At 41.4% G+C, this 144,179-nt stretch overlaps 1 long non-coding RNA gene across 3 annotated transcripts; it reads right to left on the reverse strand.

Annotated features, from left to right (window-relative positions):
* Positions 1-10,420: 10,420 nt before the first annotated feature.
* LOC134739182 (uncharacterized) lies at positions 10,421-119,578 on the reverse strand. Of its 3 annotated transcripts, XR_010125736.1 has the most exons (8): positions 119,416-119,578; positions 110,841-110,960; positions 51,821-51,964; positions 16,707-16,773; positions 15,369-15,570; positions 13,834-13,975; positions 10,799-12,873; positions 10,421-10,588 (listed from the first exon to the last, which is right to left on the reverse strand). It is a non-coding gene; the product is annotated as an uncharacterized LOC134739182 (long non-coding RNA). The 3 variants fall into 3 exon arrangements; XR_010125737.1 differs by having other exon boundaries at positions 10,421-12,873; XR_010125738.1 differs by lacking the exon at positions 13,834-13,975 and having other exon boundaries at positions 10,421-12,873.
* Between the last annotated feature and the right edge of the window lie 24,601 nt (positions 119,579-144,179).

The raw sequence follows: 144,179 nt of genomic DNA on the forward strand, positions 1-144,179 counted from the left end.
CCTAACCAACTCCATCTTGCTTCTAACTTTTAAGCTGTCCTTGTTTATTCCTGGGCATAGGCCGATCTAACCTTGAGAAGGAATTCAGTTTATGGTTTGATTCTGAAACAAAATTGATAATAGCCCTTTCCCTAAAAGATGCCCTTGTTGCCTGGGGACAAGTCTGCCTTTGTAGGATGAAGAAATTAGCTACAAGATTGGAAATTATCATTTAGGGCTCATGCAGCCTCTGGCTGCAAGAGTCTGAACCTCCTCAAATTGCTACTGGGGATAACATCACTATCATAAAACCTAAAATCAGTGCTTGAGATATTTTGCAGACCCTGCACTGGATGGATCAGCTGACACCACACAGATCAGTAATCTGGCTCAACCAGTTCTGCCAGCCCCCCCAGGAACAGAAGACAGCAAGAAAACCTCCATTCTACCCCTATAATTCCATCTCCAACCTGACCAATCAGCACTCCCCACTTCCCAAGCCCCTACCCACCAAATTATCTTTAAAAACTCTGATCGCTGAATGCTGGGAAGACTTATTTATCTATTTATTTATTTATTTATTTTGAGACTTAGACTTGCTCTGTTGCCCAGGCTGGAGTACAGTGGCACGATCCTCAGGTCACTGCGACCTCCACCTCCCAGGTTCAAGCAATTCTCCTGCCTCAGCCTCCTGAATGGCTGGGATTACAGGCATGTGCCACCAAGCCTGGCTAATTTTTGTATTTTTAGTAGAGATGGGATTTCACCATGTTGGCCAGGCTGGTCTCAAACTCCTGACCTCAAGTGATCTGCCTGCCTCAGCCCTCCAAAGTGTTGGGATTACAGGGGTGAGCCACGGGATCTGGCCTCGGAGAGACTGATTTGAGTAATAATAAAACTTCAATCTCCCGCACAGCTGGCTCTGTGTGAATTACTCTTTCTCCATTGCAATTCCCCTGTCTTGATAAATAGGCTCTGCCTAGGCAGCAGGCAAGATGAGCCCACTGGGTGGATACAGAAGTGCCTTCAGCCAAGGAGCTATGGCTTGCGCACATCTATGCTTGGATCAGCCACCCAAGCTGGAATGCCAGGCAGCAAAGAAAGGGTCTGGTTGCTCTGATCCTGGTTTAAGGATCATAAAGGCCACTGTGAGGGGAAGCCTGACCAGCATTCAGAAGCACCTAACTGTGGCCAAAGTTGCCAGACCCTCTAAGGGCTGCTGACCCTCGTGTCTCCCTGTGGTCACCATGATTGGCCTCTGATATATTCTGGGACACTGCTGGTCCAAGTGGTCAAAGATGCTTAAGGGTTTGCACTGTTGAACTAACTCTCTCATTCTGAGTATTTGTGTGTCCTCCCCTTAAGAGTGGGACACATGGCCTATTCCTTCTATTTCCCCAGGAAACATTGTGTTAGGTGTTTGATGTACGTTTAAGGATGAATGGAAGAGAGGATGAGAAGTAAGTCAAGAGGGCAGGGGGAGGCGTCAAGCTCTGTGATTCTAGACCTTACAATGGCCAGCCTCATGGGCTGCCTTGAGAACCAGCTTGCTGCATGTTTCCCACAGGCCAGCCGTGCCCATCAGTCCCAGGCTTTGTGATCACCCTGCTGCCCTGCACAACCCCATCCCCACCAAAGCAAGGCAGCAGCAAGTGTTCAAGATTCCCTTGCCAGAAAGCTGCAACTCTCACAGCACTTTCTTTCCATTAATTTGGAACCATATTCTGGAAATTTTCAGTGTGCACAAAGGTAGACAGAATAGTATAATGAAATCTCATGTACACATTATGCAAACATCAACATTTTGCTAATCTTGTTTTATCTATATCCCACTTTCTTTGCTGAAATATTTAGAAGAAAATCTCAGTTATTTCATTTCTGTATATTAAATAAACTTTCATTTTTAACATATCCATAATATATTATCACTAAGATTATCTAATATTGTTCAGATTTCCCAGATTATCTCAAAAAATTTTTTATAGTTGGTTTGATTGAATCATGATCCAAATGAATTCCATGCATTGTTTTTTAAAATACACCTCGTTTCTTTTAACCTGTAAGTGTCTTTTCTCACGTTTTCAATGCTGTTTATGTACAAGCATGCCTCACTTTATTGTTCTTTGCTTTATTGTACTTTGCAGATTATTGCACTTGTTACAAATTGAAGGTTTGTAGTAACCCTGAGACGAACAAGTCTATTTGTGTCATTGTTTCAACAGCAGATTTTGTGTCATATTTTGGTACTTCTTGCAATATTTTGAACTTTTTCATTATGATATCTGTCATGGTGATCTGTGATCAGTGATCTTCAATGTTACTGTTGATACTATTTTGGGGTGCCATGAACCACACCCATAGAATAGGGTAATCTCAATGTATAAATGTTGTGTGTGTTCTGACAACTCCACTGACCAGCTGTTCCTCCACCTCTCTTCCTTCTTTGGGCCTCTCTACTCCCTGAGACACAAAATTGAAATTAGACCAATTAATAACCCTATAATAGCCACTCAGCATTCAAGTGAAAGGAAGAGTCACATGTCTCCCACTTTAAATCAAAACCTAGAAATAATTAAACTTAGTGAGGAAGGCACATCAAGATAGGCCAAAAGCCAAGACAGGCCAAAAGCTAGGTTTCTTGTGCCAGTTAGCCAAGTTGTGAATACAAAGGAAAAGTTCTTGAAGGAAATTAAAAGTGCTACTTCAGTGAACGCATGAATGATAAGAAAGTGAAGCAGCCTTTCTGCTGATATGAAGGAAGTTTTAGTGGTCTGGAAGAAAGATCAAAACAGCCACAACATTCCCATAAGCTGAAACCTAATCCAGAGCAAGCCTAACTCTCTTCAATTCTATGAAGGCTGAGAGGAGTGAGGAAGCTGCAGAAGAAAAACTTGACACTAGCAGAGGTTGGTTCATGAGGTTTAAGAAAATAAATCACCGTCACATCATAAGAGTGTAAAGTGAAACAGCAAGTGTTGATGCAAAGCTGCAGCAAGTTATCCAGAAGTGCTAGCTAAGATCACTGATGAAAGTGGCTCCACTGAACAACAGATTTTCAGAGTAAAGAAAACAGTGTTCTATTGGAAGAAGATGTCATCTAGGGCTTTCATAGCTAGAGAGGAGAAGTTAGTGCCTGGTTTTAAAGTTTCAAAGGCAGACTGACGCTCTTGTTAAGAGCTAATGCAGCTAGTGACATGAAGTTGAAGCCAGTACTAATTTACCATTCTGAAAATCCTGGGGCTCTTAAGAATTATGCTAAATCTACTCTGCCTATGCTTTATAAATGGAACAACAAAACCTGCATGACAGCACATCTATTTATAGCACGGTTTACTGAATATTTGAAGCTCCCTGTTGAGACCTATGAATCAGAAAAAAAGATTTCTTCCAAAATATTACCACTCATTGTCAATGCATCTGGTTACCCAAGAACTCTGATGGAGATGTACAGGAACATGAAGGTTGTTTTCATGCCTGCTAACACAACATCCATTCTGCAGCCCATGGATCAAGGAGTAATTTTGACTTTCAAGTCTTATTATGTAAGAAATATATTTTATAAGGCTATAGCTGCTATAGATAGTGATTCCTCTAATGAATCTGGACAAAGTAAATTGAAAGTCTTCTGGAAAGCATTCGCCATTCTAGATGTCATTAAGACCATTCATAATTTATAGGAGAAGGTCAAAATACCAACATTAACAGGAGTTTGGAGGAAGTTGATTGCAACCTTTATGAATGACTTTGAGGGTTTCAAGCCTTCAGTGGAGGAAGTAACTACAGATGAGGTCAAAATAGCAAAAAAGAACTAGACTGGGCACGGTGGCTCACAACTGTAATCCTAGCACTTTGGGAGGCTGAGGTGGGAGGATTGCTTAAGCCCAGGAGTTCAAGACCAGCCTGGGCAATATAGTGAGACCCTGTCTCTATTAAAAAAAAAAAAAAGAAAAGAAAAAGAAATAGCAAGAGAACTAGAATTAGAAGTGAAGCCTGAAGATGTGACTGAATTGCTGCAATCTCATTATTAAAGTTGAATGAATGAGGAGTTGCTGCTTATGCATGAGCCAAGAAAGTTGTTTCTTGGGATAAAATCTGCTTATGGTGGCTGGGTGTGGTGACTCACGCCAGTAGTCCCAGCGCTTTGGGAGGCCTAGGTGGATGGATCACGAGGTCAGGAGTTCAAGACCTGGCCTGGCCAACATGGTGAAACCCTGTCTCTACTAAAAATACAAAAATTAGCTGGGCATGGTGGCATATGCCTGTAATCCCAGCTACTCAGGAGGCTGAGGCAGGAGAATTGCTGGAACCTAGGAGGTGGAGGTTGCAGTGAGCCAAGATGGCGCCATTGCACTCCAGCCTGGGCAACAGAGCAAGACTCCATTTCAAAAAAAAAAAAAGAATCTGCTTATGGTGAAGATGCTGTGAACATTGTTGCAATGACAACAGGGATTCAGAATGTTTAGAGTTGAGACTATTCCATAAACTTAGTTGATGAGGAACTGGCAGGAGTTGATAGGATTGATTCCAATTTTGAAAGAAGTTCTACTGTAGGTAAAGTGCTATCAAGCAGCATCACATGCTACAGATAAATCTTTTGTGAAAGGAAGAGTCAACTGATGCAGCAAACTCCCTTACTGCCTGATTTTAAGAAATAGCCATAGCTACCCCAGCTTTCAGCAACCACCACCCTGATCAGTCAGTAGTCATCAACACTGAGGCAAGACCCTTCACCAGCGAAAAGATTGTAACTCACTGAAGCCTTAGACAATCATGAGCACTTTTTCTTTTTTTTAGCAATAAAGCATTTTAAAATTAATGTATGTACTTTTAATTTTTATTTTATTTATTTATTTATGTATTTATTAATTTATTTTGAGATGGAGTCTTACTCTGTCACCCAGGCTGGAATGCAGTGGTGTGATCTCGGCTCACTGCAACCTCCGCCTCCCGGGTTCAAGCCATTCTCCTCCCTCAGCCTCCCAAGTAGCTGGGACAACAGGTGTGCACCACCATGTTCTGCTAATTTTTGTATTTTTAGTAGAGACGGGGTTTCACCATGTTGGCCAGGCTTATCTCAAACTGCTGACCTCAGGGGATCCACCTGCCTTGGCCTCCCAAAGTGTTGGGATTACAGGCGTGAGCCACCATGCCCAGCCCAGTATGTACTTTTTAGACAATGCTTTTGCATACCTAATAGACTGTAATATATTGGAAACATAACTTTTGTATACCCTTGGAAACAAAAAATTTTGTGTGGCTGGCTTTATTGCAATATTTGCTTTATTGCAAGGGTGTGGAACTGACCCCACAGCTTCTCTGAGGTATGCCTGTATTGAAGGAGTCAAGTTCTCTGTCCCATAGAATTCCTCATATTCTGGTTTTGGCTTCTTTCTTCCTTATAATGTTGTTTAGCCTGTTCCTCTATCTCTTGAATTTCCTGTAAACTGGTAGTTACATCTAGATGTATGATTAAATCCAGGCTTAATTATTTCTGGAAAGAACACTGCTTAGGGAATGTTGTGTTCTTGCTAATTTGAGGAGACACCTAATACTCACAGCATTTTCTTAGCTCACGTTAAATGCATACTTACTAAATGCATGCTGTTGTTTTTCTTAAATTTAACATACTTTTCTTGAATTACAATCTGGCCCCACTTGTAGTTTCTTACTATTGACTTTATGTTTTATCCCAAAACTGTCATGAACCACAGGGTATTCCAAGCAGCTGACGCCTCTTGGAGATCAGCAGGTACAACACAGGAGGTTATTCCTGAAGTTCCATTTATTGTCCCTAATTATCATTATACCCAGTTGTTGATTTTTAACCTCTCAAGTACAGATGAAGTTTTGCCTGGGATAAAATAGTCCATGGCACTGGCCAGGTACTGTGTTCCATGCTAGTCCTCAGAGCTCCGAGGAATCAGGCATGTTCTTACAAAGCAAAGCAATCACTTTCACAGGTCTGAGTTATTGATACTGATAAACCATTTGTAAGTTTGCATGTATTATTTAATAGAAACTCCCAGGTGCATCTAAGCAAGTTTGCATAAATTGATTAAACAATAATTCTCAGCTGCAATAATATTAATTATTTTCCTGGAGCCCCCAGTGATAATTTTAGGAATTCAATCTGAAATGTCCTCCATGCTGCCAGGACTTTCACTGGTGAAATTTAGGCAGTTGCTTGAGGGCTGTGGCATCTCAAAGCAACTACAAAGAACAAGGTAATTGTGAGATTAGCCCCAGGTTCTGCTTGCCTTCTTCCTTCCTTTCTACCCAGGAGCCAGGGAGGTAATTTTCATTGGCTAGGGAAAGTTAACCCAACTACTCAAATTAAATGGATGCAATTCTCACAATCAAGGGCTTAAAATAGACATGTAGTCTCAATTGTTCTATTGTGGAGACCAGTCTTGAGAAAACATGATCCATTCACAGAGGAGGATGGGATGGCCTCTTCTAGGTCCAAATTTGAATTTCGTGAAGATCCCCTTGGGAACCTGGAGCCACTAAGGAAATGGAGCTATCAGGTCCTGGAAGTGAATGTTCGCCGGTCACACTGAAGTTAGAACATCTTTGTAGAAAAAATTGGTGTGATTTACTTTACTCATAGAGTCATACTTGATTTGAACCCTGGCCTTTGCTTTGGTTGAACTGCTGTTATGGCTGCATAGGCAGGGGTCAACCAAGAGCAAATTTCTGGAGGAGGGCCACATTGCCACAATCAGCTGATTAAAACTCAAGTGGGGTTTCAAAGCCTCGCTCCAGGTCAGGTTATCTTTGCATCTGTTTTTCCACTACCATTAGAGGAATTACAGCAGCCTACTCTGGAGAAAAAAAAATGATTGGAAAAACATAGCAAGAGCATTTACCAACACAGTATTCATATTTCTCTGAGCCCTGGGGCTCTGGACCACCACAGAGAAAAGTTTTGTTTAACCTTTCCATGATGGGAAAACACTCATCCCTAATGCCAGCTCTCCACCTTCCAGCCGAGTCAAACTGCAGTAGTGGGAAATTGCTAGGGAAGCCGGCTTTGCAACAGTGAACAAATGTCTTTGTGAGAGAAGAAGGCTGCTCTGAGCAGTGGCTAATGGGGCTGCTTAGTGGAATTTTTTTCCCTTTTTAACCAAACTGAGCCTTGCTCCTTTCTGGCAGGCAGACAGGCCCACTCTTCCAAGTACGCAGGAAAGTTCTGTTTTGACAAGCACACACATTCTTTTTCAGAAAGCCACAGAGGCAAACGCCTTTGTTGCAGACAGACCAACTCCCTTCCAGCCCAGGAGGTGAAAACCCTTTCATGAACCACATAATGGGAGCAGCAGTCGTGCTTGCTTATACAGTTCCCGAAAAGTACATAACTTCCATTATGTAGCTTCCACATACGGAATGTACTTCCCCTCACAAACCCAAACGCTAGCAGGGCTGTTTGTCCGGCACTGGGCCTGGCAAGGAGCAGGAGGTTGGCAGGACTCATAAGGCATTTTTCTGTTGGGCTTTGGTTTCCTGGCCAGTTGAACTCAGTCCAATTATTGTCCCAAAGTTCTGCCAGATAAAACAAGGAGAGAGCTTTTCTAGATGCCTGGCCTTGGGACTAGGAGATGGGGGAGGGAAGGTGCAAGCTGAAAGGGGGTGGGGTGGGGCACACCCAAGGCCAGGGCTCAGGAGTCCCCTTTCCAAGCAAGGGCTCTGACTCCGCCCTGTGGAATGTGCAGCAGCCTCCAGAGACCTTGCCCTTCGGGTGAATGCCTGGCACTCAGGCCATTCTCCCTCTGGCATGGGGCCTGATCTTAGCATCATTTGTGATGGAAAGTCAAATTTCCTGGAACATGGGGTTAGCTTTTCAGCAGACTAATTGCATTTGCAATATACTATACAGTATTCTGAGCAGAATTGACCCTATACAGCAGCAGTCTAGAAGGCTGCTTCCTTGAGATGGTATCAATAACAGTGCAAGATACTGTCCACTTCCAAAGTGTCTCCCTTTACTGCCCTTCCATTCGCTTGAACTTCCTACTGTTGGAACCAGTATTTAAGAGTCACTAAAGCAGTGTCTTCAGAAAATTCCATTTAAGTGCATGTATTAAATTCATAATTATGCCCACATTAAGATGCATAAATACATGTAAGCTAATTACAAGACATATGTAGGCTTAACCCCTATGGGTCTAGTGGTTACTCCCCATCCCTCCTTCTTAAGGAATGGTTGCATCTTTTTGACAGAAGAGGCTGAGGATAAATGTCTGCTCTGGAATCTCCTTACATTGCCCTGGTTCCATCTTTATCTTACTTCCTTCAACAGTCCATGAAGGGGCTTTTCCCAAATCAGTATAAACAAACTCACATTGGATTGATCATTTTCTTGTGTCTGAGCTGGGTTACTAAATACAGAAGTTGTTCAATGTCCAGTATTTAAAATATGGAGACTTTCTGTCTTGATTACAATTCAGCAACTCTATTTCTGTTGCTCTGTTATTTTGGTACCTAAGTGTGATTGCATAAATCTGTGAAATGTTGGAAATTCAAGAGGAGCTCATTTTTCCTGAAATATAAGTGCACTCTGGTTTTGCTTTTTGAAAAATGTCTTTGAAGTTTCCCTGTACAAAGTGCCTGTGTTCAGCCCTGCAGAGGTGGCGGCAGGACGGAGGGGCTTGAGCCTCCCTGATGACAAGCAGGACAAGGAATGTCATCCAGGCTGCCAGTTGCCAACAGGATTCTGATCACTCAAGGCCCTTACCCCTGTGGTCACTTTAGGTCTTCCACTATCGAATGTCCCTCTGGTTCTAGCAATTTTTCTCTGACCACAAATTGTGGCTTTGCTAATATTTGATGTTTATTTAATTCCATGAAGTCTAGGTCACACATATTGTCTTGTTGCCTCCCAGTTTTCTCAAACCTAACCTGAAGAGTAATGGAGACCCAGGACATGGGATCAGTGCAGGGAGGAAGGCCTGGGATTCTAAGCCACTTCTATTTCTATATAAATGTGTAGAATAGGAAGTTAAAAAAACTCATTCAGATTGGGTAACCCAGGAAGACATCACTAAAGAAGTAGCACTGAGGCTGAGGCCTGAACGAAGAGAAAGAGGCAGCCCCATAAGGAGCGGGAGAAAGAGCCTACAGGTAAAGGGAAGAGCAAAAGTGAAGGTCCTAACTTAGAAACGAGCTGGAGGCATCATACAACAAAGGCCTGGTCACTGTGTCTGCAGCTGCAAGAAAGGGGGAGAATGGCATGCATGGGACAAAGACACTCAGAGTAAAGTGTTTGAAACTATTGGGAAAGAATCCAGAAAGCCTTGGAGGGTTTTAAACAGGGAGAATGATGCAATCCAAACTATATCTTTAAAAGTCCACTCTGGCAGCCATACAGGAAGACAAGTAAGGACCACTGCCTAAATCAAGACAAGAGACAATGGTGGGAAAGATGTTGAGAGCCCCAGGCAGATCTCAGAGACATTTTGGAAGTTTAATTGACAGGATTTGGTAATGGGCTGGATATGACCCCAGGATCCCAGGCTCTGCCTGGTCCCAGTCCACTGTCTTTACCTGAACTTTATCACCTCTTAAGGATCCTCCAGGAGCCCATAGAAGCTGAGCCAGGCATTGACACCCAGCTCGTGAATTAATCCAGACCACTTAGCACTTGTGCACACCTGCTGTTCCTGAGTCTCAGCTTTATTGAGGCCTTGAAACCTCTCTTTTTTCCTCTATTCCCCTGGTTACCATTGTGTTCCTAGAGCTTCCATATGTCAGGCTTCACTCTGACACCTGCTCCAGGGTGATCCACAATGTGGCTCTTGCTATTCATCTTTATGGCTTTATTCTGTGGGTACAATGCATCCCCCACCCTGTCCCAGCACCTACAAGCCTAACTGGCTGGGTCTGCCCCTCACCAACCCCTTTTCCCCAATCATGTGTGGTCCTGAGATGCTGCCCAGCTTTCTAAGAATGCCTCTTTTATTGGGATATTATACTTCTAGCTATTGACTAGGCCTGTTCCTACCTGGCTATGCCTCTTAGATCCATGTCTCACTGGCCTCCTGTTTCTAAGATTCTACCCTTCTTGAGAACTCTTGCTTGTCTCATGGCCTAGATGAGATCCTATCTGCCTGTTCCTCTTCTATGGCACCACTAACTAGAACCAAAATGAAACTGCTATGTCCCTTTGGACTGTTGGCTTCTTCTGTCTTGGGTGGCAGACAGAACTAATGGCAGGCAGGCCACTATCTGGCCCTGTCTTGGCCAGACCAAAGTTCTTCCTATGTGGTGAGATCCTGGCCTGTCACTTTGCCACACCCACCCAAGTCACAACCATGAGAGCACTATGCAATGAATATGCCTAGGTAAATATGCCTATACAGGCCGATTCTTGTGCATAAACATGTACACATGTAGGTATATGTTTATTAATAAAAGTCTACAATGACACAACTTCGTATAATTATTTTAATTCATCTAACGCCATATATGTAAGGATTAAAATTCAGATATGTAGACAGACCCTGATTATTGGGTATAGTCATGAGCTGCTCACAAAATGACACCTCCCTGAATTGGTCTCACTCTAATCTTGCTTTTATCTTCCTGCACAGAATTATTCAGGTAGGCCTTCCTTTAAAAAAAAAGAAAATAAGATCATTGCAGAAAATCATACCCAACTCCCAAAGTTTACCACCTCTTCAAAGCTGATTCTTGCCTTGGTTCATCTTTTCTTATGATTCATAATTCCTTACTTTTTATATCAGTCACCTATGGTCACAATAGTGCTGCATGAGGTACAATCTCAAAATATAGTGGCTTAGAATAATAAACATCCATTCACTTTACTGTTCTGTGTGTTGGTATTTTAGGCAGAGGTGGCTGAGCAGTCCTGGTCTCAGAATTCTCTCACGTTCCTGGTAATTGACTATTGGTTGATCTTGGCTGAGATGACTCTGGTGACTCGCCTATTCCCACGTTGTGTGTCCCATCCTCCAGGAGCCAGGCTGGGCATGTTGTCATGGTGATGACAGAAGGCAAGAACAGAAACGTAAATGGAAACATGCAAGTACTCTTTCAAGCATTTGTTTGTGTCACATCTACTAACCTCCCATTGGATAAAGCAAGTCATATGGCTTCTAGTGAAAGAGTTAAAGCTTTAACAACACCTCTGGAGGCTTCCATAGTCAAGAATTTTGAGGTTTAGTTGAGTAAAATGGCAGAGTCAAAAGAGTAAACCATCAGATGGAACGTCTTAGGAAGACCGTGGTGACAAGAAATTTTAAGAGCTTCAAGCCAGGGAGATCTTAGCTTGAAGAAATCCTCACCGCACCATTTTATAAATAAATAAATAAATAAATAAATAGCCCAGAGGGTTTCAAGTGCATTTTCAAAGGGAGAGAGATGGAGCTAGAACAAGAATCCAAGTCTTTTGCTCAGCCCAGCGTTCTTTCTGTTGCCTGAAGTTTCTCTGGCCATTGGCCACTCAGCCCCTCTATAATGTTCACCTGTAAGCTTTGTTTTCATTTTCCTATCATCCAACTGCGTGATAATAAATTGGTCTCAGTACTCTGTTTTCTTAATTCCTAGTAGAAGCTGAAGGCATTGCTTTTCTCCTGGGAACCCTGTTTAGTGCTACTGATTGGAGGTGCCTCCCCTGGGTTTGCAGAGGGAGCAATGTTTTAGTTCCTGGAAAATTTAATACACAATTTGATCTTTGCTACTCTACTGAACTTCTCCTGAGCTTGCCTTTCCTTATCTCCTTGCTCTCCCAGCTGCCAGGTAATTTGATCTGGATCTATCTTATCAGTCCTAGGCCAGCAAGCAGGTGACGAATGAGGGGCTGGGGAGGCAGCTGTCTCTTCTTTGAGGCCACCGGCATCTTTGGAAGAGACTCTATGTGTGGCAGTTGCTGGAAATGGAGGTGAAACTCATTCCCACACTCCTTAGTCTAAGGCCTGTACTGTTTATTTTTTGTTTTTTGTCTTTGCCTCCTCCAACTCACTTAGAGGTGAATCTTTCTTCTTCAGAGTTCTTGGCATTCCTGGGGCTTTACAGTGGTCTGGTCATTGAGGCTCCCTACCAGAGGACAGAATTTCCCTGGCTTAACCCTTGTTGATGTGAAAATAATCACTCATACTTATAAATCATATTCAGAGTCTTGAATTGAACTAGAATGTAAAATAGTGCTGCAGATGGATTATTCAACCTTCTGAAAGAGAAGCCTTAATGTTACAATGGTGGTGCTGCCCCAAGTAACCTGGATAGGTCTTATGCTTCAGATGTGAGATTAAAGGATCAAGGGGAAGCTGTTGAGTCACGGCATCTGACCCACTTAAACCTGTTAGACTCTCTTCAAGAATCTGATATGTCCTTTGAGAGGAATCACCTCTGAGTTGTATCTCTTCTGCATGGCTACAGGGAGAAAGCCTGCTATATCTACTGGAATAAAAAAAGAAGCAGAGAAAATGGAATCTAGAAAAATGGATATCCGGATCCAGCTGGACAAAGCCCTGTGATGTTAAAGCCACCAGTCTGACTCTGTAGGACACTGTCGCTACCACATCCCAAAAGGAAATGTACCCAGCCTGCCTACTTGCCACTCAGCATCCCTCCCAGGGGAAAGAGCTATGCCTTAGGGGTGTGATGTCACAAACAAGTCAACCATCATTTAGGGGCGTCATTTCAAGGTTCCCCCTCTCTGCTTCTCAGCTTACTTTCCCTCTGCTGCTGTCACCAAGCTGTCAGCATCCAAATTAGCACAGAGCCCCAACCCAAGCAAGCATCAACTGGATTGTCAGCCCAGTGAATGACCCACCCTGGGGACCTGCTGTTATACCCTGCCTCAGCTGTCACCTTCCTGTGGCCTTCCTCTTTCTCCGAGCATGCAGAGCCATGAAAACAGCAGTAAACTTCTCCCTGAGAAAGAAAAATCTCTGTGTAAGGTCAGGTAAACACAGGGCCAGAGAAAGCTCTCCCTTCCCCCTTCCCACAGACACATCTTATCCTCGCCCCAAGCTAAGGACCTCTAAATCCAGCCACAGTAGCAATCCTGGGATGGCAGGAAAATGTTCAGCCTGGAAACCACAACCTCTGCAGCACAGCAGCCAGCACCAGTGAAGGACATGGAGTTAAATCGAAAAGGAATTTGAATGACAAAGCGACATTATGTCTATCTCCCTAATGATGGGACAAGTTGGTCTTCTGTCATTGGCAAGGCAAAACTGCCAGGACCAGATCTGTATTTAAAAGCTATTTCTCATGGTTTTAAGTCACCAGCTCAGCTCAATACCTAAAACAAAGAGAATGAATTATGGAACAGGATGAGGGGAGCTTGTTAATTTTCCTACTGATGCACTGTGAAATGAAAGCTTTATTCTAAGAATGGTATATCCTCAGGGCTCTCTCTGGAGAGACAAATTCAAATGTCTTTACTGTTTTCTTTGTCCCTTACTTTATGGCTTTTTCTGTATACATTTACAAAGTATATATATTTCATGGTATGTCTGTGTCTATAGGACTCAGGGAGTTCAAGTCTGTGATTCTCTTTAGGGCTTCCTTGACAATAAGGAGGGCTTAGGTGATGTTATTGATGAATACACACACACAGACACACACACACAAACACACACACAATTAGAATTCGTGGCCAGCCTGTCTGTATATATTATAGAGACATCCATGCAGTCTGCTTGCTATTGTCCGCACTAGTGAGCTATAGCCCATCTCCAATTGGAACCCAATGAAATAATCATAATAATTTTGCCTTCATGTATCACCTTTCATCAGGGAGGATGAAAGGACTTCACAAACTCTGGGTTCTTCTTTGATCTAGGCGCCTATCTGTACACCGATCTCCATTGTGTATTCTGCCCTCACCCTGCAGATGGGCCTCCCATTGACAGTAATTGAACTTCCATATGCAGAGCAGCCAAAAGGCCGGCCTGGCCAGAGAGACTTCTGTCAGCTGCCAGGAGGGAGAGGGCTGCTTCCAGAAGGGACTTGGGTTGCTGTTCTGCATCTGCAACAGCGGGCAGGGATTATAAACGTGGGGAAAAGAGGCAAGTAATTCTTAAGCTGCAACTTCAGTTTTGAGAGAGGGGTGCTTAATAGGAGATGGAGGAACATTCCAGGTAACATGATAAAATAAATCTCCAGAATGTGGGTGTTGCCTAAGGCTCTGCTCTTCACTGTCTTCTCTTCCATATCCAGACTTTAGCTATTAGCTTTATGGGAAGGACTCTGAAATATGTATCCCAGGCTCAAACTCTCTTGGGTCTAGCCAGGCATCTCTAGCTATCTCCTGGGCATTTCCATCCACATATTTCACTGGAACATCAATCACAGCTTCTACCAAATATTATATATGATTCTTCCTCCTCCTTCACTCTCAAATAGCTCCCTTCCCTGACTTTCCTACTTGTAGTCACTGATGTTACAGCCACAAGTAATTTAGCAAATATCTGTGTTCTCATGGAGCTTGCATTTTAGAGAGGGGTGAGAGAATCCAATAAACAAGCAATAAATGAAGAAGAGAAACAGCAGGAAATGATAGTTTAGGTGGTGATGGGTTAGGGATATGCACCTCTTTGGACCGAGTGACCAACATTGGCTTCTCCAGGGAGGCAATCAGGGAGGAAACTATTCCAGGTGCAGGGAACAGCAAGCACCAAAGCCCTGAGAGAGCCAAGGCCCCAAACAGAAAAGATGCTGAGCTGCTGGAGCATGATAACAGGAGAGTGGGAGGAGATGAGGTTAGAGAGGTGGCCAGTGATTAGATGAGGTGAGGCTTTGGTGATGGGATGCAGAGTTTGGAATCTAAGCCAAGTGCTGTCCAAAGCCAGGGAGGGTTTCCAGCAGCAGCTTGTGGGAGCTGATGTCCATTAGTAGCACCTCTCAGCTGAGACTTTGAGTCACTTTGACTCTTCTCTGTATCACACACCTCTCTCCATACAGGCAGTGTCTAATGTGGAATGAGAGAAAGTTTGGTAACCCTCCAACTCCCTTTGCTTCTCCCCTCCAGGGTCCCGGACAGAGTTTTCTGTGTTCAAAAGAACTAGCAGTCAAACAGAAAATAAAGCATCCTTTTTGTGATCGCTGGGAAAGGACAAGATACCCTTCAGGCTGTGAATGTGGCTTAGGCTAGCAGACTAAAGCTTAGTTTCCCAATTTTTCTGAGAATACAGATCTTGGGACCCACCTGCTCAGGCATGCTTGCTGTTGGAGGGGGTGAGAATGGGTGGTCTCATGGAGAGTGGTTGCTACACCCATCTCCCAGCTGCTGAGAGTGTTGTGTGCTAAGGAAATCACAGCTGCCCTCCTCAGAGAATTGTCCTTGGGAGGTTCCCCACCTTCCCACTAGGGGAAGCATGCAATCCATGACTGGTATAGGGTACAAAAGGCAGGCCCCTTACCTCTAGGTGAGACAATTCTGTGGTACAGTTCGTGCTCCAGAGCTCCCGTGGGAACAGGTCCAAGAAGTGTCCAGCTGAGACCCCAACCTTGCTCGGTCCTCTGCTGCACCTGGCTTACCTTCCCCCCTTCTCCTGAGAGCATTTTCTCAACAGACATGGGCACTTCATCATCTTCTCAGGATCTGCTTCTACGGAATGTAACCTAAGACAAGTGGAGATAGAGCCAGGCCTTTTAAGGAGCCCTGACAAATCTCCACAAAATTTCCATTCACTTATCCCTTTTAAATTCATTCATTTATTCAACAAATACATTGAAACATGTTTTGTACACTCTGGCACACAAGAAATCAGGTGGGCACAGCCCATTCCCTCATAGAGCTTACAAACCAGGAGGAAAGGCAGACATCAACTGGTAAATGCATTCATTTGGGTGCATCATGTCGAGAGTAGTCTTCGTCATTGTAATGGGACTGTTTGCCTCCAAGTCCCTATTTCTAAGACGATGAAGGAACAGGAGTAAGCCTGGACACCAGAGCCTTTCTTCTGCTTTGGGAGCTGCTGAGATGTAGCTGGGATCTCTTTGTGTCCCCACTGGGCTGACACTCACCAGTGAGCCAAGAAGGGAGGGGTGGTTAAAGGCGTGAGGACCCCAAAGGGGACCCCTTGAAAGTGCTCACTCCTCCTTTTACTAATTATTTTGTTTTTTGAAAAGCTTGCCCTGTTTAGTCTCTCAGAAGGCTTTCCTGCCCACAGGGGATATGGCTGCCTCCCAGGAGAATCTGGCCAGGATTTACACCACCCAGCCCACAAAATCCTGAACAGCTCGGGACCAGCCCATTCTATTATGAGCTGAGAGTCACTCTTCAGTTCTCATGATTGCAGGTAAATAAATGTTCCAGCCATCCCGAGCTCTCACATGGAGACTACCTGCCAAGGAATTTTTTCCCCCGGGACCCATGGCCACATTGCTGGGCTGAGACTTTCTAGCATTCATAGAATTCCCCTGTTACAACGGCCACTAGTCAGCTCCCATTGCGTTAGTTTCCTGCTTGAAGGAGGTAGAAGAGAACTGCTGGCTGATGCTTGTTTAACTCACTGTGAAGGGTGCAGTTTAAGGAAGATCTCCCTCAAAGGCAGCCACATTCCGGACTCCTCTATAAGTGCTTACTAATGGAAGAGATAATTTGGGGTCAGGGCCAGCTTCGTGGGCCCCTGACCTGTGCAGTTTACACAGGACTCCACGCTTAGAAGGGCCCTACTCTTGGTTTAATGTTCTGTTGTTGCTGTCTTAAAATTCTTAATAATTTCTAATCAAGGGTCCCTACCTTTTCATCTTACCTTAGGCCCCACAGATTATGTAGCTTGTCTGGTTTGAGATCATGCGTCAAGAGTTGTTCCAGGTTGCCTGCCAAGAAGCAGAGAGAAAGGTAAAACTTCCCTTGGATCTCTTTCACCCCAGGATGCTGGTGAATTCTAAAGGCACAGGGGCAGATTTCTGCAGTTGAACAGTGTCTCTGGGGAGAGTATATTCACAATACAGAACCATCAGACTGTACAGAGACCAACATGGTGGACAGTTGCTGACTGTCAGGGGTAGCTGCAGAGGGAGAACGGAGATGTAGGAGCAGGAAAAATCTGCTTGATTGTGAGCAGAACTAGATCTGTTTTATCTTGGTATGGCAGATGTTTGGAGCTGATCATTTTTCTTAGGGAGCATCTGGGGGCTCCTTGAAGGTCTCCTGTTGGCCCTTCACTGGGTGTTCCCTTCATCCTGACAGATGCTTCTCTCTTCCAGGAGTCAGTTGAGGCCTCTTCCACAGCCCCTAGAGATCCAGCATCTCCCCTCAGCTCCTGGGGCCCCTGTTGAGATGAACCCAAGCAAATCCCACTCTGTTCCTCTCTCCTGCAGGGCCCACCTCCACCCAGCCCCACCCCCTCAACCTTGAAACCATGGGCCATTTTATCTCTGTCAGTTGCACAGTAAGACACTGATCTTTCCTTCCACACTTTCAAATGCAGGCAATGCGTTTCACAGTTTTCTGAGTGATCCCGTGGAAGCCTCCTTGTTAAATCTGAGGCAAAGACGGCACTCCCTACCTCTTTCCCATGGGTGGAGTGGGAAGCCTCATGACATGACCACAGCTTTCTCTGAAAAACGAATACATCACACATACTCACACACATTTTCAAAATTCTCTCATTCTCTCTTTCTCTCTTCTATTTTTGTATTGCCAGAGTAGGTAAGAGGGGACTTAGAAGTTATGAAACCAGTTCCTCACAATTTTCCTTATAATTTTTGCATGAGAGATCTGGCTTTGGAATTTCACACTATTGTGTTTCATTGTGTCTGTGGAAACTTCAATATTAACACCTTACTACAGGTGCCAGGCCCTGGGTTAAGCACCGTAAGTTGAGTCATATATTATTCACACAACCCTGTAAAGTTTACAAAGCAGCTCATGTGCCCTGCCTTATTTGGCTCTCCCCACTGCCCAGCAGAGTGAATCTATTGAGATTCAGGAGGCTGTGTGGTTTGCCCTTGTCACTCAGCTTGTGAATGGAAGGGCTGAGGTGGAGACTTCTTCCCAGATCTCCCACCGCTGACTGCGGGCTCTGCCTTGGCACTTCTGCCCCAGAAACACACATGGATGTTGGTGACTATTACATGAAGCAGCCACTGGTTAGCACTCTACCAGATATGGAGATTATATTAATTTGTTCTCACTCTGTCAATAAAGACATGCCTGAGACTGGGTAACTTACAAAGGAAAGAAGTTTGGCCAGGCGCGGTGGCTCATGCCTGTAATCCCAGCACTTTGGGAGGCCGAGGCAGGCGGATCACCTGAAGTCGGGAGTTTGAGACCAGCCTGACCAACATGGAGAAACTCTGTCTTTACTAAAAATACAAAATTAGCTGGGCATGGTGGCACATGCCTGTAATCCCAGATACTCGGGAGACAGACAGGAGAATCGCTTGAACCTGGGAGGCAGAGGTTGCAGTGAGCCACGATCTTGCCATTGCACTCCAGCCTGGGCAACAGGAGCGAAACTCTGTCTCAAAAAAAAAAAAGAAGTTTGATTGACTCACAGTTCCACATGGCTGGGGAGGCCTCACAGTCATGGTGGAAGGCAAATGAGGAGCAAAGCCAATGTCTTATATGGCGGCAGGCAAAAGTGTGTGCAGGGGAACTGCCCTTTTAAAACCATCAGATCTCGTAAGACTTATTTATTATCATGAGAACAGCACAGAAAAGACCTGCCCCATGACTCAATTACCTCCCACCAGGTCCCTCCCATGACACGTGGGAATTACGGGAGCTACAGTTCAAGATAAGATTTGGGTGGGGACAGAGCCAAACCGTATCAGAGATAAAGCAAAAGACCAGTAGAATGTGTTACTATTTTTGTGGTTGTTACTTTTAGCTCCTGGGTCATCTGGGTTGACTGTTTAGGATGTCGAAGTTCATACTCATCTCTGGTGGCCATCTCACTTCCGGACTTCATCCGGACAGCTCTGACCATGGCCTACCCTCGTCTTTTCCCTGTGTGCCCTGGTTGCCTTGGACATCTTGGGGTTCTGATGTACCCTCAGTATCCCCTACTGAAGTTTACTTTTCTTGCCTCTCAGTGCTCCAGGCCTCTGCTCATTCTGTCACCTAATTACCTTGCCTTCACTAAGGCAAGAAAGTTGAAGCAAGCCCTCAAATCCCTTGTAGGTGGCCAGTTAGCTTTTTAGTGGCCTTTAGAGATCATAACACCAGACTTGACCAAGTCCCACCCTAGTCACCTAATCCTAAAGAGTGTCTGACATGGTGGACAAGGGGACAGAAGCTTGGGATCAGGCTCCCAGGAGACTTGAAGGTGTGGGCAGGGTTTTGTAGCTCTAGATCTTACACCAGATGATCAGCCATGCAGAGGACACGCTGGCCTTGAGTGGAAACTGCTTGGTAGTTGCTGAGGATGTTATGAGTGTCTAGAAAAGTTATTAGAGTGATTCAGGTTAAGGGAACATTGGCTAAGATCAAGAAACAAAAAATAGTAATAGGACATAATACATTCAGTGCGTGCTAAGTACTGTTGTGCATTATTTTTTATACCCTCACTAACCTCATGTGTATATGAGGAGGGTAAAATAATTATCTTCAATCTACAGGGGTATAGAGAGGTTAGGTAACCAGTCCAAAGTCACACACAAGTGGTAGGATTCAAACCCAGATCTTTCTGAGTTTGAAGCTCATGTTGTTAAGCATTATGCTGTTTTGTGATCTGACTCCTTGGGAACACCAGAGATGAAGATTGCCCATGTAACAATGTGGGAAAAAACATAAGAACTATTTTAAAGAAAAAATAAATTACATTTGTTGCAAAGTTCCACCATGAAAACACGTATGATTCCTCCAGCTTCTTCTCTCCCAGGGTTTCCCATTGGCTCTGCCTTGGATTATAAAGTAAATAATGGCTCTTCTTTTGAAGTTTTGCAAACTAAAGTATCTTTAAAAGAACTCTGGGTGTGTTACAGAAAAGTGATTTTCCATAAATACACATTCCTTTAAACTTTTATTCTGAGGGGCAGTCATAAGACCTACTGCCCCCATGGCCAAATCCACCACATTAAAGCAAATGAAAGCATAACTCAGATGATTAATGTGAATTATTCCTTCCATAACCCTTTATATTGTCAAAGTGCTTTGCCCTGTTGCTGTTGGTTTGTACAAATTAAGTAACTCCGCCAGCCAAAACACCAGGAAGAAAGATTTCACCAGGCTTTGATAGAATTAAATAGTCCAGCATTCTTTGGCCAACACGAAAGTTTTCATATGAAATTGAAACAAGAACAAATGCCAGGCTAAGAAAGTCCAATGACCAGAAAAACTTCTGGAATAATATTTTCACAACAGTGAACCAAGGAAATATTCAAGGCCAGATTACCCCTCCCAACAAGGTCACAGCTCTGTAAGAAAATAATTAGTAGAAGACTCTTTGTCCTTCCCCTCTCTGCAGAGTGAAGGCACTAGCCCTTTGTATTTGGTTGTAAGGCTGATATTTTAGAGAGCTTTGTTTCCTCATGCCCCAATGCAAGCTAACCTGAAGTGGAGCTGTGTTAGGCTGTTCTTGCATTGCTATAAAGAAATACCTGAGACTGGGTAATTTATAAACAGGTTTAATTGGTTCTGTGGGCTTTATAGGAAGCATGGTTCTAATGTCTGCTAGGCTTCTAGAGAAGTTTCAGGAAGCTTCCTGGTGGAAGGCTAAGGGAGAGCAGGCATGTCACATCGTGAAAGCAGGAGCAAGAGTGAGAAAGCGAGGTGCCACACACTTTTAAATAGCCAGATCTTGCAAGAAGTCACTCACTATCATGAGTAGTGATGGCACCAAGGGGATGACGCTAAACCATTCATGAGAAATCCACCCCTGTCACTTAGTCACCTGCACTAGGCCCTACCTCCAATACTGGGGATTACAAGTCAACATGAGATTTGGACAGGGACTCATATCAGAACTGTCTCTGTAGTGTCTCAGTTTAAGTTCTCCCAGCAGCAGACTGAGACAAGGATTTGAGTGTGAATGTTTTTTTGCGGGGAGGAGATCCCAGAAAACACTGGCAGGGCAGTGGAGGAGTGAAACAGGAAAGGGAAAGTAGCTAAGAGAAGTTCATACTAACCAAGTTACCACATTGGGGGACTAGAGGTTAATCTTGCTTAGGTCCTCTGGGAGTCAATGAAGAACATGTGCCTCTGAGGGGTAAGGATTTGGGGTATTTAAATACCATCTCCCATTACCTATTGTTTAAGAGCTGTGGGATAAGGATGTCAAATCTCAGCTGCCTCCAGCAGCCAGGGAGAGCTCTCGGGCTAAGTGCTTTGGGTGCTGGCAGCTGGAAGATGGACTGACGTGCATGGAGATGGTTGTAAATGCCAATGCAAGCTGCATCTTACAGAAGAGAAGAAGGAGTAGGCAGAGCATCTAGGGCCCACGATACTTTTAGGGGTTCATGAAAATGTCTTCATTTTGATTCCTTTTAAGATCAGAAGAAAAACATGACTATAATAATCGTGATACATAACAATAAATCCAGTCTGAATTATATTTGTCTTTATACCAATACCGTCATAAAATATAATTTTTAATTTTTTTTTTTTTTTTTTTTTTTTTGAGACGGAGTCTCGCTCTGTCACCCAGGCTGGAGTACAGTGGCGCGATCTCGACTCACTGCAGCTCCGCCTCCCAGGTTCACGCCATTCTCCTGCCTCAGCCTCCCAGGTAGCTGGGGGCTACAGGCGCTTGCCACCACACCTGGCTAATTTTTTGTATTTTTAGTAGAGACGGGGCTTCACCGTGTTAGCCAGGATGGTCTCGACCTCCTGACCTCGTGATCCACCCGCCTCGGCCTCCCAAAGTGCAGGGATTACAGGCATGAGCCACCACGCCCGGCCAATTTTTAGTATTTTTAATGGAGGAAGGGGCCCATGAAGACTGACAAAAGTCATATGTGTCCCTGGGTAGGGGAAGAGCTTCAATTATTTTTCTTGATGGTTGGCACATTCTCTCATTTCGGATGGCTCACACTGATCCAAACCACTGCACCTCATTTTACCAATTTCTCTCCACTTTTCTTTCTTTCTCTCCTGCTTCCTTGCTCCTGTGTCTCTCCTGCTGTATTTCTTTTTCTCTATCTACAGTGAACATTTGTTATTTTTGTCTGCCCATTATTCATTCCCAAATCTTCTGATAAATAGCCTCTGAATTTGCTTCAGAGGAACCAGTCTTTCACTGCATGCAGTCTGCCCTACCTGCTCCTAGCCAAGAGGTGGGCACTTAACACAGATCAGATGCTCGCTTCTTGGAATTTGACTTTTGAACAGAGTAATAAAAAAATATTAGTTTCTGCTTCCCAAATCCCTGGCCTGCCCTCGCACCTATTCTCTTTGAAACCTGGTTCTTCAGCCCTTCCTTCCATTCTGTGAGTGGCTATTTTGTGCTTAAGTTATGCAGAGGTGAGTGTTTGTTGCTTAGAGCCAAACTCCCTCATTTATGTGTACATACACTGAATATATATACATGTATATATAAATTATCTCCTCGGCAAAAGTGGCTCCAAGTTCCAGGTTCATCCTTCTTCTCTGAATCTCAGCTTAGTAATTCTATATATAATTACCAAGTCAAGATTCATTCATCTCAGATAATTACAAAAAGAAGGTAAATAAATGGAAAGAAATAATACAGAAAAACATAGATATTAATAAAATAGAAAGCAAACATATGAAAGAGAAAAATCAACAGGACCAACACATTTGATTATTTGGAAAGCTTAATGAAATTGATAAACTGGCCAGACGAGGTGGCTTATGCCTGTCATCCCAGCATTTTGGAAGGCCAAGGCAGGGGGATCACCTGAGGTCAGGAGTTCAAGACCAGCCGGACTGATACGGTGAAACCTTGTCTCTACTAAAAATACAAAAATTAGCTGGGTGTGATGGCATCGGTCTGTAGTCCTAGCTACTCGGGAGGCTGAGACAGGGGAATTGCTTGAACCCAGGAGGCGGAGGTTGCATATGGCGCCACTGTACTTCTGTACTCCAGCCTGGGCGACAGAGCAAGACTCCGTCTGAAAAAGAAAAGAAAGAAATTGATAAACTTTTGGTAAGATTCATCCAAAAAAGGAGAAAAAGTCACACAAATGACCAGTGTAATAATATTATACAGACATTAAAATATTATATATAATATAACATATATATAATATTATACAGACATTAAAATGACAATGAAAGAATCTTTTAAACATTATGCCAAATAGCTTGAAAATTAAAATGCATGGACAAAATCCTAGAAAAATACGATTTACAAAAAAGACAGGAAGCGAGAATTTTAAACACCTGAATAATCCTATTATTATTGAATAAATTAAATCCATAATTAAAAAAATACTTCCCCTCTATAAAACTATAGGCCCCAAAGCTATCATTGTTAAATTCCATAAAAATTTAAGGAAGAAATAATGCCAATCTTAAACAAACTCTTTTGGAGAATAGAAAATTGTAAAAAAAAATGCATCAATTCATTTTATGATGCTGGTATAACTTGATACCAAGCCTGACAAGACCAGAATAAGAGACAAAAGTAAGTTAATTTTACTCATGATCATACATTAAAAATTCCTTTAAAAAGTTAGCAAACACAATCCAGTCATACACACACACACACACACACACACACACACACACACACACATCCATATATATGTATATAGAAAATACATCATAACCAACTTAGATTTAGTCCAGAAATGCAAATGCAAGGTTAGTAGAACATTAGCAAACCCATTAATGTGTTTTGCCACATTAAGAAATAAGAATGGAAAAATCATGTTTTTCAAAAAATGCAGACGTATTTGGCAAAATTCAATATTCATTCATAATCTTAAAAATAACAATGAGCTAGGAGGAGAAGGAGAATTCCTTATTCAATTAAAGAGTATCTAATTTAAAAAAACTGCAGAGACATTATATTTAATGACGAAATACTAAAGGCTTTTTCTTTGGGATCAGCAACAAGAAATAACTGGTACAGTTATCATGTCTTCTAGTCGACATTTTCCTGGAGGTCCTAAACAGTTCAGTAAGGCAAGAATAATAAATAAAATACATAGTGATTAGAATGGAAGAAACAAAATTGCCATTATGGAGATATGCTATGATCATATACACAGAACATTCAAGAGTATTAAAAATAAATCAGACTTAATAGCAATATCGTAGAATGCAAACTCAATCTACATTTGTATCCATTTCATTTCTACATGTATTCTACATTATGGAGATATGCTATGATCATATACACAGAACATTCAAGAGTATTAAAAATAAATGAGACTTAATAGCAATATCGTAGAATGCAAACTCAATCTACATTTGTATCCATTTCATTTCTACATGTATTAGTGGTAAACAAATTATAAATAAAATAAATTGTCGTATAATAGTATAAAATACTTTGTAAACTAGAAAGCCTCTGCCCCCAAAATTACATATCTGTGTATGTGTATGTGAAAGGCACACCACGTTCAGCGATTAGAAAACTCAATATCATAAAAGATTCTTATTAAATTGATATCTCAAATGAAATATGAATAGGTTTTTGTTTTCTGAAAATTAGTAAGTTCTTTCTAGAATTTATACGGAAGTGCAAAGGGCCAAGAATAACCAAGACATTGTTGAAGAAGAAACATAAAGCAGGACGATTTGCTCTAGCAAACAAGGACTATTATAAAGGTCTAATAATTAAGGTCTAGGTTGGGATAGTGGCTCATGCTCCCAGCACTTTGGGAGGTCAAGGTGGGCGGATCGCTTGAGGCCAGGAGTTCAAGACCAGCCTGGCTAACATGATGAGACTCCCATCTCTACTAAAAACACAAAAATTAGCAGAGTGTGGTGGCACATGCCTGTAGTCCCAGCTGCTTGGGAGGCTGAGGCACAAGACTCACTTGAACCCAGGAGGTGGAAGTTGCAGTGAGCCGAGATTGTGCCACTCCACTCCAGCCTGGGTAATAGAGTGAGACTCTGTCTCATACACACTCAAAAACAGTATAGATGACTAAGGTGAAAATCTAGACAAATACACCAATGATAGAGAATACAGAGCCAAGAAACAAACCTATACAGGTGTAGAAACTTAATTTAAATCAAGGCAGTACTACAGAAGATTAGAAAAAAGACTTTCCCATAAATGGTGCTGAAACAATGGGATATCTATGGGGTATCAACATGAAAACATTTAACTGAATCCCTACTTCACATTACACAAAACTAAATTCCAGGTGAATTTTAAACATAAATGTGAAAGGCAAAACAATAAATTCTCTAGAAGACAATGTAGGAAAATATCTTCATTATCTTGGATTAAATAAGAAACAAAAACGCTGACTATCGTAAGGAAATGGTTATCAAAATCGGGCTCAAAATCAGTATCTGTTCACAAAAATAACATGAAAATGCAAGCCACAGAGTAGGAGAAAATATTTGGAACACAAAATTGACAGAGGACCTGTATCTGGAATGTAAAGTTCAACAAATTCATAAGAAAAACGCATAAAACCCAGTGAAAAAATAGGCAAGGGGCTCAGAACAAATCACTTAGAGAAGAGGATGTACAAATGGCCAAAAAAACACAAAACAAAGCATGAAAAGCTGATTAATTTCTTTGTAATGAGGGCAGTATAAATTGTAACCACAATGAGATACCAATAGATGTTCCTGATGAGGGAGGCCAAGGGTCACTGATGTTAAGAGGAAATTTACTTTTTATCGTATACTGTTTTGCATTGAATTTATTTTACATCATCCTTGTATTGCTTTCCATTTAAAGAAGGAAATTGAATTACATTTACATTAAAGAAGGAAAACAATGAAGCCAAGAACAGAAGTGACTGGACAGACCCTATTTCCTTGCTTGTGGATTAGTGACAGCCATTAGCTGATTGATGTTCTCAAGCTCTGACAACTACACAAAGATAAATCAATGGCTGAGAAATCAATTGATGGAGCAGCCCAACAGGTCTAGAGTCAGGCTCTAGACAACTTTTTCTTTTTTAATAGCAGAGTGGTTTAGTAAGACAATCTGGTTTTCTTTAGCTTGTAGCAGCTAAAGATTAGGCTAGAATGATACCCCACTGACTTGAAATAAAACCCCTATGAATATACCTATGTTTTAACTAAAGTATTTATGCAGGGGCTAATTTTTCTATTTTGATGGTCCATTTACTCACTAATATTAACTGAATGCCTATAATGTACCAGGCATTGCTCTAGATAATCGGGATATAGCAGTGAACAAAATAAACAAATTATCTGCCCTCTTGAAGCTTATATCTTAGAAAGATACAGAAAATAAATAAATAAATATGCGGAATGATACGAAGAGTAACATGTGTTCTGAAGAAAATTCAGGCAGATTTAGGGTTGAGGGTGGTGCTATTTCAGCTGGGATGGCCATAGAAGGCCTGTCTGAGGGACTGGTATTTCAGAAGACAATGGAGTGAAGTGAGGGAGGGGATCACACAAATATCTACAGAAAGTCCTCAGCAGAGGGAACAGCAAGTGCAAGAGGCCTGAGGTAGGCCTGTGTATCCCTGGGCTCTACTTGGGTTATTGTTGTTTTACAGGATGGAATGTTTTTTGCTATCTCCTTTAAAGAGGTAAAGCCACAAGTGGGTTTAGTGCCTTTTGTTTGCCTGGATACACCCTCCAGACAAGCCTGTGCATGATAGGTCAGTAGCAGATGTTGTCAGCAACTTGCTATGAAATAACAGATTGTCTCCCCTGGTGTCCTGGTTATGCCACTCACATCCCCAGAAGGGCTAATAAGTTGTCTTCTTCTGGTGTAAAAGCTAGTATCTGGGGATTTCCACCCTAATTCTGTAATGTTGCCAAAGTAAAGAAGGCATCACTAACCCTATCACATACTAGGGGTCTTGGGCCCCCCACCAACCACCCCTCTAGGTGTTCAGATAGCACGTCTCGAGCTTCCAGGCTCTACCCCAGATCCTATTTGCTTGCTCCTATTCCCACAGTCTTCCTTCCGGTTCTGACACACAAAAGCTCTATTTTATTCTTTCACAATTAACTTTGGCTCATTAAAACCCAGAGCTCCAATATTTAGCAATCATAAAAACTGGCTCCCCTTTCTTTGAGGGCAAGATGAGCTTACTCTTTAAACTCTGCCAGCAAGTGGTGAGACATAGGTACATACCACCCTGGTGGGTGGGAAGTGCCCTCCACTCCTAAAGTGGATAGTGTCCGGCTAATGAGACAAAAAAAAAAAAAAAAAAGGAGGAAAAACAGCTGTCAGCATGTACAACCAGGTTGAATAGTCCATTCCTGCTGCATTTTCTCCTGCCAGTGATGCTTTGTGCATCCCTGTGTCCTCAGGGGAGCAACTTCTTTTCATTGGGTGGACACACCACCCACCACTAAGGGAGTGACTCTCTCTCCTGGCTTCCTTGAGTATGTGTGTTAGCAGGGCCCCTGGGTGAATTGCTCACCTCCTTTGTGCTTTTTCTCCCAGGGTGTGATTTCCTAATGATTCTCTCTCTTGTCCACCTCTGGACCATCCCTGTGTGTGTAGTTAGGTTCCAACATCATCATGCAGGTGTTCACTGAAGCTATGGGAATGTGTTTACCTCCCTGGCCCCCCGGGGCCACCCTCTCTTGTAGCTGCCTCTGTTTTCCTCAATTAAGGCTCTACTTTCTTGCCACAACCCAAGGGCATCCACCATCAGACTCACCTTTCCAGAAAGCCCCCTTTCCTGTCCCTTGTCAAGTGACCCCACCTACACTTGAAATTCGCGTACATGAGGACAATTTTCTTATTATCCTCCTTCAGAGAAATAGCCAGTTGTTTCTAACCTGAACAACCTTAGTGTGCTCTCCTCCACTCCCCTACATATTTTGTTGAAGAATCAAATCTTACACTGGGAAGCTTTAGTATTGATCATTTTGTTCCTACCGTGATATCCTTAGTTTTGTTCTTCAGTTGGTCCCCTTCTTGCAGCCCCTGATACCTTAGGGTAGCAATATAATTTAATCAGTTCCTTGCTGTGGTGAACAATAGTGGTGGCTAACTGGTACTCTTACCATATTTTGGTTCTGAGGCCACCTGTGCTCTTGATCCTGTGGCTCAATTTCTTTGCTTATCTTCAGCAGAGATGGTTGGCAACCAAGGTTCCCAGCCAAGCCTAATGGCATTTTTCTCGGTAGTAATAGGCATGTATTAAATAGTAAATGCACCACACAGAGTCTCCACGTCCCTTTCACTCAGGAGGAAGTGATCCTACCTGTGTGCGGGGTGAGAGGAAAGTGAGCAGGCAATGGAAAGAATGACCTCCATCCAGAAGGCAGGCGAACATTAATGTCCTACAATGCTCCTGACGTAGTATGACCAGGGCAGTAGATTCCAAGACAGAGTGTGCATCAGATGCCCTTAGCGATCCTGTGAAAACGCAGATTTCAGAGATCCACTGACAGATATGGAAACTGAGGCGTAGAGATTAAGTAACTTGCCCAACATTTTACAGTGAAGTAAATTCTATATTATAAATGATTTATTTTTATATTCTGAATTTGATACTCTTATTGTCTAAAGTTCTTAAAAGTCTAAATTTGCTGTTAATTGATTCTCCTGACTATGACTCATGGCATTTTATTCCAGGATATGTTTCATAATTTGAAATTGTGAGTTCATATTTCATGGGCTTTATTTGTGAATGTCCTGTGTATCTTAGGGTGGAAGCTTCCTACATTCTTCATAAACAGTTTTAGTTTTGCTTCCTTCCAGATGCCCCAGAGATGTTGCCTACTGAGAATAACCTTTTATTAATTTCTAGGTTTGGGGTCTCCTGCGATACATTTGCAAATTTCCTAAGTAGACTCGTTTTCATTAAAAAGGGTGGTTAGGAGAGATTCAAGCTTGTTGGCCATTTTGTTTTGAGGGCAAGTAGACTTTCTCTAGTTCACTGTGTATGTTAGTCAGTGTCCTCCAGGGAAACACAACCAACAGGGTATGTGTGTATGTGTCTATGTGTGTGTGGAGGGACAGAGAAAGAGAGAGAGAGATTTATTTTAAGGAATTCGTTTACATGATAGTGGAGGATTGGCAAGTCCAAAGTCAGCAGCGTAGGCAGGAGGTGGGAGACTCAAGGAAGAATTGCAGCTGGAGTCCATAGGTGGTCTGCTGGCAAAATTTCCTCTTCTTCCAGGGAGGTCAGTCTTTTCCTAATTAACGAACTGATTAGATGAGGCCCATTCACCTTATGGAGGGTAATCTGCTTCACTCAAAGTCCACTGGTTTAAATACTAATCTCATTTAAAAACCCTTCACAGAAACATACAGAATAATGTTTGACCAAATATCTGGACACCATAGCCCAGTCAAGTTGATGGACAAGATTAATCATCACATTATGTCAGTGAGTGTGGGACATTTGAGAATTCTGGATTTATACAAAGATTCCAGTTCTAACTTTCTGTCTCATATAGGTCCAAATGCTTCGTCTCTTACCCTGCATGGAATTAGTCTATTTTTAGGCCCAGGTTTCTGAGTTCCACTTAGGATGACCTAATTCTCGGAGCCTGAATTTTTATTTGGAAGTCTGTTATTGCTCTCGTTAAATTACTCCCCTCCTCACCTGATGTTCTTGAGAAAACCAGCTCCTTAATGATGTTCAGAGATTGTGATGGTGTATTCCCTTGGCCCACATATCTCAAATCAAGTGATCTGGTAATAAATTTTAGCACCTGTAATTCATACAGTATTCACTTGGTATATTAAAGGAAATTCAAGTTAAAATGTTGTCAGCTCAGAGAGCAATTATGATCTGAGCCCAGCTGATTTAGGTGTCATGGGAGATCTGGCTTTATAAACCAGGCCATAGATTAATCTGGAACCTACTGCAAAGTGTGTATACCACAGTCATTGAAAAGGACCCAATACATGAATTTTGTAGTGCTATTAATATTAATGACGATGACAAGGCCACTATTTTTGAAGCACTTATTATATATGCTAGGTGCTATACTTAGTATCTTACGTATGGTATTTCCTTTGAAACTCATGGAACCAGGAGCTGCAAGAAGTGGGTACTGTGAATGGAAACCAGCTGAAGTTTGGAGCAGTTACCTTATTAGGCAGGTTTTTAAAATTGCAATATTATTGTATAACAACCCCAAATCCTAGTGGCTTTCAACAACAAGCATTTATCTGTCACTCATGAATCTGTGGGTCAGCTGCAACTCAGGTGCATCTCCAGACTCCAGGTTTCTAGTTGTCCATCTGGTTTTCTCAGCATCCCACCTGAAAGCCCAACCACTTCCTGAAGAAGTCCCTTCCCATGGGGGAGGTAAGAAGCTCCAAGATGAGGGAGAAACAGTATGTGATGATTCTTAAGGCCTCAGCCCCGCATTTATACCCTGTCCACTCTGCTCACATTCCATTGGCCAAGGCAAGTATCACAGCCAGGTCCAGAGTAAATGGGATGGAGAAGTGAGCTTCGCCCACAGAAAACCACCAGAAGCATAGAAGAATCATAGATAAATAATACTATTCACCAAGCTAATCATCAAATGTGTGCCTAGCACAGTGCCTAGCATGCAGTCCTCTCTCAATTAGAATTTTTTGAAAGACAGAATGAGAATATTTAAGCAAAGCTCTGATCGAGGTGTCTTGCTAGTGTTGTGGGGGCAGCTCAGTCAAGTTATAGCACACTCTCTGCCTTTCATTTGCCTACAGTAGCCATCACATGCCCAGAGCCAAACCCATAGTAGGTGCTCAATAAATATGTGTTGAATGAATGAATAAGACTACCAAGCAAGAAACCCATGAGGCACATATAAAATATTTGATGTCCCTAAAGGACCTTTGTTTGCAAACTGAATTCAAAGACATTCACATCTCTGGATGCAAGGCACCATCTCAGTGAGCAGACAATGAAGCAGCTCTGATTAGGCGGCAAAACCATCCCTGGGGCCTAAGAAATGAAAGAGCCTCTTGGGCCATGCTATGTGGATAGGACACAGAAAAAGGGGGCCCATCTGACCCATAAATTGGAAGACAGCTCAGCTGAAAGGTGAGGGATGAATTGCTTTGCCAACTGGCATAAAAGGGACTTGAGGCTCACACTTGGTGATTAATCCATTAATTTAATAAAAATCTATTATTTTTACCTTACACATGAAAGGGTAAAAATAGCAAACGTAACAGCTTGATGGAGGTGGTGGGAGGGTGGACAGTGACACAAGGAGGCAAACACATAGTATTTCTAAAAGCAATGAGTGGGGAAGGGTGCAATGTTTCACTAGTATCAGGATTAACTAGAGGATGTCCCATCCCCACTAAAGTCTGAGAGGTCTATCAACCCATTTGATCATGATAATACAAAGGGCAGGTGGCATTTCTGAGCTTTTTGCAATTTTATTTACAAAATTAGAGGTAAATCTCAATTCCAACATTTGCATTAAATAGCGTAGTACCAAATAGGAGCAAAGACAGCAAGAAATGTAGATAGAGTTTATAAAAATGTTCTACTGCAAATCCTGGAGTGAGAAGTTTGGGAAAAGGAGACTGCAGAATTATCTGCAGTTAGTATATCAGTGATCAGGCCTGCTACAGGAAGTGACCAGCCCAATGATCAGCATGGGTCCCAGAAAATGATCCAAGGATGACATGTATAAGAAAGGAGGAGAAGAGAAATAGCCCAGAGACTTTTCCTGGACTCTTCCTGCAGATGGATTCCCTGGTGCTTCATGAAGAGGGGGATGGGAAGTTGACATGTTTCTCAGCATAGTTGATTATGTGTGTTACTTGTGGTTTTCTCCCTATTTTATGCTGTTCATTTACCTATACACCTTAGATTCATTCCCTGTCCTTCTCCTGTTCTGCTCCATGTGACATCAGTTCCCTGAAAACTACATTTCCCAGGCTCCCTTGTCCACTGGATTTCTATTAGTTTCAACCAGTGGGAAGAACCAATGGGAAAGCACCATCTCTGCCCTTTGTTGGTCCAGCTCTATGGGTGGTTATGTCTTTCTAATCTTTAATTTGTATCTCTGTCTCATTTAAAGCTCTTCCAACACTGTACAAGTTTCGATCTATAGTATGGATTCAGTTGTTATGCATTAAATCTTTTTGAGTCCCAAGTGTTTTAAAGGCAGGTTCCCTAGAAGCAGAGTCTGAGACATGGATTCTTGAGTAAGTGATTTATTGGGGCAGAGCTCTCAAGGAAGTAGGATGGAGCAAGGGGTGGAATTAATCAAAGATGTGGGTCTCAGCTGGAGTCTGATTTAGGCTCTCTGGAGCATGAATTGAACCACAGAGCTGATTCCACCTGGAGGCAAGGGGACTGGGTTTTTGTGAGTCTAGGTCAGTCAGCCAATGGCTGCTCAAGGATGGGTGGGTGGAGGATTGATAATCTCCATTGGCTTCAAGACCAATGAACAAGACAGCTGTGGGCTCTTAGGGGCCAACACTTGTTGCAGCTAGGCGGGTGGATGTGCTAGTCTGGTAAAGATGATCTAAGCGGGTCACTATAGTATCCACTGCACCAAGTCAAAAGAAATCCTTTTAAGGTTATTCTCCATTCCTTCCTCAACCATAGCCCACTTCCCAAAAGAGAGGAACCCTATAGAAGTGACATGCAATCATCATGCATTAGCACGGTAGCCAGCAGGAAGTTACAATCCTTCCATTGTGCAGGAAGGTCATCAGAACATCTACTATCAGTGGCTGTGAGAAATTGAAACTCTCTCCAGAGAGATGGGGAAAACATTCAGAATAAAACATCTGGCTGGGATGACTTGTGAGCAGCCTTGCCTAAAGGTGGAAGTGGCCTTACATTGCGTGGTTTCTCCTTGAAGATTTGAAACAGTTAAATATGATCTATTACCACAAGAAATCTTTTTTCCTTATTAAACAGTGAAAAAACAAGTTCCATGGGTTATTCCTGGGATTTTTATTTGCATCTATTCCTCTCCACTCCTGTTAAGAAACCTTAGTCTGGATCTACATGGTCTCATTCTTGGATTGCCATGTCAGTTTCTTCATCATTTCCCACTTCCAATCTCTCCTCCTTCCATCTAGACTCTGTTCAAGAGGCTAGAACCTCTGTAGCTCCTAGCCTGATCATAAAACACTAGTGTCATCACACCTCTTCTAAAATTCCCCAGCTGAAAATCTGTCTGCCACTTAACTCTGTCTATGGTTTGGCCCACTGTGCCTTCATCACTGTTTCCCACCACCTTCCAACCCCATCCATCCTCTCCTCCATTGCTGTTCTCTACAGCGGTTCCTGTTCATGTCCATTGGTGTCTTTGCACCATCATTAGCCCAGGCCTTTGGGGCCTGGATGCACAGTTCTAACAGGTCTTTTAGCTAGTTTCCACTTCTGTAAAATAAGAAACATTATTTAGCTTGTGGATGGATACCTAAGTGAAAAACTGTATTTGTCTTGTAATTCTGTGCCTAGCACAGAATTTTTCACATGGGATGTTCAATTAGTCTTTAGTCTTCCCATATCTCTCATCACATTTTCTCCCACAGGAAGCACTGCTCTCTCCCCTTGGAGTGAACTTTAGGTGTCTATGCTAGCTATGCCTCTGCAGAACTTCCTGAACTGCTCCAGCACCAGTTCTATTTTCTTATCCCCCATCTGACACACAAGGCCTCTAACAAATTAGCAAGCAATGCTGCTTTAACGTATGTTCTAACTGTCACTACATGTGTGCCTTCTACCCACCCTGCAGTGTTATGCCATTCATCAATGGTGCAGGTCCCTCCTTGCCTGGTATGACTGTCTCAAATGTTAGAACCTGTTCTTGATCTGAACTAAACCAGCTCAAATTGATGTCTTGACCTGGAACAATCATTAATACCATACCCCACCCCCCACCCCGTTATTCTCCCAAGGAAAGGAAAGAATTTGCACCCTCCTCTGAATTTGTGCAAATTTGGAATATCAAACTATGCTGGCTGAATACGGATTTCAAAACCATTTTCCTTTTATTTCAGATCCAGCCCTCAAAGTCTGGTTGAAAAGTTTGGCTGACATGGTTTGCTTTTCATGACAAAAGGGTGTCTTAGGAAAGGTTTGCCTATTGGGGAGAAAAGCTCTGAGAAGCCCAAGAGTTAAATTCTGCCTGTGTGGCCACAGCTCCTCCAATCGTATATTCCATTATCTTCCTCTGCCCTTGAACAGTTGATAATATGGGGGGTGGGGAAGAGAGGAAGAGAATACAAGCCACCTTTTTAAAGTCAGCCTGCTTTGGCTCCGAGAACTGAAGACTATGAAGATCAGAGCAAGTCCATATTCCAAGTCTTCAATGGACCATGTCCTTTGAACATGAAAGCCCTAAGTTAGGCTCCCCAAGGCATGGAATCACTTAAGTGATGGTCACCCCGGGCCTAGGTCCAGCTGAGAATAAAGCCAAAGATTTCAAGGCTAAAATCTTTATGAGAATGGGACATTTAACTACACCATATATTTCCAAAAATATACTGAAGACCGGAAGTGGGAGGAGACCCAGTGGCTTTGGCCTTCCTCCAGATGCCATCCAGGGCCACGTCTAGAGAGCTCTGCTTTCCCATCCTGGTTATCTACTGTAGGACGATCAGAGCAATGTCACTTCAATAAAAAAGGGCTCCATCCCTTAGATTTTTCTGTCACTATTTCTCAATTTAAAAAAAGACTGTGTTATGGAAGCAAATGTTTTAGAAATATTTATGTATCAACTCAGCTGCCTTTTGTCTCCTTTGCTTTATGTCTAGATGAAATAGGTTCCGGGTGCAGTGCATAGAAGAACAGGATCCATCTGCTTTCTCATCTGCTGTAGTCCTCTAGTCTCTATGACTGGAGACACTCTCACTAGTCCCTCCAACTCTTTCTGGATCCTAAGGTAGTTAATGGGGTTCTAGGCCAGGCATTCTATTCTACCCACACAAGACTTGTGTTGGTCTTGTATTGCACGCTTTGTACCAGGGGCATCATCCCGTTGGGGTTTTTTGCTTGATTTATTTTTGTTTTTTGGAAGCAAGCTGCTGTTTTACACTCTACTTCCAGCAGGCTGGTTTTGGTTTTCTTTCTGCACCTGCCTTAGTTCCTACAGGAACTTTTTTGCTCTTACCGATTCTATGTCACCTCCCTGACACTCCCTGTCTTTCCCTCTCTCTCCCATTCTGCCTCCTGCCAAGACATCTTGCTATTAATTCACCTCTACCAGGATACTCTGTCCTTCTACCTACTGTCCAGATGACATGTTACATCCTTCCAGACCTTTCTGGGTCACTTGCAGCCTTGTGATATATTTTCAGTGCCTGAGAGGCCTCAACAGTCTGCCCTGCCAGACGCTGGTATCTGGCTATATAAGAGGCTATGATTAAGCATCAAGGAATCAGCCACAGCTTGGTGCATAGCTTGGTGCCCTGCATGGAGAACTGAAAATATGGGCCTAGAACTTTGGCTACTTTTTACTGAAGTTATAGTCCTGCATTTATTGGAAATACAATGGTTATAGAGGACCTGGGTTTTCATCTTAGCCCTACCTTTTATCTACTTTGTCACTCTGGCCAAATCCTTTCCCTTGATGGGACTCATTTTGCTTATCTGTGAAATGAGCGTTGAAGGAAGAAAATCCTTAAACATGATTCCAACTCCAAAGTGCTTTGACTCCTATCCACTTTGATCTGAGACAGTTCTGCTTTCAGAGATGCATGAAAACCTTGTGAAACTCCTCAGTTTAGGTGGACAGAGCTGATCATTCTCTACTTGGTCTTTGTCTATAAACTTTGTCACTTAACTAGGATAATCCTTCCCCAATGACATTTTACTTTATATTGCTTTAATTAGCATCTCATTAAACCAATTCAGCATGTACCTATTTTGTATTGATGTCAAGGTAGAATGACTTTGAGAATGAGTTGAGAAACTGGAACACAAGTACCTCCCTCCTTCTGGAGATGAAACCACCAAAACTGTCATCTGGGAACCACCCCAAAGTGGCTAGAGCCCCCAGATGCTCCTACCCTATTCTGCCTTTCATAGACCTGGGGCTGGGAATTCTATAAGCTTTCCTAGATGTGCATTTCTTCTTCTTCCTCTTTTTTTTTTGACATGGAGTCTCTCTCTGTCGCCCAGGCTGGAGTGCAGTAGTGTGATCTTGGTTCACCGCAACCTCCACCTCTCACGTTCAAGCGATTCTCTTGCCTCAGCCTCCCAAGTAGCTGGGATTACAGGCGTCCACCACCATGCTGGGCTAAGTTTTGGGATTTTTAGTAGAGTCGAGGTTTCACCATGTTGGCCAGGCTGGTTTCAAACTCCTGACCTCAAGTGATCCACCTGCCTTGTCCTCTCAAAGTGCTGGGATTACAGACATGAGCCACCACACCTGGCTGCATTTGCTCTTCTTACAGAGGAAGAAAATAAAATCAACCTATACCTTGGGAAGGATCATAAGGACAAGGGTCCTTAAAAGAGTAACTCCGAGCTGACGCAATCAAGGCAGGCTCCTCTCCACGTTTGCCTTGAGAATTCTCCTTGCAGTATGGCTGGGCCAAATAATAGCATCTCATATTTCTATAGTGATTAAAAATCCACATTATTTTTGCTACCTTATTTGATCCCCAAAATAACCCTGTGAGACAGTCAAGGCAAATATCTAGCTGTCTACCTGGTGAGCTAGCTATTCTTATTCCCATTTTTTAGATGAGAAAACTGAGTCTCAGGAAGATTGCATGACTTGCCAAAGTCATTTTCCAACCCAGAAATCCCATATCTGAGTCTTTTCTCTTCCATACTTTACCATTTTTATCTGAGAGTGTGTGCCTCCCTGTTCAGCCACGAGCCTGAGCCTTGCTCTGCAGTGATGAGCAAAGAACCTTTTCAGACAGATTCACAGATCATTTTAATGCAGCTGTGGAGAGGACAATAAACATGATCTTATAGCTCAGTGTGCAGAGGAGCAAGCAAGATTTAATATTATATATGGTCATGGAGCCCGGAGCCCCAGATCCAATCCTCCTGGTGGTGTGACAGATGACTTCATAGCTCCAAAAATATTGTTAGTCAGTTTCTCATAAGCTCCAGTTGTCTAAAGCTTTTGGAAGCATTTATGAGATGGGGAGAGGGGTGGCAGGAGTGGTGCTTGTTGCTGCTTTGCTTTAAACAAAATTACAATATGAGGCTCTTAATTTGCCTACTTCTCCAGCAGCTCTACCAGCAGATATGCGTGGGTTTATAAGGTCTTTATTTCCTCCCCTCTGCTTTTTAATAGGAGAGTCATTCTTGGGGTAAACCAGATGCAGCAATTACTTGGCAACAAAAGAAGGGACCAGCCATGTGTCTAATTACTAAGGCAACCCCACATGTGTGTCTGCTTCCCTCTTATTATGTAAATAGGCAGATAGTCCTATGTGTGGAGAGCAAAACCCACATAAGCTCATAGATTCATCCATGCATTGCCCTCCAAGAATGACCCTAGAAGGGCTCCCCACATGGGCACAGCAGGGCTGAGCCTTTGAGAGTGGGAAGGAAAGGCTTGCCCTTCCCAGCATGGCAGTCTGCTAATGGGGAAAGACTGTCTGGTCTTACAATGTTAGAGGTGGGAAGGCCCCTCCAGACTCCCTGCTGCAGCCTCCTAGTTGGATCTAGCTACAAGGAGGAGTAGGGGACCCTCACAGCATGTGGGTGGCTGGTCACGCTTCCTCTCCCAAGGCAATCCCAGAGGGAACAGTCATAGTCAGTAACCACAGACTTCCAGAGCCTCAGCACCTGCTGTGGGCCTGGGTAAGGGGGAGCATTCCAAAGATGCCTGCATCCCTTGTGTGCTAGGGATGAAGGCAGAAGGAAACAGAATGCAGGAACAGACTGGGCAGACTGCACGTGTCTCTAGTGCGGCCTACAGGGAACACAGACAATGCTCAGCTGGTCCTGCAGCCTCTATTCTGATAGAGAAGACAGAACCAGTGAGTGAGCTAGAGAGAGAGAGAGAGCTATCCAGACTGACTCCTAAGTAACTAGGAAATCCAAAGGAAGCTAGAACAGTGCATGGCTTGCTGATAAAGGTCCACACCGTGAGGCTTATCAGCTGTATTTGTGTGTGTGTATATGTGTGTGTGTCTGTGTGTTTTCACAAAGATAGACATACTGTCCCAGGATTCAGCTACTGAGCTAGGGTTCCTCTAAGTGGACAGAAACTACAAGGCTGCAGAAGTTCTTGTGGACTCTAGAATCTTTGCTAATGTACCTTGGAGCCATAGAACATGCAGGGCAATTTTTAGAGATTGATTTAACTTCCCAAGACATTTTAAAATTCCTTAGAGACTCCCTATAGCAACTAGCAGTGTCTGCTGTAGGTGTTTGATGCAGAGGAATGAACTGGGTATCATTCTGTGTGAGCATGAGGACCCTGTTGTGAGGATTAGCCCCATCAACTGATGTCAAGACCTTCCACGGAGCAGCAACCCTCCCAATGCTTGGTTACCTCAGAAGGCTGCAGTCAAGAGTTCTTTCTGTTTGACTTCGCTTTCCCACACAGGTTTGCATTTTAATTAGTTCCCATTGTTGTTGCTTTTCCTGTTTTTACCCCCAGGTTGGCTTTTTGTTATGGCAAAATTAGTACATTGAGAAATAAAGCTTAAAACCTGAAAACTTCCTTACCTCCAACAGTAAAAATCTCAAGTCTCAATCTTATACAACTAGTATAAGCCTAGGTCTTTGGTTTGGTTAATTCAGAAAGACTGCAGACTTCGGAGAGGGATAGACTTGAGGTCAAATCCCATCTTTGCTATTTACTTCTAGGTTACTTTGGGCAAGTTCCTTAACTTCTCTGTGTCTCAGTTTTCTCATCTATTAAGCAGAGATAATTATGCTGCCCTTATTAGGTTGCCTAAGGATTAATCAGTCAGTCATGTACAGATAGCAGCACATGGCAGCTATTCGACAAATGCCACTTCCTTTCCCAGCTGTCCCCTTGTCCTCTTGTTCCTGTCAGCAGCTGTCATTCCCAGACATGGTTCACACGGCCACCATCTATCTTTGTAAAAAGACTGACATAGGGGCTTCTTTAGGGAACCATGAATGAAAGGGATAGTCAGGAGCCATTAGCATCTGTTAATCCAAGAATTCTAACATATTTCCTTTGAACAAAGGATACCACTATTATATACCATGCACATGGGAGTCCTGATTCTCTGTGGAGAGGCATGAGCGTATTTTGGTTAAGTGAGAAGACTGAAATCAGGCAGCCTGGGATCATGTGTCAGCTCAGCCATTTACTAGCAGTGTGACATCCTGCAGGTCGTGTAATTCGTAAAACCTCAGTGTCCTCATTTGTGAAATGTGGGGAGTAGTTCATACCTAACAGGGTTGATTGTTATATTTATTAATTTAAATAATACTTGTTAAGCACTGTTTCAGTTATCTGCTACTATACAACAAATCATTCTGAAACTTAGTGACTTAAAACAACAGTTGTGATTTCTCACAATTCTGCCATCTAGGCTGGGCTCGGCTGGGTGGTTCCTTCTCCTCTGTGTGGTGGCTGTTGGGGCTGAAACATCTAAGATGGTGCACTCTCTCTCTCTCTCTCTCTCTCTCTCTCTCTGTGTGTGTGTGTGTGTGTGTGTGTGTGTGTGTGTCTGTGACCTCTCCATTTGGTAATTGGGCTTTCTTTTTTTTCTTGTTCATGTTTACTGAGACAGAGTTTTGCTGTGTCACCTAGGCTGGAGTACAGTGGTATGATCATGGCTCACTGCAGCCTCCACCTCCTGGGCTCAAGCAATCCTCCCACCTCAGCCCCAAAAGTAGCTGGAACTACAAGTGCACACCACATCTGGCTAATTTTTTTATTTTTATTTTTTATGGAGATAGAGTCTCACTGTGTTGCCTGCCTGGGCTGGTCTTGAATTCCTGGCTCAAGCAATCCTCCTGTCTTGGCCTCCCAGAGTGCTGGGATTACAGGCACGAGTCACCGCACCCAGCCTTAACTGGACTTTCATACAACATGGTAGTATCAGAGTATTTGGTCACCCTACTTGGCAGCTGGCACCCAAGAGAGAGGAAGCAGAAACTGCCAGCTTTCCTAAAGGTTAGACCTAGAACCAGCACAGTGTCATTTCCACCAATGTTTATTGGTCAAAGAAACTCAAAGGGCCAGCCTAGATTCAAGGGAAGGAGAAATAAGCTTCATCTTTTCAAATGAGGAACCATGTGCATCCAGGAGGGGAAGGAATTGATGGTGGCCATGTTTGGAGAAGGGTTACCATAAGCACTTAGTCTGGTGCCTAACTAAGGACTAAGTAGGACTAAGTAGGAGTTGTTTAAAAAAATGCTTGGTAGAGATCAGATTGAGATCTCTAGACACATTAGGATAGGAAATAAAACATGGACTTTCCACTCAAAATTTCAGGAGATCTTGGGTCCTTGAGACTGATGAACCAGAAATAATTCCTAGCAAGCATTCCCAACAGAAGCACCAAGAATGCCACATTCATCCTCATCCATTAAATCTATGCCTTATGTAAATGCAAAAGCTTATGTAAATGGCCTCTCAGAGTGTTGTAAGCAGTGCAGAGGTCCTGCTTTCTATGGAGGTTAATGCAAATAAATGCAATGAAACCTAGAAACAGGTGGTTCTTGCAATGCAGAGCAGAACGTGGAACCCATTTTACAGGAGCCTGTTGGCCAGAGTTGAGTCAGAGTAACTACCAGAAAACCATTTGGGTGAGAGATTTCTACTACAATAAGGAATGATTTTGTGTGTCTATCACTCTGTCAGGCATGAGACAGTGATGGATGTGGAAGAGGATATTGCTGCAGCTAGCCGGAGGTGGAGAGAACACAGATATTTTCATTCATTGGACCTCAGTGCAGCCAGGGCTTCACAAATGCCAGGACCAATCTGCTCTCATAAAAGAATCAGTTGTTTTTCCCCCACATTCCCAGATCGGCAAAATTGTATAATGTTCTTCTGAAATAAGAATGGAATAAAGGATAAAGCAAGGCAAGGAGTGGTTGGTGTGTATGCTCCAAGCCCAAAGATGATGATCAAGAAAAATTTCATTAAAATGTTTGAGAAAACAGACATATCTGCTGGACTAAATTTCCAGCTTTTGCTCTCACAGCTTATACCAGTGTATTTAATTACAGGAAGAAATAAAGCATCCCAATGATATAAAATCCTGCCTTTTGAGGTTACAAAATATTCAATTTAGAGAGTTAAGGAAAAAGATTTTATCTGTTACATGCTCTGTATTTGGACTCTGGACAGATTTAAATGTGTTTTGGGCACACTGCTTGTGATCACAGTAAAATTGTGAAGCAATCAACTTTTTCTTAGGCCTATTCTCTGCCTTTATTCACCAATTTTACCTTTGATTTGGCCTGCCTTTCACCCTGTCCTTGAGTGCCAGTGCTCTGGTGATTCAAGGCCCATAGCACAGCAATTTATACTAGAAGAAGAAGTTTGTTTTTTTTTTAATGCTGGTAAAAGAATTTCTTTTAGAGAGGAAATTGTCTTTGTTTAGAGAAATACCTTGATAAGTTGCTGGAGGGTAGAAGGGAGCAGCGCCCTGAGGGCACGGTCTGAAAGGAGGCAGGGAAACAGAAAAGATGACTAAAGGGTTCTGCATGGGAAGCAAATAGCAGCTGGGAAATAGAAAACAGCAGAGAAAGAAAATAAACGCCTAGCCCCTTAGCCAGGAGCTGACACCTAAGATGGTAGAAATCACCCAGTGACTTTTTTTCAACAGTAGTAATTACTGTAACAGCAGGTTCCCAAACTTTCTTGGTTCACAGCTCCCTTGGTGCCTCTGGCATTTTTTCATAGTGTCCCCTGGCACAAGAAAGAACAGTTCCTTTATTAAGTAGCAAACCCAACTAGCTTAATATGTCCTAACAACTTAATTGTAGTTTGAAATAAAAATGTAAATTTAAATAAAAATAATGTTATTTTATTGTTAAATAACTACAATGATTGATTAATCAGACGGGTGTACCTTGGATGTGCACACCTCTCAAACTTTGGACTAAGATTGGACGCCCCCCACCCTCATTTCCTGTTCCATGTTGATTTTCACTCAGTGCTTGCTTTTTATCTCAGTAACCCTGAACATCCAGATTCACAAAGATATCATTGAAAGGATGTGGCGCAATCTACTGTTGAAACAGTGAACTACTTTGAGCTAATAACTTCTGCTGCAGTACCTGAGAGATACTGAATATCGCTTTGTTTACCTTGAAAATGTAAAATACCTCATAGAATTTCTTTTCTTTGTTTTTTTTTTTTTTTTTCGGAGACAAAGTCTGGCTCTGTTGCCCAGGCTAGAGTGCAGTGGTGCGATCTCAGCTTACTGTAACCTACACCTCCTGGGCTCAAGCCATCCTCCTACCTCATGTTCCCCAGTAGCTAGGGCTACAGGTGTGTGCTACCACACCCGGCTAATTTTTGCATCTTTCGGAGACGGGGCTCCGCCATGTTGCCCAGGATCGTCTCAAGCTCCTCAGCAGATTGCTTGAGCTCAGGAGTTCGAGGCCAGCCTGGGCAACATGGCGAAAAGCACAAAGTGCTGGGATTTAAAAAGGCGTGAGCCACCATGCCCAGCCCCCTCATAGCATTTCCATAAGTTGGCTACAGCATCTCAAGGTGTCTCCGCACACAGTTTGGGAAACGTAGTGTTGTAGTATTTACTTGTAAGTCGCCGATGTTGACTGCCACGTCAAGTTCTTCTGTCTTTCCTAACTTTCAGCATGTTCTTATAAACCTGAAACAATCTTCTGTGAGTCTAAAAGTGGATGAGTGTCAGAGATGGTTCAAGGAGGCAGGCTGGGAACAACATACATGGGTGGGAAGAGAAGCCCAGAACATAACTAGTTCAGCAGAGACAGGTGCTCGGTGTGAGTGACCCTCTGGACATAACTTCCAGAGTCCTGGTAGAATATCAGGGCGGCATTTCACTTTCTACAGGATTCAGAATGGAATTTGAGCCAATCTTCAGACGCAATGACTCCAGTTAGCATTGTTTAAAAGAAGTGAACACCTATTATCTTAGTTGTTGGCAAGGTTTGTAGAAAATTTAATGTAAATTACCATCATTGCTAAGCCTAAAATTAGAGATGTGAGTCATGGGGACCAAAAAAAGAATCCTTCTGCAGGATATATATATATGTATTTTGAGATGGAGTCTCGCTCTTGTCGCCCAGGCTGGAGTGCAGTGGCATAATCTCAGCTCACTGCAACCTGCGCCTCCTGGATTCAAGCAGTTCTCCTGATTCTGCCTCCTGAGTAGCTGGGGTTACAGCCATGCACAATCATGCCCAGCTAGTTTTTGTATTTTTGGTAGAGACCAGGTTTCACCACGTTGACCAGGCTGGTCTTGAACTCTTGACCTCAAGTAATCCACCTGCCTTGGCCTCCCAAAGTGCGGGGATTACAGGTATGAGCCACGGCACCTGGCCTATAGAATATATTTTGATGACAGAGGTCAAGGTGGAAGCCAGTTTTGACAGCTGTCATTTTACATTAATAGAGCAATAATGCCACACTTAACTAGCAATCTGCCCTTCTTTTGCCGAATCCATTACTGTGCCTCACTTTCCTTGTCCTGTGTGAACCATCGTGAAAATGTTGTCCTGTGAAAGACAATGTCCATATTTAGTGACCCTCTGTGTTCATACTCCCAATTCCCAGGTCAAGGTCAGGTCCAGGTCAGTAGCAGGAACTGGCAAATTTTTTTTTATGAAGAGCCAGACAGTAAATATTTTAGGCTTTGCAGACAGTACCATCTCTGCCACAATTGCTCAGCTCTGCTGTTGTAGCATGAAAGCAGCCACAGACAATACGTAAAGGAATGAGCATAGCTGTTTTCTAATAAAACTTGATTTGTAAAAATAGACAGTGGGCCATATTTTGCCTATGGGCTGTAATTAGCAAACTTCTGATCCAGGAAGTGACAATTTGTGATAGAATGCATATGATATAGTTCAGTAGCCACTGTAATAAAATACATAGCTGTAATGAGTTTGGCAAACTCACAGTTAAGGGCACAGTCTTCCAACACAACTACCACATCTGCTCAAAATTCAGATACCAGCTGAAAGTTTAGAGAGCTTCAGGGCCACCCTCACTTCTGACCAACTAGCTATAAATTCAAGGGTCCCTACCCACAGACTTTCTCAGGCATGACCATTTGCTAGAACTACTCACAGAACTTAGGAAAGAGCTATGTTTCCAATTACGGTTTTATTATAACAAAAGGATACAAGTCAGAACAAGCCAAAGAAAGAGATACATAGGGCCAAGATCTGGGAGGGTCCCAAACAGAAAACTGTCAGTCATCTCCTGTGGAGTCCTTGATAATGTTACCTCCTCCCAGCTACAATTAGTAATAATACTCAAGGGTACTGCCAACTGGGGAAGCTGAACCGAGTTCCATTGTCCAGTGTTTTTATTGGGGCTTGATCACATACTGCCCATGTTAGCTGATCTTTAGTCCCTCTGCCTCTCCTGTAGATTGGGGCTAAAAGTTTTAGTTTCCGGTTCTTAAACTGAAACTGGGAAAAGATCAGAACTGATATGGCATGGGCCAAAGTCCCAATCATATTGCATTATTAGGCTGTCCAGTGGCTAAAAACCCTTGGCAAACAAAAATACTTCTACCAAACAAGACATTCAAGGGACCTAGAGATCAGCTTCTAGCAGCTGAGGACAAAGAACAGAACTTGCTTTGGGTAAAGTTAATTCTTCACTACACAATAATATATAACAGCTTCAAAATTCTCTAATTTTATGGTTTCCATTTATTTATCAGTTTCTTCATTCATTTCTTTATTAGAGCAACATTTTTACCATTCTAACAGTTTCCTAAATGGTCTCCCAGCTTCCACCCTTTCCCTTGTTTAGAGCAATCCCCTGTAAACCTAAGTTAGATTTTGTCACCCCTCAGCTAAGGACTCTCCAATGGCTCCCATCTCAGACAAAAAGCCAGAGTCCTTACAATGTTGTACAGGGCCCTTCATGACCTGGCTCCCATCACCTGACTACCCTCATCTCCCTCTCCCCTCCTCTCACTCCTCTCCAATCCTATCAGCTTCCTTGCCATTCTTCACACATATGAGGCCAAGGCCTCTCCTTTGCATTGTCTGTTCTCTCTGCCTGGAATGTAAGTATCCTCCAGATAGCCATGTGGCCATCCCCTCCTTCCTTCAAATCTTCACTGAAATGTTACTTTCACAATGAGGCCTATCCTAACCACTCCATTAAAATTGAGACCTCCCTGAGCCCCCTGCCCTCAGCACCCCGGTCCTACTCTCTATTTTTCAAATATTTTTAAATTGTGGCAAAAAGTGCTTAATATAAAATGTACCATCTTAAACCATTTCTAAGTGTACAGTTCAGTAGTGTTAAGTAACTCACATTGTTTTAACTAATATTCAGAACTTTTTCATTTTGCAAAACTGAAACTCTGTGCCTATTAAAAAACAACTCCCCTTTTCCTCCCCTTCCAGCCCCTGACAACCATCATTCTACTTTCCGTTTCTGTGAATTTGACTACTCCAGGTATTTTATGAGTGGAATCATATAGTACTCATTCTTTTGTGTCTGGCTTATTCCACTTAGTATATTTTTCTCAAGGTTTATCCATGTTGTAGTGTGTGTCAGAATTTCCTTCCTTTTTAAGGCTGAATAATATCCCACTGTACTATGGTCTGAATGTTGGTGTCCCCCCAAAATGCATATGTTGAAACCTAGTATCCAGTGTGAGAGTATTAAGAGATGGGTCCTTTGGAGAAGTGATTAAATCATGAAGGCTCCACCCTCATGAATGGGATTTGTGTCCTTATAAATAAGAGAGGTTGAAGGGAGTTGACTTGCCCTTAGGCCATGTGAGGACACAGTCAGAAGGCCAGATCTATGAAGCAGAGTGAAACCTTACCAGACACTGAATCTTCTGGCACCTTGATTGTGGAATTTCCAGCCTTCAGAATTGTGAGCAATAAGTCTATGTTGTTTGTAAATTACTCAATCTAAAGTATTTTGTTATAGTAGCCTGAACTAAGACAGAAATTGGTACTGAGAAGTGGGGTGCTATTATAACAAACAGCTAAAAATGTAAAAATGTAGAAATGGCTTTGGAACTGGGTAATGGGTAGAGACTGAGAGTTTGGCGGTGCATGCTGAAAAAAGCCTACACTGCTGTGAACAGAGCATAAGGGTGATTAGTGTGAGGGCTCAAAAAAAGAAGAGAGCCATAGAGAATGCCTCAATCTTCTTAGAGATTACCTAAGAGATCATGATTAGAATATTGGTAGAAATATGGATGATAAAAACCGTTCTCATGAAGTCTCAGGCAGAAATTGAAACATATTATTAAAAACTGGAGGAAAAGTGATCCTTGTTATAAAGGATCAGTGATCACTTGGCTAAATTGTATTCATGTCCTAGTGTTTTGTGGAAGGCAGAGCTTGTGAGTGCAGAAATAGAATAGTTGGTGGAAGAAATAAGTAAAGTGTTGGGGGTGTGGCATGGCTGCTCTTGACTACTTATAGTAAAATGGAAGAAGAAACAAAAAAAAATTAAAGATGGAATTAATAATCAAAAGAGAAGCAAAAAAAGATTTTCGAAAATTCTCAGCCTGGCTATATTGTAAAGAATGGAAAGGCATGTTTGGGAGATACCACCAAGGGCATGGCCGAGTGACCATTTGATAAAGAGATTAATGTGGGTGGGCAGAAGCCTAGTGCTATTCTTTATGACAATGCAAGAATGACCTCAAAGGCATTTTGGAGATCTTTGAGGGGTGCCCTACCCATCACAGGCCCAGAATATCAGGGCCTTGAGAGCAGAATGATTTTAAGGCTCCACTCCCCTGACTACAGTGCAGCACTCCTTGGCCACTCCACTTGTGACTCAAGCAGGTGCAGCTTGTCCAGTCCTTCCAGAAAGCACAGGTGGTAAACCTTGGCAGCATCTATGAGGTTCCATCTCCACCAGGGTGTGGGGGTGGATGAGCTGTGAAGGGATGGCTACCCTCACCTAGATTTGGAAGGATGCCCCAAAGAGCCTCAAGGCCCAGGAAGAGAACCACAGCAAGGGTGGGACCACTATAATGAGCCCCAACTAGGGCAATACCCAGTGGAACCCTGAGGGTGCGACCACCTCAGAAAGTCCCCACTAAGACAATGCCTGGTGAAGCCATGGGGGTCAGGGCTATTCCCAATACCCCAGAGCTATAGAGCCCCCATTGTGCAACCCCAGCCTGGAAGAACTGCAGGTACAAAACTCCAATCTGTGAGAGCTGCCACACCCAGGAACCCATAGCAGCAGGGCCACCCAGAGCCTTGGGAGACCAAACCCCACCCGTGTGTTCAGAAAGTGGGACATGGAGTCAAAGAAGGTTATTATGGAACATTGAGATTTAATGTTTGCCCTGTTGAGTTTTAAATTTGGTTGGGACCTGTTATCCCCCCATTCTTTCCTGTTTCTCCTTTTTAGGATGGAAATGCCTGCCCTATGTCTATCCCACCATTGTAGTTTAGAAGCACATAACTTGTTAGATTTCACGGACTCATAGTTGGAGTGGAATTTGCCTCAGGATAAATCACACCTTTGAGTCTTATTTGATTTAGATGATATTTGAGTGAGACTGTGAACTTTAGACTTTTGCACTGATGTTGAAACAAAGACTTTTGGGGTTATTGGAATGGGATAAATGTATTTTGCATGTGAGAAGGACAAACTCAGGGGGCCAGAATGCTTTCATGTGCTTGTTGGTATTTCCCCCAAAATGTATATGTTGAAATCTAATATCCAATATGATAGTATTAAGAAGTGGAGCCTTTTGGAAAATGATTCTCATGAGGGCCCTGCCCTCATGGATAGGATTAATACCCTTATAAAAGAGGTTGAAGGGAGCTGTCTGCCCTTCCATGATATGAGAACACAGTGTTTTCCCCTTCCGGCATGTGAGGACATAGCTGAAAGGCACCCCTTTTGAAGCAGAGAGCAAATCTTCGCTAGGCACTGAATGTATTGGCAGCTTGATCTTGAAATTCTCAGCCTCCAGACCTAAGAGCAATAAATTTGTTGTTTATAAATAACCCAGCCTAAGGAATTTTGTTATAGCAACAGGAACAGACTAAGACACATTGTACACATATATGTGTCTATCTATCTACACATCTATCTACTCACATATTGTTTACCCATTTATCCATCAATGAACACTTAGGTTGCTTTCATCTCTTAGCTGTTGTGAATAATGTTACAATGAACATGAGTGTGTAGTCACCTCTACTTTTTTCATGGCATTTATCACTTTATAACATATTATGTAATTTACTTATTTATCATGTATATTGTTTAGTATCTATTTCACCTCACTAGAATGGAAGCTCCGTGAGGGATTTTTGACTTGTTTGTTCCCTGATGTATTCCAAGCATAACAGGGTCTGACATGCAATAGATAGTCACTAAATAGTGCTATTAAGTAAATTAGTAACAAGCTTTTATCATATACTAGGTCCTCTGCTAGACCTTGTGGAGGTACCAGCAAATAAAATACGGAATTTACAGCTTATTTATCTTTAACCCTTGGGATAATTAAAGAAAATTAATTGGCAGGCCCAAAATTGGAAAAACAAGCTTATTTGCAAGAATGCTGTTAGTTCCTCAGCTTACCTACTTTGCTTCATGTGGGTCCCTTGCTGGATTTCACAGGCTTACAGCTGGAGGGGAATCACTACCTGTGTTACATGTGTATCCTAATGACTAGAATAAGCTGTTTCTAGCTCCTCATTTAAAGTATACATGATGTGAAGAGATTTGAATAATTGAATTGTAATTAAATAATGATTCTATTTTTATGTTATCTCTTCTGGAATAATTCCACCCACCAATCTGGCTTAATGGACAAGTGTATTGCAGGATTCTTCCAATTCTTCGTTTAAGATTACCATCCACATGGAGAAAGGTTTCAAATGTTTTTCTCATCACACGTCTGTAGCATTACTCTCATTTCCAAAGTTTAGGTGATAGCCATTTTTAAAATCAGTAATTTTACTTGAACAAAATTCCAGTTTCCCTGAAATAACTAAGCACCCTCATAGGGTGTACTATACTGGGGGTTTACCTGTGGAGATCTCAGGAGCTCTGTTCCACTCTTTGGGAGTATGTAATCAATGCAGTGGATTCTCTTTTCTGCTTCTGCTTGGTCTGATATTAAAATTATTATTTTTACTCCCTCTTTTCAGCGAATAGAAAAGTTTCTTTGCTCATTTTTTCCTATTAAAAATGTAGTTCATGATTATTCCAGAAAATACAAATAACAGAAAAAAACAAAAAAGGACACTAATTATTCCAACTGCTATTAACAGCTTGGTGAATATAATTCTAGATCTGCACTCTCCAAATTAATAACCACTAGTCCCACATGACTATTAAGCACTTGAAATGTGGCTAGTCTGAATTTAGATGTGTTGTAAGAGGAAAATACACATCAGATTTTAAAGACTTAATATGGAAAAAGGATGTGAAATATCTCGTTAATAATTTTAGGATTGATTACATGTTGAAATTAAAATATTGTTAATATATAAGGTTAAATAAAACATATTATTTGTTATATTAGTTTCTTTTTATCTTTTTAATGTGGCTACTAGGAAACATAAAAATATATTTGTGGTTTGCATTATATTTCTGTTGGACAGTGTTGCTCAGAGGATAATTTTCTGTGTATCTCTGTATATAAATACATACTGTAAGAGAAGGATCATGGTACTTCTACTTCATGACTCCCATTCTTCACTCAATAATGTATTTCAGCAGAATTCCATGTCTTTGGACATATTTCTTTAAAATTATTTGTAATAGTCACAGCATTTCATTGTAAAAGTGGGCCATAATTTCTTCAATCAACATGCTTTTAGTAAACAATGGAATGTTCCCATTTTTCACTAAACAAACAGCATTATAATAAATATCCTTGAACCTACATTTTTGTCTATGTGACTATTTTATTACACTAAATTTCCAAACATGGAATTGCTAAATCAAAAAACACACATTTTTAAGGTTTTTGATACTTTATAGTTTTATAAGCTAAAAACTACCATGGCAGTCTAAAAAATGTGGTGCTAATTTAAACTCCATCAGTAGACCATACCCCAGTTCATTTCCTTATAGCTTTCTTTTATTGACTGTTATAATTTTAAAGAAAAATCTCATTGTTTTTATTTTCTTACTTCTGTTGTAAGATGGAAGGTTTTCATATTTTTATTTGTTTTTATTAGTACTTTGTAACTCATCTTTTATAAACTAACTGCTCATGTCTGTAGTCCACGTTTCTTTTGGAGAATTCATCTTTTGTTACTGATTTATAAGGATGTTTTTATAGATTAATTATATTAATCCCTGGCCACACATGTTTCATATTTTTTTTAGTTTATTTGCTTTTTAATCTTTTATGTTTCTTTTTGATGTTCAGAGGTTTTTAATCCCTACATAATTTTCTTTTAAGATAACTGCCCTTGAGCTTATGTTAAGGAATTCCTTTCATACTTTAAAAATTATATTGTTATTCAAGTATAATGTCTTCTAGTATGTTCTTGGTAAAACTTTTTACATTTATTCTCTTACACCATATGGAATCTATTTTTGTGTAGAAATTGCAAGGCTTATCTTTTCTAAATATTTAGCTAGATAACCCAACTCCATTTATCAACCATCTGTCCTTTCCTCATTGCTTTAAAGTCAACGAACGTGAAAGGATCAAGTATATACTAGGTCAACCCCATGGAAATTGGTAGAAGCAGAAAGAAAGAGGTATGTGTGTGTGTCTAGGATACAGGTGGGCAGGAATCACAGGGATCAGGGTAGGCTGATCAGCAAGAAGGCGATAGGGTGCCAGCCTTCTGTTGTGTCCCAGAAAAATGTGCAAATACATCCAGCTTTGCATGTAATTGCATGAGATTGACAGATCTCCTGAGTCTGTCCAGTGGAGTTATTGGGATACTGACTCAAACATGAAGGTCTCTAATCTGAAGAGTAGTGGAAAGCAAATTAAAGACCTAGAGAGGAAAGTCATACACCAGGTAAAGATAGGCACAAAGATGCTACTCTACTTTTTATGTAGTCACATTGGGATATTCAGCAGCCCCCAAACTCAGACTATACTGCTCAGTCTCAGCCCTCTCTTCCTACTGATGGATTGTCTAAACTGTGATTTTCTGCTGCAGTAGATATTGCTGGTTGCCTCTCGCGTACCCACTCTCCACCCTATCAGTGTCCACAGTCTTGTTTAGTTATCCACCCTCCCACTCCAGGAAGCTGACTCCACCCCATTCAGCACCAGGGGCAGACCCTGGTTGACTCAGAACAATTGGAACGTTATACCCTTTGAATCTAGTCATTGGTCCAGGACTGGAGATGTGATGTAAGCCATCCTGTCGATGAGAATTAAGGTCTCTTGCTTGAAACACTGGGGCGAAAGCATTGCCTCTCACCCACTGGACACAAAAGGGGAAACAAAGGCACCACCTGCTGCTGTCAACCGTCAACCAACCAGCCTTCGAACAAAGTCAGCACTGTGCAAGGGAGTGAGAATAGAAGAGAGGAAATTCCTCAGTGACATTGCTAAGCCACTGGATCTATCAACCCTGAAGGCCGTCCTAACTCAAGGCTTCTGTTACTTGAGTCAATAAATTTTTGAGTGATGTTTTCTGTTGTATGTAACCTAAGATTCCTAATTGATACATCCTGGCCTAGGGATTCCTGGCTTAAACACTACCGTCTCCATGACTTCCATAGTCAAGCCAGCTACAAGGGATCCCTCCCTCAGATGACCCTTGCTCTGAGCATATGTCATGTCAAAGTTCAGTCCTAGGAGAAGGATTCAAAATCAATGAACAACATGCCTACCTGGACATCTGATGGAGAGGCTGAACCTTTGGGCTGGACTCTTTTTTTCTTGACATTTCAGGGGACATTAAGTGGTCACCTGATCTGCTGGACCCCTTCAAGTGAAGGTCTCTGCTTTATCCATCTGGTCCACTCATAGGCAACCTGTGATAAAAATGAACATTTAAAAAGGTAGAGAAAGGCCAGGTGTGGTGGCTCATGCCTTTATTCCCAGCACTTTGGGAGGCTGAGGCAGGTTGATCACTTGAGCCCAGGAGTTCAAGACCAGCCTGGACTACATGGAGAGACCCCATATCTACACAAAAATACAAAAATTAGATAGGCATGGTGGCATGTGCCTGTAGTTCCCAGCTGCTCAGGAGGCTGATGCAAGAGGATTGCTTGAGGCTGGGAGGTTGAGGCTGCAGTGAGCTGTGATCAAGCCACTGCACCACGCCTGGGCTACAGAGTGAGACCCTATCTCATAAAATAAAATAACAAAATAGAGAAAACTCCAGCCACTTACTCATGGTAATTGCTATAGTTATTCCTTCATAAATATGACAGGATTACCAAGATTCACTAGCTATTGAAGCAAACAAGTGAAACAAAGGAGATGGGCTGATATGATCAAATAGAACAAGTGACCCCAGGAAAGCAGAAATAACTTTTGGAGAAGAAGAAAACCTCAAAGAAATCTAATTGCCTCCCAGAAAAAGTTGAGTGGCTACTGCATCCATTTAAACAAGGGCACACGGCTATATAAAGGAGCAATAAGAGAATAAGAAATAGTTACAAAAGTTCGCAAATACCATTAGGAAAATTAAAAATATGATCACTACATTAAACATTGAATGCAGGGGCTATAATTTAAAATTTCCTGGGATGTTAAGCAAGAGAGGGATGGAGCAGAGGAGAGAGAAGGGGGATGAGAAAGCAATTCGTGGCAGGGCTGGAACTGGGAGAAAGGTCTAACCAGGAGGGGGAACATTCATTGAGTAAAAGTCTAGAAAGAGAAAACAGAAAATATAGGGGAGAAAATATCTTAAAAACAATAGAAGACATTTTCCAGAGCTAGAGAAAGACACAAGACTTCAGAGGTAGAAGGCCCAGAAATTATATATATTTTTTATGTTTATAATTTTATACATTATACTTTTATGTTTGTAATAACTACATGTATATGTATGTATGTATAATTGAGACTCTGTTTGCCCTACTAGCATGTAAGCTCTGAGAGTGCAGGGACCTTGACTATTTTTTTTAATTGCTGTGTCCCTACTGCCTAGGATCTGACCCAAATAAATAAAATAAAAATAAAAATATAACTAATCTAAATCAAAAAGAATAAAAGAGGGTGAAAGGGATAGTATAAATGACCTAAAATGCTTGCTTTTCAAAGGAGAGCATCAATAGATATTTCCTGATGTTGACAAATCAAGAAAAAATACTATAGGACTTCCAGATCAAGATGATAGATGGAGCACATGGGTATATTTTTACTCTGCCTTGAAATCCCAACAAAACAACAGTAAAGGGGCTTTTTACAAGACAAAAAAAAAAAAAAAAAAAAAAAAAAAAAAAAAAAAAAAAAAAAAACCCATAGGAACAAAAGGAAAGAGTAAAGTGTAATATCAGAAAAATTTTGGAAGTTGGAAAGGAAATGGATTGGGACTAACTCTCAACTGACCTGGGACAGCTGAATCCCAGGCTGGTAGTAGAGAAAGTTCTAAGACAGCTTCACTGACAGGGATGGGGTACAAAGGGTGCGTGGTTTGATGAGGGCAGAGGTGAGGTAAAAGAGGTCTGGGCTGTCATCTTCTGAAAAAAATCAGCAGATACTGAAAAGTTGAGAAGCAAAAACAGAAAAAAGAATTCTTAGTAATATGGAGGTAACTACCAAAAGAATCAGCCAGAAGAATTGAAAGTATTTGCCTCTGAGGGGAACAAAATGAGAAGGAAGCGTCTGTTGTTTGTAACAAACTTTATTGAAGAATTTGACTCTGTAAGTTAAGTTTACTCATATAACTATAATATTTTCTCAAATTGTTGAGTAACAGTAAAAAAGTTATACACCACTAGCTAAAAACATAGTTAAAAGTACGATCCTTTGGAGAGTAAGATTATGAGGAAGGGGGCTAGATGAAGTGCACACGTATTTCCATACCCTTAAGTACTGTTCCAACTTTTATCTCCATGCATGTTCAGCAAATATCTATATTTACCTAGAGACATATATTGGTTGCAAAAATGGTCATAATAATTGTCTTCCCTGTATCCCTGCCCTTGTGTGGTATCCTCACGTTGTCTCCAGCCTTGGTCACTTGACTTGCTATGGTCAGTGGGACGATAGCAAATGTGATACAAGTAGATGCTTTAAAATTGCTTATGTATTGGAACTTGCCCTCTTTTGCTGCTGGGACCCCTGATTACCGCTACCATGTAAAAAAGCCTGGGCTAACCTGCTAGAGGGTGAGAGACCAAATGGAGCAGATATCAATTGTTTCAGCTGAGGCCATCATAGACCAGCCAGTCCCCAGTAATCTGGCAGCCAACCATGGATGTGTGAGCCCAGCAAGACCAGCAGAAGAGCCACCCAGCTGAGGACAGCTTCAACTCCCTAGTCACAGAATCATGAGCTAAATAAAGGTGTATATTAAACTTCTGAGGACAAGTAATTATGTATCAAGTACTAGCTGATAGAGATACATGCATATATAGAAGTAGAAAATAAAATGGAAACAAAGATATATAATAGAATTTTTGGATCCCAACTCAAATTTATAAGATCATGCCAGAGAGTGAATCCTGAGAATTTATATTTGAAAATTTTCACAATGATTCTAATACAACCTGGACAAACATTTGAGAACCATTGGTATAGAACAAAGACTAAAGAGTCTGGAGATCTGGGTTCCAAACCAACTTCTTCTCCTTACTAATAGTGTAATCTTGGGCAAGCTATTTAACTACTCTGAGCTTCAATTCTTTTTCCCAGTAAAATAGACGAAAGTTTTTATGAGGATTAAATGGTCTTGTACATAAAAAGTGTCCAGCATTGTACACAAAATTTCTTCCCCTTCCTCCCCCACGAACCCTGATGGACCCTCACAGAAGCAGCCAATTTAATGTATAATTCCAGAAAGCCTGTGGAGTAGTATAATATGAGATTTTTCTTGTCCTTTCTATTTTAATAAAGCACAGAAGAGAGAGAAAGATTGGTGGAAAACAACCCTCAGAAGGGTTTTATTTCCCTCATTTGTCAGCATGACTTTAATAAAAATGTGATAGTGTGAAATGAGAAACTTCCAGGGAAGAATGGAACAGCCCATAAGGAGAAAACAGGGTTTTTATCAGACTCATAATTTTGAACAAATAATTTGGAAAATCTCAAATACAAGACCAGAAGTTTCCAGTAAAGCTGCAAGAAATCATAGAAGCAGGACCAATAGCATGACAGCAACTTCAGAGTGTAAAATCTCCTTCATGATTTGTTGGAGTCAATAGAGTGAATTTGGACGACCAGGGGCAAGCTTCGTGGCTTCATGGAAGTCTGGGCCTGTCTGGGCCCCAGTTTTCCTATTTGTAAAGTAAGAGGCTTGTATTAATTGATTTCTGTGATTCTTTGCAATGCTAGCATTCTATTAATTTATAACTAGACCTTTTTTTCTCCTTATCTAACTGTATCATACTTGAATCCTCCATTTTGAAAGGAAACTGGGCAACCGTTAAAAACAAACAATTGTCTCTTGGTGTTGACCTGATCCCTGATTTTTATTTGTTTTCATTCAGAGAGAAAGATAACTATGTTTGTGGCCCATCATCTATGTCTGTGTTTCTTATCATTTTTTTCAAATTTGCAGCACCATACTATTGGAAGAAGAACTATACGCATTGCCTCAATTTCCCCCCCGGTGATCAGCATTTGGGAGGACAAAAATAGAATGGCTTGGTGACATAAAAAAAAAAAATGAACAACTATAATTATTGGCCACTCTTGTGTATATAAATGCCTTATTGCTCCCACATCAGCCAGAAACAGACACACACTCAGGACATTCACCTTAGCTGTATTACAAACTGCATCATCACTTCATATCAGAAAGAGAAAGATACTCTGGGTTCCTAGTGACCAGAGCCCCAGGCTTTAAAAACTTTAACCCAGGTTTCTGTTATCTGAGTATCTGTCCCCAGGCTTGGGCCCCTTCCTGATATGATGATATGCACAGCCTCTGATGGAAGAGGAATTAAAATGTGAGAGAGTTGTGATTGAATACCATTAGACAAGCTTTACCAGTTCTGGTAAAGACCTCAGAGAACCATCCATCTGGCCTAAGCAATCTGTTATAATAAGGCTTGAAATGTGAAACTATTTAAAATCTAATTTTAAAATCCTATAGAAAGCAATGATGGCATTTTTTAAAGTCAAAGTGAACATTTTAATATTGACATTTGTGGATCTTTCCCAGTGTGGTCACAAAACCACACTGGAAAACACAGACACAGAGCTAACAGAGAATCAAGTAATTCCAGCAGGTATGTGATCCGTGCCAGGCCACTGTGGTTCTTAAAGTAGACCTGTAATATACATACTGCATTAACTGAGTTCACTGGCTGCATATCTTAAATTATAGGCATAGGCTGGGTGGCTCTCTACCCTTGGAAGAACCAGTACATTATTGGGCAGGTCAGCACTCGCCCCACTTAGTAGACAAAAGGGAATGGACTTATCCCATGTCAGTGATTAGAACCTTGGTTCTCCAACTGTACTCTGTGAACCAGTTGCATCAGCATCACCTGAGAGCTTGTTAGAAATACCTTCAGTCCCACACCAGACCAACTGAATCAGAACCTGCATTGTAACAGGTTCCTAAGGTGATTCATGTTCATGTTAAAGTTGAAAGAACACTGGGGTGAAGCCTCTTCTTTGTCCAGGTAAGATTATTTTCTCCTTGTGAAAGACTGCAAAAAATGGTCACAGATTTCTCCCACTTCTGTTTTCATGTGCCTTTGCTTCCTCCATCAAGAGGTAGAGTCTATTTCTCTACCCCCTTGAATAGGGGTACTTAATGTCCTGCTTTGAACAATAAATTGCATAGAAGTGATGGTGTTAGTTCCAAGTCTGGACCTCAAGTGGCCTGGCAGCTTCTGCTCTCACTCTCTTGAGACCCTGAGAACACTGTGTGGAGAAGTCCAGTCCAGCTGGCTGGAGGATGAGAAAGCTTGTGGGGAGTAAGGTCCGGAGAAGAGCTGTCACCCATAGCCAGGCATGTAGGTGAGTCATGTTGGATCACCCAGCCCCAGTGGAACTGCCTGATGATAGCAGTCACATGAGTGTCCTCAGGAAAACCAACAGAGAAACAGCCCAGCTGATCCCAGCCCAAACTGCTGACCCACAGAATTATGAGGAAAAACTTGTTGTATTAAACCATCAAATTGTGTAGGTGCTTTTTATGCATAAAAAGAGTTTCTGAACTCTTCAACCAAGGCTGTATGGATTTCCTGAGAACAAACAAGTCCATCTTGGTGAAAGAATCCGCCTTCACTGATGTGAAACTAAAGGTTGAGCAAGTTTACTTCTGGAGAAGAACAGTGTTGACAGGCTTACACCTGATGATGGAGCAATGGAAATATTAATGCTGGGTGATTAACACAGACTCTACAACCGGTGAGTTCTCTTCAGAACCTCTGAATGACTGTTGCAAAGAAATAAAAGCCATGATCAAAATTTTCTGATATCTGGTGTCTAGATTTATGCAGGGACCTCTGGCCTGGTTCTGCCTACTGTCACCCCCATGCCTTGACCTAGACTCCTGATAGTTTCTGCTCAGATCCAACACCAACTGAAGCAGTGACCCAGGAGTCTTTGATGAGCAGTGCAGAAATGGAAAGCGTCTAAGCTTTGGAGTCACCCTGAACCGAGTTTCAATCCTGGCCCCACCACTCATTAGCTAGGTGATTGGACAAAGAGATTACTTAACTTCTCTGAGACTCAGTCTTCTGATTTGCTAATTGGGATTAAGAATCCTTATATATCAAGATTGTTGAGATTATTTATCAGAAAAATGATAGCATCTAATGACTGCCCTGTAAGTATATTCTGCATAAATGAGGCTGAGATGTGAAAGTTATAAAGTCCCTGACAAGTGTAATTTTTGAAAAGAGACAAACCCATCAGTTCCCCTCCACCAACCCCCTTCCACACTTCGAGAGTTCCTAACTTCTAAGTGTCAGGATGTTCTGACTACAGTCTGGCTGTGTTTTTCTGCTGCCTGATTGGCAGCTATTCTGCTTAGCACCACTTGGAAAGAGGAGGGGGACAGGGTAATCAGCATTCATCTCTGGGCCACCAGGTCAAGTGGGTACTAATCAGGAAAAATGTTTGGCTATTAAATGCTCTATTGAGTCCTTTAAATATCACCTGATGTGTCATAAATTTGGATTAGCTGTAGAAAATCAATCTTCACCATATGCAAATTAACGATGAAATGAGATTTTCCTTGTGAGCCATTGCTGTCCCTCAGCATACCAGTCACTTCAACTTTATTTAACTGGCCTGAATTTTTCTTCCATTTTGCTTCACTTTGTGACTTGAAGCTCATTATCCGTTTGACAGTTTATAGTCAGAGAGCTCTGGGCCTTCAGAGGGACTCAGCTAGTGCTTTCTTGGGTTCGTTTTCTCATCTCCCTAGTGCAGACTCAGGCTGCCACCCGGAATGAACCTGGATGTGCTGGCCTTGTCCCTGACGATTTCCCTAAAATTGGATGTTGAACTCGGTAATGATGCATATGATGCGTGTGTGTGGAGTGTGTGTGTGTGTGTTTGTATCTATGACTATAAAGATGGATTCTAGGAACACATTCAGGAAGTTACCTTTTTCCATTAAAAAATAAAACACTCTATTTATTAGTTACTCTTCACCATTCCACAAAACAGAGAAGCTTTGGGATCAATCTTCTTGGAGCTAGGCTGAACCTTTGGGTATAGAATGGCAAAAAATGGGCAAGTTTTTTACCACTCCTCATATTGCTCTGTTTTAGCCCATGCATATCCCGTGTAGTTATATGTTACATACAAAGCATATAACTACAAGTAGGGAAATGGAACAAAAAGCACTGGTGACTTTGCAATGGAATAAAATGCTAGTATCAGGTCCCAGCAGCCACTGGCTACCCAGGAATTTATTAATAGTCTGCCTTTGTGTTCAGCAAGCTTGCAATAGGATGCAGCTAATTAGCCTGCCTGGGAACCTACTGGCATGGATTAGAATGGGATGGAATGGAATGACTAATGATAATAAACTGTATACTACTTTATAATTTGCTAAAAACTGACAATAAATTATCTCACTAGATCCTCTCAACAGTAATGTGAGGTTTGCATTAATATTATCCCATTTTACAATATGGAAACTGAGATACAGAGAGGCTAAATCAACATGTGAAAAATCTTTAAAATGTTCATGCCATATGACTAGTAATTACATTTCTAGAAATTTAGCTTGACAAAATAAAAAAATCCAAAAATAGATTTACTGACAGATATATACAAAGAAGTTACATATAATAGTGAACATTGAAAATAACCTGTATGTCCAAAAAGAAGAAATCACTTAGGTAAATTATAGTAATTCAACATAAACATACACTTGATAATCTCTAAAAATAAGGTTTCTGAATATCATTTAAAGATGTGAAAATAAATTTACTACATAATCTTTAATTTTTAAAAGGAGATAAAACTTTTTATGCTGTATAATCCCAATTTTGCTATATCTCTGTATATACCTCAAAAATAACATGAAAGAAATATCTTAAAATGTTAGTTATGGTTATATCTGTTTCATGAGGTTAATATTGACTTTCCATCTCTTTTTACTTTTCTCTATTTTCCTAATTCTCTATAACATACAAGTATCATAATTTAAAAAGTTACGAACAATCAATAAATAAAATAATAGTAATATACAAAATTATTTTTAATGTTACTTGAGCATGAAGAGCTAGTAAAAAAACAGAATATTAAAATGTGAAACACTTGGAGTGGTTTTGAAGGTCAGAGTAAACATATGCCAAATACAGTTATTTTGTCAAAACCATTTTGTTCATTTCTAACTAATTTATCTTTAATAAGATAAACAAGTTTGAGGCTCTGGCAATGATCCATCTACAAAATCACTGGATGTTTGGTTCATCCTCGCAATTTTCTATACTTATTTATCCTTCACAAAGCACTGTCAGTGTTTGGGAAAATGATTTTGTGAAACTTGGTAAATGGCTAGGTAAAATATTTCCTTGGATAATGGTGTGCCTGACACTTTAAACATCTGAAAACTCTCAGAGTTATTAGATCTCAGGTAGAGGAGGTCAGATAATGTCTCTGGAGATGGCTCCTATTAGTAGAGCTTTGGATGATGCAAAATACAAGGCAGAGGGTGGAGAGAAAATGGTGGGCTGCAACAGCAGAATTCTAAATAGATACTTAGAAGGAATTTCCAAACAAGAAGCATAGTTCCTACTTCTATCAGACTGGAGGGAAGCAAATTGATTCTGCAAGGGAAAAGTCCAGCCATCGTGAGGAGACTTCTAACAACGCCCAAATTCCATTTCTCAAAAAAAATTTTTTTTGCTTGAATTGCATTTAAAGCTACAATTTTAAGACTTTTGATTTGGGTACATTTAAACGTTAATGCATGGGTTTTAAAAAATTATTAAACTCATTTGGAATGTAGTGATAGTTTTTTACATTTAATTATTTAATTCTCCTGGAATGTACTTCCTCTTTTTTTATGTAAAATCTTTAACACATCTAGAGCAAATATTAATGATTTTATTAATGATCATCTCCACTACCACTTATCAGTACTTGCTACATGCCTGGAATTGTGCTAAATCTTTTTACACACATTAGCATACATCATTTGCTTTAAACCTCACAACACTGTGCAGATCTGGGGACTGAGCCTCAGAAAGGTTGAGCAAGGACACAGCCAGCAACACACACTCAGATTCCCAACAGTCCATTCCCTTAAGCACCTTACTATGATGCCACTTGGATCACAGACCAAATTGTTACATCAAGCATGGTTCCTTTCTCAAATTTTTGTTTGGTTCCATTGATCTGTTCGTACAGACTTGCATCTTATTATTTAAACAGCTGATAGGACAAATGCCTCTGATGATTCTATATAATCAAAATTAATCTTGGCTATTGTTACCCATACATTCTTCTAGAAGATTTTTTTGTTTTGTTTTTTTTGATGGAGTTTCGCTCTTGTTGCCCAGGCTGGAGTGCAAATGGCTCGATCTCGGCTCACTGCAACCTCCGCCTCCCTGTTTCAAGTGATTCTCCTGCCTCAGCCTTCTGAGTAGCTGGGATTACAGGCATGGGCCACCATGCCTAGCTAATTTTGTATTTTTAGTAGAGATGGGGTTTCTCCATGTTAGTCAGGCTGGTCTCAAACTCCCGACCTCAGGTGATCCGCCCACCTTGGCCTCCCAAAGTGCTGGGATTACAGGTGTGAGCCACTGCACCTGGCCCATCTTCTAGAAGATTTTTAAAATAATATTTACGTTTTAATTATCCAAGTAATACATACTTCTTATTGGCTACTTAGGAAATGCACACAAGTAAGAATAGGAAAAATTAAAATCCCTTGTGAACTTACCCAATCAGAAACGATCACTGTGATAGCATTTTCGTGAGAATCTCATTTATTTATTATCTGTCTCCATTAGAATGTAATCTCCATAAAGCAAGAGTTTATCTCTTTTTATCACTGTTGCATCCTAGTAATGCTAATGGATGGCACGGTTCACTCTCCAGATCACATGCTCAGGACCAAGGTACTTATTACCCAACCTGCTCCGAGTGCTGACTCCCATATGAATCCTTCTCCCAGAAGAGCCTTCAACCAAGGGAGCTACTCTTCCAAAGTTACATCTTCTCCAGAGGTAGCCCACATCCAATGAGCTATAGGTTTAGGGGTACCTAAAGGCCCAGCCCCGCTACCATAACTTGGAACAACTCCAAAGGGTCATTCCAAATCTAGAGCTTTCTGTGGAATTGGCTGGGGCCTATAATATCCTCCTTCCCTAACTCCCCTACTGATGTTATTCTGAAATTACTCCCCAGTAAACCTCCTGCAGGCTAACTTCTGCCACACAGCTTGTTTCCTGCGAGCATAATCTAAGATAATGTAGAACAGTGCTTGACAAGTGATTAGCTCAATAATATTTGTTGAATGAATACATGCAAAACTCCCTAGGGGCTCTTTCTTCATTCTTGCTGCCTTTAACTCTTCAGCAATGAAACAGAAACTCCACTGGGTCCCCAAGAAGTCAGAAGTCAGCCATTCATGTGCAACCATAAATACTATTGCAACGTCTTCCCATCATTGTCTCCTCTATTCTTGATGAAGCCAGGAGCCTCATCCACTTCTTGTTAACAGCCTAACATAACAGTGGCCAGAGACAAGATCCCAACTTGGCCGCCATTTTGAGTGTCTCTGGGTCCTGCCTCCACTAGTCTTTACAAATCTTGAGGCTTATAATCACTGCTTACTGGACCCAGGGAATCTACGGAGAGAGCAATCCTGCTGATCCTGCATTTCCTAGTCTCTGCCCAAGTTGCATGGGTCCTAGAGTGGTGGTGAGGATGCTCCCACCTCAGTGTGTTGTATAGATAAGGGCATTTCATGATTGAAACTGCCTGGTCATTCAACCTTCTGATCTTAGTTTCATCCACATGTCCACTTTTTGAGAGCATCACTTGTGAACAGAATGACTGTTGGGACACGACTAGGACAGGCCTGGAAGCCAACACATGCCTCTGTTCTTGGTCAAGTCTTCACCTACTCTCCTATTGAAATCATTCTTTGTTCTATCTGAGGCTAGGATACATACAAACAGAGCTTGAAATTGGGGATTTATAATAAATTAATTTATTAAAGATGATTCTCAGGGGAAGGGAATAAGGGAAGCAAGGCAGGGGAGGAGAAGTAGCTAAGCAAGGATGTGGTCTCAGCATGAGTCAATTGCACCACAGAGTTGTCCCCCTAGAGGTTCAAGGATCCAGCCTTTTATACCTCATGCAAGCTAGTCATTGGCTATGGACTGTCCCCAGAGGAGGGGTAGGAAGCACAACCTTCCAGGCAAGGCAGCTTCTGGTCAGTCAAGGGCAATTCTCTGAAGAAGGGGGTAACTGTGAGCCATTAGCAGCCCAATACTCTCAGCAGCTGGATATGGGTGTTCCAACAATATTCAGTACAGGGGTCTTGCTCCCTCTCCTAACAGGTAGCTTCCATCACAATGATCCCTGTGTTTCAGACATAGTTTAATAACTTTGCCTAAAAAGGGAAAATGTTATACCTCCTTCACATTTCTGCAGAGAGTTCCTCTATTCTTGTATACATTTAGGATCCCAGAAAAATAAGCAGATGGAGGATCTATGCCCACCCACCCTCTTACTCCTCTCCAAGTTCCAAATGCTCATGGTACATTTGCTTACAAAGCCCGGCTCCATAAGAAGGGAGAGCTGATAAATATTTAACAACTGGCTCTCCAAAGAGAAAAACCTTAAGTTGTTAGCATTTGTCACTTTCTGTGGTGTAAATACTCCCACGTGGTCAATTTTAAGTTACCATATGAAGTCAGTGAACAAAGTGTTGGAAATAAAAATGCCATAGCACACAATCATGCAGCATGCTCACCATAAGTTCACATAAATCACCTCAAAAGCATAGAAATAGTAAAACATAATAAGTAATTAATTTTGAGTATATATTACATTTTTCCTTCTTTATTATGTTTTTAAAATTATATACCCTATAATCGACAGCTTAATAAACTTTAACACATGTATAAATATGTGTAACCATAACCACAATCAAGATTCAGGATACTTGGTAAAAGACAGCTCTAGTATGCCCCAGTTCATTGAAAATTTTCCAACAGCATGTACATATGTATGTGCATATTTTCTCAAAACATTCTAATTCCTGTATTCAAGAATATACTGCATGCTAGGTTACAATAATAAGCAAATTGACTAACCTCTGCCTTTACAGAAACAGGCATTAATCATATGATCACACAAACAAATATACAATTAAAAACTTATTTTTAAAAATCTGAGGAAAATGCTATGAAGGAAAGTCACAAGAACAAATTCCTAGAAGTGAAATTACTGAGTCAAAGAGTAGTGTATTTGCAAGGCATTTGGCATATGTTGCCAAATTGCCCTCCAGGAAAATCATTCCCATTTACATTTCTACAAACATTGCATAAGCAATGTATATTTCCTCCTACCCTTGCCAACACTACAGAGTATCTTTTTTTCAGCTATTTTTATTTTGATATGTTAAAATATGTGTGCTTTTTAATTTTGCATTTTTAATTACATTTTTGTCTTCCTTTTTGGTCCAGTCTTTTCATTTTTTAGAAATTTTCTATTGGAGTACTCACCTTTATTTTATAGAATTAGGAAAGTTTTGTATAATTTGAGGCAGAGACCTGTTTTCAATTATCAGAGTAATATGTTTTAGAGAAAGTTAGACATACTTCTTTTTTTTTCAGATGTATTATAATGTATTTAAATACTCTCTGTTAGCAGACATGTTTCCTATTTTTTTCTATTACAATGCAACAACTAGCATTCATATATATACACACACATATGCATTTGTATTTGTTTTTGCATTCGTTTTGATCATTTCCTTAGATAAAATTCATAGAAATTGAATTGCTGATCCAAAAGGCATAAACAATTAAAAAATTGGCCAGCACGGTGGCTCACGCCTGTAATCCCAGCACTTTGGGAGGCTGAGGCAGGTGGATCACCTGAGGTCGGGAGTTTGAGATCAGCCTGACCAACATGGAGAAACCCCATCTCTACTAAAAATACAATGGCGACATCTCAGCTCATTGCAACCTCTGCCTCCCGGGTTCAAGTGATTCTCCTGCCTCAGTCTCCCAAGTAGCTGAGATTACAGGCATGCGCCACCATGCTCGGCTAATTTTGTATTTTTAGTAGACATACTTCTTTCAAAGAGGAACAGGTTATGAAAAAAAAAAAGTGCATGACCTGCAAGGTCTGTAGGACCTGGCCCAAGTACACATGTGCAGCCTGTGCCTTCCCTACCATGTTTTCCATCTCACTTCACCCACATTGGATGCCTTGTGGTTCCTCAAAGTTTCAGTTTTCTAATTTGTGTGCATCGATAATTTAGTTTTATCTCATTTAAAACTAGTTTCATACTTGAACTCTTACTTTTTCACCTCCTCTTGTTTGGTTGAACTAATAGTTTCTACAAGAAGAATACATGGATTAGAGATATTTTGAAGAGTTTATCTGATAAAGTAATGTGCCTTTGCACATGGAAGACACTTTACTGGGTATGAAATTCATGATCTTTTTCCAAAGTCTCTAGATAAGATGATCCAGAAGTTTCTGACATTTAGCATTGAAGAGATGAGTCCTGTTAGGGTATTTTTTTGTTATTGTTCTGCATGACCCCTTATGAATTTTTTCTCTTATAATTAAAAAATGACAATTTAGATACTGTCTTTATCTAGCTGGTATAGTTCTGTTTTACTGGTTTGGCCTGAGAGGGAAAGCTCACTTTCAAGCTCCATGCAGAGGTCTTTCCTCAACTCACTAATGTTTTATTCTGTTATGTTTTTAATTATTGTTCTGCATTCTTCCTTAATGCTTACCAAAATCTGCAAGTACATATTTATTTGTGTATTTGCTTCTGTACTATCTAATTAGACAGAAACTTAATTGAAGGAAGTAATCACATTTAATATGCTCATTGCAGCCTATGCAGCACATAGCACACTGCACAGCACATGGTAGATAGCTCAATAAATACATGTTGAATAAATGGGTGAACTAGTATTGTTTCTGTTTCATTGTGTCTTGTCTTCTTCAAGCAAACCAATTATCTTTGTATTCATTGTTCTATATTTATGATTTTTTTTTCCTTCAGTGTCACTTTTTAGTACATTTCTTTGCATTCTGGGAGAGTATCTTTAGTTTAACATATTACTATTTATATTTCCCCTGATGTAACTTCCCTATACCAACAATATAAAGAAGTATCGAACTTCTTTATAGAAGTATATAACAATATAAAACAATACATAACATAACTTCCGATTTCAGTGGAGATATTGGTTTTGTTGCTGAGATTTTAGTTTCCATGCAATACTTCCTTCTCATTCATTTCTTTTATTTCACTTTCTTTTCTTCTCTTTTTGTTGCCTTATCACCTTAGCCTGCTGTCTATGACTTTATGCTATTGATTCCTAGAGACTCTGTATTAGTCCATTCTTACAGTGCTATAAAGAAATACCTTAGGCTGAGTAATTTATAGGGAAAAGAGGTTTAATGGGCTCACAGTTCTGCAAGCTGTACAAGCATGATGGCAATATTTGCTTGGCTTCTGATAAGAGTGTCAGGAAGCTTACAATCATGGTGAAAGGTGAAGTGGGAGCAGGCACATCACATAGCAAGGCCGGAGCAAGTGAGAGAAGGGAGAGGTCCCAGACTCTTTTAAATAACCAGATCGCGTATGAACTAACTGAGCAAGAACACACTTCTCATGAAGGGGATGGTGCTAAAGCATTCAGGAGGGATCTACCCCCATGATCCAGTCACCTCTCAGCAGGCCCCACTTCCAACATTGGTAATCACACTTAAACGAGATTTGAGGGAGACAAACATCCAAATCATATCAGACTCCATACTTAGCACTCTATTCAGAATGCTAACTAATTTCTCAGATTTTTTCCCCTCTGGGTCCTATAACAGATCATTTTCAGAAGGGTGCTCTTCCCTTGAATCTTCTAAATGCAATTCCATTTCCTTTTCCTTCAGTAATTTTTTGAAAAACCCACATGTTGGTATTTTTCTCTCTATCCTCAAACAGGGTAGATCCATCAATATGAGGGTGAACAGAGTTTCTTGGTTTCTCCCAAATATTTTTTTTTTTCAAATCTCTGTCTGAAGGACATGTTAATGTCAGCAACAGCCAGTGTCAGTTTTAGGAAGCCTTTTGTGAAACACTCTACCTGCCTAGTTATCTGTGTTCTAAATCATGTATCACATGAAAACAATAATTCTATAGGTAGACTTTTATTAGGTTTATTTTCTGTTCTTTGTACAGCCAGTGGTGTTTCTCAGACTTTTATTAGGTTTATTTTCTGTTCTCTGTACAGCCAGTGGTGTTTCTCTGATGGTTACACCTCTCAGAATTGGTTACCTCATTTCCATTATAAATTTCATCACCACCATCATCAGCAACCATCAATGTTTCATGTGTAGTTAGTGTCTGGGATTCACAGTCTCTGCCTAGAAGTGGAAAGACAAGGTAACAGAAACAAGGTGGGGACAGAGGAGAGGGATGGAAATATAAAGTTACAAAAAGAAGATAATTGTTCTTGTTTCATGGAGAAGTGCTCAAGAAGGCCAGTGGGCAACGGCTCTGGAACTCTGGCATATTCATTAAGTGTACACTTACGCACTACTTCTCAGGCTATCTCTGTTTTATAAGAGACATGGAGAAGTTCTTTATGGCACTGGAGTCCGACAGGATTTCTTGACCAAGACCTCCCACAAAGCACAAATTAGGAAAAAGTGATGAATTTTATTATCACATAGAAAGTCAAACTTCTGTTTAATTATAATCTCCCTAATTAAAGTAAAAAGACAAACCAGATAGTGGGAAAAGATATTTGCAACATGCATGCCTGACATACATAAAGAACTTCTGCATGTCATTTAGAAATAGATCATCAGCCAGGTGCGGTGGCTCACACCTGTAATCCCAGCACTTTGGGAGGCTGAGGCAGGTGGATCACGAGGTCAGGAGATCGAGACCATCCTGGCTAACACGTTGAAACCCCATCTCTACTAAAGATACAAAAAATTAGCCGGGCGTGGTGGTGGGTGCCTGTAGTCCCAGCTACTCGGGAGGCTGAGGCAGGAGAATGACGTGAACCTGGGAGGTGGAGCTTGCAGTGAGCCAAGATTGTGCCACTGCACTCCAGGCTGGGCAACAGAGTGAGACTCTGTCTCAAAAAAGAAAAGAAAAGAAAAAAAAAAGAAAGAGATCATCAACCCAACAGAAAAATGGGCAAAAAATATGAGCAGGCAATGAACATAGGAGAAAACCAATGGATCAAAAAACCTAGGATAAGGTGTTTAACTTCACCAGTTATCGAAGAAATGCAAACAAAAACAGTGAAGCACTATTTTGCACCTATCACTTTGACATTTTAAGTCTTATAATACCAAGTGTTTGCAAGACTACAGCGTAACAAAAATCTTATTAACTGCTTATTAAAGTGTAAATTGGCATAGCATTTAGGAAGGTCATTGGCAGTGTCCTATATAAAAACTGAGTTGCACTTAACCCTGCAATCAACAATTCTACTTCTAGATATGCACTCTAGAGCTGTGCTTTGCAAACTAGAGCATGCATCAGAATCACCTGAAGGGCCTGTTAAAACACAGAGTCCTGGGACCTAACCCTAGAGTTTCTGATTCAGTATGTCTGGGGTGGGGCCTAAGAATTTGCATTGCTAACCAGTTCCCAGATGATGCTACTGGTCCAGGAACCACACTTCGAAAATCAATGCCCTTGCAGAACTCTTATGCATATTCACAAGGTATACGTACAACCATGTCTATTGTAGTAGTATTTGTTGCAGCACCAGAAAACAATGTAAATATTCATTGACAGAGAAGATAAGTATACTGTGATATAGTCACATGCTGGAAAAGAATTCTGCAATTGAAATGAACAAACTAGATTTCCAGGCAGATTGAGAGTCACAGCCTTTCTAACAAGTTTTAGAATCAAACTGTTACAAGCTATTTTGGTTATATCACTTATTCATTCACAATTTCATTGATTTGTGTTTTGTATCTTTTGTTTTGTTAAACTGGTCAGAATATTTTCTATTTTATTGTTTTGCCTTTTTCAGAGAACCAGCTTTTAAAGGTATTTATCAGTTCTGCTTTTCTGCTGTCTAATTAATTAATGTCTGCATTTTATCATCATTAATTTCTTTTCTTTATTTGATGTCCTTTTTAGAGCTTATTGAATGGAATCGGGAGCTCATTTATTTTCATTCTGTCTGTTTATTAATGGCAGCATTTAGGGCTACTGATTTCCCATTTGGTAATGCTTTGGGGCCCATTCCACAAATGTTGCTATGTTATTAATTATTCCTATTGTTCTAATTATAGTTTGAATTTTCTCTTTGACCCAAGAGTTTTTAAGGATAGCATTTTTTAAATTCCCATGTATTTAGAGGTTTTTGTTATTACTTTAAAGCTTGTGGCATTATGAACAAAAGGTGTGGAATAGTGTGTGTGTGTGTGTGTGTGTATTCTATATGCAATAAAAAAGAATATATATTCTCTATTTAGAGAACACAAAGATCCTTGGATACTTATTACATAATTTTTATTGATTTATTATTCAAATCCTCTCTATCATAATTAATGGTTTGCATAATCTTTCAAAGACTCATATAGAGTCTGTATAATTAAACAGGAGAGTGTAACCACTGATATTTCTTCAGTTGATCCCCTTTCTTCTTTGATCTCATTACTATTTTCTGCTCTATGGGTTCTGCCTGCCTATGGGTGCCAATGAGGGCCATTGTTACAGACTGAATTGTGTTACCCCGAATTTATATATTGAAGCCTTAAAACTCAGTGTGACTATAGTTTGGAGATAAGGCCTGTAAGGAGGTAATTAAGGTAAATGAAGGCATAAGGATAGGCTTCTAATCCAGTAGGACTGTGGCTTTATAAGAAGAAGAGACACCAGTGTTGTCTCTTCACATGTATACAGAGGAAAAACCATGTGAGGACACAGTGAGGAGGTGGCCATTTGCAAGCCAAGGAGAGAAGCCTCAGGAGAAACCAACCCTTCTGGCACCTTAATCTTGAACTTCCAGCTTCCAGAATTGTGAGAAAATGAATTTCTGTCATTTAAGCCTTCTGGCCTACAATATTTTGTTATTGCAGCCCAAGCTAACTAATACAGTTACATTAACATTAATAACTCACCTTTATCAGCACTTGACCATACATATTCGTAGAAGACCTTAGGTTCCTCTCCAAAGGCCTCCTAGTCACCCAATATTTCTGAGTCACAGGGAGTATCACATGGGCTTGTTTCCTGTAGGCACTATACAGCCCTGAAATCTCTTTCTGGGCACGAGAGTTTTCCACCAACTTCTGCTGCTGTCCCGGCCTCTAGATGGACACTCCAGGCTCTTGGAACAGATTGGCGGGGTTCCTGTCTCTGTTTCACTAACAACCCTGGGGCACCCAAGCCCCTAAAATGACCAGGATTTTGTGTAGTTTGTGGATAGTATCCACTTTGTAGAGAACCAACTCAGAACACAGTCATGTGAAATAAAATAATAACAATAATGTATGTAATAATCATACCTGTTTTACTATTTTAATATAGAATATGAACAATAAATATTTATGTGAAACTAGATATTATTTTGTATTATTTACTTTTCTACAACAAAAGGCTATTATTTAAACAAAACAACAATAGGACTAGCTAACAGTGGCACTGAGCAAAAATCATAGGACCAATAAAATAAATATGTAATAAAATATAACATTTCTATATTTTTTTCTGTCTTCTGATAGAGCAACTTATTTAAACTCTTTTTTAAGAAAAGCTTTTAAATCAATATTCAAATTTTATAGGCTATATTGTGTATTCTTAACATACATAAATGTAGGACTTCTGAAAAGAAACAGATAATACAATTGTAGTTATTAAAGAGACATTATCTATATTTAATAAAAAATAACAATGAAATTTTTCTTTTTGTTCCATGATACAATAGGGTATCTTTACCCTTGATTTTTCATTGCCAATAATGCTTTTTTGAACTCCCAGGAACCTTTAGGATATTTTTTCTTTTCTTTTATGTAGGGGTAAAACTGAATATAGTCAAACATAAGAGTTACTTTGACTTGTAGTTCTGTTCTTATCAAATGCATACTATACGGATTCTGATATCGGTTCAGTGTGATGACATCAAGCTAAATATACCCTAAAGTCTCAGTGAAAGTGTTTGGCATGGGTTACTTAATATAATAAAAATATTTTACTTACTAGCAGCAGCAGGTTTTTAGATTGATAGGAATTAGTTTCCAGCTCTCCAAAACAAGCCTGTATTTACCAAATGGATGGACATTTGTGGAGATCTGGAAACTAATTCCTACAAGCTGTTGCTGGTTTTCAGAATAAGATGCATTATTTGATACATGGTAGAAAGTATGACCATTGGTAAGAGCTGAAAAAAATCTGTGCCACACTGTAAGGGGTCAACACCAACATCTGTTAAAAAATTTTCCCTTTGGTTCACTCACAGGACATTATAATTGTGTTTAATTGCCATTTTAATCAAGAAAGGAAATTTCACTCAATTTCAGGTAACAAGGGAATTACATGACAATACATGTTTGTGTGGTTATCTCAAGTTAATTCAGCAGGTACTATTTTCAGCTAAGCTTTATTGTATTGTTTGGAGATGAAAAATTATTTGATTGATTTAGAAGTACATATCTGTCTCTTTCTGGATTTGGGAGATTCAATGTCCATCTGTTTTCATGTCTCCTTCCTCATCAGGCACAATTCAACATTTTTTTCACATATCACATAATATGCTATGTTTTGATTCTCTATCTCCTTAGTCCAGTTACATGTGTCCTTACACCCTTCATTAAAATTACACAGTCAATGAGACTTTTGTTTTCCCAGTGATGTCTAGGTTATGCTGGCATTTGTATTGCAGTTGTTCTCATTTTTATTATATGAACTCTTAGAAAATATAATCACACTACTCACAATATTAAAAAAATTAAACAAGATTGGACATCCAAATTGCTAAAAGAAAGGCCTCCATAAGTCTGCTCTTCCAAAAAGGAATAAAACAGTCACAAAAATGTTTAAATCAAAGTTTTCAGAACTCTAAGATTAACCAAAGCCTTGCAACAACGTGAAGACCATTCATTTGATGAAAACTGCTTACCTCAGTAAGAACAGCAGGGTTCACGGCACTTTAACTTGACCTACTCTCATTCCTGTCTTTCCAACTCTGCAGTAGCCTTGAAAATCAGCAGCCATTCAGTTAACATGTACCGCGTTTGGAGCGTCTCAAAAAGCCCCACCCTAGGGCGTTGTCACTATGTGGTCTACCTCATAGTTCCCTGGAGAAACCCCATTTGCAACATGCTGTCATTACTTAACTCAGAGCTCACCCTATAGGAAAAGTCCTGTCTTCAGAAGTTTTGTCAAAATAATCAGTGGCCATAGTAACAATAATATATTATATAGTTTCAAATAGCTAGAAGGATAATATTGAATGATCCCAAAGAAATGATAAATGAGATGAATATGCTAATATCCTGATTTGAATATTCTTCATTATACTTATTATGAAAGCATTGCTATGTACCCTATGAATATGTACAATTATTATTTGTCAGTTAAAAAGTTTTTAATGAAAAAGTTTAAAAAAAAAATCAGTGTCAATTATTTAACATCACAGCTTTCCAAAGCTGTAATACCAGTTGAGGTAAACAAGAACCTGCCCAATAATTAAAAGGGATATCTAGGGAGCAATATGCCAGAAAGGACCTTGAAAATCTCTAACATATTTCTGGGGACCTAGAAAGATGCATGCCATGCAATGCTATATGCATTGAAGAAAAGACCTGAGAATACCCCAATCCCTCCTCACTGGCTGATCTTGAGGCCCTGAGCTAGTAGAAAGTAAAGTCTAAGGTAAAGGTGTAAACTCTCTGAGTGTTGAAAGACATGATTTTACAAACACAGAGTCCCTCAGCAAAAATTGGAAGATGTATTGGCTCAAGGCATTAAAAAAAATCTCTGACTGGCCAGGCGCAGTGGCTCGTGCCTGTAATCCCAGCACTTTGGGAGGCTGAGGTGGGCAGATCACAAGGTCAGGAATTTGAGACCAGCCTGGCCAACATGGTGAAATCCTGTCTCTACTAAAAATACAAAAATTAGCCCAGCGTGGTGGCAGGCACCTGTAATCCCAGCTACTCAGGAGGCTGAGGCAGGAGAACCACTTGAACCCAGGAGGTAGAGGTTGCAGTGAGCCGAGATCATGCCATTGCACTCCAGCCTGGGTGACAAGAGCAAGACTCCATCACAAAAAACAAAACAAACAAATAAACAAAAAAATCTCTGGCCAAACATCATCTAATCACTAAACTAATTGAGCAGAAGCTTCACAAACCACAAAGAATACAGACAACAGCAACAAAAGCATGAACAACAACAAACCCTAAATGATTCCCAAAATTACCACATAATATTATCTAAGGTACCCAATTTTCAATGAAAATTGTGAAACACATAGAGAAATAAGAAGGTGTGACCTATACAAAGAAAAGAAAGCAGTTAATGAATATTATCCCTGAAGGGGGACTAGATGTTGGACTTACCAGACAAAGATGTTAAATTTTAAAAATATGTTCAAAGAACTAAAGGAACTATAGCCAAACAATTAAATAAAGTGTGACAGCAGTGACTCATTATGTAGAAAATATCAATAAATGAATAAAAATTATTTTTTAAAAAGAGCAAAAATACAATTATTCGAGTGAAAAAATACTATCAGGTTTCAACAGGAGACTTGAGTGGGCAGAAGAATCAACAAACTTGAAAATCATTCAACAAAGATTATCTAGTCTGAAGAATAGTAAGAAAAAGATGGAAGAAAATGAACACAGCCTTAGAGACTTGCGAGACACCATCAAACACATTAAAATATGTATAATGGGAATTTCAGAAGGAGAGGAGAAAGAGAAATCTTTAATCAACACATTGAAGAAGCTGAACAAACACTAAGTAACATACTATCAAGGAGATACTATAATCAAACTGTTGGAAGCCAAAGTCAAATACAGAATCTTGAAAATAGCAAGAGAAAAACAATTCATTACATAAAGGAAATCCTTGATAAGATTAGTAGCTGACTTCTCAACAGAAACCATGGAGGCCAGAAGACAGTGAAATGACATATTTAAAGTACGAGAGGGTGAGGGGAAGAGAATGTCTGTTAACCAAGAAATCTGCATACAGCAAAATTACCCTTGGAAAGTGAAAAAGAATTTAAAACATTCTCGGACAACCTAAAATAGAGAAAATTTATCAATAGTAAATCTGCTTTACAAGAAATAACAAACAGAGTTCCTCAGGCTGAAATGAAAGGACATTAGATGGTAACTCTAATTCACACAAAGAAATAAAGAGCACCAGTAAAGGTAATTACATAGACAAATGTAAACCACAGTATAAATATACTTTTTGTAATCTTTTGTTCTGCTATGTGATTTAAAAGACAGTTTCACAAAGCAATTATAACATTGTATGGGTGGGCTTATATCAAGATTTAATTTGTGATAAAAACACAAAAGAGTACAGATGAAATCAAGCAATATTGACACCAAGTTTCTAGATATTAATACAATTAAGTTAATATTAATCCAAAGTAGGATGTTTTAAGTTAAGATGTTAATTATAATTCTCAGTGCAACCACTAAGAAAATAACTCAAAAAATATGGTTAAAAATGAAATTATAATTATATACTAGAAAATATCCTTTTAAAACAAAAGAAGGCGGTAATGGAAGAACAGAGGGATGAAAAGTCATAAGGCATATAGAAAACAAACAGCAAAATGACAGCCATAAATCCTATTTTAACAATTATATTAAATGTAAATGGATTAAACCCTCTAATTAAAAGTCAGAGGTTGGGAAAATGGATTTTAAACAAATATGATTCATCAGTCTGTTGGCTATAAGGTTCCACTGTTGATTCAAAACACAAATAGGTTAGAAGTAAAAAGACAGAAAAAGATACATCATGCAAATAATGGCCAAAAGAAAGCAGAAATGTTTGTATTAATATCAGACAAAATCCATCTTAAAACAAAAATTTTTACTAGAAACAAAGCAGGAAATTTTATAATGATAAATTTTCAGTATATCTGGTAAGCGTAAAAATTATAAACATATGTGCACATAACAACAGAGCCCAAAAATATATGAAAGAAAAACTGACAGAATAAAAAGGAGAAATAGACAATTCAACAATAACAGAGACTTCAATACCCCAACTTCAATAATGGATGCAACAATAGACAGAAGCTCAATAAGAAAATAGAAGACTTGAACAAACTATAAACCAACTAGATCTAAGAGATGTATATAGAAAGTAATCCACCTGACAACAGCAGAATACACATTCTTCTCAAGCACACACGGAACATTTTCCAGAATAAACAATAAACATAAAGCAAACCTCAATAAATTTTCAAGGAGTCATACAAGGTATGTTATCTAACCATAATAAAATAAAATTGGAAATCAGTAACAGAAGGAAACTTGAAAATGTACTAATATGTGAAAATTAAACATGCTTCAAAATAACCAATGGATCAAAAAATAAATAACAGGAAAATTAGAAAATACTTCAACATACATGTAACTAAACACAACAAATGAAAACTTTTGTAATGCAGCAAAAGCAGTGCTCACAGGGAAATTTATAGCTATAAATATCTACAGTAAAAAAGAAGAATCTCAAATCAATAACCTTACCTTCCACGTTAAGAAATGAAAAAAGAAAGAGCAAACTTAACTGAAAGCAGGCAGAGAGAAGGAAATATTGAAGCAGAAATGAATGAAATAGATAACAGAAAAACAACAGAGAGAATCAATGAAATAAAAAGTTGGCTCTTTGAAAAGATCAATAAAATCAACAAACCCTTAACTAGCTTGACCAAGGAAAAAGAGAGGAAACTCAAATTACCAAAATCTGGAATAAGAAAGGCTGAGGTAGGAGGACAGCTTGAGCCCAGGAGTTTGAGGCTGCAGTAAGCTAAAGTTGTGCCATTACACTCCAGCCTGGACAACAGAGTGAAGCTCTGTCTCTAAAAAAATGAAAGAGAGGACATTACTACTGATCTTAGAGTAATATAAAGAATTATAAGGAAATATTATGTACAATTGTACACCAACAAATTAGATAGCCTAGATAAAATGAACAAATTTCTAGAAAGACACAAAACACCAAAACTGACTCAAGAAGAAATAGAAAATCTGAATCACCCTATAACAAATGATGGGATTGATTTACTAGCTTAAAAGTTATCCCCAAAGGGAAGTCAAGACCCAGATGGCTTCATTAGTGAATTCTAACACACATTTGAAGAAGAAATAATGCTAATTTTTTTTTACAAACTCTACCAAAAAGAGGAGGGAACACTTCCCAAATCATTCTATGGGGCAGTATTTCACTGATACCAAAACAAAATTGACATCACAAGAAACTAACACTATGGACCAATATTCTTCATAAATATAGGTGCAAAATTTCTTAATAAAATATTAGCAGGCAGAATCCTGCAACATGTAAAAGTTGGAATTTATCTCAGGAATATAAATTCCCAAGTGGAATTTATCTCAGGAATATAAAGTTGTTTTAACATCCAAAACTCTATCAGTGTAATCAATTAATGTGCACATTATAGAATGAAGGACCAAACCCTCCTACATGATCATTTTAATAAATGCAGAGAAAATATCTGACAAAATCCAATCCCATTTGATGATTAAGTAGATAGCAACAACATTTATGAATAAAAGAGAACTTCCTCAACCTGATAAAGATTACCTATGAAAAACCCACAGTTAACACCATTCTTAATGGTAAAAAAACTAAATTATTTCCACCTAAGATCAGGAACAAGATAATGATATCCACTGTCACCACTTTTCAATCAACATTGTACTGAAAGTTCCAGCCAGGGCAATTAGGCAAAAAAATGAAATGAAAAGTATCCAGACTAGAAAGGAAGAACCTAAATTATTTCTATCTGTAGATGACATTATCTTGTATATAGAAAATCCCAAGGAATCCACAAAACACTACTATAACTAATAAATAAGTTCAGCAAGAGTGGAGGATACAAGGACAATGTACAAAAGTTAATTTTATAAACAATCTGAAAATGAAATTAAGAAAACAATTCTATTTGCAATAGCATCAAAAAGAATTAAAAACTTAGAATTAGATGTAAAAACTGCAAGGCTTGTCCAGTGAAAACTGTGAAATACTGTTGAAATAAATGTATAAAGGACTAAGTAAATGGAAATGCACTCATGTTATGTGGCAGAAGACTTAACACTGTTAGTCAGGCAATACTTGCCAAATTGATCTACAGATTTAGTGTAAACCCTATTAAAATCCCAGATGACTTTTTTGCAGAAATTTGCAAGCTGATTCAAAAATTCACAGGAAAATATGATGCATCCATAATAGCCAAAACAGTCTTGAAAAGGAAAAACAAATTTGAAGACTTCACATTTTTATTTCAAAATTTACTGTAAAGCTACAGTAATTAAGACAGATTGGTAGTGGTATAAGAATAGACATACAGATCAATGGAATAGAATTGAGAGTCTATAAAGAAATTCTGACATTTGTGATCAACTTTAAAAAAGGGTGCCAAGACGTTCAATAAGGAAAGAAAATCTTTTCAACAAATGATACTGGAACAATTGGTTATTCACATTTGAAAAATGATATTGAGTTTCTACCTCTTACCATACACAAAAGTTAACTCAAAATGGATCATAAACATAAATGTAAGAGTTAAAACTATAAAATTCTTACCAGAAAAATAGAAGTAAATCTTTGTGTCCTGAGTTGAAGAAAGGTTTCTTAGATATGACACCAAAAGCACAAGCAACAAAAAAAGATAAATTGGACTTCATCAAAATTAAATACTTTTTTACAAAGAATATCATTAAGCAAAAAAGGCAATCTATAAATTAAGACAAAATATTTGCAACTCACACATCTAAGTTTCTTGCATCCAAAACATACAAAGTACCTTCATAATTCAATAATAAAAAGGCAAATAATCCAATTTAAAAAGGGACAAAGGATCTGGATAAATATCTATCTAACAAAAATATACAAAAAATAGCCAATAAGCATATGAAAAGATGCTCAGCACCATTAGCCATCAAGGAAATGTGAATCAAACCATAATGAGATACTACTTTACACTTACTGCGACAGCTATAATTTAAAAAATCAGAAAATAGCAAATGTTGGCAAAAATGTAGAAGAATCAGGATACTCATACAATGCTGGTGGGAATATGAAATATGGCATCTGCTTTGAAAAATGGTCTGGCATTCCCTTGAAAGTTTAAATACAATGTTGCCATATGACCAAGCAGTTTCACTCATAGGTATATACCCAAGAGAATTAAAGCATATTTCTACACACAGATTTGTACACAAATAGCAATATTCATAGCAGCCTTGGTCATAATAGGCAAAAAGTAGAAACAACCCAAAAGTCCATCAACTGATAAATGGATAAATAAAATGTGGTATAGTCATACAATGGAATATCATTCAACACTAAAAGAAATAAAGTATTGATAGGTGCTACAGCATGGATGAACCTTGAAAACACGATGCTAAATGAAAGAAGCCAGTCACAAGTCATATATTGTATTATTCCGTTTACATGAAATGTCCAGAATTGGTAAATCTACAGAGATAGAAAGTACATTAGTGATTGCCTAGGGTATGTGGGAATGGGATGGAGAAAATGACTTCTAATGAGTATAGGTTTTCTTTTGGGGTGATGAAAGTGTTCCAAAATTAGATACTTATTCTACTAATACATAGTTGACTCTTGAACTATGCAGTGGGTAGGGGAACTGACCTTCCATGCAGTTGAAAATCATATAACTCTTTACTCCCCCAAAACTTAACTACTAATAGCCTTCTATTGATCAGAAGCCTTACTGATTATGTAACAGTTGATTAATATGTATTTTGTATGTTATACATATTGTGTACTGTATTCCCACAATAAAGCTAGAGAAAAGAAAATGTTAAGAAAATAGTAAGAAAGAGAAAATACATTAACTATTCATTAAGTGGAAGTGGATCATCATAAGGGTCTCTATCCTTGATGTCTTCAGGTTAAAATAGACTAAGGAGGAGAAAGAGGAGAGATTGGTTTTGCTGTCTCAGGTGTGGCAGAGGCAGACAAAATGAAGGAGGTGGAAGGGGAAGCAGGAGAGGCAGGCACACTTAGTGTAACTGTGGAAATACATGATAATTTCTGTCTGACATTTTGCTTTTTCATTTCTCCAAAAATGTTTCTATATGGTACCAATTATTCTTCCACCATTTGCTTTAGCTTCAGTGCCTGTATCATAGAAGAGCCCACGTCACAAAAGAAGTCATAAGTACTCTTGAATAATTAAAACTTTTTTGTCAGATTGTCTAAAGTTTTTGGCACTGGTGCTTCTACATCTTCTTCCTCATGATCTGGCACTGGTTCAGAAGCACTCATCCTTATCAAGTCATCATCTGTTAATTCCTATGGTGTGGTGTCTACTAGTTCTCAAATTTCTCCAAAATCCATATCTTGAAACCCTTCACCCACCACTTTTTTTTTTTTTGCCATATCCACAATCTCTTTCTTGAATTCCTTGACTGACTCTGTTGTAAATCCTGTGAAGTCATGCACAACATCTGAACACAGTTTTCTCCAGCAGAAAGTTATTATTTTATGCCTGATGGCTTTCATGGATTTTTCCCGTGACAATGATGGCATTTTTCATTGGTGTAATCCTCCCACACTTTTATGATGTTCTCTCTAATGGGGTTCTCTTCCATAGCATTGACAATCCTTTCCATAAGGTACTATGTGTAATGATTTCTTAAAGGTCCTTATGATCCCCTGATCTGGAGGCTGAATCAGAGACATTGTATCTGGGGACAAATAGTCCACTTTAATGCCCTTGGTATTGAACTTGTGGAATTCTGGGTGGCCAGAGGCATTGTCCAATATCAAAAGAACTTTAAAAGGCAGTCTCTTACTGGCAAGGTACTTCCTTACTTCAGGGACAAAACATCAATGGATGTAATCCAGAAAAAGCGTTCTCATTGTTTATGCATTTTTGTTGTATAACCAAAAGACAAGCAGCTCATATTTGTCTTTTCAATTCAAGGCCCAGAGGTTAGCAGCTTTGTAGATAAAGGCAGTCCTGACTATAAACCCGAATGCATTTGTACAACATACAGTTAGCTTATCTCTTTCTGCCTTAAATCCTGGTGCTTACTTCTCTTCCTTACTCATAAATCTCTTTTGTGGCATTTTCCCCCAGAATAAGGCACTTTCATCTGCATTAAAAATCTGTTCAGGCAAATGTCCTTTCTCCTTGGTGATTTTCTTGAAGGTGTCTGGGAACTTGTCTGCTGCCTCTTAGTTGGCAGAAGATGTTTCTCCTGTTATCTTGACATTTTTAAAGTCAAGCCTTTTTCTTTCTTTTTTTTTTTTTTGGTGTTAAGAAGCACTTTTATTAATACCTTATATATGTCATAATTTTTCACTTGTTCTTTATTTTATATATATATTTTTTTCATTATACTTTAAGTTCTAGCGTACATGTGCACAATGTGCAGGTTTGTTACATATGTATACATGTGCCATGTTGGTGTGCTGCACCCATTAACTCGTAATTTACATTACGTATATCTCCTAATGCTATCCCTCCCCCCTCCGCCGACCCCACAACAGGCCCCAGTGTGTGATGTTCCCCTTCCTGTGTCCAAGTGTTCTTATTGTTCAATTCCCACCTATGAGTGAGAACATGTGGTGTTTGGTTTTTTGTCCTTGCGATAGTTTGCTGAGAATGATGGTTTCCAGCTTCATCCATGTCCCTACAAAGGACATGAACTCATGTTTTTATGAGTTATGAACTCATTTTTTATGGCTGCATAGTATTCCATGGTGTATATGTGCCACATTTTCTTAATCCAGTCTATCACTGATGGACATTTGGGTTGGTTCCAAGTCTTTGCTATTGTGAGTAGTGCCACAATAAACATATGTGTGCATGTGTCTCTATAGCAGCATGATTTATATTCCTTTGGGTATATACCCAGTAATGGGATGGCTGAGCCAAATGGTATTTCTAGTTCTAGATCCCTGAGGAATCGCCACACTGTCTTCCACAACGGTTGAACTAGTTTACAGTCCCATCATCAGTGTAAAAGTGTTCCTATTTCTCCACATGCTCTGCACCACCTGTTGTCTCCTGACCTTTTTATGATCGCCATTCTAACAGCTGTGAGATGGTATCTCCTTGTGATTTTGAGATTTGCATTTCTCTGATGGCCAGTGATGATGAGCATTTTTTCATGTATCTGTTGGCTGCATAAATGTCTTCTTTTGAGAAGTGTCTGTTCATATCCTTCGCCCACTTTGTGATGGGGTTGTTGTTTTTTTCTTGTAAATTTGTTTGAGTTCTTTGTAGATTCTGGATATTAGCCCTTTGTCAGATGAATAGACTGCAAAAATTTTCTCCCATTCTGTAGGTTGCCTGTTCACTCTGATGGTAGTTTCTTTTGCTGTGCAGAAGCTCTTTAGTTTCATTAGATCCCATTTGTCAATTTTGGCTTTTGTTGCCATTGCTTTTGATGTTTTAGACATGAAGTCCTTGCCTATGTCTATGTCCTGAATGGTATTGCCTAGATTTTCTTCTAGGGTTTTTATAGTTTTAGGTCTAACATTTAAAAGTCAGGCCTTTTTCTAAGATTATCAGACCATCCTTTTCTGGCATTAAATTCTCAGGCTTTAGATTCTTTGCCTTCCATTTGCTTTAGGTTTTCATATAATGACTTCACTTTTTCTTGAATCATATTAGAGTATAAAGGTATGCCTTTCTTACAGCAATCCTGCACCCACAGAAAAGCCACATTTTCAATATGTGATATAAAGTACTTCACAAAAAGTGCAAGGTTTCATGCACTTTTTTTAAATGCAGTGATGGCTTCATGAAATTGTTTTTCCTTCCTTCCTTCCTTCCTTCCTTCCTCCCTCCCTCTCTTCCTTCCTCTTTCTTTCTCTCTCTTCTTTCTTTCTTTCTTTTCTTTTTCTTTCTTTCTTTCTTTTTCTTTCTTCCCTTCCTTCCTTCCTTTCTTTCTTCTTTCTTTCTCTTTCTTTCTTTGATCCTTACGCTGGTTTCATTTATCTTGAAATGGTGGACAACTGCAACTGCTGACCTCAATTGATGGTGCATATCAAGCAACTCTGTCTTTTCTTGTAACATCTTGACTTTTCTCTGACACTTGGAAGCACTTCAAGTACTGGCACGTTTGTATGGGTCCCATGATGTTATTCAAGGTTTATGGTATTGCAATATGAAAAATACATGCAAACCACAAGAGATCATTTTTTAATGTGATATGCAATTTACTGGAGAGACAAACTGTTCACAAGGAGATGATTAGCAGCACATGGTGTTTTAAGCAGATACTCCCAACACTGGAGCTGACCCAATAGTAACACGAGGTAAATACAAAATTATTACAGTAGCATAGTATGTATTATAATTAAGTTCATGCAGTTATGATTTAATATTGTATATGTACATTTCTCTCAACTTCAAAAGGCTCCATGTATGGTCTGTATGTGTATGCATAAGTTTTGATAGATTTAAACTTTTAATAATAGATGAGTATAATTTATGATAGTAAATGACAAAAATAGACTACCATCTATATATATTTTTTGCATCGATTACATACCTAACTTTTACTTAATTTTTTTCCATATTTGTAGGCTATATGATTCATCTGCAAGTTTTTTTAAGCTGTTGCAAATCTCTGGGTATCAAAATGGACTGCTTGGATCCCAGTAACTTGCAGAATTTTTATTCCCAAGGTATCCCATCTTCTTTTTTGCTTTCATGACAGAGACCTTTTCTTTTTTTATCTGTTCAGTCTACTTGCTAATTTTTATTATTCATAATTTTTAACAGCAATATTCATAAATGAGTTTGGTCATCTTCCTTGTACTCTGATTTGAGTGGTGGTGTTATTTTTGGCTTCCCATGGAAGCTCTTCTTATCTTGCTGTGCTTTGAGACAGTTTAAGTATTGGAATTCTTTGTTCCTTGAACATTTGAAATTATTTACCTGAGAAACCATCTGGGCCTGGTGATTAGGGGATGTTTTAGTCTCAATTTCTGATTATTGGTCTATTTAGAATTCTTATTTTCTCTAGGGTGAATTTTGGTAATTTCTATGTTTTCTAAGACAATTAATTATTTCATCCAAGTTCCAACTTAATTTGTACCCAGGTTTGCCAAACATTCCCTGAAACTTTTTTGAATGTCCTCTGTATATTTCATTAATTCTTCTTTCTAATTTTTTATTTTTTATTTCAATACGATTTTTTCAAATTTTTAAAATTTGTTTCTTCTTTTTCAGTCTTGTAATTCATTAATTTCTGCTTTTACTTTATTATTTATGCTTTCCATATGCCACTCGTGATATTTTTTCCTAACTTCTGGAGCACATTTTTTAAAATTTTCATTTGTGGTGTCTAATATATGTGGTGTTTATGGCTTTATTTTTCTGTGAAATCAGCTTTGGCCATCTTTCATTAATTTTGACATGCAGTATTTTATTATTGCCAAGTCTTGGAGTTTGAAATTTCAGCTTCAATTTTCTCATTGACCCAAAAATTGTCAAAGAGGAAAATTCGGGGTTTTCCATCTATTATTACATTATGAGATAATTTAATTACTCTAATAAATATAATATTGTTTATTGATCTATGATAAATAGTATTCATCATGCTGGATGTATTAGTCAAGATCCTGGCAGTAAGACAATATGCCGAAAAATACTTAACTAAACAGAATTGAACAAGGAAACTAAGTATAGAGATTTGGGCGGGTTAAGGGAACCACAAAAAGATGGTGAGGTGTCCAGGGAATAACGACTGTGGGAATCTGTTAATACCCGTAAACCTGAAGGAACAAAGGGAGGGAAAAATATCACCGGAGCCTGTGAGAGTCAGAGCCATGCCAGAAGGTCTGCCTAGAGGAGCTGCAGTTGAGGAGGAACACATCCACTTCTGAACACTGCCACTGCTGAAACTGCAGGGGATGAAAGGGATAGAGGGGACAAACACTCCAAGCATCCTTCCCTTCACCTTCCTTCCTCCGCCCATACCCAATGGCTGAGCACAGTCTGAGACAGAGGATCTGAGAGCCTGAAAGATGTGGTCTGTGGAGGTCAGCCACAGAAGGACACAAAACAGGAATTGAAAAGGGAGGAGAAAAACAAATCTGGGAGCAAAAACTGGGAATAACCAGCACCTCAAGTAAATATCATTCTACTCGTATTTAAACATCAGGAATAGATGTAGACTGTGTTAATGCTCTGTGGTCTACTTACATGATTCATTCTATTTCTAGCTTTCCTGATTTTGAAGCATTCTTGCATTCCTAGTACCCTGAACCCTACTTGCATACCTTCATATTCTTTTCACTATACTTTTGAGTGGTAGCCTCTTTATTTAGAATTTTTATATCTATACTTGTAAATGAGATGATTGGTTCAGCATTTTCTTTTGGGAATGCCAGTTGTCATAGTTTAGTACCAGGGTTAAATTTGCTTTGTGAAATCAATCAGAGGAGCTTTTCACATTTTTATGTTCTAAAATAATTTATACAATAACAAAAAATGATTCCTTAAAAGTTTTTTTTTTAATTACTCAATTATATTCCTACCAGGAACTGGTGACTTTTCTTTCAGTTAATTCTTGGACAACATTTCTGGGTCTTCCATAATTATTGGTCTGAACAGGTTTTCTAATTTCGGGCCAATTTGGGTCACTTATAATTTTCTAAGGAATGGCTCCTTTCCTGGATATTCATTTTCTCCTGGTAGATCCACATTTTATTTACCCAAACTTGGGGGTCAAATCGTCTTTGTAAAGGGTTTTTGCATCCCCCGTGGCTGCCCATAGGATTGTTGTAGTTGCTGCACGGAGAGCTCCTCAAAGGCTTGGTTAAAACAGTTAAAACTCTTAAGAGGGGTTTTATCCTGCAGATAGGATTGTTCTGGCTTCTCTGCAGCTGTAGAAAAATGCCACATCCCGTGGAGCTGACCACATGAGAATGTGCTTGAGCTGTCCTTCCAGAATGATTCACCATGTAGTTGCATAACCTCAGCACCTGCCTACCCTGAAAACTGACCTCTGAAAACTGGCTGTGATTTAGCCCTCCTGCTCAACAAAAGCAACAAGGAAGTATGTGAGAGGAGGAGAAAGAAAGGGAAGCAGGGAACGCATGCATGAGTGAGCCCTGCTCTAAGAAGGATGTGCCTTCCTTGACGGAGCTTTCCTTCTGGCCTTGGCTCTGCCACTTTGGATGTGTCATTGTGAGTAAACTTGCTGGGCTTTAGTGACCTAACTGTGAAATGAGAGGCTCTGAGACCTTCCTAGATTTATGTTTCTATTAACAGATTCCCCCCAGGATCATACCTCTCTCAAGAAACTGATGGAATTGCATAAGTAACAGTGTCTGAGAGCTGAGATCTTATTCAGGAGGGACAAAAAGGTCCTTCTGCTCCCCTTTATCTCCCCACCAGCCTGCCTTGAACTCAAAGAGCTGCTATGTGTGGTTCAAGTTATCAACAGCCTGAGCAAGAGTCTTGTCCCAAAGAAACAACCCTTTGAAGTGTTTAACACCTTAATGTGCACTAACGCATCCAACTGGCAAGGTTCTGAGCGGACAAGATGTTTTTGATGGAGAGGGAGAGGTCTAGTGCATGGACCACTGGAGACAGCCACCCTGGAATGACAACCAAAATTGCCAGGGATGGATGGGGAGGTGTGCAATTGGCAGGCAGGTGACAATATAGTGTTTATTGAGCGTGTGGCCAAGGTGGAAGTGAAATACAACACTGTCTTAGCTTGGGCTACTATAACAAATTATCATAGACTAGGTGGCTTAAATGATAGACATTTCTTACACTTCTGGAGGCTGGGAAGTCTAAGAAGGTGCTGGTAGATTCAGTTCCTAGTGAGACTTTCTTCCTGACTTATAGACATCCACCTTCTTGCTGTGTCAACACGTGTTCTTTCCTCCATGTATCACCATAGAAAGAGAGAAAGATTCTTTCTCTTCTTGCAAGGGCACTAATCCCATCATAAGAGCCCCAGCCTTGTGACCTGTTCTAACCCTAATTACCCCCCAAAAGCCTTACTTCCAAATACCATCACACTGATTAGGACTTTAACACACGAATTTTGGGAGGACACAAACATTCAGACCATAACGAACACAAATTAGTCTACAAGAGTTTGAGGAATGTTTAGCATCAAAGACTCTGGCAATGTAGCATGAATAACATGGTCTTCAGAAGCCAATAGAGCTGGGTTTCTATCCCAGTTTTGCCACTTATTTAGCAAGTTCCTAAATCTCTGTGAGCCTCTTTTCTCATTTGCAAAATCGGAATATAATGCCTATCTTTAGGGCTGATGAGAGTTAAGTGAAATAATGTTTAAAAACTACTTAAGCACAGTGACTGGTACAAGTGAGAATTTAATCAACATGCCTGTTATTAAAAAGAACCCCACTTTTGATCATCTGTTGCTAGAAGCCATTCTTAATCATTTAATTGCAAGAATTTTTGTGTTCCTGCTGTGCTGGTCACTCTGGGGTTATAAGGAAAAATATTCCCTTCACTCAAACAGCCTCCTATCCAGTGGAGTAGACAGATTTGCACACAACCAAGTAAAACATAAAGCAAAACTGGCATGAGAACCAACTAGAGGTGTCTCAGCACACTGTGGGAAGGCCTAGGAAGGAATGATGAGCTCTCAGAGTGGGAGTGGGGGAGCAGGTCAGGCAGCATGTGAATTAGGTTTTACCATCTGATAAGGTCGTCTAGTCTGACACCTTTGCTTTACAACTAAGGACCCAGACAGGTTAAAAAAAGGTTAAAAATTCTCCACTCACATATTGACCACAGACCATGTGCCAGTCATTGTTAAGCTTGACTTCTTCTTCTTCGTCGTCGTCTTCTTTTTTTTTTTTTTGAGACAGAGTCTTGCTCTGTCACCCAGGCTGGAGTGCAGTAGCATGATCTCCGCTCATTGCAAGCTCCGCCTCCCGGGTTCACCCCATTCTCCTGCCTCAGCCTGTGGAGTAGCTGGGACTACAGGCGCCTGCTACCACGCCCAGCTAATTTTTTGTATTTTTAGTAGAGACAGGGTTTTACCATGTTAGCCAGGATGGTCTCAATCTCCTGATCTTGTAAGCTTGACTTCTTAAACTTCACAAGAACCCTACGAGATGGAGATTCTTGCCATCCCCATTTTATGGATGAAGAAACCGAGGTACAGAGAGATGACACAACTTGTCCAAGGTCATATAGCTCATGGGTGACAGAACAAGAATTTGACTCCCTGTAGTCCTCTCCAGGACCAACACAGCTGCCTCTCTTAGCAGCAGAGCTGGAGCTGAAGAGCCCAGCTTGCGACTGAAACCCTATGCTTTCCCATTCTCCTACACAGCCACTTCCAGCAGGTCAAATATTTCAGAAGGCAATTCTGGGTGAGCTTTCCAGGCTGAGGACAGCCTAGAAAAAGTATGGAGGACAGCAAGAGAAAAAGCATGGAGACCTGAATGGTCATGTTCTTGGAAGAGTGCAGGGATTACAACTGAAGGGTGGAATGGAGTTAATTAATAACAGTAGTGTAATACTTGCACCATTACAGTCAAACCTCAGGTGATGAAGAAGCAGCAACAGCAACATTTTTATACATTTTAGAAGTAAGAAAAGGCAAAGAGTGGTCTCTCGGGCATTAGTGTCTCCTACGTCATCACAGAAACCATAGAGACAAAAAGAAACCCTCAACTCTAAACCTGCTCCTCTCTTGGGTTCCACCATCCACCCTCCTGCTACTCAGAAACAGGGGAGTGGTAGTAGACTCATTTCTCCCTCATTCCTTTGCCAATTCTACTTTTAAAATATTTTTGGCTGGGCACCATGGCTCATGCCTGTAATCCCAACACTTTGGGAGGCCGAGGCAAGAGAATCACTTGAGGCCTGACCAATATTGCAAGACTCCGTCAAACACACACAAAAATTTTTTGAAATTGCCCTTGTGTTGTTCCAGGTTTGTTAAGAAGCAGACACCAAGGTGAGGTTAAACATGCAAGGATTTTTGTTAAGGAAAATATCTATGAGAGAAAATGTGGAGGAAGCCAGGAGAAGCTCACAATGAGTGCGACCTTGAATGAAGAAAAGAGGGAGAGAAGGTTGGGTGGAAGTGTCACACTGTTGTGCAGTGCAAGGAATGTTCCACAAAGCCACTGGGGAGTTTTAAGCCACAAACACCATTAGGGGAGCTCCAGGTCTCCCAGAAACATCCCCGTACTTATATTACTGCCACCCTTGGTAACTGGCTGACGTTAGTTCATAGGAAGCATGGCTTCAACACAAATGTGAGGTTGGATTTAGATCACAGCAATAGTGCCCATGGTCCATTATGTGCCCTGTAACTGGGGAGCTGTGAGTCTAGACTGATGCCCAGGTACATAGCTCCTCATCAACTCTACAACTCCTGGCCCAGTTCAGACCCTTCCATTCTCTGTAGAACCCCAGCTGGTCTCCCTGTTGTTAATCTTTATCCCTCCAAGCCTTTTTCCACACCACAGTCAGAAAGACCTTTCTAAATTACAAATCTAACATGTCAATCCTCTGCTTAAAGCCTTCCATAACGATTTTGCCAATTCCCTTGAAATCTATAAATGGAGCTCTTGCCTTGTATGAGAGATTGATTCAACATTTAATCAAACAAGATGCCCTTGAACTGGTAACATACTTTATTCCAGCACTCTAGTCTGAGAGAGGTAAGACTCTATAGAGACTGAAAATACAATTTAACTGAGACACTTACACATTACCTTTACTGAGAGTCATTGAACTTCTTGCTGATCTTGTTGGGGAATTTAAATCTTTGTAAAATCTGACTTGGCTAAACTTATCAACAGCTGATTATTAATGATATTACTGCAAAAACACAATCAAACTCAACATACTATATTCTGAGTTCTCGATTTGGAATTTTACTGACCTTGGGATTTTCTAATACTTTATGAACATCCTGCCATCTAGAATATTGGCAGGGGGTGGAGGGTACCATCTTTTGGGAATGTATTAACTGACTTTGCCCATTCATGAGGTAAACCAATAATTAGCTCATGGCAAGATGGCAGGAAGTTCCTGCCACAAAATGTAAGAATGACAATGTAGCTCCCATTATTCATTCTTCAGGAACACAGTGTAAAACCTTCATTCTCATCTCAGTAGTTAAAAACGTCTGTAGCTCCTGGGACAACTGGAACACTACAGGTAGCACTGATCACAAGCTTTTATCTAAAGAAAATGCCATAGTTTTAATTTTTGCTGTGATCTATGCAATGCTGAAATCCTTTGACTTAGTGACACACCTAGAGGAGGAATTCCTAATATAAAACTTTGAAGGTCACAGCATGTCCCAGATTTAGATATTCTCCAGGTGATCATTTTGCAGTTAATTCTGTGAAATCCAAAATTGGTTCATAATGTCACTTGAATATTATATCTAATACAAAGGATTTAAGTCATTCTTAAATATTAGGACCAGTTTATATCTGCCCCTAAAGCATCACATTTTCTCCAAAAGACACTCATCATGTTAGTCTAGCCATCATACAAGTGGTCCTTCTAGGAAATGTCCACATGAAAGCTTGGAGAAACCCTAGGCTTGATGTCCCATTATTAATTCCAATATTGCAAACACTTACAAGGCATATATCTTATGCTAGTGGACTTATGACACTGGCATCTAATATTTTCTCTGATCAAGAACTCATAACAACCATTTCAGATAAACAGCTTTTTGACCATGGCAGATTCTTATTCAAAATTCCTCTGATCTATTTAAAATTGAGGAAGAAAGGACCAAGACTCCTAACCCCCCATTCCTTGGCCACTTGCTTGCACCTACTTCAGGTTCCTAGAGGAGAGATAAGAAAGAGGTCAGGGTGAAAAAAATGCAAGTTTTCTCTTGCTTTGTCCCCAAAACCATATAGGAAGAGTCCAACCTTGGTAGCTGAGCTGGACCACAAGAGGGTGACAAGGACAATCTTTGTGCATCTGACCAAGGCTACACTAAAAGTCAGCTGTGATGGTTTTATGTGTGATATTGTTAGACTTTACGTCCCCACCCAAATCTCATCTTGAATTGTAATCCACAGGTGTTGAGGGAGACACCTGGTGGGAGGTGATTGGATCATGGGGGCGGTTTCCCCATGCTATTCTCATGACAGTGAATGAGTTCTCATGAGATTTGATGGTTTTATAAGGCAGTTTTCCCTGCTTTTGCTTGCTGTTTCTCACCTGCTGCCATGTAAGATGTGCCTGCTTCCCCTTCTGCCATGATTGTAAGTTTCCTGAGGCCTCCCCAGCCATGTGGAACTGTGAGTCAATGAAGCCTCTTTTCATCTCAAGCAGTTCTTTGTAGCAGTGTGAGAATGGACTAACACAATGTGTCAACTTGGCTGGGCCACAATGCTCAAATATTTGGTAAAGCATTACTTTTTATGTTTCTGTGAAGGTGTTTTTGGATGAGATTAACATTTAAATTGGTGGACTTTGATTAAAATGGATTGCCTTCCAAATGTGGGTGAGCCTCCAAAGAGTTTAAGGGCTGAATAAAACAAAAGACTGAACTCCCCTCAGCAAGAAGTAAGTCTGTCAGCAGACAGGCTTCAGTCTTGAACTGAAACATCAGCTCTTCCTGGATCTACAGCCTTCCGGCCCACCCTGCAGATTTTGGATTTGCCAGACTTCATACAAACACACACACACACACACACACACACACACACACAGAAAAGGAAAACCCAAGAAACACAGGCCCATGGAGTGGGACCCTGAGGCTGTCCCAGAGCAAAGGGACCCTTCCCAAGCAGGCATTTCACAGTCAAGTGGGTTCTACCCCCAGTGTTGTGGCCTAATTATATGCTGGATCCATGTCATCTGGATGTCCAGAGCCCCCAAGATGTCTCATGCTGGAAGTGTTTTATTTGCCTCTTTAGATCCAATATCCACCTGCCTTTATCAGCTCTCTGGCCAAGACACTGATCTCTGTGAGCCACATTACAGGGTTTTCTTACTTCCAGCTGGCCACCAGTTGGGTCCAGCCTCTCATGTTGAAGTCATTGCTCTTCAGGCAGCCATCCCCATGGAGCCTCCCTGTCTTCCGGTTCTGAAAGCCTCACCCTCTCCTTGCTCCTGTGGGGACAGAAACTGAACCTGCTGTTTCTAACTCCAGGTACTGCATCATCCCTTGCTTTCCTGGGGCTGACTACACCTTTGTAAATAATCTCTTTTCAAAACCCTCCTTAAACTACCCCGTTTAAGTGTTTCATCTCTTTTCTGGCAAGACCCTGATTTGACATACCACCCCATTAGGATTGTCAGATTTAGCAAAATCAAAAGACAGGATGCCCAGTTATAACTGAATTTCGGATGAACAATAATTTTTTTTAGTATAAACAGTTCCCAATATTCATTGCTCATCTGAAACTCAGATTTAACCGGGCACCCTGTATTTTTATCTGGCAACCCTAGCCTTGCCATCAACTATGAAAATATTTTGGGAATCTTGGTGAACTTCAGCTTATCCCTGAAATGAATAAGGTTCATGACAGTCACGGAATATTAATACTCATGATGCAGATATGGTCCTAATTTGTAGGACTGTTCTCTGAATTGTTTAACTTCCCCTTTCTGTGTGTGTGTGTGTGTGTGTGTGTGTGCATGCATGTAAGTAGAGAGAAAAAGAGTGTGTGAGAAAAAGGGAGAGCAAGAGAAAATAATGAGAGATAAGCCTGGAAGGGAAGTTGATGTTGGCTCATCAAGAACCTTAAATCCTGGGCAGGCAACAAGAGGCCTCTCCACACTATAAGACATTCTCAAACTCTTGTATGTATGATAAGAGTTCTGGCCCTCACTGCATTATCCACATTTCCTTACCTATCTTTCATGGTTGATTCTGATGAATTTAGCTCTCCAAGGTGGTTTTGTCTTTTTAAAAAAATCTCCTGAAATTTATATCAAAGGATGAAATTGGACTCTGGGAATCTTGCTAGTTCCACTAACTGCAAAACCACATTTGGATACTATGCCACATTATATTTGTAGAACATATTCTTGATAATAAGACGAGATAAGGAAGACTTGATTTAATTTCCCTTTTCTTATTTTTTTCTTGTAAATATAAGAAAGAAAAAGAGAAAAGAAGGAATGAAAGAGAAAAGGAATGAAGGAAGGAAAATAAGGCATTTATAAGAAGTTTTAATAGTTCAAATAAGTGTGCAGAAAAAATTAAGTTTTGGCTTTTGTAATCTACATTTAAAAATAAAAACATTATGTAATCATCAAAATAAGTGATTAGTTTTTGCAGCCTCCAGTTATTATAATTTCACTGGATATTTTATAAGAAGTTGTTCTGGGAGATATTCCAATGCTTCCTCCGAGATTTCATGAAGAAAAAATTTGCCCCAAGTCTAGAAGGTGTTTGATGAAGTATTATAGTGACTGTCTCTTCAGTCTTTGACTAGAGAGGCACCTATGTGGGTCTGTTAAAAAGGCTGTCACTTGAGCAATGAGCATAAGCAGCTCTCTGTGCTTTTTGAGTTGGATTTGAAATTAAATAATTTAATGTTCCCATTTTCCATGGCTCTCAAACAGAGACTTCAGAGATAGTTTGAACAGTATATTTTAGGCAACAACTTCTGCTTTCAATGACTGGGCAAACATTACATTTTGCCCTTCCTAGGCCAAATCCTAGAAAGGATAGAAAACATAAAAATAATATATTACATATCTACATAAACACATTAAAAAATAAGAAGAGGGGTTTGCAATGGACGAAAAGCTAAGAGAAACTCACCAACAACAGAAAGTAGAGGATCACACTGAAAAGGAAGACAGGAGGGAGGGTATGCAAGACAGTGTGGCCGCAGAAAGGGAAGGCAGAATGAGGACCAACATAGTGGAATCCAGGAACAAGAAGGGGGACCCTCAGCTGGGATACTGCCATCGAGCTACCACATGGGGTACCCCAGACATTCTTCGCCACCACCAGGCCTAAGCGACCCCATCACAAATGTGAGTGCAGGAGATCCAAGCAGATGTTCAGACCACCAGGCCTTCATGAGACTGGCCACAACACCCTGTCTCATGTGAGGTTGTGGTTATCAGGCCCCCACTGGAAACCACCCCAGAAATTTCCTCAGAAGGCCCTTCAACCTGTGCATGAGCACCAGTTTACTTTTGTCTAAGAAGTCCAGCTTGCAATAATTTTGAAACTTTATCTATCAACATTCCTTCTCTGTGCCTCCTGGCTTTATGATATGTAGATTAGGGTCATTTACTCAAATGTTAGCCACAATTATGCCAAAGACAGAACCTGTTGGCAACTATTAGAAACCTTTCTCCAGGTTCAGATGGAGGCAGGAAGCAGTGCCCTTTGAGCCAGGTTGAACTAGCTGTCAGTCCATCTTACTTGTCAACATTTTTGTTTAATCTGCTTACTAGCTGTGTGACTTGAACCAGCCACTTGGTCACTCGGAGCCCCAGTTTCCTCTTCCTACCTCATAGGATTGATATGAGGATAAAATGGGATAATATGCTTTGCACAGTCATTCAAATATAGAAGGAGATCAATAAATGTTCAGTTGTTATTACTAGTTTGAGCATGTGGGGTAGTCAATGGTTTTCCTGGAATTTAGTCTTCCTGAAGCCCTCCTGGCCCATGTCTTACTTCTGTCATATACCTTGGCTGTGCCCCTTCTTCTAGCTTTTCATTATATACTCTAGAGTAGAATTTATCTGAAAGCGTGATGTACAGGCACATTTCTCTCTGGAGGTGACATATTCTTGGATTGTAATAATTTTAGATTTAAAGTCTCCATTTTTTCTTATGTCATATCACCAGTTAGATTTTCTAGCCACAGGATTATATCCATTTTGGGGGAGCGTTTTGGAAATCTGCCTTCTGAAATCTAGAATCCATTTTCTTACCATCCTTAATATTTCGTTTATGAATCCTGGGGTAAAACAGTCACCTTATGCAAAGCTTTTATCGCTTCCATTTTACCAATTAGTTTTTTGTTGGTGGTCATAATCAATTCCAGAATAATCTTTCTTCCCTTGTGACTTCCCCTGCCTGTCTAGGAGTGGAAGTTGTCAGCAGGGCACTGTAGGAATGTGCCCTGTTTTCAGCAGAATGAGGCTTGTGCAGAATGCTGGAGAGCTGACACTCTAGCCCCAGCCCCAGCCCCAGCCCCGCTGCTAAAACCCCTAAAACAATTGTTCTTCCCACATTTTAGTCTCACCAGAATAGTCTCCACTGTGTTTCTCCACATGGATCCATGAGTTTCTGGGTCATCTTCTATAGTGTGATTCTGTCTGCCCTTCTGAACACAGTGTCCTTCTATTTGTATTTCAGGTGATTTATTTACCAGAGCTGAGTATATTTTATGAGACTCTTGTTCCCTCTTTACATGAAAATTTTAGGTCATCTTGATTTTCCCTGAGCTTTATTCCTCCCTCCCATGGTCAAGACGCCGTCTAGCTCCCTCTTTAAGCAAGTCCTTAGGAAACACCTTTCTCCTCTTCTTCATTAAATGCCCCCTATCCCAAACCAGGAACTCCCTGCTGGGTTATCAAAGGTCACAGTCCGGGAAAAAAAATGCCTTCTCCTTGCTGGTGGCTGAAGTCAGCTGTTCACAGCCCACATGATCCAGTTATTCCTTAGGTATGACAGGTGGAAGAAGTAAAAGTGCTGAGCCTTCAAGCCCTTCAGTTCTTTTATTTATTTATTTATTTATTTTTGACAGAGTCCCACTCTGTTGTCAGTGATCTTGGCTCCCTGCAACCTCCGCCTCATAGGTTCAAGTGATTCTTCTGCCTCAGCCTCCTGAGTAGCTGGGACTACAGGCACATGCCACCACATCCAGCTAATTTTTGTATTTTTAGTAGAGACAGCGTTTCACCATGTTGCCCAGGATGGTCTTGATCTCTTGACCTTTTGATCCACCCACCTTGGCCTCCCAAAGTACTGGGATTACAGGCGTGAGCCATGGCACCTGGCCAAGCCCTTCAGTTCTTTAATTGAGATTTCAGACCCCAAGGAAACATTCCAAGTTAATTCCGAAAGGATCCACATGAGTCTGCAGAATGAGGAGCAGCCTGTCTTTTTCTGGCAAACTCTCAATGAAATCAGCCTCAGCAGACATTAATGGGCCCACCATATTGCCTCAGCACTCAACATTCCCCTATACACCAATGACTTCTTAATGTGAGCACCTGCAACTCTTTGCCTGAGGACTTTGATCAGTTCATGTGGGAACAAGCAAGAAGTGTTAGGGACCCCCAACAGCAGCCATCAACCAATAACAGATGAAAACTCTAGCTTTCCTGCCCTTCAGGTGGTACATTTCAGCAGCCTATCCCACACTATTTCCCAAAGACCCTCCATCAGCCTCACCCCCAATTAACCACAGTGGTAACTTGCTCAGCAAGAATAACTTCCTTGCCTCTCTGTCTTCTTTGCTTCTTTACACTCCCAAATAAGCAACTGCATTCACATAAGTTTGAGGATCTGCTTCTGCAGAACCCAGACAAAGACACAAGCTGACATGTGTTATCTGTTCATGTGTGCCTTGGTTCATACCAAGCAAGCCGGAACCATGGTTGTATACTGTATTAGTTTCCTATTGCTGCTGTAACAAATTACGATAAATTAATTGGCTTAAAACAACATAAATGTATTGTTCTGTAGGTCAGAGTTCTCACTGGGCTAAATTCAAGAGTATTGGCAGGGCTGTTGTTGTTCCCGGAGGCCTAAGGGAAGAATTCATGTCCTTGCCTTTTCCAGCTTTTAAGGGCCACATGCATTCCTTGGCTTCTTAGGGATACTGAGATTTCCTGTCTAATTACCACACTCTGTTCTGCAGCTGCCTCTCCAGAGGACCCAAAGACAATTCCCTCTTCCTGATCAGATGACCTCTTGTCTCTCCTTCCAGGGAAGAATTAACTTCATTATCTGAGTCAGGAACTTAAAGCAAAGGGACTTATGTGCAGCTAATCACATGGCATGGAAGAGTAGAGAGAGTCAGTCAGGATCTACATGCTTGGGAAAGGATGCTACACACATTAAATAGATTGTTCCCCTCAGCATTTCAGGGTCTTCTCTAGTGACTGTGTGGCAAAGGACACAGATTTGCCCCTCCCTCTGACCCAGGGCACAGAACTGGTACCAACAAGCAGAAATTGCAGGAAGGTAGCTTTCAGATCATTCCAAAGAAGGATTTTCTAGCATGTAAGTCTGTCTTATAATGAAGTGCTTCCTTTGGAAAGTAGAGCTTGGCCATCCACATTGCTCAAGCTGGTGGCTCAGCAGGTATCTTAATCTATTTTGCATCACTATCAAAGAATACCCAAGGCTGCGTAATTTATAAAGAAAAGACGTTTATTTGGCTCAGAGTTCTGCAGGCTATTACAGGCATGGCACCAACATCTGCTTGGCTTCTGGTGAGGACCTCAGGAAACTTACAATCGTGGTGGAAGGTGAAGAGGGAGCCAGCATACCACGTAGCAAGACAGAGAGAGAGTGGGGAGGTGCCACACCCTTTGTAAACAACCAGATTTTGCAAGAACTCACTCATTACCACAAGGAGGGCACCAAGACATTCATGAGGGATCTGCCCCCGTGACCCAGACACTTCCCACTAGGCCCCACTTCCAACATTGGGGATCATATTTCAACATGACATTTGGAGGGGACAAACATCCAAACCAAACTATATCATTCTTCCCCTGGGGTCCCAAATCTTATGTTCTTCTCACTTTGCAAAATACAACCATCCCTTCTCAATAGTTTCCCAAAGACTTAACTTGTTTCAGCATCAAATCAAAGTCCAATGTCTAAGGTCCAAAGTCTCATCTGAGAATCAAGGTAAGTTCCTTCTACCTGTGAGCCTGTAAAGTAAAAAACAAGATAAAATGGTGGAACAGAAATTGGGTAAATATCCCCATTTTAAATGGGAGAAGTTGGCCAAATAAAAGGGGCAATAAGCCCCATACAAGTCTGAAACTCAGCAGGGCAGACATTAAACCTTAAAGCTCCAAAATAATCTCCTTTGATTCCATGTCCTGCATCCATGGCACACTAGTGCAAAAGGTGAGCTCCCAAGGCCTTGGGCAACCCTGCCTCTGTAGCTGCAGGGTGCAGCAACCATGGTTGCTCTCACAGGTTGGAGTTGAGTGCCTGTGGCTTTTCCAGGATCAGAATAAAAGCTGCTGGTGGCTCTACCATTTTTGGGTCTGCAGGACAATGGCTCCCTTCCCACAACTCCACTAGGCAGTGCCCTGGTGAGGATTCTGTGTGGGGGCTCCCACCCTGCTGTAGGCTTCTTCCTAGGCAGCCAAGCTTTCTCATACATACTCTGGAATTTACATTAAAAACTGCCAACCCTACTTCATTCTTGTATTCTGTGCAACTATAGGCTTACCACCACATGGAAGCCACCAAGGATTACTCTCCAAAGTGGAAGCCTGAGCTGTGCCTAAGGCCCTTTGAGCTGCAGCTGGAGCAGCAGGGATAGGGAGGGAAGACTCCTAAAGTGGCTCAGGGCAATGGCACCCAGGGCTTGGCCCTTGGAAGCCATTCAGTCCACCTAAGCCTCTGGGCCTATGACGGGAAGGGTTGCCTCCAAGATTTCTGAAATGCCTTTGAGGCCTTTTCCTCACTCTCTTGGATATTAGCACTTGGTTCCCTTTTAGTTACGCTGATCTCTCCAGCAAGTGGTTGCTCCACAGACTGCTTGAATTCCTCTCCTGAAAATGATTTTTCCTTGTCTGTCACATGGCCAGTCTGCAAAATTTCCAAATTTTCCAAATTTTTATATTCTCCTTCTCTTTTAACTTTAAGTTCCAACTTTAACTCATTTATTTGCTCCTGTATCTGATTGTAGGCCATTAGAAGCAGCCAGATCACATCTTGAATCCTTTGCTGTTTAGCAATTTCTTCAACCTGATACCCTAGGTCAGGGGTCCCCAACCCCCAGGCCACAAACCAGTACCAGTCCATGCCCTGTTAGGAACTGAAGGGCAGGAAAGCTGGAGTTTTAGTCTGTTATTGGTTGCTGGCTGCTCTTGGGGGTCCCTAACACTTCTTGCTTGTTCCCACATGGACTGATTGAAGTCCTCAGGCAAAGATTGCAGGTATTGTTCATGTGATTAGGTTGCATTATATGCCATGGTTGACTCTAAGTAAGGAAGATTATTCAAGTGGGCCTGACCTAATCTCATGAGTCCTTTAAATCTGGGTCTTGAGATTAGAGACAGGGGACATAAGACACCCAATATATTAATATAAGAGGGAATCATTGCAAGGGAGAGTCTCCACTGCATACCTGAAGGTGAAGGGGTCATATGGCATGCAGCGGGCAGCTGGCCTCTAGGAGCTGAGAACAAGTCCTGTCAACAGCTAGCAAGAAGATGGAGACCTCAGTCCTGTAACTGAGGAACTGGATTCTGCCAATGAGTTCAATAAGAATGAGCTTGGATTTCTGCTCACCCCTCCCCGCCACCCTGAAACCTCCAGATAAGAAGACCCCTGAAAGTGGGACCTGAGCAGGGAACTCTGTCAAGATGGGCCAGGAATTTTGACCTACAGAACCATGAGCTAACAAATGGGTGTTATTATGTTGGTGCAAATTGACGGCGGTTTTTGCCATTAAAAGTAATGGCAAGAACTGCAATCACTTTTGCACCAACCTAAATATTTTAAATCCTTCGGTTTGTGGTAATTTGTTATGCAGCCATAGAAAACGGATACACTGACTCATAAAGCAATTCTAGACCTGTTTGCACTTGTTCTCACCAATGGTCACCAATGACTATCAAGGAGCAGCCATTACCACTATAAGGAGAACCAAGTAGGAAGAAAAGCCTTGGGTATGAGGCAGGATTAGGGGATTGAAATGAAGAGGAAAGGGAGGCAGAGTAAGGCTGTACTGGCTAACTGGATGAAACAGCTGCACAAGCAGAGGAACCACTTGGAACCCAAAGCAGTCGTTGGAACGCTTGGCAGCAGCTTGGTGGGGTGAGTCAGAAAAGGGGGTTTCTTTCTTAAGAGCAAGAACTATGCTTGAGATCACTATTTGAAGGAAGAGACGCGGCGAATACAGGACTTTTGTGAGAAAATATACAACTGGGATGACTCAAGCAGCTGAAATTTTTGAGATGAGAATAGCAATAAGAAGGTAATAGCTAACCTGAAGGAGAGAAAGATAAAGAAGAGGAGGAGGAGAAGAAGGAGAGGGGAAGAGGGCTATAAGGAAAACAAAAAAGAAGGTGTCCACAATAAAAATGCCTATACAGGGCCAGGCATCGTGGCTCAGGCCTGTAATCCCAGCACTTTGGGAGGCCAAGACAGGTGGATCATGAGGTCAAGAGATCGAGACCATCCTGGCCAACCAATATGTTGAAATCCCGTCTCTACTAAAAATACAAAAATTAGCTGGGCGTAGTGGTGCATGCCTGTAGTCCCAGCTACTCGGGAGGCTGAGGCAAGAGAGTTGCTTGAACCCAGCAGGCGGAGGTTGCAGTGAGCCAAGATCACGCCACTGCACTCCAGCTTGGTTGACAGAGTGAGACTCCGTCAAAAAAAAAAAAAAAATACCCGTACTAAAGTCTTTAAGCAATTTCTATTAATTTGTGTGTTTGGGAAGCAATTCAAAATAACACAAATACTTTTTTTAAACTCAATTGCTAGTGTACAAATTTTTGTTACTGCATACTAAATTAAAACATCCCTTAACACCAAAAAAAATTATCTTTCTGCTTTAAATAAATTAACTTTGTAGAGCAGTGGTTATCTTATTCTGTAACAGTCAACAAATCCACCATTTTGGTGAATTAACACATTTTCCCCTTATTAGAATGAAAGATCCCAAAGACATAAAAGAAGCAGGTATTAAAAAGGTGGTCTCCTTAGAATCTCTCAAATACAAGTCTTCCCTAGTATTAAACAACAAAATATCACTTAGGTCAGGATTTCTAGAAACAGAAGCTGAGACAGAAATTTCAAGGTACACAATTTATTGAAAGAAACTCTTCAGGAGAAGGGGAACAGGATGGAGTGAGAAAGCAGCTAATCAAGGATGTGGTCTCAGATGGATACCAGCCTCAGTCTAGTCCCAAAAATGGGCTGGGAGCTAGCCTTTTGTAGCCCTGTAGAAGTTAGTTATGCTGCATTTTGGGGCTGAGATGCAAAACCTCTGGTTCAGCCAAAGGCAATTCTCTCGAGCCACTCATAGGAGCTGGGGGAGGAGTGCACAAGCAGGTAAAGGAAATATGAGTGGGGTCTAACTCCAACTGTGAGCAGAGTTTGAATCTTTTCCCAGGAGTTTCCTCAACCTCCAGATAAATCAGAGGATAGAGACCAGGGATATCCAATTCCATATGCCAGAAGCATACAGGTGTCCAGCCCCAGCAAGACACCTGTGACACCAGTTTTAGACCTGATCTTTGATTGTTACCCCTTCCTGAGGGCCACAGTCATCACAGTTCTGGCCCTGACTTGTATGCATTCCTGTTAACTCCCAGTCCTCTCTACCACCCTAACCTTGGCTTAGAGTCTCTTGGCCTCCAGCCTGTTCCATGGCAGGGACTATATCCTGGTGAGTCCTCATCTCTGCTGGAATCAGGTTTCAAGAGGCTGTAAGAATCTTTAGGCTTAGGAAAGAAATTATAGAACATTCAAACTTCAGGGACCTTCAAAGTCTCATGTAGTCTAACTTGTTCTTCACAGTAGGGAAGGACATTGCTACATGCTGGTTTAGTCTCTTGCCATAGAGTCCAAGAATTTTGTAAGCACAGACCAGCTCAGATGTCCACTCCTAGTATAAGTAACTGTTGTCATCATTTTAAGGTACATGGAGCAGCCTTGTCCAGGCAGGGTCTGTGGGTACAGCAGGCAATGAATATATCCTCCTCTGACCCAAAGGCAGCCTATCCATTGTCAAGCCAAGAGTCAATCAAATTTCCTCCTTCAAGGATATGAACTGAGATATATATAGAGATATTATGGTTAGCAAAAATGGGTATTCCCAACACTCCAAAGAGACTATGGTGTAGAGAGAGACCAGAGGAGGTCATATGGGATTTTAGCAATATTTACAAGTCAGGTACATTTATAGCTTAAGGGGTATTCATAGAAAAACATTTATAATTATGGAGGCAATCATGAAAAATTTATGCAAGTTTCTGTTTGCTTGTACTTATCCAGATAGCAGAAAACCAGGTTCCTGGGCCCCCAGACAGGCATTTTGGTTAGGTCTTTTAAATAGTCTGCTACTTCCAAATGACAATTAACCAATTTCTCAATTTCCATAAATCTAGCCTGCCTGTGAATTGAGTGAGGAATGGTGGAATTTGTCTAAGGAACTCAACGGTTTAATGCATTTTGCCATGGAGATTATAGCTATTGCAGCATGGGGACAGGGCTGGCTTGAAAAAAGATGAGCCCTCATTGAGCATTCTGTTCAGGCAGCTGCCCATTATCCAGGGGGTGGATGATCCAGTTTGGGGATTTTTCATGCCTCTGGCTTCTCCTCCCTTCTACTGTCTGCCCTTTGGCCACATTACAGATCAAATTAGCATGTCTTTGAGAGGATAGAAGGGGAAGGGACAGGTAGAATTCAAATTGGTCAATTTTGTAGCTTGTTCGCTCCTCTAATACAAAAGATCAAAACCAAAGGCTAACGTGGGGTTTTGGATTATCAGTGGATTATATTTAATCTACACCAGACCTCCCCTCCATTACTAGAGAAATTGGAGTCTGATGGGGACTCTCTGTATTTCATATGGATGCCAGAGCTCAGCACATAGAGGCTTGTCCAGAATCTCAAACATATACATGTTAGAAGTTTGGAGCTGGAAGGGGACTTACAGATGATCCAGCCTTGGAAAATGGAAGCTCAGAAATCTGCAGCAATGTGCTCAAGGTCATACCATGAGATGGTTGCCAGTAGCTAGTGAACAACTTGAGAGGGGACCTGAAACCAGTCAATTTTAAAATGATGTAACTGGCAGGTTGATAAGTGAGATATTAATTAAATGTGCCCCTTCGTGATCCCTGGTGGCTTCTTGTTGGGACTCTCCACCAAATAGAAACTAAAATCAAGATCATCCATTTCTGCAGACATCCTCCCCAGCACTGAGAGCAGAGACTCCTAACACTAAAGTCGTTAAGAACACAGCTCTGAGTTTGAGACTAGACAGACCTGATGCAAAGAGGTAGCAAGAGACAGGTTTTCCCTCTGCCTGAGGAGAGAAGAGTTTAAAGATCAAGAATGAGGAGCAATATATTCCATCGTACACACACAGAGGTTGTCATCATCACCATCATCATCATCAACATCATCATCATCATCATCATCATTATCATCATCATCAAAGGAAGGAGCAAGAAATGGGAGAGGGTTCCTCATGAGGGGTGAGGACAGCTGAGAGAGAAGAGGAAGTCCTTTGCTTCTCTTCCAGAGGTTTCTGACAGTGGCAATCTCATGGAACTACCTCATTGGAGCCAGCAGAGTGTTAGAGAGCTGGTACAGGAGAGGTACAGGAGGCAGGCATCAGGCTGTCTTCAGCCCCCAAGTGGTGTGGAGGAGACTCTGCAGGTCCCACATAGCCAGCAGAAAGAGTCAGCACGCTCTTGAAAGTTGCCAGATGAGTGAGGTAATTCAGGGAGACAAACACCAAAAAAGGGTGCACCTTATATGGTGGTTGGGATGGGTAGAGGAAAGGAAGCATGACTGATTTGATTCTAAGAGAACTTTTTGGAAACCAGACCACCCACTTGCCACACCCAGAGTGTGAATTACATGAGCAACACTCCTCAGCAGGCTGCCCACGTCCAGTCCACCTGCATGGAGAAGCTGGTTACCATGCTGCATGCAGGCACCCAAAGTAGAAGAGGTCAAGGTGGCTGCTCCCTCCCACACATCCAGTCACGAAGACCTCCATTCACCACCTGCTCCTCAGAGACTAAGTTAGGACAAAAGCAGGGGGAGAGGCAAGAAATCCCACAGTCATTTTGGGTTAGACTGTGAACAAATTGCAAATTGCAGATCCTAAGTTAACCCTAATAATGACTGGAGTCATTACATAAACTGGATGATGTTTCCTGCCACCCAGTAGAACTGGGGCTTATATTCCATGGGGAGAAAGAAAAGGAGTTTCGTCGCTGTACTTGGTGTCTAGGGGGCTGCTTTAACTGTGAAATTCCATATCCAAGACATTCCCTTTATGGGTGAGCTCTCCTCTATCTCCTGAAAACCAACTAAAAGAGATAGAACCCCACACTCAACCTCCAGGGACAAACCGGTGGGAGGAAACGGATATTCAGTGGGCGCCTGTTATGTCCCTGCCCTGTAGTAAACACCTTCGCCATCCTTAGCGTCTTTTCTATTTGCAATATCTGTGCAAAGAGAAAGAGCTCATCCTTGTTTTAGGGAAACGCAGCTAGGACCTATGAGCTACGTTAATATCCGGTCTCAGTGATGCCAAAGCCCTTTCCTCTTCCGTCAAGCTGCCTCGGGGCAGAACTTAGAAAGGCTGAGAAACATCCTCATTCCTCCCTCCGCACACTCCCACCCTGAGTGCTTTAAGAGTAGGACAGTCAGCAGCTGAGCACACAAATGCAGCCCTGTCTGGGAACAGGGAGCCCAAGGGGATGCAGCGGTGGCCTTTGGAGGGGTCAGTGACAGCTGTGTAATCGGGGAAGTGCCTTGTCCAATTGGAAGCCCACCCTCCCTTTGAACTATGCGCAATCCCCCCTAGCCGCCTGCCCCCGGCTCCCTCCTCCCAGGCTCTGGGTTGAGTTTTTTCCTTGGCAAATCACACCATTCCGCTGGGAGGGCGTCTTGTTGAGCTTGGCGGTGTTGACACAGCAGTCTCTGGACACGTTCCGGGAAAGCAGGCTACAGCATGTGAGATGAATTTTCTCCTGAACTGTGTGGTTTCCAATGTGTTAGAAAAACAAACTTGGAGAAGTCTGCTTGGCGTGTGTGCATGTGCAGACCCCACTTCCGGAGTCGAAAATGCTGTTGGCCTTCGCCCCTGTTACTTTAAAAAAAAAAAGAAAGAAAGAAAAGAAAGAAAAGTCCGTCCTCCCAGCGTCTGGTTCCCTGAAACCTGAGGCAGCGTGGACAATGGGAGCTCTTTCAAGTCGCAGCCCCAGCGGCCACGTGACTGCGCCTTTGTGCCGGGAGTGGAGGCAAGTGGAAGCTGCCTGGGTGTCTGGACATTGGGGCCCTTTCAGTGTTGCTGAGCTGCTGGGCCTCACCTCTCCACCGCCTGCCTCCAGGCCCTTGGCTACCCCTCTTCCTCCCAAACATCCAGTTCCTGTTCCCAAAATAACTGCCCACAGGAAACTGCCTCGAGGTGGGGCCTCTGCAGTGGGTGAATTCTTAGCGCCCCTGCATGGATCTCCGGACCTGGCAGGGCCAGTGAAGACAGCGACTGCCCATCACTGCTACGGTTCACAAGCTGTGATGCCAGGAGGGCCGGCAACACCCACTCTTCACGCTCCTCCCATCCCATAACTTCTGTTTTTCCCATAAAAGCAAAGCCAGGCAGCAGCCAAGTCTGACTCCTTTCACTGCTTTTCCATCCTTCAGGAAAGGTGTTCAAGTACTTTTGACCTTGAGATGCACTGGCCAGTAATGCCTTCTTTCTCAACAGAGACTGTGGCTACCTGGCCACAGGGCAATGAAAGCACTCCATCTGGAAACTACTGCTCCCTCACCTCCCATCTTCCCATGAAACAAGCCAAAGAAGCCCCCTTTGTTGCAGAATAGAGAGGTCCCTGCTCCTCCTTACCAGGGAGAGAGGAGGCAGGGCTGACTCTGGAATCAGAGTCCTGGAAGGTAGTCACCCTCGGCACTCCAAGTGATAGGACGCCCGCAAGGGGGTCACTCGTCTAGATTTCATCAGTGTAGCTAAAGTAGGTGTTATCCAATTCTCTAAGCCAGTGGTTCTCAACCCCAGCGGCACACCGGGATCACTGGGGACCTTTCACTACTTCTTTACCCAAGCAACCTCCAAACCAAGAAAATAAGAATCTCCAGGGGGTAGGACCAGGCACTGGTATTTTAAAAAAACTCCCCAGATGGTTCCAACATGCAGCCAAGTTTGAGAACCACTGGCTTAGCGGTCCTTCTCAAACTCTAATATATATGTGAACCACCTGGGATCTTGTTAAAAACATAAGTTCTGGTTCAGCCTGAGATTCTGGAGGCCTAACAAGGAGTGCTGACTCCGCTGATCTATGGACCACACTTCAAGTAGCCAGGCCTAAGAGTCTTTAATGATACCCAGTACCTCTCCCTGGTTGAATGGGCAGAAACAACAAGGAGATAGGATGGGAGGGTCTACAGAGGACTTGCGGACTTCTAGGTCTTGAAGGGATTGCTGAGATGGAAGTCACATCCATGCATTTGGGAAATCTCTTCAATGGTGGAGAGATCTGGTTGTCAGTGGGATTGTGTCTGAATTTGGGTTAGAGTAAAATATAAACTTCACTCTTCAAAGCTAGGTTAAGAGAACTGACATGGGAGGAAATCACCTCCTACCTTCCAGCTCTTTGCCTAACGCTAAGGATAGTGACAGTCTTACACTGACCCACTGAGTGACATAAAGCCCTATTTGGGATTGTCAAAAACCGTCTGGCCTGAAGAGGACCATGGGATCTCAGGGAGCTCAAGCAATGAGGGGGATGAGGCAAAGGTGGTTCCTCCTCTCAGGGTGTCTCGGTGTTTCAAATACAGCTGACGTGCTCTGTCTACAACAGGGAAATCCTTTTTGTTGGCTATTTCCGTTCTGATTCAGAGCTAGTCAGTGCCTTCAAAAATACAAATAACATCAGAGCCTCATAACAGGTTTCTCAGAGTTACACTGCCACAAAATCCAGAGCCTTTCTTTGAGCCACAATAGCAAACCCTCTGGTCTAAAGGACCAAAGCAATAAGGCACTGACACAGGTGGGATTTGGGACTCATAGTTCTCCCCAAGCCTCATTTTCTCATTGGTAAGATGGGCGTAACAAAAGTATATACCTTTTCAGATTATATGAAAATTAAATAGTGTGTATAAAGCACATTGCACAACAGTTGGCAAATAGTAAATGCTCAATAAATGCTAGCTGCTATAATAATACTATTATTAAAATAATATTCATCTCATAGAATGTGAAAGCTAGCATAATGCTTAGCACATAGAAGATGTGCAATAAACACTTGCAAAATCTAAGCCAAAGATAAGTTTTTCTTTTATGCTCTCTTTTGCTTTCTTAGGGTATCTATCAGCCTTTAGTTGGTTTCCATCTTCCTGCCCCTTCTTTAATCACCCTGCAAATGCAGAGAGAAGGTTTAGAATGCAAATTCCTCCTGGAAGAAGTGTGACAACTGCCTGCTTTACAGAAAAGAGATCTTCCTGGTCGGGGGCGGGGGGGAGGAAAGGATAGGACTTGGGAAAGGGGCACTTATTTACAGAGACTCTGTAAGTGAAGAGGACAATACCAGGTGCTTTATAGATATTATCTCAGTCAATGCCAGTGTCCTTTCCTCCTTACATACAAAGGAAGGGGCAGCATCTGCTTCTTAAGCTGAAATACCTCCCTTTGCATGATAACACCCTTTGCACACATCCATGCTCTCAGAGTATGGTTTGAGGAATCATTTCTTCATCACTGGAAGTTTCTGCCTTTGTTGGAAAACACATCTTTCCCCCTTAAGTCTTGGAGGAGTAAGTCCAGCAGGCTCAGAGTGTCTCTTTGAATTTAAATACACAGGAAGACTTCTAGGGAAAGGATGGAGCTAGGCAGGAGCCATGGCTCTGGAATGTGATAGCACAGGGCACAAGGAATTGCAGTGTTCCCTCTTGGAGTTCTCCTTCCTGAAAACTGTGTGTAGGAGGGATCTGCTTTCTGCCAAGCATGGTCTCTGCATGTCTGGAGACATTTTGGGATGGGAAGTAGTGGGGCAGACCTTCTGAAGACCACAGAACCTCAAGGGAGGAAAGCCATCTGTGATGGCTCATTTTATCTCAATCTGACTTGGTTAAGGAATGCCCAGATAGCTGGTAGAACATCACTTTGGGGTTTGCCTGTGAGAGTGTTTCAGGAAGAAATGAGCATTTTTATCAGTACACTGAGTAAAGAAGATTCCCCTCACCAATGTGCCATCATCCAATCCATTGAGGGCCCTGCTGGGACAGAAAGGCAGAAGAAGTCTGAATTTGCTCTTTGCTTAGGCTGAGACTTCCATCTTCTCCTTCCCTCAGACATCAGTGCCCGTAGTTTTTGAGCCTTCTCACTCAGACTGGGACTTATGCCACTGGCTGTCCTGGTTCTCAGGCCTTTAAGTTTGGACTGGACCTACGTGACCTAGGCTTCTAGTTTGCAATAAGCAGATTGTGGAACTCCTCAGCCTTCATAATGGCATGAGACAATCCTTCCTAATACATCTTTTTCTGTATATCTAGATATAGTCTATTGGTCCTAGTTCTCTAGAGAACCCTGACTACTACTCCATCTGCAGGGCGGGTCATGCTTTGCCTTGATTATTAGAAGCAGTGTGATGTGGAGTGATTATTAGAAGCAGAGTGATGTGGAATACAGTGTAGTGGCTGGCCCTGGGTCTGGCCCCACCCAGCCCCATGGATTCATGTGATCGCTGGAAGAAAGAGTGCTATGAGGGAAAATGGAAGGGGCTGTCCAATGAAGACTGGTGAGGCACTGGAGCATGAGCAGCCCAGCTCTGGCTGTCCTTGGCCTCCATGTGAGGCAGAGTGGAGAGGTGCCTTCATCTTCTCCATGTTGCCACAGGCCATTATGCATTTTGTCATATGGAAGGCTCTAGCACTTTCTCTGGCTAGGGTGGCAGCTATCAGTTTAAGGCAGAAGCAAAACCTGGAAGAGGTGGCCATGCCCAGAAAGCATGGCAGTGCACAGGACAGGCTGCGGTGCCCGGCAGGAGGGAAGGATGAAGGTGCCCACTATGCAGAGAAGGACCCACTGGAAGTGGGAGTGGTGACCAGGAGAAACCCCAGTGACCAGTGAGAGGAAAGAACAGCAGTGCCCTGCAGAGGCCCAGCCTGGACCATAAGCCAGAGAAAGAGACAAAGGAGCCTGGGGGAAAGCTGTGTGGCAGCTGAATGGACTTGGGCTCAAGCTCCCAAAAGACTCCAATAAATACAATATGGGAGGCTTTGACAGGACCTGAACTCCTGTCATGGCTGGTGGTGGGTGGAGTGATTTCTGCTGAAGTCTCATTTTTAACCCTGGGGTTCCTGGAATGCTGAAATATTTGTCACTACCCTAATATCATTGGGATGAAGCCTCTTTTCTGTACATGGCTGTCAGCACAGCACTCACGCCTTCATCCTCCCCACCCCCTCCCTCCCTCTCTCCTTTATCTATTTGGATTTTTGTCTGCCTCTGTCACCATCCCACCATCTCCATTGTCTGTCCCTCTCATCCCTGCCTCTATCCTGTTCACCGTATTTCCCATTCCCTACACTATTGCCTGACTCATGGTAGGCATTTAACAATTTTTTAAACTTCATATTACGGAAATTTTCAAACATACACAAAAGTTACAGAATAATATAAGGAACCCCCATGTTCCCATCACCCAGTTTTAATAATCTTTCATTGACATCCTCACCCACCCCTCCCTGCATGTTATTTTGAAACAAGCTCAGGCATTGTATCATTTTACCCCTAAACATTTCAGAAAGTGTCTCTAAAAGATAATGGCTCAATTAAAACATAACAATACCATTAACACACTCAATAGTTAGCAATAATTTCTTGCTATTATCAAACATTGAATCAGTGCTTCGGATTTATTCAACTGACTCTACTTTTTTTTTTTTTTACCATTTGTTCATTCAGATCAACATCTAAATAAGATTCATATATTGTGCTGTGTTAATAAGTCTCGTTAGGCTATCATCACCAAATATTTTTTGGCTGACCACATCTTTTTCTGTTTCTCTGTGTCTTTCTATTTTTCTGTCTTCCCTTCTATAAACATCTTGGTTTCTGCAGGCTTGGTTTCTGTCTGTCTATGTCTGTTTCTGTGTAACTTTATCTCTCTGTGAATATTTTTCTGTCTCTCTGTGCCTTTATCTGTATCTTACTCTCCTCTCTCTTTCTCTCTCCCTCCTTCCCAAGCCCTGTCTGTCTTTGTGTCTCACATGCACGTGCGCACACACACACACACACACACACACACACACACACAGCCAGGATATCCTGTAAGGGAGTCCTGCACACACCTGTGGCTGAAAGTGTATGAACTTGGATCTGAAGAAATAAACAAGGTCCCTAGCTTAAACATGAGTACAGCTTTATCGAAGTGCCTTCTGCTTTTTGTGCTACATCCCTTCCACTGGCTTTCTTGAGACTTTCTTGTTATTGAGTCCTCCTTCAATAACCTGCACATAAGAGACAGGACCAAAACAAATTAACAAATGTGATGGCTGAATGTCCTGCACAGATGTCCATGGTGTTTATTACTTTATCTGTTGTTCCAAGTAAAATTCCTGAAGGATCACGGATTGGTGAATTCCTAAAACACTGTTTGTAAAGAAAGCTGTAATAGAATGCTTGTCGACTAAATGCTACTTCACATCAATCATAGGGATGGCTCTCAGTTTTGAAAGAAATCTTTTACAAAGTCTTCAATTATTTGTTAGAGCTGGAAGCAACAAACCCAGTGTTTTTCCGTTCTTTTTTGTAGTGGAATTCTTTTTTGAATAAAGTCTTATATAAAACCCAAATATATAAAATGCATAAAAACAGAACTTGATAAGTGTGGGTTGGTGGGTGGAGGGTGAATTGCTATGAAAAATAACAAACAAAGCAAAATAACAAAAACTGACCTGACCAAACTTATTTTGCAAAGAAGTGTGCATTAGTATAGAACCAACAGCAGAATTCAGCACCTCCTACCTTACTCCTTGCAGGCAAGTTCATAATTTCACGGAGACCTTGAGTCTAGAGCTTTTAATATTTTTCAGGTAACCATTTTGGAAAATGAACTGAGCAAAATAGTCATTTTGGAGGTTTCAAGTCCCAGAAACCTTGAGCCATGGCCCCTTTGTTTCCCAGGGCAGAATCTGTTGATTGACTCCTTGGCAAATGACTATTAGCAGAACAACTTTAGAGTCCAATTATCAAGGTCAGAATTGCAGGATGTGAGTCTGCCTCTTATGAGAGTTGCCTGTGCTTGTGGGAAGGTGAGTCCTGTATGTTTGGATACAGACTGGAGAGTCAAAGATGAGAATAGTGACTCTCCTTGATTAGGAACAGTTGCCATGAACCCACTTTGAAATGGAAATTCCAAGTGATGGGAAGAAACACGCTGGATGAGAGGCAGCTTGGATGCCTGGTCCGCAGCTACATACCTGGGACCCTAGAGAACCCACAGACGAAACTGTAAACCTAGAAGAGACTTGAAGTGCTTGCTGTCTGCATATGTGCATCACCAGGCGTGCTGCCAATGAGAGCTGCTGGGGAGGCAGCAGTCTCTGGTTCACACTGAAGGCTGACTGTAAGTAAGCTCAGGGGGAATTACTCCATACAGCTGACAGACTTGAGAAAATTTACTCAGCTCGATATTGTATTGAGTTTTGGGGACTAGTGAGGTAAACTAGAAAACACATGTGCTTCAAGGCTAGAAAGACTGAGTGCGTATCCCAACACCATCACTTTCTAACTGAGTGACATTGGGACTATTAATTAACGTGCTAAGCCTTGGTCACCTCGTCTATAAATAAGGATGATGCCACTTACCTAGTTCACAGCATGTTTGCACAGTTGACTCTCAGCAGCCTTGGAAAACTGGTCTTGCAATGCCTGCTAGTCAGTGAAGAAACTGAGATCCAAGAGGAGTCCCCTTCTCAATCTCACTTACCTGGTGAGTGTCCCAGATGAGCAGATCTTCGCTTCAATCCTGGTCCACGATTTATCCACTACCCCATGCTGCCTCTTGTCTAATCTTCAGGTGGACAAATGAAAACACAGAGGCCGACAACTGCAATAAAGAACAGCCAAGATTCAAATTTACAGAGAAAGAAAGTATATTGGTAGTTGCCTGGGCTGGGGTGGGAATGGACATTAATTGTAAGTTGGCACAAGGGATCATACTGGGGCATGAAAACCTCATAAAATTGATTTATGGTGATTGTTGTACAACTCTATAAATTTACTAAAAATGCATTGAATTATACACCAGAAATGTATGAATTTTATGATATGTAAAATATACTTTGCTAAAGCTGTTTTAAAAAGCCAAGATTACAAAATATATATTTTCTTAGAAAGAACTGTCTATTTTACCAATCATATTTGGAAGTAATTCATATTAGTTTATTTCCTTTAACATGTGTGCTCTGTAATTACTGATTTGAAAAAATAGAAGGGACAACTTTCCTCTACAGTAACCATTCATTAGCAACCCAGTTAATATCGGCTCCATTTTATTCTCCTCATTTGTAAGACTACAGTTTGGCAGCCATGAGATTGGTCAATATTAGAAGTACCACTTGTTAATAGCAGGTACAGGGGGTGGCACATTGTGGGCTCTCACTAGTAGCAGGGTTAGAGATATGGAAACTCCTACCTACCCTAAGATCACAGGATAAGGAATTAGCAGTCTGCATGGCTGCTGTGACAACTAGCAATACTGTATGAAGGCATGTACCACTCTGTCTGACACTCAATAAATCAAGGCAATTAGCATTTTTATACCAACCCAGGGCTACTGAGTCCACTGGACTTCAATTGTGCAGCAGAAACCCTCACTCTCATATCCCCATTCTAGCTGGATGAATTCTAGCCTTTTATTTTAATTTTTTTTTTGAGACGGGGTCTTGTTCTGTTGCCCAGGTTGAAAGACAGTGGCACGATCTGGGCTCACTGCCTCCTGGGTTCAAGCAATTCTTGTGCCTCAGCCACCCAAGTAGCTGGGATTACAGACAAGCACCACCACGCCTGGCTAATTTTTTTGTATTTTTAGTAGAGACAGGGTTCCACCATGTTGGCCAGGCTGATCTTGAACTCCTGGCCTCATGTGATCCATCTATCTTGGCCTCCCAAAGTGCTGGGATTATAGGTGTGAGCCACAGCACCTGGCCGAATACTAGCCTTTTAGAAGGTTGCATTCTTGTCAGTAACATATGGGAGTGTTTCATCACTAATTCTCGCCAATAAAGGATGAGAAGGGGAAAATTCCAGCAAGGTTGTATTTTGAGGAAGAGCAACACTCGCAGGGCTGCAAATATGAAGTTTATAGTTAGTATTTTGTGGTGGCTGATTCCATTTCTTCATTTAATTGTAATTGAAAATGTGACAAAGCAACTCTTCGTTGTTGTTGTTGTTGTTGTTTTTGAGATGTAGTCTCGCTCTGTCACCCAGGCTGGAGTGCAGTGGCGCGATCTCGGCTCACTGCAGGCTCTGCCTCCTGGGTTCACACCATTCTCCTGCCTCAGCCTCCCAAGTAGCTGGGACTGCAGGTGCCCACCACCACGCCCGGCTAACTTTTTGTATTTTTAATAGAGACGGGGTTTCACCATGTTAGCCAGGATGGTCTCGATTTCCTGACCTCGTGATCCACCTGCCTTGGCCTGGGATTACAGGCGTGAGCCACCGCGCCCAGCATTGTTGTTGTTGTTGTTGCTTAAAGGAAGTGATTTTTGTGGTTTGGTGACCCTGGTACATTTTTCAAAGTGGCCTGGCCACACATTGGTACTGGTTGGTGCCTTTGGTTGGAACAGCCAGTTTCAATGTTGGTATGTGGGACAGCATATTACTACAGCCCTGGGAGATATGAAGTGTATCTTCAGGGTCTTAAAGGCTAACACTGAGAAGCTGTAAGCTTTTCTTTTTCTTGGCTTTGATAGCAATGACCATTGACCTAACACCAGGAATCCTGTGTCTCCAGTGGAGAGTGAAACCAGGATTAAAGTGGAAAATCTTGGGGGCCCAGGTCACCACATGTACGCTCAGGGGTGCCTGTTGCATTCCTTATCTGTGAATGGAGCCTGCTGGGCTGACCATGGAGGACCTGAGGGAGGGGGCCGAGAGGTCAGACTGGCTGACTGGATGTCTGTGTTCCAGATTCCTGCATCCATGAGTCTGAGACATTCTTGTTCCTCACTGTATTCCATATGGTTGTCCCTCTGCCTTTATGGGGATACTTCTGACATTTATTGTCTCCTCTATGCCAGGCACTGTGTTGAGCTGTTGCACTACTGTTAACTTACTCAGTTCCCACTACAGCCAGCTGAGGTTTGTCTGCCTTTATATCTATTGAGGGTCTCAGTGGGGTTGTGTATGTATACATGCAGATATATGTGTATGTGTGTGAATATATATACATGAATGTATATTGTGTGTATATGTATACATGAATATTCCAAATTGCGACAACTCTACCTACTTTATTGCCAGAAATTCTCATAACTTTTTCTCCAAAATACAAAGTGCTCACTGCTTTGGCCTGCGGAAGGGCTGGATGGCGGTAGCCTTACTTGAAACTGAGCTCAGCAACTTCTGGCTCCCAACATCCTTGCCAGCCTCTGGCTTCAGTTACTTCAGTGTGTGCCAGGCTGCTGGGGGGAAGGGAGAGTCAGCGATCTGTGGTGCTTTTTAAACCTTCTGGCAGGATCACAGGAATTTGGTTTTTACCAAACCATCCCCTCCCACTGGCACTGAGATCTTACTCCTCAACCCCACATTTACTGCTAAGCTGCCTGCTTCTGAAAGCTCAGGTAGAGATCCTTCTTTCTTATCCTGAGGATTTCCCATGGTGAGAAACAGGACACTCATCCCTCTGTATCACCCTCGGTGAGGGGTGCTCCACAGCTGACTGCCTGAGCCCCTAGTGTCACAGCTCATACACAGGTTACAACAATTACAGTACACAGTGGTGGCCATTTGGTCTGGCATGTGCCCCTGGGGTGGTGGATCTGGGCATATGCTATATCTGGGACCAGCAGTCCTCTCCAGTGAACCCTCAAGGAATGCGGTTTACTGATACTGATGTCCTAAGCCCTCAGAGAGGCAGCCCTCTCTTGTAACTACTTTCCTATAATTCGATTTACCTTTGAAACTCGATGTCAAGTGAGTGACCAGCATCCCGGTCCCTTTCTCCCAGAGTTTTCATGTCCTCTGGGAAAATTTTTGCAGCAGAAATGTATTAGGAAAGGAGATCTGCCCTCCTCCAGGAGGCATCATTTAGTCCCTAAATACCGAGTGTACTAGAAAAGAATACTGTACTCCACTCACCCACATCTTTTGATTCTTAGGCCTTCAGTCACCAAAATTTAGGCTCTCGGTTAGAAAACTTTAGCTCAACGAGGTTAAGTTACTGGCCCAAGATGATATGACTTATCAAGGGCTTTGCATCAGCCTGCATTGCTTCTAGGACCAGCTGTGGCTACAAAGAAAAAGAAACCTCAGATGTGTTTGGAGCCCTTGGTACTATTCATCTTCCTGCAGAAGCAGGGGAACAAGGATTTGAGGGCAAGTTGTTTATTCAGGAAATGATCTCAGAAAGCACCAGTCAAAAACTAGGGAAGTAAGAGAAGCAGAGAGAACAAGCAGGGTACATAAATAAGCAGGTTATCACGGGAGCAAACAGGGCTTTGAGGAAGCGCTGGAGACTGTAAAGGGTAGATCCTCAAACTCGTGCATGCGTCAGAATCACCTGGAAGGGATATTGAAACTGACTGCTGGGCCCCACCCTCAGAGTTTCTGATGAGTAGGTCTGAAGTGAGTGGGGCCTGAAAATCTGAATTTCTTTCAGGTTCCCAGGTGATGCTGATGCTGCTGGCCCTGGGACTGTACTTTTGAGAGTAACAGTGAAGCACGTGCCTCAGAGTGGTCCTGCCTAGGGGTAAAGAGTTGCATATTCATCTGCCACTTCTCATCTCTCATTGGCTGAAGGCTACTCCTGGGATGGTTAACTCCTTGGTGCCTTGTGTACTCGCCATGCATAGCCCTGAAGCCAGAGGAAGCACTCAGGCACTGCTGTAAGGAGCCACAGAGCGTCAGAGAACAGAGAGTGCTGGGGCCACACCACCTGAAGGAACAGTGTATCTGTGGCCCCAGATCATAATACCCTAGTTAGGGAGGCAGAAAGAACACTAAACCATAGTGACAAAAAAAGCACTAGTGTTCCAGCTGCTCTTGCACTCATGGTTGTGTGACCTCAAGCAAATCTCTTACCCATTCTAGGACCCCAGCTGGAAGATTTCCAAGGTCATGCCTGTCTTGAAAATCTCAATTTTCTGTCCACAAAAGCCTTGCAGCCTGACAATTAAATCCAAGTTATCACATTCAGTCACAGCCTGTGAAAACGTTCAGCCCCAACCAGGGCTCTGAGAAAGCAGAGGTTTGAGAAAGCACCAATGTTCACATTTGTTGCCCCTGCCCAGTCTTTCCCTGCAAGGTACCACTTTGCTCAGGCAAGTGTTGCCCCCAGAGTGCCAAGCAGTGTGCTCCACTGCTCTCAGGCTCCCTGGGGTGGGCATCCTGGGTGGGGCTCTCAGCCTGCTGGCCCACATGCACAAGGCTCACTGCCTTCCTCTAAGTCCTTGGCAGGTGTATCAAACATTAATGAGCCATGTAGTCTCAATCAAGGAGGACTATAAAACTATACATTTTCTTTTAATGAGCTATGCAGTTAAAACAATAAGCTGCTTAAGCTCTTCATTTGGGGTAGGATGATGCATTAGGGCAGACTTAATTGTTCTCCTACCTCCCGCCCTTTCCCTGAACAGCCTGGCAATGACCACTGACTGCTGGTTGAACTTTCTGGGCACCTGGTCATAAAAAGTAAACCCAGGCTTTCCCAGGGTACTGGAAAGGGCAGCTGGTGTAGAGGAAATCCATGAGGCTCACATGCAGATAAACTAATGTAGTGGGCATCCATGGGTTTATCTTCTAAGTAGCCAGATACCCTTTTGTCAGAAACAGTTCCCAAATTTTCCTTGGAAATCTCACACCTCCCTCTTCTTTTTTTTTTTTTAAATTATTATTATTATTATTATTATTATTATTATTATACTTTAGGCTCTATGGTACATGTGCGCAACGTGCAGGTAAGTTACATATGTATACATGTGCCATGCTGGTGTGCTGCACCCACCAACTCGTCATCTAGCATTAGGTATATCTCCCAATGCTATCCCTCCCCCCTCCCCCCACCCCACAAGAGTCCCCGAAGTGTGATGTTCCCCTTCCTGTGTCCATGTGTTCTCATTGTTCAATTCCCACCTATGAGTGAGAATATGCGGTGTTTGGTTTTTTGTTCTTGCGATAGTTTACTGAGAATGATGCTTTCCAATTTCATCCATGTCCCTACAATGAACTCCAACAAATTTACAAGAAAAAAACAAACAACCCCATCAAAAAGTGGGCAAAGGACATGAACAGACACTTCTCAAAAGAAGACATTTATGCAGCCAAAAAACACATGAAAAAATGCTCACCATCACTGGCCATCAGAGAAATGCAAATCAAAACCACAATGAGATACCATCTCACACCAGTTAGAATGGCAATCATTAAAAAGTCAGGAAACAACAGGTGCTGGAGAGGATGTGGAGAAATAGGAACACTTTTACACTGTTGGTGGGACTGTAAACTAGTTCAACCCTTGTGGAAGTCAGTGTGGCAATTCCTCAGGGATCTAGAACTAGAAATTCCATTTGACCCAGCCATCCCATTACTGGGTATATACCCAAAGGACTATAAATCATGCTGCTATAAAGACACATGCACACGTATGTTTATTGCGGCATTATTCACAATAGCAAAGACTTGGAACCAACCCAAATGTTCAACAATGATAGACTGGATTAAGCAAATGTGGCACATATACACCATGGAATACTATGCAGCCATAAAAAATGATGAGTTCACGTCCTTTGTAGGGACCTCCCTCTTCTTAATCCCAAAGGTTTGAGACAGTGAGGCCTACCTGATCCCAGCCAAATCAGCATATTTCATAACTCCAGTCCGATGACTAACTCAGAGATGAGCACATGACCTAAGTCATCAAATCAGAGTTTATCCTGGGACTTCTACTGAGTCAACCAGGAAAGAGACACTTTGTTTATGCTAAACCTGGAGCTGTAAGGATGAGCATGTGAAGTTTTCAGGGGTCACCATAAGAGAGAGCCTGCCTGAGAATGAATGCAATCTGAAAGGTAGCAGAGCCAAGAGCAGGGGAGAGGCAGCTTCTTAGGGACATTTTTCAAGGGCCTTGATCCAATTGTCCCTGATAACTGTGCCTACCCTTAGACTTTTCAGGGATGTAAGCCAACAAATAACCTTTTTTCCTCAAGACATTCTGTGTCTTGCATCTGGAAGAATTGAGTCTAGCATATTTGTGTTCACATTATACCTGCTCCTGCCACAGCTAGCTGTGTAACCTTAGGTAAAATCCTGACTCCCACCCTCCAAGACCTCCACTCCTGTTGTGCCTCTCAGGGGCCTCTTCCAGTGGGGACATTCCACAATTTGAGTACCAGTGCTATATCACCCTTCAGAGAAATGGCAGAAAATCCCAGGATTAAGATTCTGGATCTGTTAATTCTCTTGGTACAGCCCTTATCTCTGGAAGGGCCACACCATCACCATGCTTGACTCATGAAAACTCAGAGGTGCTTTGGAAAATCTCATAGCAACCTCTTCCATTTTTAAGATTTCCCTTACAACTCCGAGTATAAAATCTCATGCTGCCATAAATACCTTTTATTGCTTAACTTGTCTTCAAATCATGGCGTGGAGAGCCATCAGAGTAGCAGGAATTCATTATTTCAGTGAATAACTGGAAGGCCCAGACCTTCACTGAATATCACTGTAAGAGAAGGGCAGGGGACTTGGAGTTTTTCCATGCCCATCGCCCAATGTGGTCCGCCATCTCTCCTGCTCCCTCAAGTAGAAATATCCTGCCCTCTTTCAAGGTTCACTTGCAGATAGCACCTTTCTGAATCCAATCCATGTTCTCCTGGGCAGGACCAGATGTCTTCTTTGTTGGAGGTCCTCTTCCTCTGTCTCAGGAATCCAGAGAGTGAGTTGGGAGTCCAAGGTCATGAGTACAGCCCTTCAAGGTCATCCTGTGACCTAACCTGCCATCTTTGTGTTTCCTTTGTCCCAAAGTAGACCTGGCCACCTTGGTTGACCTGGCTGTATGTGTGTGGGTGTGTACAAGCACATACACATATGTGTGGTTCTTTTTGCTAAGAGACCTGAGCACAGCGCCTGAAGACCTTCCCACACTATCAGAAGGTTAGGAGAAAGGTATAGGTTGGGGTCATGCTTCTCATAAAAGTGCTATCTGTTTATAAGCATGTGATTGGTTGCCACTTGGATGGGAAGTTACTTCGTTCCCCCTGCCCCATGAAAGTGGCTGAAAGTTCCTTGCCTGACACCTGACCTGCCAAGCTCTCTTGGGTCTCCCAAGTTTTGTGATGACAGGTCCCTGTGCCAGGTCACCCTTGTTAATTCCCTAACATTTCAAACAGAAATGCACCCCAGGTCATACTTCATTTCAAAATATGTGTCACCCTAATCATATAGAACACTGGTGGACACAAGGTTTGATCACATTTTTATATCCAAGCTCTGATTTTAAATCCGAACTAAGGAGACACTAATGTATGGAAACTTGAGGCCCCTCAAAATCACTTTTTCCCTTCTTTGTAACTTGACCTTTAGTCTCTTCCAATTTTTTTTTCCTCTAAACCTTGAAAGATCTTCTAAGTTCATGTTAACTTAATTTAACATGTTTAATAACTATATGCCGCTTCTCTCTTTTTGGGAGGAAGAAAGCTTGTGAGTATCCCAAGCTCATTGTCCTATGTTTAGGGTCTTCTCCACCATTTTATTTCTCACAATAGAAGCCAATAAGCCATGCAGGTAGGGCACAAGCCGGTGGTCAGGGCTTGGTCACCCACACTCTCTAGAGTTTCAGTTGGAAGTTGGCCACCCAAAGAAGCAGAAACAGAGGAAAATTTCTTTTGTTGATGATGGGGGTGGTGTGAATGCAGAATTCAGAAGCCAGTGACCCATTCACATTAGCAGGGGCATGCCCCATTACAGACCTATTTCTGTGGCACAAAACTGGCTGTGGTTCTGTCAGTGAAGCTACCATCTATCCACATGCAACCCCAAGCCTGAGTCTCTAGAGCTCTCAGGGATCCTGTCAGCTACCCAATATTCTTTCAGTGAATTTCTTTTCCTGGTCATATCACTCAGAGTCTATTTCTGTCATATGCAACAAAGAGCCCCAGTCGTGAACCTGCTACTGCTTTCTCTTCCTGCCTCCCTCAACAAAAAACCCCTTCTGTCCATTGCTGGCACAGCCCTTCATGATCTGGTCCATCTCCCCTGAGGCAGCACATATATCCTCAGCATCCCATCTGGGGTCCCACCATACCCAGACATATCTCACATCACACCAAATTAGGAACACTTACCTGTCTGTTTTGTTGCCAGAAGTATCACCCAAGTCATTGATAGAGAAGAGATGATACCTTCTACCCCATGCCCATCCACAAACTCAACCTGTCCTGCAAGGCTTTTCTCTGTGGGACTGAACAGGGGGCAGCTGGGCATTTGTGTCAAGGTTGGTAGAATCATCTGTACTTTATAGCAACCCAAAGAGAAACAGAAGTGGCTTGGCTTACAGACCTGAGAACTCTGCTCAGAGTCCTGAAATGAGTACAGCTTACTCACAACCCAACAGTATTCAAGCCAAGAGTCCCAAGAGATCCTCTTATTATATTTTTGGGCAAAGTGAGACCTACCGGGAAAGTGGTTTACTCTGAGTCACATGTCGAGTTAGCAGCTGCTGATTTTAGATCTTTGGAAACCCTTAACTCAGTTAATCAAGCATTTGTCACACCCTATCAACCCACTAAAATCCTTTTCTTCTTCTTCAAGCCTTTCTTTTCCTTCATTTAGACAGATCTATCAATTAAGTTCTCTTCTTTCCAAGGGCCAAACACTTCTCTTTCATAAAAATAATTTTTTAATCAAAAAATCTTCACTAGAGATGATCACATGTATTTTTCTTTCTTATCAGCCTTTGCATATTCTTTTAGGACCCGATCAAAGCTTCAACTTTTCCAAGGAAGGAGCAAGAATGGATCTTCTAACCCAATATCCTCAAGATTGGGAACAGTGTCCAGAGTCAATAAGGGAGGCTTAGCCAATGTAGAAGCATGGGTGTTCCACTAACCACTGAGCCTCACCAATTCAGAGACCCAGCAAGCATTTGGTCAATCTGATCCACATAGATGGATGGGTTTGATAATTCAAGCTAAGAACCACCTGCTCTGGTTCTAGAACTCTCTGAGGACAATAACTGCTTCTGGTTCTTTAGAGAAATTTCAGGAGGAGCCTGAGGATAAAGAAGGGATGGAATGGAAGGAGGGAATGAAGAAGCAGGCTAAAAGCCCTCAGCTTGTTCTTTTGGCATCTGGAAAGCATGCTACAGCAGTGGTTCTCTGCAAGATAAGAGCTGGGACACAAACGAGAATCTTACGCAGGCAAGGCAGGGACTCCTAAATGCTCCTGATGCATAGACATCCCACCCTCCCAGTGAGAACCACCATTCTGTGGTATATCCAAGACTCAAAATTCTTCATTCTATTCTTGAACTGTTCATCTCATGAACAGATGAGCCCAGGGTAGAATGTCCAGGGCTATGAACCAATTCACTTTCTTAGATCAAGAGTGAAAAGATATCTCCATCCACCCAACTTTGCAGTTGATCTTTCCAATTGCTTTGGAGAGTTTCAGTGAGAAACTAAACGCCAGAATTACTGGTTAATGTATTGTTTGTGTTCCACTTGCTCCCATAAAAGACTCAAAAGAACTTACAATAAAAGCACACAGGGTAGTTTGGGAAGACTGTAATAAAGATAAGAAAGATACTGGGTATTATGTGGACAAAGAGGATCGTTGTTTCATTTACTAAGGAAGAGAGTTGCTTTAATCAGGAGCTTTGAGCTTCCTGAGATGGGGGTAAAACTGAAACCTCTTGGGTCCTTTAGAACCTTATTGATCAAAAAATGTTTTATCAAGGGAGATAAGCTTTAAAAGATCAATAAATATAGATACAACTGATTCTTTTAAATGTTGGCATATTCTATAGTATGGATGGCTCATAATTTATTCAATCAGTCACCTATTGATGGCTTTCAAGTTGTTTCAAGTTTTGCTTATTTTTTCTTTCTGGACCACTTGAGCAATACTTCAATATCTATGATACATTATCAAAAGAGAAAAGCTAGAAGCAGAGACATTTATTGACTCCATTTTTAAACAATGGGCATAAAAAATTTTACATATATGTATATGTGTTTGTACATGTTTGTACGGCCTGCAGAAATATGTGAAAGGAAACACCAAGGTTGCCAATATTTGCTATCAAGTAGAATTAGGTTTGATCATAAGCAACAGAGACTGGAACAACAGGTGACATAAACAAGATAGAAGCTCATTTCTCCATATGACAAAGAAGCCTAGAGCCAGGCAGTCCAGTATAGTGGCTCTACAAAGTCACCAGGGATGGGGTTTCTTCGGGTCACCACTGCAAAGTCCCATGATATAGTCCTCATCCTCATGGCCTGGCTATTTTCCTCATGGTCCAAGATGGTTGCTAGAGTCCAGCCATCATACTGACATTCAAAGAAGCAAGAAGGAGGAAAAGATGCTAGAAAGAAAGTCTCGCTTTTAAAGGAGGGCTTGAGAAGCCCCATGTGACAATTCCACTTACATTTCATTGGCCAGAACTTAGAAAGATGACCATATGATATTGCAAAGGAAGCTGGGAAACGTAGTCTTTTATTTGGGAAGCAATGTACCAGCTAAAAATATGCGGTTTGTTAAACTAAGATGAAGAGTCAGAATGGATACTGAGAAGTCTTCAGCAATCTCTACAATAGTTAATAGTTGATTTGAAGTATGAATAAGGAAGTGACATTTTCAGAGAAGGGAGGAATGGAGAGGCAAGCAAGTGGAAATGGTTAAACTTTTTTCTCTATATGTGTTACTTTGTATTACTTTGTTAGTTGTACTGAGTAATATTTTTAAAGTAACTTTGGGAAAGTTTAAAATTTTTTTAATGTTTTAATTTTATATTTTTAATTTTTGTCAGTACATACTAGGTGGATATATTTATGGGGTACATGAGATGTTTTGATACAAGCATGCAATGAATAATAATCACATCATGGAGAATGGGGTATCCATCACCTCAAGCATTTATCCTTTGTACAGCAAACAATCTAATTATATTATTTTAGTTATTTTTAAATGTTCAATTAAGTTATTATTGGACTATAGTCACTTTGTTGTGCTATCAAATACTAGGTCTTATTTATTCTTTCTAATTTTTGTGTCCATTAACCATCCCTACGTCCCCATGCCCCACCACACTTCTACCCTTCCCAGCCTCTAGTAACCATCCTTCTACTCTCCATAAGTTCAATTGTTTTGATTTTTAGATCCCACAAATAAATGAAAACATGCAATGTTTGTCTTTTTGTGCCTGGCTTATTTCACATAACATAATGATCTCCAGTTACATCCACGTTGTTGCAAATAACAGAATCACATTATTTTTTATGGCTGAATAGTACTCCACTGTGTATGAGTATGACATTTTCTTTACCCATTCATCTGTTGATGGACCCTTAGGTTGTTTCAGAATCTTGGCTATTGTGAATAGTGCTGCAACAAACATGGGAGTGCAGATATCTCTTCGATATAATGATTTACTTTCTTTTAGTTCTATAACCAGCAGTGGGATTGCTGAGTCACATGGTAGCTCCATTTTTAGTTTTTTGAGGAACCTCCAAACTGTTCTGCATAGTGGTTATACTAATTTACATTCCCAACAACAATGTATGAGAGTTCCCTTTTCTCCACATCCTCACCAGCATTTGTTATTGCCTGTCTTTTGGATACAAGCCATTTTAACTGGGGTGACATGATATCTCATTGTAGTTTTGATTTGCATTTCTGTGATGATCAATGGTGTTGAGCACCTTTTCATGTGGCTGTTTGCCATTTGAAGTGTCTATTTAAATCTTTCGTTCATTTTTGATTGGATTATTAGAGTTTTTTTCTTGTAGAGTTGTTTGACTTCCTTATATACTCTGATTACTAATCCCCTGTCAGATGGGTAGTTTGCAAATATTTTCTCCTATTCTGTGTGTTGTCACTTCACTTTGTTGATTGTATCCTTTGCTGTGCAAAAGCTTTTAAACTTGATGTGATCCCATTTGTCCATTTTTGCTTTGATTGCCTGTGTTTATGGGGTATTGCTCAAGAAATTTTTGCACAGACCAATGTTCTGGAGAGTTTCCCCCAATGTTTTCCTGTAGTAGTTTCATAGTTTGAAGCCTTAGCTATAAGTCATCAGCCAATATTGATTTGACTTCTGTATATGGTGAGACATATGGGGTCTAGTTTCATTCTTCTGCTTATGGATATCCATTTTCCCCAGCACCATTTATTGAAGAAACTGTCTTTTCCCCAGTATATGTTCTTGTTACCTTTGTTGAAAATGAGTTCACTATAAGCATGTGGATTTGTTTCTGGGTTCTCTATTCTGTTCTATATGGTCTATATGTCTGCTTTTATGCCAATACCATGCTGTTTTGGTTACTGTAGCTCTGTAGTATAATTTGAAGTCAAGTAATGTGATTCCTCCAGTTTTGTTCTTTTTGCTTAGGATAGTTTTGGCCATTCTGGGTCTTTTGGGGTTTCATATAAATGTTAGGTTGTTTTTCTGTTTCTTTGAAGAATGTCATTGGTATTTTGATAGGAATTACATTGAATCTGTAGATTGCTTTGAGTAGTTGTGGACATTTTAACAATATTGATTCTTCCAATCCATGAACATGATATATTCTTCCATATTTTTGGTGTCCTCTTCAATTTCTTTCTCAGTGTTTTATAGTTTTCATTATAGAGATCTTTCACTTCTCTGGTTAAGTTAATTGCTAGATACATAATTGTATTTGTGACTATTGTAAACAGGATTACTTTTTAAATTTTTTTCAGATTCTTCATTCTTGGCATATAGAAATGCTCCTGATTTTTATGTGTTCGTATTGTATGCCACAGCTTTACTGAATTTGTTTATCAGTTCTTTGTGGACTAAGAATTTTGTAGAGTAAGGTTCTTCCAAATATAAGATCATATCATCTGCAAACAAGGATAATTTGACTTCTTCCTTTCCAATTTGGATGCCCTTTATTTCTTTCTCTTGTCTAATTGCTCTAGCTAGGATTTCCAGTACTATGTCAAATAACAGTGGGGAAAGTGGGCATCCTTTGTTGTGTTCCAGATCTTAGAGGAAAGGCTTTCAGTTTTTCCCCATTCAGTGTGATACTAGCTGTGAGTCCGTCACACATGGCTTTTATTATGTTGAGGTATGTTCTTTCTATACCCAGTTTTTTGAGGGTTTTTATCATGAAGAAATATTGAATTTTATCAAATGCTTTTTCAGTATTAATTGACATGATCATATAGTTTTTGTCTTTCATTCTGTTGATGTGATGTATTACATTGACTGATTTGTGTATGTCATACCATTCTTGCATCCCAGGGATAAATCTCACTTGATCATGATGAATGATGTTTTTAATGTATTGTTGAATTGGGTTTACTAGTATTTTGTTAAGGATTTTTGTATCAATATTCGTTAGAGATATTTGGCCCACAGTTTTCTTTGCTTTTTAAATGTGTCTTTTTCTGGTTTTGCTATCAGGGTAATACTGACCTTAAAGAATGAGTTTGGAAGCATTCCCTCCTCCTCTATTTGTTGGAATCGTTTGAGTAGGATTGGTATTATCTCTTCTCTAAATGGTAGAATTCAGCAGTAAAGCCATTGGCTTTTCTTACTGGGAGACTTTTAATTATGGCTTCAGTCTCTTTACTTGTTATTGAACTGTTCAGGTTTTGGATTTCTTCATGGTTCCATCTTGGTCGGTTACACGTGTCTAGGAATTTGTCCATTTTGTCTAGATTTTCCAACTTATTGGCATATAGTTGATCATATGGTATCAGTTGTAATGCCTCCTTTTTCATGTCTCATTTTGTTTATTTATATCTTCTCTCTTTTTCTCATAGTCTGGCTAAAGGTTTGTCAATTTTGTCTGACTTTTCAAAAAACCAACTTTGTTTCATTAATCTTTTATATTGTTTTCTTCATTTTAATTTCACTTATTTCTGTTCTGACTTTTAATATCTCTTTTCTTCTACTAGTTTGGGGTTTGGTTTGCTCTTGCTTTCCTAGGTCTTCAAGATGCATCATTAGGTTGTTTATTTGAAGTTTTTCCTCTTTTTGATGTAGGCACTTATAGCTATAAACTTCCCTTTTAGTATTGCTTTTGCTGTATCTTATAGGCTTTTGGTATATTGTGTTTCCTTTATTATTTGCTTGAAGAAATTTTTCAATTTCCTTCTTAATTGCTTCATTGACCCACTGATCATTCAGGAGTATATTGTTTAATTTCCATGTATTCGTATAGTTTCAAAAATTTATCTTGTGTTTTATTTCTCATTTTATTCCATTATTATCAGAGAAGATACTTGATATTATTTCAAATTTTTAAAATGTTTTAAGATTTGTTTGTGACCTAACATATGGTCTACCCTTGAGAATGATCCATGTGCTGAGGAAAAGATGTGTATTCCACAGTCATTGAACATGTTCTGTAACATATTACCTGCACTATAGAATATGTTCTATACTGCAGATTAAGTCTGCTGTTTCTTTATCAGTTTTCTGTCTGGACGATCTGTCCAATGCTGAAAATGGGGTGTTGAAGTCTTCTGCTCTTATTGCATTGGAGTCTATCTCTCTCTTTAGCTCTAATAACATTTGTTTTATATATCTGAGTGCTCCAGTGTTGGGTGTATGTATATTTACAATTGCTATTTCCCCTTTCTAAATTAACCCCTTTATCATTATATAGAGACCTTCTTTGGCTCTTCTTATGATTTTTGTCTTGAAATCTATTTTGTCTGATACAAGTATAGCTACTCCTGCTCTTTTTTGGCTTCTGTTGGCATGGAATATCTTTTTACATCCCTTTATTTTCAGTCTAAGTGTGTCTTTATAGGTGAAGTGTGTTTTTGTAGGCAACAGATCAATAGATCTATTTTTTAATCAATTCAGCCATTCTATGTATTTTGGTTAAAAACATTTTAATAAGCATAGTAGGGACAATTTTTCCATAGATCTTTATATAGAACTCATGGAACAGCTTGATAAGCCAACAGCTTCACCAGGCTTAAAAAGGCAGGAAAGTTAAAAATGAAGGGCTGAGACCCTTTTAGGATCCTCATGGGAACCCTCCATTGAGGCACAAATGCATGTGGAGAGGCTGGTTATGAAAGGAGCTGATGTTTGGAGCAGAAATGAGTGTAGGGAGGGAAACACTGGCTATTCAGAATCTGAACTCAAAACTTTTGGGAACCATTTGTCTTTCCTCACCTATAGGTCCCAAGAAGATGATCAGGGCAGGAGAAGTCCTTTAAGACAAACTGGAAATGTGGGGCTTGGGAATGTTATGATACCAGGTTCAGAGTTCATCACCAAACTCACTGGTGTCCCAGAGAAAGCAAGTCAGATGGACATGTGTGACCCAATTCCCCATTTTACAACTGAGAGCAGTCTAGGGCATGAAAGGTTTCACCCAAAGGCCCCAGCTACTGGTAGCAGAACCTGTATTAGAACTCAGACAACTTGATTCCCAGACAGCACCCTCCTCCCTGCTCTGCTCCACAGCCCCTATTCCTCACAACAATCCCCAAGAACATTTCCATGGAGAGAAGCAAGAACATTAATTCTTGGGTTCTTGTTCTGAAAACTGTGACTTCCCTATGGGTCCAAAGTGGAACCAAAGGCTAACTGGTGTTCTCCTACTGGTTCCCATTCAGATGCTCCACTTCCCAAAAGATAATAGAGTATGTGGTAACCTGGGGTTCCAGAAACAACCCTTTATTAATTTCCTAGGGCAGCTGTAACAAAGAACCACAAACTAAATATGTCAAAGTCATCCATTTTCTCACTGTTCTGTGGGCTCAAAGCCCAAGATCAAGATGTCACCTGGGCTGTGCTCCCTCTGAGACACTGGGTAGAATCCTTCCTTGCTCTTTCCTAGCTTCTGATGGTGGCTGCCAACCCTTGGCATCTCTATGCTTTGCAGCTGTGTCATTCCAGCCTCTGCCTCTCTTGTCACATGGGGCTCTCCCTGCATGTCTCTCTTCTCCTCTTTTATAAGGACACTAGTCATATTGAATCAAGGACCTACCCCAGTCTAGTAGAACCTCATCCTAATTTACATCTTAATTACATCTGCAAAGACCTTAGCTCCAAATATGGTCACATTTAGAGGTACTAGGGTTACAAATTCAACATATCTTTTGTGGGGGCCATAACATAACCCATATCAGCCTCCTTTAGGTTCTTCCCTAAAAGCTTTCTGGGCCCGCAGCATCTCAGTCAGGCAGGGCCACTGTATTAGTTCATTCTCACTCTGCTAATAAGGACATACCCGAGACTGGGTAATTTATAAAGGAAAGAGGTTTAATTGACTCACAGATGAGCATGGCTAGAGAAGCCTCAGAAAACTTACAATCATGGTGGAAGGAGAAGCAAACACATCCTTCTTCACATGATGGCAGCAAAGAGAAATGCCAAGCAAAAGATGGAAAAGCCCCTTATAAAACTGTCAGATCTCAGCCGGGCACGGTGGCTCACACCTGTAATCCCAGCACTTTGGGAGGCCAAGGCGGGTGGATCATGAGGTCAGGAGATCGAGACCACCCTGGCTAACATGGTGAAACCCCGTCTCTACCAAAAATATAAAAAATTACCCGGGCGTGGTGGTGGTTGCCTGTAGTCCCAGCTACTTGGGAGGCTGAGGCAGGAGAATGGCGTGAACCCAGGAGGCGGAGCTTGCAGTGAGCCGAGATTGCACCACTGCACTCCAGCCTGGGTGACAGAGCGAGACTCCGTCAAAAAAAAAAAAAAAAATCAGCTCTCTTGAGAACTTACTCACTATCACAAGAACAGCAGCATGGGAGTAACCACCCTTATGATTCAATTACCTCCCACTGGGTTCCTCTCATGACACGTGGGGATTAAGGGAACTACAATTCAAAATGAGATTTGGGTGGGGACACAGCAAAACCATATCAGCCACCAAAGGGATCACACTTCAAAGGAGTCCACTGTGGGCATAATTATAAACAGAAATACTTAGAATTTCAATATTAATAATGAAAAAAAGAAAGGTAGAGTGCTCCAAGATGTGCCCCACTCCCAAGCACTCCCAGGGCAGCCACCCAGGGGTGGACCTGACCTCTTCCTCAACGTTGTCAAGGAAACACCAACAGCCTTGTCAGTGTGCATAGGATCCTTCCTGCAGGCAGAGGCAGGACAGGGACAGTGTCTCCTTGCTGTGAACAGAGTCCCTCTAGCTGTCTTGGTACAGAGGGTGGAGCTTCCCAGCCCTGGCAATCCTGAGGGGTGAGGAAGAGGATGAAGTCAGATCAGGGAGTGAGGGAATTACCCCAAACACCACAGCATACAGGTTTATGAGACAGAGTGAGAACTCTCATGCCCTGAGCTCTCGAGCAGTTGCCAGACTAAACAGCATGGGTTGTACTCCTAGCCAACCACATGGCTTTCCCCAACCGTGGGCCTCAGTTTCCTTGCCTTCCAACTAAAGGAGTTTGGTCTCTAAAGTCCCTTCCCAATTCAGTAGTTCTGAGCTCAGAGTAAGAGCAGGAGTCTCTTGGGGGGATGTCTCTAGTGGGTTTTGCTGGAAGCAGAGATAGAGAGGATGATTCAGGTGCACGGGAAGGAGAGAAGCAGGACAGAAAGGGAAGGGGCCAAAGACATCTGGTCTCAAAAAATTTAGCTGTGGCTTGAGTCTAAGGGGGCTTTGGAACATAAATCCCACCACAGAGGCAATTAAGGGCTTTGTAGCCCTTTAACTTCAGTAAGGTGGCCTCTGTGGGCTGCCTTAGATGAGGGTGTGCATACCTCCTGGGTGTGGCGGCCCAAGGGTAATTCTCCAGAGAAAGGGGGCTGCTATGAGTCATCACAGCCCCTCACAGTAGCTAGAGGAGGGGAGAACCACAGCCACCATTGCCAGGGAAATGCAAACATTAATTCTCTCAGGCCTCCACCTAGAAGAGACTTGCTGAGAACAGAAGAGAGATCCTGCTTTCTGTAAAGCCCTCCCCATTCACTCAACTTATATTATGGAGCCCCTGCTACCTGCTAGGCACTGTTCTGGGTGTTGGAATATAATACCTGGCTTTCCTGAAATCACAACAGACAGTCTGGTTTTGGTACTTCTCTCAAGAATAGCTGGATTCCTGCTCCAGTGAGACCCTGCCCACGGAGGAGCTAACAATCAGCTGTGCTGGGAAGTATCTACATGGCTGGGGAGGATGAGAGGAGGAGCAGCTCAGGTTTGCACATGTTGGGTCGTGAAATGACTGCAGCACATTCAAGCAGAGATGCAGTAGCCACATTGGTACAATTTGGATGCAAGTCTGGCTCCACTCTCCAGGAGTTTCTGGCCAGGAAGCCTGCTGTGCAGCCAAATGTAGCCTCCATATGTTTGAGCAAATTCCACTTGGCAGGTGGAGAGGGAACATTTGCTGGGCAGGCAGTCCTTTGCCTTCAAAGCCTCATGTGCCTCCCCTCTCACCTTTTAACTGACATCTCTACTCATCTCTGCTGCCCCTACCACAATGGGAACTTCTCCAAAGGGCCTCGGTGCTTACACTTGGCCAGCCTAGGACCAGCTTTCCTGCCCCTAGAGGCTAGAGAGGAGGTGGTGTGTGGTGGGGACTGTGAGCCTCAGAAGCGGGGCCAGATCTGGGTCCTGCCAGGAGGTCCACATCCAGCAGTGAGGGAGGGGCCACAACGGAGGGGGACCACAGCCCTGTGAAGCCAGAAGGAAGTTAAAACAGGTTGTTTAATGTTCCTTTTTCAAAGTTCAAAGTTATTCCTCATCATAGAATGATAAAGGGGATGCTTTGAGAAGCAGAGAAAGTGGCCCAAAGCCAGCATCATGATAGTGAGAGGTGGACAGGCTTGGGGGACTGGAGAGGATGTCCCTCATAAAGCATCTACTAGCATGAAAATAAGATGCCCTTGCTGGGAAAACGAGACGCTATCTAGTGGGTTCATGCATGGCAACAACTTCAACTGCAAACTGAATGTGTGGATGGCTCCAAGCCAAAGTATCAACTTCAGCCAACTATCACAAGCTCACAGCTCTGTCTCTTTCTCCCCACCTCTCCCTCTTTCTATACACACACACGTATGTAAAATGTATGCGTATATGTGTGTGCACATGCACAACACACACATACATATATGTGTATATGTGTATTTTTTTTCTCTAAAATATGGAGAAGACCACTTTCCATCTTGCGGAGAAAGACCCAACAGCAAGACTTCTATATGGTCACTGGTACATATTTTAAAATTGTTTTGTCATACCAGGGAAACACAAAAGACAAGACAGAGGAAGGATATGGTATTGGCCCCTGAATTAACATTTATTGGGCACTTAACATGTTCCAGGCACTATGCCAAGCCCTTTCCTTGCATGATCTCAGTCCCGCAACAACCCCCTGATATAAGGCTTATTTGCATTCCTCCTTTTACAGACACAGAAACTGGAACACAGAGAAGGGGGCTAACTTGTCTGAGATCACACAGCCAATACACGTGAGATTTCAAAACCCAGTCTCTAACCACTTTATTGTAGACACAGGTTCCAATTTAGCCCTGCCTCATACAGTCTTCAAAAGTGTGTCAAAAAACAACTTTTACTAGTGAAGTCCAGGGATAAGTAGAAGAGAAGGGCTGGGCAGAGAGGGTGTGAGGACGGAGAGGGTGGAGAGAAAAAATGACCCTAGAAAAATGAAGCCAAGCTGAGGGACTGCATTCAGCCAGATGACTAAACTCTAAGCTTCCTGGGAATGGATGCAAAGGATAGGCAGGGAATGGCCCAGCCCTCACCTAATAAGAGTGTCATAATCCAATTAGTCCCAAAAGGGGCTTTCCCAGCCCCAGTTCTGGGGAATCCATGGATTTGTTCTGGAGTCTTCCTTATTTAAGGAGCATGATTCAGAGCCACTGTCGTTGAGGAGGAAGAAGAGAGTAATGATGCTTGTTATGGCTGGTGTCTTAGCCCATTTGGGCTGCTATAACAAATTACCATAGACTGGGTGGCTTCAACAGCAACCATTTATTTCTCACAGTTTTTGAGGCTAGGAAGTCTAAGACCAAGGTGTCAGCAGATCTGGTGTCTGACCTACTTCTTGGTTTGCAAATGGCTATCTTCTCATTGTATATTGTCATGGCAGAGCGCAGAGAGGGAGAGCAAGCTTTCACGTCTTTTCTGGGAAAAAAGGAACTAATCTCATTCATAAGGGCTCTGCCTTCATGATCTAATAGCCCCAACAGCCGAGCCTCCTAAAACCATTACATTGGGGGTTAGAATGTCAACATATGAATTTGGAGGAGACACAAGCAGTCCATAATAGTTGGTGTTTGTTAAGAAAGCCTGCCTTGCTTCAGGTGCCTTGGTGAAGGATTAGGGAGTAGAAAGTGGCTACTGCCTGAGGCTGCAATTCATGAGCACTCTATGGACATGTGTCCCATTGGAATAAGACAGCAACTTAACCTTCTCCCACTTCCCTCTGATCTCTCCCACTCTCCCCCTTCTCCAGCCCACACCAACACCCCTGCAATGTTGGTGTGGCCTGCCATTTTAGGTCCACAATGTTATGGACATGTGCTTAGGTCATTACTTATCTAGGCAGTCATAAACTGTACTGGATTATTTCTTCACCTTTACTCCTCCCACAACTCCTTGCTTCCTCCTGGAGACACCTTCTCAGGTTTTTTCAGGAAGGCACTTTACATACTATGTATTTGTGACTTTGTATCTCTGGGAATGCCTTTTTTTCTATTCACATTTAAATGACCATTTAGGTATACACACACACACACACACACACATATATATATATATATATACACATATATATATTCTAGATGTGCTGATATTTTCCTTCTACACTCTGGAGACATCACTCCATTGTCTTCCTGCTTTCCAGGTGGCCATTGAGAAGTTTAATATCTATTTTAAATGAAGTATTTTGCATGAAGCTGCATTCTGTCTCTGGAAACTTCTCTGTCTTTGATGTGTTTAAATATCAATATAATATGTCTAAGGGTGTGTGTGTGTGATTCTGTCCTGGTTGGTGCACCATCCACCTATCTAATCAGAGGCCTCAATTATGTCGTTAAATCTGGAAAATCCCCAGTCATTAGTTCCTCAAATATGTATTCTCCTCCCTCCATAGACTCATTTCCCTTTTGCTGGAAGTTTTTTTTTTTTTTTTTTAATTATTATTATACTTTAAGTTTTAGGGTACATGTGCACAATCTGCAGGTTAGTTTTATATGTATACATGTGCCATGCTGGTGTGCTGCACCCATTAACTCCTCATTTAGCATTAGGTATATCTCCTAATGCTATCCCTCCCCACTCCCCCCACCCCACAACAGTCCCCAGAGTGTGATGTTCCCCTTCCTGTATCCATGTGTTCTCATTGTTCAATTCCCATCTAGGAGTGAGAACATGCGGTGTTTGGTTTTTTGTCCTTGCGATAGTTTACTGAGAATGATGATTTCCAATTTCATCCATGTCCCTACAAAGGACATGAACTCATCATTTTTTATGGCTGCATAGTATTCCATGGTGTATATGTGCCACATTTGCTTAATCCAGTCTATCATTGTTGGACATTTGGCTTGGTTCCAAGTCTTTGCTACTGTGAATAGTGCCGCAATAAACATACGTGTGCATGTGTCTTTATAGCAGCATGATTTATAGTCCTTTGGGTATATACCCAGTAATGGGATGGCTGGGTCGAATGGAATTTCTAGTTCTAGATCCCTGAGGAATCGCCACACTGACTTCCACAATGGTTGAACTAGTTTACAGTCCCACCAACAGTGTAAAAGTGTTCCTATTTCTCCACATCCTCTCCAGCACCTGTTGTTTCCTGACTTTTGAATGATTGCCATTCTAACTGGTGTGAGATGGTATCTCATTGTGGTTTTGATTTGCATTTCTCTGATGGCCAGTGATGGTGAGCATTTTTTCATGTGTTTTTTGGCTGCATAAATGTCTTCTTTTGAGAAGTGTCTGTTCATATCCTTCACCCACTTTTTGATGGGGTTGTTTGTTTTTTTCTTGTAAATTTGTTGGAGTTCATTGTAGATTCTGGATATTAGCCCTTTGTCAGATGAGTAGGTTGCAAAAATTTTCTCCCATTTTGTAGGTTGCCTGTTCACTCTGATGGTAGTTTCTTTTGCTGTGCAGAAGCTCTTTAGTTTAATTAGATCCCATTTGTCAGTTTTGGCTTTTTGTTGCCATTGCTTTTGGTGTTTTAGACATGAAGTCCTTGCCCATGCCTATGTCCTGAATGGTAATGCCTAGGTTTTCTTCTAGGGTTTTTATGGTTTTAGGTCTGATGTTTAAGTCTTTAATCTATCTTGAATTACTTTTTGTGTAAGGTGTAAGGAAGGGATCCAGTTTCAGCTTTCTACATATGGCTAGCCAGTATTCCCAGCACCATTTATTAAATAGGGAATCCTTTCCCCATTGCTTGTTTTTCTCAGGTTTGTCAAAGATCAGATAGTTGTAGATATGTGGCGTTATTTCTGAGGGCTCTGTTCTGTTCCATTGATCTATATCTCTGTTTTGGTACCAGTACCATGCTGTTTTGGTTACTGTAGCCTTGTAGCATAGTTTGAAGTCTGGTAGCATGTGGAGGAAGATCTACTAAGCAAATGGAAAACAAAAAAAGGCACGGGTTGCAATCCTAGTCTCTGATAAAACAGACTTTAAACCAACAAAGATCAAAAGAGACAAAGAAGGCCATTACATAATGGTAAAGGGATCAATTCAACAAGAAGAGCTAACTATCCTAAATATATATGCACCGAATACAGGAGCACCCAGATTCATAAAGCAAGTCCTGAGTGACCTACAAAGAGACTTAGACTCCCACACAATAATAATGGGAGACTTTAACACTCCACTGTCAACATTAGACAGATCGGAGGAGCCAAGATGGCCGAATAGGAACAGCTCCGGTCTACAGCTCCCAGCGCGAGCGACGCAGAAGACGGGTGATTTCTGCATTTCCATCTGAGGTACCGTGTTCATCTCACTAGGGAGTGCCAGACAGTGGGCGCAGGTCAGTGGGTGAGCGCACTGTGCGCCATCCGAAGCAGGGGCGAGGCATTGCCTCACTCGGGAAACGCAAGGGGTCAGGGAGTTCCCCTTCCAGGGGTGACAGACGGCACCTGGAAAATCGGGCCACTCCCACCCGAATACTGTGCTTTTCCGACAGGCTTAGGAAACGGTGCCCCAGGAGAGTATAGCCCGCACCTGGCTCAGAGGGTCCTACGCCCACGGAGTCTCGCTGATTGCTAGCACAGCAGTCTGAGATCAAACAGCAAGTCAGCAGCGAGGCTGGGGGAGGGGCGCCCGCCATTGCCCAGGCTCGCTTAGGTAAACAAAGCAGCCTGGAAGCTTGAACTGGGTGGAGCCCACCACAGCTCAAGGAGGCCTGCCTGCCTCTGTAGGCTCCACCTCTGGGGGCAGCGCACAGACAAAAAGACAGCAGTAACCTCTGCAGACTTAAATGTCCCTGTCTGACAGCTGTGAGGAGAGCAGTGGTTCTCCCAGCACGCAGCTGGAGATCTGAGAACGGGCTGACTGCCTCCTCAAGTGGGTCCCTGACCCCTGACCCCCGAGCAGCCTAACTGGGAGGCACCCCCCAGCAGGGGCAGACTGACACCTCACACGGCCGGCCAGGTACTCCAACAGACCTGCAGCTGAGGGTCCTGTCTGTTAGAAGGAAAACTAACAGAAAGGACATCCACACCAAAAACCCATCTGTACATCACCATCATCAAAGACCAAAAGTAGTTAAAACCACAAAGATGGGGAAAAAACAGAGCAGAAAAACTGGAAACTCTAAAAACCAGAGTACCTCTCCTCCTCCAAAGGAACGCAGTTCCTCACCAGCAACGGAACAAAGCTGGACAGAGAATGACTTTGACGAGCTGAGAGAAGAAGGCTTCAGACGATCAAATTACTCCGAGCTACGGGAGGATATTCAAACCAAAGGCAAAGAAGTTGAAAACTTTGAAAAAAATTTAGAAGAATGTATAACTAGAATAACCAATACAGAGAAGTGCTTAAAGGAGCTGATGGAGCTGAAAACCAAGGCTCGAGAACTACGTGAAGAATGCAGAAGCCCCAGGAGCCGATGCGATCAAATGGAAGAAAGGGTATCAGCCCTGGAAGATGAAATGAATGAAATGAAGCGAGAAGGGAAGTTTAGAGAAAAAAGAATAAAAAGAAACGAGCAAAGCCTCCAAGAAATGTGGGACTATGTGAAAAGACCAAATCTACGTCTGATTGGTGTACCTGAAAGTGACGGGGAGAATGGAAACAAGTTGGAAAACACTCTGCAGGATATTATCCAGGAGAACTTCCCCAATCTAGCAAGGCAGGCCAATATTCAGATTCAGGAAATACAGAGAACGCCACAAAGATACTCCTCGAGAAGAGCAACTCCAAGACACATAATTGTCAGATTCACCAAAGTTGAAATGAAGGAAAAAATGTTAAGGGCAGCCAGAGAGAAAGGTCGGGTTACCATCAAAGGGAAGCCCATCAGACTAACAGCGGATCTCTCGGCAGAAACCCTACAAGCCAGAAGAGAGTGGGGGCCAATATTCAACATTCTTAAAGAAAAGAATTTTCAACCCAGAATTTCATATCCTGCCAAACTAAGCTTCATAAGTGAAGGAGAAATAAAATACTTTACAGACAAGCAAATGCTGAGAGATTTTGTCACCACCAGGCCTGCCCTAAAAGAGCTCCTGAAGGAAGCGCTAAACATGGAAAGGCACAACCGGTACCAGCCACTGCAAAATCATACCGAAATGTAAAGAACATCGAGACTAGGAAGAGACTGCATCAACTAACGAGCAAAATATCCAGCTAACATCATAATGACAGGATCAAATTCACACATAACAATATTAACTTTAAATGTAAATGGACTAAATGCTCCAATTAAAAGACACAGACTGGCAAACTGGATAAAGACTCAAGACCCATCAGTGTGCTGTATTCAGGAAACCCATCTCACGTGCAGAGACACACATAGGCTCAAAATAAAAGGATGGAGGAAGATCTACCAAGCAAATGGAAAACAAAAAAAGGCAGGGGTTGCAATCCTAGTCTCTGATAAAACAGACTTTAAACCAACAAAGATCAAAAGAGACAAAGAAGGCCATTACATAATGGTAAAGGGATTAATTCAACAAGAAGAGCTAACTATCCTAAATATATATGCACCCAATACAGGAGCACCCAGATTCATAAAGCAAGTCCTGAGTGACCTACAAAGAGACTTAGACTCCCACACATTAATAATGGGAGACTTTAACACCCCACTATCAACATTAGACAGATCAACGAGACAGAAAGTCAACAAGGATACCCAGGAATTGAACTCAGCTCTGCACCAAGCGGACCTAATAGACATCTACAGAACTCTCCACCCCAAATCAACAGAATATACATTTTTTTCAGCACCACACCACACCTATTCCAAAATTGACCATATACTTGGAAGTAAAGCTCTCCTCAATAAATGTAAAAGAACAGAAATTGTAACAAACTGTCTCTCAGATCACAGTGCAATCAAGCTAGAACTCAGGATTAAGAATCTCACTCAAAACCGCTCAACTACGTGGAAACTGAACAACCTGCTCTTGAATGACTACTGGGTACATAACAAAATGAAGGCAGAAATAAAGATGTTCTTTGAAACCAACGAGAACCAAGACACAACATACCAGAATCTCTGGGATGCATTCAAAGCAGTGTGTAGAGGGAAATTTATAGCACTAAATGCCCACAAGAGAAAGCAGGAAAGATCCAAAATTGACACCCTAACATCACAATTAAAAGAACTAGAAAAGCAAGAGCAAACACATTCAAAAGCTAGCAGAAGGCAAGAAATAACTAAAATCAGAGCAGAACTGAAGGAAATAGAGACACAAAAAACCCTTCAAAAAATAAATGAATCCAGGAGCTGGTTTTTTGAAAGGATCAACAAAATTGATAGACCGCTAGCAAGATTAATAAAGAAAAAAAGAGAGAAGAATCAACTAGATGCAATAAAAAATGATAAAGGGGATATCACCACCGATCCCACAGAAATACAAACTACCATCAGAGAATATTACAAACACCTCTATGCAAATAAACTAGAAAATCTAGAAGAAATGGATAAATTCCTCAACACATACACCCTCCCAAGACTAAACCAGGAAGAAGTTGAATCTCTGAATAGACCAATAACAGGAGCTGAAATTGTGGCAATAATCAATAGCTTACCAACCAAAAAAAGTCCAGGTCCAGATGGATTCACAGCCGAATTCTACCAGAGGTACAAGGAGGAGCTGGTACCATTCCTTCTGAAACTATTCCAATCAATAGAAAAAGAGGGAATCCTCCCTAACTCATTTTATGAGGCCAGCATCATCCTGATACCAAAGCCTGGCAGAGACACAACAAAAAAAGAGAATTTTAGACCAATATCCTTGATGAACATTGATGCAAAAATCCTCAATAAAATACTGGCAAACAGAATCCAGCAGCACATCAAAAAGCTTATCCACCATGATCAAGTGGGCTTCATCCCTGGGATGCAAGGCTGGTTCAATATACGCAAATCAATAAATGTAATCCAGCATATAAACAGAACCAAAGACAAAAACCACATGATTATCTCAATAGATGCAGAAAAGGCCTTTGACAAAATTCAACAACCCTTCATGCTAAAAACTCTCAATAAATTAGGAATTGATGGGATGTATCTCAAAATAATAAGAGCTATTTATGACAAACCCACAGCCAATATCATACTGAATGGGCAAAAACTGGAAGCATTCCCTTTGAAAACTGGCACAAGACAGGGATGCCCTCTCTCACCACTTCTATTCAACATAGTGTTGGAAGTTCTGGCCAGGGCAATTAGGCAGGAGAAGGAAATAAAGGGTATTCAATTAGGAAAAGAGGAAGTCAAATTGTCCCTGTTTGCAGATGACATGATAGTATATCTAGAAAACCCCATTGTCTCAGCCCAAAATCTCCTTAAGCTGATAAGCAACTTCAGCAAAGTCTCAGGATACAAAATCAATGTGCAAAAATCACAAGCATTCTTATACACCAATGACAGACAAACAGAGAGCCAAATCATGAGTGAACTCCCATTCACAATTGCTTCAAAGAGAATAAAATACCTAGGAATCCAACTTACAAGGGATGTGAAAGACCTCTTCAAGGAGAACTACAAACCACTGCTCAAGGAAATAAAAGAGGATACAAACAAATGGAAGAACATTCCATGCTCATGGGTAGGAAGAATCAATATCATGAAAATGGCCATCCTTCCCAAGGTAATTTACAGATTCAATGCCATCCCCATCAAGCTACCAATGACTTTCTTCACAGAATTGGAAAAAACTACTTTAAAGTTCATATGGAACCAAAAAAGAGCCCGCATCACCAAGTCAATCCTAAGCCAAAAGAACAAAGCTGGAGGCATCACACTACCTGACTTCAAACTATACTACAAGGCTACAGTAACCAAAACAGCATGGTACTGGTACCAAAACAGAGATATAGATCAATGGAACAGAACAGAGCCGTCAGAAATAATGCCACATATCTACAAGTATTTGATCTTTGACAAACCTGACAAAAACAAGAAATGGGGAAAGGATTCCCTATTTAATAAATGGTGCTGGGTAAACTGGCTAGCCATATGTAGAAAGCTGAAACTGGATCCCTTCCTTACACCTTATACAAAAATCAATTCAAGATGGATTAAAGACTTAAATGTTAGACCTAAAACCATAAAAACCCTAGAAGAAAACCTAGGCATTACCATTCAGGACATAGGCATGGGCAAGGACTTCATGTCTAAAACACCAAAAGCAATGGCAACAAAAGCCAAAATTGACAAATGGGATCTAATTAAACTAAAGAGCTTCTGCACAGCAAAAGAAACTACCATCAGAGTGAACAGGCAACCTACAAAATGGGAGAAAATTTTCGCAACCTACTCATCTGACAAAGGGCTAATATCCAGAATCTACAATGAACTCCAACAAATTTACAAGAAAAAAACAAACAACCCCATCAAAAAGTGGGCGAAGGACATGAACAGACACTTCTCAAAAGAAGACATTTATGCAGCCAAAAAACACATGAAAAAATGCTCACCATCACTGGCCATCAGAGAAATGCAAATCAAAACCACAATGAGATACCATCTCACACCAGTTAGAATGGCAATCATTCAAAAGTCAGGAAACAACAGGTGCTGGAGAGGATGTGGAGAAATAGGAACACTGTTACACTGTTGGTGGGACTGTAAACTAATTCAACCCTTGTGGAAGTCAGTGTGGCGATTCCTCAGGGATCTAGAACTAGAAATTCCATTCGACCCAGCCATCCCATTACTGGGTATATACCCAAAGGACTATGAATCATGCTGCTATAAAGACACATGCACACGTATGTTTATTGCCGCATTATTCACAATAGCAAAGACTTGGAACCAACCCAAATGTCCAACAATGATAGACTGGATTAAGAAAATGTGGCACATATACACCACGGAATACTATGCAGCCATAAAAAATGATGAGTTCACGTCCTTTGTAGGGACATGGATGAAATTGGAAATCATCATTCTCAGTAAACTATCGCAAGAACAAAAAACCAAACACCGCATATTCTCACTCATAGGTGGGAATTGAACAATGAGAACACATGGACACAGGAAGGGGAACATCACACTCTGGGGACTGTTGTGGGGTGGGGGGAGGGGGGAGGGATAGCACTGGGAGATATACCTAATGCTAGATGACGAGTTGGTGGGTGCAGCGCACCAGCATGGCACATGTATACATATGTAACTTACCTGCACATTGCGCACATGTACCATAAAACCTAAAGTTTAATAATAATAAATAATAATAAAAGAAAAAAAAAAAAAAAAAAAAAAAAAAACATTAGACAGATCAACGAGACAGAAAGTTAACAAGGATACCCAGGAATTGAACTCAGCTCTGCACCAAGCGGACCTAATAGACATCTACAGAACTCTCCACCCCAAATCAACAGAATATACATTTTTTTCAGCAGCACACCACACCTATTCCAAAATTGACCACATACTTGGAAGTAAAGCTCTCCTCAGCAAATGTAAAAGATCAGAAATTATAACAAACTGTCTCTCAGACCACAGTGCAATCAAACTAGAACTCAGGATTAACAAACTCACTCAAAACCACTCAACTACATGGAAACTGAACAACCTGCTCTTGAATGACTACTGGGTACATAACAAAATGAAGGCAGAAATAAAGATGTTCTTTGAAACCAATGAGAACAAAGACACAACATACCAGAATCTCTGGGACACATTCAAAGCAGTGTGTAGAGGGAAATTTATAGCACTAAATGCCCACAAGAGAAAGCAGGAGAAATCCAAAATTGACACCCTAACATCACAATTAAAAGAACTAGAAAAGCAAGAGCAAACACAGTCAAAAGCTAGCAGAAGCCAAGAAATAACTAAAATCAGAGCAGTACTGAAGGAAATAGAGACACAAAAAACCCTTCAAAAAATTAATGAATCCAGGAGCTGGTTTTTTGAAAGGATCAACAAAATTGATAGACCGCTAGCAAGACTAATAAAGAAGAAAAGAGAGAAGAATCAAATAGATGCAATACAAAATGATAAAGGGGATATCACCACCGATCCCACAGAAATACAAACTACCATCAGAGAATACTACAAACACCTCTATGCAAATAAACTAGGAAATCTAGAAGAAATGGATAAATTCCTTGACACATACACCCTCCCAAGACTAAACCAGGAAGAAGTTGACTCTCTGAATAGACCAATAACAGGCTCTGAAATTGTGGCAATAATCAATAGCTTACCAACCAAAAAGAGTCCAGGACCAGATGGATTCACAGCCAAATTCTACCAGAGGTACAAGGAGGAACTGGCACCATTCCTTCTGAAACTATTCCAATCAATAGAAAAAGAGGGAATCCTCCCTAACTCATTTGATGGGGCCAGCATCATCCTGATACCAAAGCCGGGCAGAGACACAACCAAAAAAGAGAATTTTAGACGAATATCCTTGATGAACATTGATGCAAAAATCCTCAATAAATTACTGGTAAACCGAATCCAGCAGCACATCAAAAAGCTTATCCACCATGATCAAGTGGGCTTCATCCCTGGGATGCAAGGCTGGTTCAATATACGCAAATCAATAAATGTAATCCAGCATATAAACGACCAAAGACAAAAACCACATGATTATCTCAATAGATGTAGAAAAGGCCTTTGACAAAATTCAACAACACTTCATGCTAAAAACTCTCAATAAATTAGGTATTGATGGGACGTATCTCAAAATAATGAGAGCTATCTATGACAAACCCACAGCCAATATCATGCTGAATGGGCAAAAACTGGAAGCATTCCCTTTGAAAACTGGCACAAGACAGGGATGCCCTCTCTCACCACTCCTATTCAACATAGTGTTGGAAGTTCTGGCCAGGGCAATTAGGCAGGAGAAGGAATAAAGGGTATTCAATTAGGAAAAGAGGAAGTCAAATTGTCCCTGTTTGCAGACGACATGATTGTATATCTAGAAAACCCCATTGTCTCAACCCAAAATCTCCTCAAGCTGATAAGCAACTTCAGCAAAGTCTCAGGATACAAAATCAATGTACAAAAATCACAAGCATTCTTATACACCAATAACAGACAAACAGAGAGCCAAATCATGAGTGAACTCCCATTCACAATTGCTTCAAAGAGAATAAAATACTTAGGAATCCAACTTACAAGGGACGTGAAGGACCTCTTCAAGGAGAACTACAAACCACTGCTCAATGAAATAAAAGAGGATACAAAGAAATGGAAGAACATTCCCTGCTCATGGGTAGGAAGAATCAATATCATGAAAATGGCCATACTGCCCAGGGTAATTTATAGATTCAATGCCATCCCCATCAAGCTACCAATGACTTTCTTCACAGAATTGGAAAAAACTACTTTAAAGTTCATATGGAACCAAAAAAGAGCCCGCATCGCCAAGTCAATCCTAAGCCAAAAGAACAAAGCTGGAGGCATCTTGCTGGAAGTTTTAGAAAAAAAAGTAAACACTTCTAATTCTAACCTCCATATTGTTTTCTCTCATCTTTTCCCATCTCCATGCCTTTCTGATACCTTCTGTAAAATGAATGACCTATATGTCTGTCTCACTAATTTGTGCTGCTGTCGAATTCCCTATGTTCTTCAACCGGTCCATTGAGTGCTCTATTTTAACAATTCTACTTCTCTCTATTACCTCCAATTAGTTTTCTTTTCTTTTTTTGTTTTTTTTTTTTTTGAGACGGAGTCTCGCTCTGTCGCCCAGGCTGCAGTGCAGTGGCATAATCTCGGCTCACTGCAAGCTCTGCCTCCCGGGTTCACACCATTCTCCTGCCTCAGCCTCCTGAGTAGCTGGGACTGCAGGCTCCCGCCACCACACCCAGCTAGTTTTTGTATTTTTAGTAGAGGCGGGGTTTCACCGTGTTAGCCAGGATGGTCTTGATCTCCTGACCTTGTGATTCGCCCGTCTCGGCCTCCCAAAGTGCTGGGATTACAGGCATGAGCCACCACAGCCGACCTAGTTTTCTTTATAACTGCTTATTCCTACTTCCTGATCTCCCTGAGGATATTCATAATGTTTTTTTAAATTATTACTCATTTGTTCCATTATTTCTGCTCCTCCTGCACAAGTTGCTCCTTTTGTTGGGTGTCTTAATAGCACACACACTCCTCTCAGATGTCTCCCTGACAGTACCTACCCTGCCCACTTTGGGATTGTCAGCTGACAGCTAGGACTGCCACCTGGCTGGGAATGGAGAACACTCACCAATGCTCCTCCAGAGCACCTCTTCAGGGTAGAGTCTGTAGAGCACACTCTGGGCTTAACCCCCAGGCAAGCTTGCCCCCCAGAGGGGACCACCCTCTGCTGAAATGGATGACCCTCAGGGCTGGGTTGGGGGACCATCCACTGCTCTGCTATCACTCTAGAATCTCTCTCTGGCAGGATCCCTTCCTGCCCTGTGGGAGAGGGACCCAGTGGGCAATCCTCCACCCAGGAAATGTGGGAGAAAAAGGGCACTGCTGGAAAGCCACCTGTGGCCCCAGCCCTGCCACTCTTACCCCACACGGGGACCCTACCACCTTCACTGTCCTACGGTTTTCTCCTACCGTCTGTGTTGGTTCCTGAAATCCAGACACTTCTTTTTTGTGCCTGTGGCATTTGTGGTTTTGGGCATGAAAACAGCAGCCCATGCTGGTCCAGAACCTGCCTCCATTTCTGAGGCTCCACTCTTATGCATAAGCATGTCCCTGCCCTCCAGGCCCTTCTCAGAGAAAACAGCCTCCAACAGCCAGGTGGAGCTGCCCAACCTCCACCCAGGGCCCCCCAGAACAAGAGACATTTATGGAAACAAGCTGGAATTTCCCCAGGGCTTCTGACATCTTTGAATGAAACCAGTCTCCAGAAAGCTGATCTTGTCCCCAGCTCCCACTCTCTATCCTCCATTGGCCTCCAAAGAATTGCTCTGGGAAGCTGCTGCCCACCCCAGCAGTGAATGATACCTCTGAAATGTTACACCTGAGAAATTTCTTTTAGAGTCAAGTACCAAAATCTTTACCCTCCTAAAAAACAGATATATATTATGTTCTCTCTGATAAATAAGAATTGTATGACTGACTCTTTTTCCCTTTCTACTTGGGCTGTCATAAAGTTCAGAGCCAGAATTGAGGCAAGATTCCAGCACTTACATGGAGACACTGATAGCCTGTGTATTTGAATTTCTTTCCTTCCTATTCCTGACTTCTTATTATCAGGTCTTGTTGGCTTTTCTGCCTATTTTATTTATGCCCTGATTGTCCAAAAAAAAAATAAGCTCACTTTTAG

This window comes from Pongo pygmaeus, chromosome 2 (genome assembly GCF_028885625.2).
Source record: "Pongo pygmaeus isolate AG05252 chromosome 2, NHGRI_mPonPyg2-v2.0_pri, whole genome shotgun sequence".
Taxonomy (NCBI): Eukaryota; Metazoa; Chordata; class Mammalia; order Primates; family Hominidae; genus Pongo; species Pongo pygmaeus.